General features: G+C 41.2%; 1 protein-coding gene and 3 long non-coding RNA genes across 4 annotated transcripts; 1 reads left to right on the top strand and 3 right to left on the bottom strand.

The window, feature by feature from the left end:
* Nucleotides 1-4,870: 4,870 nt before the first annotated feature.
* On the bottom strand, nucleotides 4,871-13,131 carry LOC117513779. Its single transcript, XR_004561714.1, has 3 exons — nucleotides 12,993-13,131; nucleotides 10,155-10,159; nucleotides 4,871-4,882 (listed from the first exon to the last, which is right to left on the bottom strand). It is a non-coding gene; the product is annotated as an uncharacterized LOC117513779 (long non-coding RNA).
* Nucleotides 13,132-27,312: 14,181 nt separating this feature from the next.
* LOC117513778 lies at nucleotides 27,313-45,121 on the bottom strand. The gene is made up of 3 exons (XR_004561713.1): nucleotides 44,946-45,121; nucleotides 38,094-38,101; nucleotides 27,313-27,322 (listed from the first exon to the last, which is right to left on the bottom strand). It is a non-coding gene; the product is annotated as an uncharacterized LOC117513778 (long non-coding RNA).
* Nucleotides 45,122-50,368: 5,247 nt separating this feature from the next.
* lipeb (lipase, hormone-sensitive b) lies at nucleotides 50,369-141,106 on the bottom strand. The gene is given in 14 exon segments (XM_034174011.1): nucleotides 50,369-58,067; nucleotides 58,070-58,279; nucleotides 65,425-65,691; nucleotides 69,024-69,190; nucleotides 71,891-72,076; nucleotides 78,953-79,180; nucleotides 79,950-80,094; nucleotides 94,991-95,143; nucleotides 95,918-96,103; nucleotides 97,094-97,239; nucleotides 100,147-100,237; nucleotides 103,321-103,605; nucleotides 105,091-105,329; nucleotides 140,939-141,106. Coding segments are annotated over 14 exon segments (2,589 nt in total). The 5' UTR covers nucleotides 141,030-141,106; the 3' UTR covers nucleotides 50,369-57,872.
* LOC117513777 lies at nucleotides 95,058-101,063 on the top strand. The gene is made up of 3 exons (XR_004561712.1): nucleotides 95,058-95,068; nucleotides 99,725-99,730; nucleotides 100,907-101,063. It is a non-coding gene; the product is annotated as an uncharacterized LOC117513777 (long non-coding RNA).
* Nucleotides 141,107-144,179: the final 3,073 nt, after the last annotated feature.

Below are 144,179 nucleotides of genomic sequence, written 5' to 3'. Positions count from 1 at the left end.
GTAAACATACCACTGTCCCAGCTTTTTTTAAACGTATTGCAGGCATCCATTTCAAAATGAGCAAATATTTGCACAAAACAAAAACGTTTATCAGTTTGAACATTAAATATCTTGTCGTTGTGGCATATTCAGTTGAATACAGGTTGAAGAGGATTTTCAAATCATTGTATTCTGTTTTTATTTACATTTTACGCAACATCCCAACTTCACTGGAAGTGGGGTTGTACATGTCCTGCACTACACTTACAAGTAAAAGTTACAGAAAAGTTTCTGCTACTCCAGACATCCTCATACAATACCACCACTCTTCTCTTGACACCCTGTCATTAGCTTTCTCTAGATCCATAAATACACAATGTACCTCCATCTGGCCTTCCCTATAGTTCTCCATCAGTACTCTCAGAGCAAATATTGCATCTGTAGTGATCTTTCTCAGCATGAATCCATATTGCTGCTCATAGATTTTCACCTGTTTTCTAGGCCTAGCTTCTACTACCCATTCCCATTACTTCATGACGTAGATGATCAGCTTAATGCCTCTGTAGTTGCTGCAGCTCTGCACGTCACCCTTGTTCTTAAAAATAGCACCCACCACACTCCTCAGGCATCCTCTCACTTTTACATTTGACATTTTATTAAACAATCTGGTTAGAAACTCCACTGCCATCTCTGTAAGACATTTCCATGCTTCCATTGGAATGTCATCTTGACCGACTGCCTTTCCACGCTTCATCCTCTTCACAGCTGCCCTCACTTCATCCTTACTAATCTCTTGCTCTGCCTGATTTACTCTTCCTATCCACACCATGATACAGTAACTTGAACCCACCGCCTATGCTCCTGGCCTTACTTCCCTTCCACTTGGTCTCTTGCACACACAATAATTCTTCTCTCCATCATGTCAGCCAGCTCTCTCCCTTTACCATTACCCTTTAACATTCAAAGTTCCGATTCTCACTTCTACCCTTCTAGTTTTCCTCTTCTCCCACTGTCTCCGAACATGTTTTCCTCAACTTCTTCTTCTTCTTCTTCTTCTTCTCCTCCTCCTCCACCCTGTTGGGCAACGGCACCGGTGGTGGTCATTGTTAACCTGGGCCTCAACCAATCTGGTATGGAAATTTGATTTGTACTCTGCATGGTTATGTTGGCTTCTTTTACGCCGGATGCCCTTCCTGACGCAACCCTACTCATTTATCCAGGCTTGGGGCCGGCACTCAGAGTGCACTGGTTGCACACCCCATGTGGCTGAGTTTCCCATGCACACAATGCTTTTATTTTATCAGTAGTAATTGGATGACAATGATAGTACGAGAGCTGTGCACAAGGTGGAACTAATCTGGCAAATCAGATGTTTTTTGAAATATATAATATATATGGCTTGTTAGATAGAATTTTGCACAGAGTGACTTGCTTTTTGATGTAATCTCTTTGTTGTTGCACTTGTAATGACAATGACAATAAAAGCTATCTATCCATCCATCCATAGGGCAAATAATTTCCAAAGTTGATCCCTCACTTCGTAATACACTGTTACTGTAAACTCTATTTCTATACAGCTTGTCTACCTGAAGCAGACACAGTGCTTTACAGTGATGCATCACATTCTCCCATTCACACACTGAGCCACACAAGGCACTCGGTTGCACACTGGGAGCAACTTGCAGATTAAGGAACTTGCTCAAGGGCCCTTACACGTATTCTGGTCTGATGGGAAATTGAACCAATGATCCTCTGGTCAAATCCTGCACTCTAACCTCTACATCATCACCCCCAACCACATGTTTTTTTTTAATCATTGCCTCTCTCTTTCAGCTACACTGTAACTGGTGACATAATACAAACAGTTTCTCCAATCACCACTCCTCCAATCACAGCCAACTTCCTCAGATTTGGCTCTTGGTGGCTCCCCTCACTCCTCTCTTTTGTGCAGAGTGACTTGCTTTTTGATACTGTGCCACTTTCCACATTTCTTAAAAATTTACTAAACTTCAAGAGAGATTTGACACTTAAAATCAGTTTGACGTGACTTGTAAAGAAAATAAATAAATAATGAGACAACAACACACATCTGGACATGAAAGAGCTCAACAAACAATTCTCCAGTTACATTTGGCATCCTAAAAATAAAAAATGGAGGAATGCACCAAAAAAGCTGATTTCGTAAACAATTAGGTCTGATTTGGATGTAATGGCCCACAAATTCAAGCTGACATTCTGCACTGTGAGCTCATGTTCATTATTCCCTGCCTAATATACTGTGACAGCTAAAATAGAATGTTATCAGGGTCCAAACAGGCTCCTACTTCAACTAAGTTTTCTTTACAATAAACACAATTTTCAGCATCTCATCATTTATATGTGTCTCATAACATATTATAGTAAGCCAAAACTGGTATTAGTGTTCGCAAATCATCAGACACAAAGGGGCTATTCCCAATCAAATCGAATTCCATTGTTTGCACAGTTTATTTTTCTGTAAGTAATTCGGTCAGCGAAGCTTAGCAACAGCGTCATCGCTCCAGTGCCATCTGTATATCAAATCAGGGCGCATTAAATGTGAAACGGTTGAATATTTTGCCACTGTCAAAGCGATATTTTATGGTCGGAAATCTCACACGATTTTTAAGTCACAGTTCTGACTCTCGGCCTGGATTGATCTCACATACAGAATATTATTTTTTGTTTTCTGGTCAGAAATGATCCTTTACTTGTTCGATGTGTGACGTACGAAACGGTGCGTTTGCTGTCAAAGTGTAACTAAGCAACCATTTTAAGCTGACCAGGGTTCAGCGGAGGACTTTGTTTTTGTGAAATATCAACGAAGCGAGGGCACCGCCTCAAGAATCGCCGCCTTCCTCAGAGGTTCGGTGCTGATTTATTTCCCAGCTGGTTTCAAACATGCAACCTTCCTCTGACCTTAAAGCACCTGCTGCTTCCACACGCTGCGACCCACTAATGGTGCGCACGCTGAGCGCATCGCTCTGCTTCTGTGTGGAATTTCCACACTTCAGAAGAGTGTTCATACCTTCCAGTGCACCACATCAGTTTCCAACAAGCCAGACCCCCACCCCTCCACCCCCCAGCTGTGCCTCATGGGACTGAAGCTGGGTTTAGTTATTGCGTTACTGTGTTTGTGTATGAGAGACACGACACAAGCTTGTGGTTGACCTTGGAGCAGGAATGAAGCCATGCCACGCTGCGCACTAACACACACTGTCAGCCCGTGAGGCCATCTGTCACTCACGCTGTTCTGTTGTTTTGGTTAGAAGCCATCAAATTACCACTAACCAGTTCAGTGAGTGGATAAAAAATGTGCTAAAATGGCTTTCTATCACCTTGAGGAATTGAAAGGACAGGTTCATATTTTCACAGCCTTGTAAATATATTAAAACCTTGTTGGCGATCAAACCTCTGAGAGCTCTTCTCCCCTTTGATAAATGTGCTGCATTAGACAAATCTCTTTTTTCATCAAATTGCTAAATAGGAAATACGTGATTATCAGGGGGGACAACCTGCAGATGAGCTCTCAATCAACTCAAACTCAACTCAAACCCTGAAACTGCACAGTGTAATTTAAAGTTTTCTTTCATTACCAGAGGCCATCAAATATGGCCATCAGGTATTGCGAAGGCTTTCCGTCCATCTGTGTTCATCGTAAGTCCAGTCCCATTACTGCCAAAGTCTTCAAGTTCACGGGGAATATTCTTGGGACACTGAACCTGGACAAGTTCAAAGATGGCTAACCTTGACCTATTTGGGGCAGGGTGACAGCCAATCAGAGTAGAGCAGCACCATGACATCACTGGCTGATCTCTCGAATGCTCCAAAACCACTTCGTTTATGGATAAATATAACACATTTCTCATACATTATGTAAAAGCTACTGACAAACACATTTAAAGCTGAAAACGCTGTTTTTCTAACCTGATAACACCTCTGGGGTGATTTACAAGACATCTCACGGATGTCAATGTGCACGTTAACTTCTGATAACTCAAAGCTAATGTCAAAAGCTTGTGTATGCGCACACACATGCCCTCCTGCAGAGGCACTTAAAATGTAAAAAAAAAAAATTATGATTAATTGAGCTTATTCGGCAACATCAATATCAACATACAGAGGTGAATGTATCAATGATACACAGATAACACAATAAAGCATAAACACTTATTTCCATTGTGGTCCTTCTAAAATTATCACATGACAAAATACAGGAGCATGTACAAATTGGAAATAAGACAATAGGGTCTGAATAATGAATGTAAATAATAAAAGGTATAACTAATGTTTATATATATATACAGTGGTCCCTCGCTATAACGCGGTTCACCTTTCATGGCCTCGCAGTTTTGCGGATTTTTTTTTGTGCAATTTTGCATGCTTTTTTTTAACAGCGCATTGTGTTCTATGTCCTTAGCAGGCGGACCAGTCGCGGCACCGGTCAGCATCACCACGATTGCTCTCACTGCCTCTGATGCGCTTACTGAGTCTGCGGGCTCGGTAAAAGCAGCAGCGGGCCACTCACACCGCCCTCCTGTCTGCTGTGCGGAGCTGTGCCAAATCTGGCAACAGGTCAGGCTCAGTAAACTGCTGGCCATCATGGACAATGTTGAGCACCCTCTGCACAGCGCCATCATCAGGCAGAGGAGCTCATACAGCGGCAGACTGCTGTCCCAGTCCTGCCACACGGACAGATTCAGGAAGTCTTTTCAGGCCAGTCTGATCAGGCCATCAGACTGTTCAACTCTTCCCATCTCAGTAAGAAATAATCCTGTGACACATCTGTTTGACCTTTTATTGCTTTCTTTTGCACTACCAACACTGTTTACACTGCTTACTTCTTTGCACAACCTACACTGTTCACATTGTGTACTGTTTACATCTGTGCTACCTCCTCACTACTGCACTACTACATTTACTCCTCCGTCATATTCTCTGAGACTGGATGCTGTACTTGCACACAAATTTTATTTTTATTTTTTAGTTAGTAGCTTTTATTGATTAGTCCATTTTTCTTTTATTTACTTAACCCTATTTTGTGTGTCTGGTGCAATGTGTGTGTCTTGTCTAATGTGTAAGCTGCTGGATGCCTTGAATTTCCCTCTGGGATCAATAAAGTATCTATCTATCTATCTCTATCTAGGTCCAGAGACTACGCTCGCTGTTTTGAAGCGGATGTTGACTGCAGCCGCAGAGCTCCATGGCCACCAAGAGAGGACTCGGATTCTTTGCAGGTCCCACATCCATACCTCCGGAATTTGAGAAAAGTGTATAAAGTGTGTAGTGAGGGGTTTTACAGCCTTAAAACATATATAATTATTGCAAAAATTATTTCCCTTATCGCGGATTATTTTTAGAACGTAACTCCCACGATAAACAAGGGACCACTGTGTGTGTGTGTGTGTGTGTGTGTATATATATATATATATATATATATATATATATATATATATATATATATAGTGGTTTAATTGGTTTCAGTGCATACATACAGTTTGCACTGAAACCAATTAAACAACTGAAAAATATAAAAAAGACAACGCTCCTACGGCCGAGGGTATTTTAGCATTGTGTTATATTTTTATGATTACATACAACTAGTTCAGTGATATGGCAAAAAAATGCGATCACAGTAGGTTTTTTTTTATACCGATCGATATTTCTCACAATATGTAATTTACTAATGCTGCCAAAAGTATCCTGGTAAAGACTGAAACCTGAATGAGCTCAAAGGTTCATTAGTTAAACTTTTTGTTTTTAATTGTATTTTATTTTGAAAAATACTTTGTAAGTGAAGTTAGAAATTGCTAAACAAACATATTATTATTATTATGATGATAGCAATGCATATTGAGGGCTTTTTTCGTAAAAGGTACATACAGGAGGTATACAGGTGCTGGTCATATAATTAGAATATCAAGAAAAATTTGATTTGTTTCAGTAATTCCTTTCAAAAAGTTAAGCTTGTATAATGTATACATTCAGTCCACACAGACTGATACATTTCAAGTGTTTATTTTAATTTTGATGATTATAAGAGATAACTAATGAAAACCCCAAATTCAGTATCTCAAAAAATTTGAATACTGTGAAAAGGTTCAATATTGAAGACACCTGGCGGCACACTCTAATCAGCTAATTAACTCAAAACACCTGCAAAGGCCTTTAACTGGTCTTTCAGTCTAGTTCTGTAGGCTACACAATCATGGGGAAGACTGCTGACTTGACGTCTTGCCTGGGCTAAAGACAAAAAGGACTGGACTGCTGCTGCATGGTCCAAAGTTATGTTCTCTGATGCAAGTAAATTTTGCATTTCCTTTGGAAATCAAGGTCCCAGAGTCTGGAGGAAGAGAGCAGAGGCACAGAATCCACGTTGCTTGAGGTCCAGTGTAAAGTTTCCACAGTCAGTGATGGGTTGGGGCCATGTCATCTGCTGGTGTTGGTCCAATGTGTTTTCTGAGGTCCAAGGTCAATGCAGCCGTCTACCAGGAAGTTGTAGAGCACTTCATACTTCCTGCTGATGACCAACTTTATGAAGATGCAGATTTCATTTTCCAACAGGATTTGGCACCTGCACACAGTGCCAAAGCTACCAGGACCTGGTTTAAGGACCATGGTATCCCTGTTCTTAATTGGCCAGCAAACTCGCCTGACCTTAACCCCATAGAAGATGTGACACGCCAGACCCAACAATGCAGAAGAGCTGAAGGCCACTATCAGAGCAACCTGGGCTCTCATACCACCTGAGCAGTGCCACAGACTGATCGACTCCATGCCACGCCGCATTGTTGCAGTAATTCAGGCAAAAACTATGTATTGAGTGCTGTACATGCTCATACTTTTCATGTTCATACTTTTCAGTTGGCCAACATTTCTAAAAATCTGTTTTTTGTATTAGTCTTAAGTAATATTCTAATTTTCTGAGATATTGAATTAGTTGTCAGTTATAATAATCAAAATTAAAAGAAATAAACACTTGAAATATATCAGTCTGTGTGTAATGAATGAATATAATATACAAGTTTCACTTTTTGAATGGAATTACTAAAATAAATCAACTTTTTCATGATATTCGAATTATATGACCAGCACCTGTATATGCCCTTGTTCAAAGTTCCAGTAAAAATCCCAGTGAGGTGCACATCACATATGAATCTGATTTCATGCAATGTCATGCAATGACATTGACGACTAGACATTTCATGCAATGTCTAGACAGTCAAATGTCGCAGACATCCTTTTTTCATTGGTAGTTTGATATGTGGTTCAAATCGCATTTTTGCATCTGTTTTTATCTGAATGTTCAGATCAGATTCTGACTGTTTTTTTACATCTGTGACTTTTCATACCACATACGTAATATTCCCCCTGTGCACTTACACACTGAGATCTGTGACAACTCTCTTTCTGTCAACCAGCTGCTCACAGAGTGACAGAAGAGGGGGTCTTGCAGGTGCACATGCACCAACACGCACACACAAAAGCTCAAACTAACCATGGACCATAAAATCTCCTCCAAAAAAGAATGCTCAGATGATGCCTCATGCTGGAAACACTGCACATCAAACACACATGTTTTTCAGCGGCAGGAACTGGGAGACTAGTCAGGATTGAGGGAAGGATGAATGCAGCAATGTACAAATCCTGGATGAAAACCTGCTCCAGAGCGCTCTTGACCTCAGACTGGGGTGAGGGTTCATCTTTTAGCAGGACAACAACCTTAAGCATATAGGCAAGATATCAAAGAGTGACTTCAGGACAACTCTGTGAATGTCCTTCAGTGGCCCAGCCAGAGCCCAGACCTGAAGCTGATTGAACATCTCTGAAGAGATCTGAAAATTGTTGTGCACCGACAATCCCCATCCAACCTCATCGACCTTGAGAGGTGCTGCAAAGAGAAATGGACAAAACTGCCCAAAGATAGGTGCACCAAGCTTGTGGCATGCTTTCCAAGAAGACTTGAGGCTGTAATTGCTGCCAAAGGTGCATCAACAAAGTATTGAGCATCAGGTGTGAATATTTATGTGATATGAGGTCTTAGTTTTTTTTATTTTTACAAATTTGCAATATATATATATATATATATATATATATATAAACAACCTTTTTTCATGTTGTCATTATGAGGTGTTGTGAGGAGAATTTTGACAGGAAAAAATTAATTTACTTTACTTTAAATTAATTTACTTTACATTTTGGAATAAGGCTATAACATAACAAATGTGAAGCGCTGTGAATAATTTTGGGATGCACTGAATATAATGTGGACAGTCAATCAGTGCCAGCCTATCATGGTTGCCTTTTCTGAATTTTATCATCCTGAATTAGTAACAGTGTAACTATATCCCTCAGTTAGATAAGCATTTTTCTTTCTTTTTTCTTTTTTGTGTCAACGGCTTCCTCAGTTTGAGTTAATGATGTAAGTTCACTTTCATGGTCACTTTTCTTGCTCCTCACTGGGTCAGCTCTCTTCCTCTCGCTTTCTTTTCCCCCAGCTTTTTTCTACCATTTTCTTCAAGAGCTCAAATACCATTCTGCAATAAACAGTTGTGGATTTTATGTGCAAGCTCATAGCTGCAGACATTGTTTTCATGTTTATTTCTCCTCTTAGTTCTATCTACGTATATCAGGTACAAATGTGTAAAGTATATCCTCGTGATTGAGGTAAATTTTGTCATGATATGTTACCATCGTGTTTTGTCGGCAAGCCCTACTTACACCACATATTGCTGGTGATTAAATTTCTATCAGGACTAGTGACTGTGCACTACGTTCACCATAAACAACTGAACACAGCTACAGGCTGCAGTATTTTCTAAGTTCAACATGCACTGATGTAAATTGGTATATATGGGGGAGCAACACAGAGCAGAACGTATTTCTTGAGACTTTGCTGTACCACTAACTTGCCACCAATTACAAAGTAGGGTGTTATAGTTATTTTTAGCAACTCTGCCAGTGATGTATGCTCCTGTAATTGTCTCAGTCTATATGTAACCATGTTTTTATGTAGGTTAGCAAAATAAATTAAGAACACCAAATCTGGTTTTGACCAACTCTGCCAAGTACGAGGTCTGTGAGAAAAGAAACAGACCTTTTAATTTTTTTCAAAAACTATATGGATTTGAATCACGTGCGATTACATCAGACAAGCTTGAACCCTCGTGCGCATGCGTGAGTTTTTTCACGCCTGTCGGTTGCGTCATTCGCCTGTGGGCAGGCTTTGAGTGAGCACTGGTCCACCCCTCCTGTCGGAATTCCTTTGTCTGACTACTTGCTGAGAGACTGGCGCTTTGCTTTATCAAAATTTTTTCAGAAACTGTGAGGCAGATCCGAGTGGACACCATTTGAGAAATTCAGACGGTTTTCAGTGAAAATTTTAAGGGCTGATGAGATATTATGGAGTGTTACTGTCGTTTTAAGGACTGCCCACGGAGCCGGACGGCGCGCTGTGCCCCGAGCCGCTGTCGTCAGCCTGTTTCGAGCTGAAAACTTCAAATTTAAGCCTCTGTTGACCCAGGACGTCGTGAGAGAACAGAGAAGTTTCAGAAGAGGTCGGGATCAGCAGTTTATCCGGACATTCTACTGTTAAAGGAGATTTTGTAATGAAAGACGTGCGGACGGATTCGCGCGTCGAGATGCAGCCGCTCATCGCACGGCGCCACAGCAAAACACCTCCGTGTTGATAACCATTCGTAAGATTTAGGCGGCTTTCGATGGCTTTCAGTCGAGTGAGTATCCGAGAAATTGTTTAACAGCTGGGCATGTTCAAACTTGTTCTGTAAAGCTTCCAACGGAGGTGTTTTGCTGTGGCGCCGCGCCATGAACGGCTGGGTGCCGACGCGCGAATCCGTCCGCACGTCTTTCATTACAAAATCTCCTTTAACAGTGGAATGTCCGGATAAACTGCTGATCCCGACCTCTTCTGAAACTTCTCTGTTCTCTCACGATGTCCTGGGTCAACAGAGGCTTAAATTTGTAAGTTTTCAGCTCGAAACAGGCTGACGACGGCGGCTCAGGGCGCTGCGCGCCGACCGGCTCCGTGGGCAGTCCTTAAAGCGACAGTAACACTGCATAATCTCTCATCACCCCTTAAAATTTTCACCGAAAACTGTCTGAATTTCTCGAATGGTGTCCACTCGGATCTGCCTCACAGTTTCTGAAAAAAATTTTGATAAAGCAAAGCGCCAATCTCTCAGCAAGTTTTTAGACAAAGGAATTACGACGGGAAGGGTGGACCAGTGCTCACACAAAGAATGCTCACAGGCAAATGACGCAACCGACAGGTGTGAAAAAACTCATGCATGCGCACGAGGGTTCAAGCTTGTCTGATGTAATCGCATGTGATTCAAATCCATATAGTTTTTGAAAAAAATAAAAAGGTCCGTTTCTTTTCTCACAGACCTCGTACACTGGGCCCATGGATGGACACGTGTCATCTGATTTTTAGTTAGAATCGGTCAAATATCAATCTTGGGCGTTCAGGTCAAATTCAGTTCCACACTGATAAGAGGGCTGTCAATAAAGTATAGGTCCTTTTTATTTTTTTCAAAAACTATATGGATTTCATTCATATGTTTTTACGTCAGACATGCTTGAACCCTCGTGCGCATGCGTGAGTTTTTCCACGCCTGTCGGTGACGTCATTCGCCTGTGAGCACTCCTTGTGGGAGGAGTCGTCCAGCCCTTCGTCGGAAATGCTTTGTCTGGGAAGTTGCTGAGAGACTGGCGCTTTGTTTGATCAAAATTTTTTCTAAACCTGTGAGACACATCGAAGTGGACACGATTCGAAAAATTAAGCTGGTTTTCGGTGAAAATTTTAACGGCTGATGAGAGATTTTGAGGTGATACTGTCGCTTTAAGGACTTCCCATGGTGCGGGACGTCGCGCAGCGGTCCCAGGCGCCGTCGTCAGCCTGTTTCAAGCTGAAAACCTCCACATTTCATGCTCTATTGATCCAGGACGTCGTGAGAGAACAGAGAAGTTTCAGAAGAAGTCGGCTTCAGCATTTTATCCGGATGTTCCACTGTTAAAGGAGATTTTTTTTTAAGGCTTGTGAGGCGTCAACAGTACCTCGGAGAGAGAAAAAGAAGCAGAATCAGTCAGCTGGAAAACTGCACTGAAGGTATGAGTTCACCAGCAATAAATCGACATGTTACCAGAAAGATTACTAAGCTGATCGGCAGTCGCTGCCCTAAGCTTCACTAGCAGACCCAGAATTTAGATGAAGTGAGGCCGAGACCTGTTCCATTGCTAATAAAATGAATTGAAAGGATAGGAGGCATAGTACCTTGCTATGCCAGTATGCTAGCCATACGAGAGGGAGAATAGATCCATGTTAAGTCTGGACTCTCTACAGAATGTGACTGTTTCATCTCAGCAGGGAGCTCACTCCACAAAAACATTACTATAAGACAGTCCTTCTCAAATAGTGGTGTGCGCTCCCCTGGGGGGGGGGGGGGGGGGGTGCGCATGTGACGTGTGACTGCGGGGAACATGCTTTTTTCACCCCATACTAGAAAAAAAGTGTATTTGCACATCCACTGCAGTAGATGGCAGTGGCGCTCTCATTGTCAGAGTATGCGCAGGGAGAATAAGCAAAGTGCACATCTCGGGCTATGCGGTGTATTATGGGCAGTGATGCCGGTAACGCGTAACGCGTTACTCTAATCTAACTACTTTTTTTAGTAATGAGTAATCTAATGCGTTAATCTTTCCGAATCAGTAATCAGATTAAAGTTACTTCTCCAAGTCACTGTGCGTTACTATTATTTTTGCATTGTGGGTCGATAGCAGCATTAAACTTGGTCCGTGGGCAGGGGTTCGTGGTTCGACTGCACTGCCGACTTTAATCGGGCTGTGAGCTTTTCAGCTGCGGTTTTTTGCAGCAACTACGACTCCTCACCTCTTAAAGCACGGTGACAACAGCACACCTGCACTGAGCTTTACAAAGGCATCTTTATGCTTTTCTATTCCTTTATTTAGAATTCTGAGCTGAGCTGCTCCATATCTGCTCGTTAAAAACAGCTGATCCTCCGTGACGCGTCAACAACTAACACTATTTTCCACTCAAATGCACCTAAACTCTCTTTCTGAGGACCACATGATGTGAAAAAGCAATAAAACTTTCTTACCTGTAAATCTGGTCATGTTTTCTGCATAAATAAATGTTATCCACTCTTTGTGCTCAAACGCCAAAGCAGGGGCGAATCCAGATGGAATGGGGGCGTGGGGCAAGGATGTGCCCCCCACAACTCCCCCCAGATTAAAGGTCCAGTTTTGAAGCCTTTTTTTTACTACGACTACTGATACTACTTATACTAATAATAATTTCGACAAAATGTTTAGAGAGAATTTAAATGTTAGAAAAATGTTAGAAAGAATTTAATAGTTACATTTATAAAAAATGTAGGTTAGAAATTGCAAGTTTTACTGTCACAGAGCTGTCAACAGTTAAACGTGAGGTCAAGAAATAGGTCTTTTACTTTTTATAAAACAAGTACTTATTTTCATTGAAGTCAAGAAAAGGACTATAAAGTGAGTTTTGGCAAAACAAGTATCATTGTCATGTTGAGGTGGCAGAGGGTTGTTGTCGACAGCTGGGGAAAGTAACTAAAAAAGTAACTAGTAATCTAACTTAGTTACTTTTACAATTGAGTAATCAGTAAAGTAACTAAGTTACTTTTTCAACGAGTAATCAGTAACTGGATTACTTTTTCAAAGTAACTGTGGCAACACTGATTATGGGTACGCTAAATTTTCAGCTACCAATCCACATTCAAAGACGGTGGAAAGCAGCAAGGAGTCCTATGAGTTGGACCATTTCAACCGCTGGAAATTTGACAATTTAAAGCATTTTTGTAAGCTCCGTGGATTGCCTGTTACAACCAGGATTGCGTACGGCAGTAGAGAGAAACGAAAAAGAAGAGTTGGCTGCACCAACTAGCACCTTACCAGAGGAGCTGAGCAGCAGTAGACATGGTCTTGGTCACGTTACAGACTAAAAAAAACAATGTTAATAATGTTATTCTTTGTTGTAAGTTGATCTAAAGTTCTTTCTTTTTTGTTTTCTTTAATGTTAATAAGGATACAATGTTATGCAGAGGTGTACTTATAACAATTTTATGGACAAATGATCAGAGGGTGGGGGGGGGGGGGACTTTGGATAGCTAAGTCCAAATGGATAGTGCAGGTGAGCTGGGAACGTCTGGAGGAGCCCACTGTCTGACAGGTCTTCAACTCACACCACCGACGGAGCTCCTCTGGCATCCCTGTGGAGGTTGGGGCATTGAACCAGAGTGGGCAATGTTCAAAGCTTCCACTACTGAAGCTGCAGTGGAGGGCTGTGGCCTGAAGGTCTTAGATGCCTCAAGAGGCAGCAACCCTCGAACACCATGGTGGACACCAGTGGTCAGGGAAGCTATCCAACTGAAGGAGTCCTTCTGGAATAGGTTATCTTGGAGGACTCCGGAGACAGATGGAAGGTACCGACAGGCCCAACAGGTGGCAGCTTCTGCTGAGAGAGGCAAAACAGCGGGTGTGGGAGGAGTTTGGAGTAACCATGGAGAAGGACTTTTGGTAAGCACCAAGGTGCTTCTGGCAGACAGCGAGGCACCTCAGGAGAAGAAAAGGGGGAACCATCCAAGCTGTCTACAGTAAGGATGGGATTATGTTGACCTCAAATGAGGACGTAATCAGGCACTGGAAGGAACACTTTGAGGAACTCCTGCATCAGACTGTAGTACAGGCAGAGCTGGAAGCTGATAAGGGATCATCATCAATTTCCCTGGTGGAGGTCACTGAGGTAGTCAAACAACTCGCAGTGGCAATGGCCCGAGGGTTGATGAGAACTGTCCAGAAATGCTGAAGGCTCAGGGTGTGAAGGGACCGTCTTGGATGAGACGTCTCTTCAACATTGCGTTGAGGTCTGAGACATTGCCTAATGAGTGGTAAACTGGGATGGTGGCCCCCATATTTTAAAAAAGGGAGCAAAGAGTGTGTGTCAACTGCAGGGACATCACACTCGAACAGTTGAACCTCGGATTGAAGAGAAACAATGGGGGTTCCGTCGTGGCCGTGGAACATCTGACCAGCTCTTCCCTTTCACAAGGATCCTGGAGGGGGCCTGAGACTATGTCTATCTAGTCTACATGTGTTTTGTGGAGTGGACTTGGAGAAGGCATATAATCGGGTACCCTGGGAGATACTGTGGACATCCTGTGCGGAGTGAGGGGGGTGTGTGTGGAGTGAGGGGGGTCTCGGCAGTAAATCGGGCTCGTTTCCGATGGTGGTTGGCCTTCACCAGGGCTGTGCCTTGTCACCAAACCTGTTTGTGATATCCATAGACAGGATATTGAGGCGTATTTGGGGAGAGGAGGGTTTTCAGTTTGTTGGGCTGAGGGCCTCGTCACTGCTTTTGGCAGATGATGTGGACCTGTTGGCTTCATCGGGGTGAATGTGAGGCATTATTTGTAAAGAGCTTTGAGCGCCTGATGCACATGGAAAAGCGCTCTATAAATGCAGTCCATTTGCCATTTACAAGCAGCCGAAATGGGTTTCCTCAGGAAGGTAGCTAGTGTCTCCCTTAGAGATAGGGTAAGAATCTCGGTCATCCGTGAGGAGCTCGGAGTAATGTTATTAAAAATTACATTATTATTATTATGTACCAGTCAGTATGTCTACAGAGAAATACGTTTTAAAATGTGTTTTGAAAATCCAGTTTGTAACTTGATAATTGATTGATTTAATGAAAGAATTTTTTTAAATGCTTGGACATGTCAAATTGTTTTTTGTTTTTGGTACAGGCATGTAAGAGGCAAATAAAGAAAAATGCTTAAAATGGCCGGGGGTCAAGAGGGCCCTGGTCAGGAGTGGGGGGGGGGGGGGGGTCTAGTTAATTTGCAAAATATCTGACTCATAATAAAATTTGACTGAAACAAATAAACTCTAACCAGATGGTTGCCTTGTTGTACATGATATAAAATGCATGTACTCATGCACAGAACTCCATGCTAAAGTTTTGAAAATATATGAACAAATATGAACATTGGACTCAGTTCCATGAAAATATTTTTCACACAATTTAACCTATTTTCAAATATTCAAGATTTTCAGTAGTTGCACTCTGCAAGTTATGGCACTTGTATGGTATGATCGATATCATCCCAGGTTAATTTTTTATTTGCCTTTGCTTTCTGTGCTTTTTTTTTTGTGCACTGATTTAACATGAGCCTCTCTTGCTCTCTTAGCTGTGGTTGCTGCAGCCTCCATGCGTTTCCTTTTAGCTGCCTGCACCTGGGTGAAGTGTGTCACCTCCTGTCTGTCTATACATCCTATGTAAATCCGAGCCATCATTTTTATTGATTGACTGATATTTAGTAAGTTCAATGTAACCATATGACATAATTGTAAATACATTAAAAATACATAGATGACAAGAAAATGAAAACATTTACACTCAACAAAAATATAAATGCAACACTTTTGGTTTTGCTCCCATTTTGTATGAGATGAACTCAAAGACCTAAAACTTTCTCCACATACACAATATCACCATTTCCCTCAAATATTGTTCACAAACCAGTCTAAATCTGTGATAGTGAGCACTTCTCCTTTGCTGAGATAATCCATCCCACCTCACAGGTGTGCCATACCAAGATGCTGATTAGACACCATGATTAGTGCACAGGTGTGCCTTAGACTGCCCACAATAAAAGGCCACTCTGAAAGGTGCAGTTTTATCACACAGCACAATGCCACAGATGTTGCAAGATTTGAGGGAGCGTGCAATTGGCATGCTGACAGCAGGAATGTCAACCAGAGCTGTTGCTCGTGTATTGAATGTTCATGTCTCTACCATAAGCCATCTCCAAAAGCGTTTCAGAGAATTTGGCAGTACATCCAACCAGCCTCACAACCGCAGACCACGTGTAACCACACCAGCCCAGGACCTCCACATCCAGCATGTTCACCTCCAAGATCGTCTGAGACCAGCCACTCGGACAGCTGCTGAAACAATCGGTTTGCATAACCAAAGAATTTCTGCACAAACTGTCAGAAACTGTCTCAGAGAAGCTCATCTGCATGCTCGTCGTCCTCATCGGGGTCTCGACCTGACTCCAGTTCATCGTCGTAGCCGACTTGAGTGGGCAAATGCTCACATTCGCTGGCGTTTGGCACGTTGGAGAGGTGTTCTCTTCACAGATGATGCGAAGGAGATGTGTTGCACTGCATGAGGCAAATGGTGGTCACACCAGATACTGACTGGTATCCCCCCCCCAAATAAAACAAAACTGCACCTTTCAGAGTGGCCTTTTATTGTGGGCAGTCTAAGGCACACCTGTGCACTAATCATGGTGTCTAATCAGCATCTTGATATGGCACACCTGTGAGGTGGGATGGATTATCTCAGCAAAGGAGAAGTGCTCACTATCACAGATTTAGACTGGTTTGTGAACAATATTTGAGGGAAATGGTGATATTGTGTATGTGGAAAAAGTTTTAGATCTTTGAGTTCATCTCATACAAAATGGGAGCAAAACCAAAAGTGTTGCGTTTATATTTTTGTTGAGTGTATTTCCATTGTGGGCCATTTAAACATCAAAAGACAAAATTTAAGTAAGAGCAAAAATAATACTAAACTTTCGAATGAAAGTGTTGGATGGAATGTTGCATGACGCTGTTTTGCAGACATACCCAAGAATATCATCATTTGCACACAGTCTAAACTGATAAAACTAAAGACTTCGTTATCTCTGTCTGGGATGATACTAGGGATGGGTATTGATAAGATTTTATCGATATCGATGCCATTATCGATTCTGCTTATCGATCCGATTCCTTATCGATTCCCTTATCGATACCTCGTGAATTTTGTACTAAAAGTAGGCTTTACAGGTTTTCTATGTATTTCATTGAGTCTTAAAGTAAATAAATATGAAATTAGTCACTGTATCCTTGATCTCTGGACGTAAATAAAAATAAACAAAACGGTGTTTCTCTTTGAAGTTATTAATTCAGACTGGATTCTATCGTTCTATCTTGACTTGTCAGAGAGCCGCGCAACGTTTGGAGCTGTGTGAACAGAACGGAGGACGATTCTCGTTTCTTTCTCGCAACGAGACAGGAGTCCCAGTTAGTAACTTTAATCCGCACAAAAGTGAATCACAACTCATATTCAGGGATGAAAGTGGCGAAAAACAAAAAAAGCTGAAACCCAAAATTACCCCCCAACACCACCTGCACGAAAATGTTTCAATTCTAGAAGCTCTGAAATGCAATCTGGGACTATTCCAGACAATAAACTGGAGTGTCCATTTAGGTGAGAAAAAAAAATACAACTTTCCTTATTCAAATTCATTCCAGTAGTATTCTGCTCTTACTAGGATGCAGCAATTTTCTATCTTGGCAGATAGTTCTGGAGGAAATCACTGAAGAAATTAACAAACTGAAAATATGGTTTGACCGAAACAAACTGTCATTAAACTTAAATAAGACAGGGATGAAATGGAGGTGTGAGAGTCACTAGGTGTTCACAGGAAACACTTATTTATTTCTGTATGTATTTATTTATGTTCATTGTTAGTTGCTATTATATATTTTCTGTTGTGTTTCTATTCAGGTTCTTTTTGTCTCTTTCTCTAAAATTGTATATAATAATCATTAGATTATTAATATATAAGCAAAAATAAATTTAAGGAATATTACAATTTGAAAACAAATGCACCCGAACGTGATGACGGCTGCAATTGCTAAATGCTAACTTTTAACATTGAAAATGCCATAGACATGCTAACGCGTTAGCATCGCTCCTGTTTTTAAGTTATAAAATACATCTATCAACTGTTTCAGAAGACCATAACAGGTCAGTTTAACATAGAAAATGTAAATAATACTCACAGACGTATGCTCTTTAGGGTTTTAGTGGGGGAAAATTAAGCGAAAGAAAGAAATAAACGAAGCAATCGATCGAAGCATTGCTACAATCTGCGAACCACTGCTTCGATTGGTTCAAGGTTCAAAGCAAATCCGCGCTGCAGAAAAGTTGATTAAGGACCCGCTGCAGGGTCTGTAATCAATGTAGAGAAATTATCATTTTCCTGACAAACACTCGCCAAAACAACGGCCACTCTGAAGGACCGATAACAGAATCGTTAAGCATAAAGCTTATTGATGTCGGTGGATCGAATCATTTCTTAACGATACCCGAAAGGAACCGGTTCTCGATACCCATCCCTAGATGGCACCATGAAATGTTCTGTTCTTTGCTTATCATGGTGACACAAACACATGCATCACAAAGTTTTGATATAACACATACCGCTCAGATGTAACAATGCAATCACGTCACCCGCATATAATGTCAATATGTATGTATGCATATAATGTCAAACTCAACACTCTTCACCCAATCACATAGCTCCACTGAAGCTCAGAAGCTTCATTATCGGACATAGCAGCATTAGTTTCACTGTGTCAGGTATCGCAACGTTTCTGACAAGCCAAAAGATGTCACCATATTTAATTGTATCAAATGATTCGAAACACTGAACCATTTCAACACAATTGCTTCATACTGATTCAGTGGTTCAAAATGCTTTGGTTTCTCCGTCACTAATAATAAAGCATCATCAGTGACCACTAATTATTACCTCATGTGCATGGATAGACTTACAACCATGAATACTTTGATGCTGTGTTGCTACCCAGGACGGTAAATAACGCGCAACATGTTCTTTAAACACTAACTTACTGATGAAAGAATAACTGATACATGTATCAACTGGATCTCACACAACATCCAGTCCCACAAGTGCCTGATACCTGCTTCTCTGTCAGTGCTCCTCGCATCCAAACTACAAGTTTTGTCCCTTTCTATTATGTCTTTCCCCAGATTTGGACTCATTTTGTTTGGCTGCAGTTTGGCACCATTACAACACAATATTTTTGTTGTTTTTTTTTGTTTGACCCCTTTACTGCAATTTGCGCCCATTTACGGTAGTACTGTATAACCATATGATTGTCGTAAAATGTTTTTTACGACATCTAACCTGCTCCTTCAAAACACTGATATATACCTCATGCAAAACACTTAGGTAGAAATTTCAAAATGCGCAAATATACAAAAATGTGCAATTCTCACATGCCTGTGATATTACGTGGTTTGGTGGGGGATAAAACATGACACAGTTGGTAAACTCTTAGTGTGCCTAAAACTTTTGCAAAGTACTATGCACCCTTTATTAATGAAAACCTGTGCAACCTTCTCTGACATGAAGATGGGCTGTTTCTGTCTGAATTATGTCACTGTAAATGGAGCACCTGGATTATTACGAACACTCTGCAGAACAAAAATGACTCCTTTGACGACGTCCCCTTTGACTCATGAGAACTTTGAACAGGCAATTTTCATTTGCCATTTTCTGGCATTAAGCAGTGGCATACAAAAAAAAAAGAAACATTGGCCTTAGAAATGAAAAACCAAGAAACAAGCTCATTTCAACCTCTGTGCTCAACCAATTTCCTTAGAGTGTGGACTTTTATTCAAGAGTCAGGTCAGATTGGGCCGGGTCTGAAAGCATGGGTTGGTGCTGTGCGTCGCCTCATGCACCACACCATGTAACCGCATTGAGTTCCAGATGGCAACCACCCAGACAGACAACTGGTCTAACCCCACCTCTTCAAAGTCACCATCCATGTGCCATCGCCAGATGAGGCGTGGGTGTCCTCTTGGCCTCCACCAGCCACTGCAGCCCTCAACACTGAGGAACCTTCAAGCTGGATCATTCACAGAGAAATGAACCACATGCCCAAATGTTGCAGCTGATCTACCCTCGCAACACGTCATATTCATCAGAGTCTCCCGATGCAACTGGACATTTGACACAGTCATTTCAGCAGCATCACCGGATCCTCTGAGAAGACATGCAGTAGTCACCTGATGTCACAGGTTTGTATCCAAGTCTTATTACCAAACAATGAGACCGGAAGCACCAGGACCCCACCGGCAGTTCATTCTCCTGCAGATACCAGCATCATCAAACACCCCTGTCCATGTATTTTCACACAACAAAACAGATCAGATTTAAGCTTAAGTCTCCCATGTCTCCTGCTCTGCTCCACTCCACTCCACTGTGACTGGTATTGCAACAAACAAAGACCTCCAGTTTCTCCATAGAAGCCTATAACTCACTGAGAGATGTCATGGGTGTCTTTGTGGCGTCCCTCACTAGTCTTCTTGCACAGTCACTCAGTTATCTGGTCAACAATAACTGTTTTTTTTACATGGACTTTGAGAACTGATTTAGAGTCATTTTTGGGGTGCTGAATCCGAATCTGAGCTCAGATTTCCTCTATCAAATTGTGTTTCTTTGCAATCTGCATGGCCTTTATTGATGGATTACACAAAAGTTGTTCATTCACTCAGGAGGTTTACGCCACTAATCATGCACAAAAGCAGCTTCAAAAGCATAGTTTTTAAACCAGGTTTGCAAAATGTGAAAAAGAGCCGTAATATAGTTTATGGCGCTGAAGAGGTTCTGATGCAAAAAAGCAGCCATGAGGTTAGAAAAGCAGCTGTTTCCAGACCAGTGATGCTTAGTTACTTAGTAACTACTTAGTAACGTATTACTCTAATCTGAATGCTTTTTTCAGTAACAAGTACTCTAATCTTTCCAAATCAGTAATCTGATTAAAGTTACTTCGCCAAGTCACTGTGCATTACTATTATTTTTGTATTGTGGCTCGATCCGGGCAGCTCAAGGGCAGGCGGAGGTCGCGGTTCGACAGAACTGCCCACTTCTCCCACGCAGTGCTTGACGCCGCAAGATTTTCATGTTTTCTGCAGCGCAACTCCGAGTTGAAAGAACAACTGTCTCTCAAAGGACAGTGACGGTAACACACCTCCATTGAGCTTTACAAAGACATTTTTATGCTTTTTTTTACGCTTTTTTTCTTTAAAACTCTGTGCACCTAAAGTCTCTTTCTGAGGATGACATAACGTAAAAAAATGCTGAAAAATGTAAAAAATATTTCCTACCTGTCAATCTAGTCGTGCTTTTCTATAACTAGATACTGTCTATAAATACAAGCTTTCTGCTCAGATGGCCATCCAGGGGCTAATCCAGGCAGAAAGGGGGTGTAGAGGGGGAGCACGCCCCCCCGCCCCCCCACAACACCCCTAGATTAAAGGTCCACTTTTGAAGACAATTTTTCATACTACTACTACTACTACTACTACTACTATATACAATTATAGACTTTTAATTTCGGTGTACCCGTGATTATGCGGACCTGGTCAGGATGGAGTTCACCGAGGCCTTGAGGTGAACCTCATCCTGACCAGGTCCGCATAATCACGGGTACACCGAAATTAAAAGTCTATAACTGTTTTATTATATGGTAAACAAGAAAATTGGGAGTTTGTCAAACATAATAAAACTGAAAAATCAATCTCAAGTTTCAGCTCTTTATTATTACTGTCATACTGCAGCAACAGGTCCAAAATACTTCATGAGCACAATCTCTAAAGCCCCTTTCTCACCGGGGCTGCCTCGAGCTTCCTGTGGTGTCATGACGACGCAGGAATGTCTGCGTCAGGTGCGCGCAGCAGGGGGCAGAGAGAAGGTGAGAACGTAGCCTGCAGGTTCTCTGCACAGAGGAATCAGAGTGCAGTTTGGCTGCAGACAGACTGTGCACTCTGACTTATCTTCTAGTTTATATTTGTGCTGAGCTGCAGGTCTGCCCTCTGAGTTCTGTTATAGTTTATCTTTCCTACTTTGACCACAAGATGCGCGTGTGCATGCGTGCAAACGAACCATCTGTGAGTGGCGATATCTGGAGTTATACTTGATGTGGACATGTCCTGTCAATCAGTCTGTGAGCAGGACTTTTATGGACTGTTTTTAAACACATTTGTGAGAGAAGACAGAGGAGCTGCTGCAGCCAGCAGCGTTTTTTTTTCTGTGCCCTTAGTTTTTACTGCATTGTGTACACCGACGCAACTCGAAGCGGGCCAAAGTAGGCGTTGTATCGTGTTATCTGATTGGTCGTTATCGATTGAAGGCATCGCTCGATTGGCTAGCACTACGCTGCACGCGAGGTGTACTCAGCTCCACCAGCGGTCAACTCGGCATGTGGTACAGCTCAGAAGGTGGCGAATGGGCCAATCAGAAGTTGGCAAAATCACGTACCATATAATAATAATACGAGGTCTGTTAGAAAAGTAACGGACCTTTTTATTTTTTGCAAAAACTATATGGATTTGAATCATGTGTGATTGCATCAGCCAAGCTTGAACCTTCGTGCGCATGCGTGAGTTTTTTCACGCCTGTCGGTTGCGTCATTCGCCTGTGAGCACGCCTTGTGGGAGGAGTGGTCCAGCCCCCTCGTCGGATTTTCATTGTCAGGAAATTGGCTGATCGACTGCCGCTTTGCTTCATCAAAATTTTTTCAGAAAGTGTGAGAGACAGCCAAGTGGAAACCATTTGGAAAATTCAGATGGCTTTCGGTGAAGATCTTATGGGGATCACACAGATTAAGGACAATTACAACTGGATTAAAGACGGCCCACAGCGGCTGAGGGCGCGCTGTGCACCGAGCAGCCATCGAAAGGCTCAAACGACCACATCATTTCCAAAGTGAACGCTTTGTTGATCCGGGACGTCGTCTGACTACCAGAGAAATGGCAAGACAGCTGGACATAGCACTTTTTTGGCACATTCCACTGTTACAGGAGTTTTTGTAATGGAAAGAGGAGCGGAGAAATTCGCCACGGAGCCGCTCATGGCGCGGGACGAAAGCACCTCCGTGTTTGTCTCACAGGACATGTTGTAACATGCTCAGCTCTTGCACCATTCAAAAGATTCAGACGGCTTTCGGTGGCTTTTCAGTCGTGTGAGTATCCGAGAAATTGTGGACGAGCTGGACATGCCAGAACATGTCCTGTGAGGCTTCATCACGGCGTTGCTTTTTGTGCTGTGCCCTGCGCCTCTGTCCCGACGCGCGAATTTCTCTGCATGTCTTTTCATGCCGAAAAAGTGCTGATGTCAAACTCTTCAGCCATTTCTCTGGTAGTCAGACGACGTCCCGGATCAACAAAGCGTTCACTTTGGAAATGATCTGGTCGTATGAGCCTGTCGATCGCTGCTCGGTGCACGGCGCGCCATCCGCTGCTGTGGGCCGTCTTTAATCCAGTTGTAATTGTCCTTAATCTGTGTGATCCCCATAAGATCTTCACCGAAAGCCATCTGAATTTTCCAAATGGTTTCCACTTGGCTGTCTCTCACAGTTTCTGAAAAAGTTTTGATGAAGCAAAGCAGCAGTCGATCAGCCAATTTCCTGACAATGAAAATCCGACAAGGGGGCTGGACCACTCCTTCCACAAGGCGTGCTCACAGGCGAATGACGCAACCGACAGGCGTGAAAAAACTCACGCATGTGCACGAAGGTTCAAGCTTGGCTGATGCAGTCACACATGATTCAAATTCATATACTTTTGGCAAAAAATAAAAAGGTCCGTTACTTTTCTAACAGACCTCGTAATTTTAACAATTAAAATGTTGAGAATGAATTCAATAGTTACAATTATAAACAATGTAGATTATAAATTGTACGTTTTCCATCATTGTGTCAACAGTTAAATATGAGATCAAGAAAGATGTCTTTATTTTATTTCTTATAAAACAAGTATTTATATTCATTGAAGTCAAGAAAGGGTGACTATCAAGTAAGTATTGACAAAACGGGTTATTTTCATGTTGAGGTGGCGGGGGTTGTTGCTGCTGAAAGTAACTAATAAAGTAACTAGTAATCTAACTTAGTTACTTTTAAAACTGAGTAATCAGTAAAATAAATAAGTTACTTTTTCAAGGAGTAATTGGTAATCAGTAATTGCATTACTTTTTCAAAGTAGCTGTGGCAACACTGTTCCAGACAAAATAATAATGTTAAGAAATGTCATTTTTTTAAACATATGTTTGATTGTAACAGCATTATTTTCATAACAGGAATGTTTGTTATTGTGTGATAGGTTCAGCAATTTACAGTTTAGTAAAGACTTTGTGAAGACTTTGCCCTGATTCTTCTTTACGCCGAGGCAGTTAACATGTCTACGACTTCCAAGTGAAGGAAGTGTTGCAATGACCCAGATATTTCCTGTTATATCTGTGGCTGCCTCACACTACCACCTCAAAGACGTAACATCAATATGTTTATCAAGAGTGTACCACTTGGTGACCAGGACAAAAATTTGACACCTCAGCAAGTTTGCACAACTTGTGTCGAAACACTGAGATCCTGGTCTCAAGGAAAGAATGTGAAGCTCAAATTTGGTGAGCCAATGGTTTGGAGAAAACCGAAAAACCACATAGATGACTGCTACTTCTGCCAACGTCATGGATATAATTAGAAAGGCAAACAACACTTGCAGTACCCCAGTGTAACATCTGCCATACGACCGGTTCCTCACAGCAATGAAATACCCGTACCCATTTTCACCAAGCTCCCAGATATTGATGAGGACGAGTTTACTTCTTCATCTACTTATGATGATGAATAAGAAGAGGATATACTGCACGAAGCATGAGATGCTGATCGTGATTCTCTGTATAGCCAATCCGAATTGAACAATCTGATCCAAGATAACTTCCTTGGCAATAACAAAGCTGACAATTATGGAGAGATGGTGAAGGAGCTTCTCCTCAGCCTGCAAGAGGGAGTAGGATGGGCATTAAAGTGCACTAGTTGCACAGCCACCTGAGCAAGTTTCCACAGAACTTTGGTGACGTAAGTGAGGAGCAGAGCGAGCGTTTCCATCAGGACATCACAGCAGGGGCATAGGCAGAAATCATAAAACGGGTGGGCCCAGAAAAAATCAGATGGGCCCAGCCTTTGGGGTTGTAGGTAAGGTGTAGGTATTATACACCGTTTGAAAAAGTATGCCTCATTTGGACATCGCAAGCAATGTTATCAGCCTACAGCACTGGCAAAGTGAGCACACAGATGCGACACGTCAGACACAAGTACTCTTCATGGATAATGCAAGCTGCAGTGTATCGCCACATACACACACACACACACACATTCAGTGCAAGTCTGGTAGCCTACTTGACTCGGCCTAAACCCAAAACGTCAACAGGTATTTAAATAAGGCATTGTTTCAAAAATAAATTCCAAGTTTAATGATGAACACATCTCAGCCAACTGCACAGACGCTGTGTGCACAGTTACACAGACACAAAGTGTCAGACACAAGCACCCCATGGACAATGCAAGCAGCAACGCAACTCTTAGTCATGTAAAGTCCTTTAAAATAAAAATTCAAAATATATCCGCAACATGAAAACAGGTTGGCTCGGTGGCCAAATTAGGAAATTGATAAAAATGGAAACCATGGCTCGGTGGCCAAATTAAAAACCATCAGAACGGACACCAACATGATTCGTGGCAGTTGCAATATAATATTAACAATTAGGCCTATTTAGAAGAAAAAAGTAATTAATGGTCTCACACTTACATTTGATGAATCCTTTTAATGCTACAGCAGGAGACGACGGGTTTTTTTTGTTGAACTCTCTTATCACGTCATCATAGTCCAACGATTCGGACAGTTCTCTTTCAAGGGAAAGCACAGAGAGTGCATTCAGTCTGTGAGTCAACATGGATGTTCTGGTGGACGTTTTTATCCATTTAACAGTAGAAAACAGCCGTTCGATAGTGCATGTTGTTATTGGCATTGTGATGAGGGCCCGCAGAAGACTATTTATTTGAGGAAAAATGTGCTCCCTCATTTATCGCGGGAGTTACGTTCTAAAAATAACCCGCGATAAGCGAAATCCGCGAAGTAGTCAGCCCTATTTTTTGCAATTATTATACAACCCCTGGCAAAAATTATGGAATCACCGGCCTCGGAGGATGTTCATTCAGTTGTTTAATTTTGTAGAAAAAAAGCAGATCACAGACATGACACAAAACTAAAGTAATTTCAAATGGCAACTTTCTGGCTTTAAGAAACACTATAAGAAATCAGGAAAAAAAAAATTGTGGCAGTCAGTAACGGTTACTTTTTTAGACCAAACAGAGGGGAAAAATATGGAATCACTCAATTCTGAGGAATAAATTATGGAATCACCCTGTAAATTTTCATCCCCAAAACTAACACCTGCATCAAATCAGATCTGCTCGTTAGTCTGCATCTAAAAAGGAGTGATCACACCTTGGAGAGCTGTTGCACCAAGTGGACTGACATGAATCATGGCTCCAACACGAGAGATGTCAACTGAAACAAAGGAGAGGATTATCAAACTCTTAAAAGTGTTGTGAAAGTGTCGTGACACGGACCCACAAGAGGGGGCGTTAATGAACAGACAATGGGTAAGCCAAAAAGTAACAATTTAATGTTGTGAATTGCACAACGAAGTACAGACAATAACAATATGGTGGAATGTCAATTATACACAAGGTGACGTGTGGGCAGGCTCGAAGATAGAAGACGTCTGGCGAGAGAAGAGCTGGATCCCACACAGCTTCCACCACCAACGGATCTGAAGAACACCGGAGCCGCCAAGCCCTGCGCCCCAGGTGGCCACTGTCTTTAGCAGTCAGACCCGGTACTGCTGGCAGAGAACAGAAACAGTAATGATGAGTGTGAGTTCGCACACTCAGTAATCCCACAGTCTGTGTTCCTTAAGGAGGGAGCACCTCCACCTCCAATAACACACTCGTACAGCTCCTGTGAAACCACTTATCTGGTTTGGGGTGTGAGGCGAAGCCGTCGCAGTCCACACCAAACGCCAATACCGCAGATAAGTACACCGTCACAGGAAAATGGCTGCAAATGAGATCAGACTATTATTTGTTATCGATACAGCAGAGAATTACCTGAATGGTAGTTGATTTCTCGGCAGGGAGGTGGAGTTGCAGTCCGGCTTTTATGGTGATGGTGATGAGTTGAATGAGTGACAGCTGGTGCTGATGATGAGTGACAGCTGTCACTCCCAGTGGCTCCGGCGCCCTCTCGTGCTTGAAGCCCGCACTCCAAGCAGGGCGCCATCTGGTGGTGGTGGGCCAGCAGTACCTCCTCTTCAGCGGCCCACACAACAAAAAGAGGATAAATCATCATGCAATGTTGCAAAAGATGTTGGTTGTTCACAGTCAGCTGTGTCTAAACTCTGGACCAAATACAGACAACATAGGAAGGTTGTTAAAGGCAAACATACTGGTAGAACAAGGAAGACATCAAAGAGTCAAGACAGAAAACTTAAAGCAATATGCCTCAAAAATCGAAAATGCACAACAAAACAAATGAGGGACGAATGGGAGGAAACTGGAGTCAACGTCTGTGACCGAACTGTAAGAAACCGACTAAAGGAAATGGGATTTACATACAGAAAAGCTAAACAAAAGCCATCATTAACACCTAAACAGAAAAAAACAAGGTTACAATGGGCTAAGGAAAAGCAATCGTGGACTGTGGATGACTGGATGAAAGTCATATTCAGTGATGAATCTCGAATCTGCATTGGGCAAGGTGATGATGCTGGAACTTTTGTTTGGTGCCGTTCCAATGAGATTTATAAAGATGACTGCCTGAAGAGAACATGTAAATTTCCACAGTCATTGATGATATGGGGCTGCATGTCAGGTAAAGGCACTCGGATGATTCAAATTCATTTATTACATCATCAATAACTGCACAAGTTTACATTGATATTTTGGACACTTTTCTTATCCCATCAACTGAAAGGGTGTTTGGGGATGATGAAATCATTTTTCAAGATGATAATGCATCTTGCCATAGACCAAAAACTGTGAAAACATTCCTTGCAAAAAGACACACAGGGTCAATGTCATGGCCTGCAAATAGTCCGGATCTTAATCCAATTGAAAATCTTTGGTGGAAGTTGAAGAAAATGGTCCATGACAAGGCTCCAACCTGCAAAGCTGATCTGGTAACAGCAATCAGAGAAAGTTGGAGCCAGATTGATGAAGAGTACTGTTTGTCACTCATTACGTCCATGCCTCAGAGACTGCAAGCTGTTATAAAAGCCAGAGGTGGTGCAACAAAATACTAGTGATGTGTTGGAGCATTTTGTTTTTCATGATTCCATAATTTTTTCCTCAGAATTGAGTGATTCCATATTTTTCCCCTCTGCTTGGTCTAAAAAAGTAACCGTTACTGACTGCCACAATTTTTTTTCCTGATTTCTTATAGTGTTTCTTAAAGCCAGAAAGTTGCCATTTGAAATGACTTTAGTTTTGTGTCATGTCTGTGATCTGCTTTTTTTCTACAAAATTAAACAACTGAATGAACATCCTCCGAGGCTGGTGATTCCATAATTTTTGCCAGGGGTTGTAGATGTTTTAAGGTTGTAAAACCCCTCACTACACACTTTATACACTTTTCTCAAACAGGCATTAACATCTTCTCATTTTTCTCTCTTGTGTAAACACTCATTTTTCTTCTGTGCGAGAAGATTATAAACAGACACACAGAACTCTCCCTTCGCTCACTGCCTCCGGAGGTACGGATGCGGGACCCGCAAAGAATCCAAGTCCTCTCTTGGTGGCTCTGCAGCTGCGGTCAACATCCTCATCAAAACAGCGAGCGTAGTCTCTGGACCTGTTGCCAGATTTGGCGCAATTCCGCACAGCAGACAGGAAGGCAGTGTGAGTGGCCCGCCACTGCGTTTACTGAGCCCAAAGAAAGCGCATCGGAGGCAGTGAGAGCAATCACGGTGATGCTGACCGGTGCCGCGACTGGCCCGCCTGATAAGGACGCAGAACACAACGCGCCGTAAAAAAAAAAAAAATCATGCAAAATTGCACTATAAAAAATCCGCGAAACTGTGAGGCCGTGAAAGGTGAACCACGTTATAGCGAGGGACCACTGTACTCTGAAAATGAATTAATAAAAATCACAGAAGATGAACCAGTTTTTTTGGAAAAAATTTATTAATTGTCGCTCAGTGCTAATGCAATACCATATCATAGGAATACAATGAGGCAACAACAGGTGACTGTCGAGTGTCGACTCAGCCTTCTCATTGGATGGGGTGGGCCTGGCTGACAAGTGGGCGGGCCCAGGCCCATCCAGGCCCACCCCTGGCTACGCGTAAGCATCACAGAGTTGGAAGAACATCACCAATGTCGATGGAGCTGCAACATGATGACAGATGACTGGAGTTCGATGAGAGATATCCCTTATGCCAGGGGTGCCCAAGTTCAGTCCTCGAGATCTGCCTTACTTCTCTTACTTGTCTCCCTGTTCCAACACACCTGAATCCAATGAAAGACTCGTTAGCAGGCTTTTAATGAGCCTTTCATTGGATTCAGGTGTGTTGGAACAGGGAGACAACCAAGAGTGTCAGGAAGGTAGATCTCGAGGACCAAACTTGGGCACACCTGCCTTATGCAGTTCATAAGAGATCAGCTCCAAAAAGAAAAATTATGTCTTAACATGACTGCTTTTATGCTGAGATATGTTTTGGATTTATGCAACACTACTGTTTGTTTTAAAGTGACACTGATACCTTTTCGTGTATTTTTTGCATGCTTTTATTCAGTACCTCAAAATGATATTGAGTGAAAGTACAAGTATTTTACCATAAAATTACTTTGGTAAAAGTTAAAGTTCCCTTTAAAAATTTTACTTGAGTAAAAGTCTTAAAGTATCTGACATTTACTGTACTTAAGTATCAAAAGTAAATTTCTCATATAAAATGTACTTTAGATAAAAGTACTGAGTAAAAGTAAAATCAAAAATGAGTGGAGAGTGAAACAGCCACACAAGAAGAAATCCAGTGTGCTGTCTGGAGAAACCAGGAGGGGGCCTCAGCCCCTATAAAAGGCTGGATCCGCCTCTGGTGGAGCAGTTAGTCTTGGTGAGGGGATGAGTGAACAACAGGTGGATGTATATAGCTGTAAATAAAGCTGCCTTTCTTTTTCCTCGAAGACCCACACAACACTTTTCTGTTAAACACAACAGTCAGGCTCTTGTAAAACAGAACAGTCATTTGTAGTTACACAGTTGTGCCAAATTTAAGGAAAAGTAAAATAAAATAATAATAATAATGCAACCATCACCACCACCAAACACTGCAAAGTAGGGCTGGGTATTGATTCCTATTCTTAAGATTCAGAATTGATTATTTCAATTAGATCTGATCCAATATTGATTTGGGTTTTTTGAAAAACCATTTTAAAAATTATTTTAATATTTGATTTTATTTTATTATTCTGATGGTTGTTTTCGTTTTGTTTTGTTTTAAAGTACACCATGTAAACCTTGAGTGCATGTGTGTGAACAAACATATATAAAACCATTTTTTGAGTTGTTACCCGGGGACAGGTACTGATAAGATTTTAGCGATATCAATGCAATTACCGATTCTACTTATCAATCTGATTCCTTATCGATTCCCTTATCAATACCTCTTGAGAATTTTCTGTGTACTAAAAGTAGGCTTTACAAGTTTTCTATGTCAACAACATTTTAAATTGGTCACTGGATCCTTGATCTCTGGACATAAATAAAATCTGTAGTTTCCTTTCAGACATTTTGGCATGAATGTTTGCCGGCTGCTGCACGTCAGCACAGAACGTCTCATTTTGGGGGGGGAACAACGTTTTGATCGATTGCAGTTTGTATTACAAGGCTTGGAAAGAGGTGTCATTTGATTTAAACAGCGTTTCGCTTTGAAGTTATTCATTCCGACTGGACTCTACCGTTCTAATTTGACTTGGCAGAGAGCCGCGCAGCGTTTGGAGCTGTGTGAACAGAACAGAACAGAACAGCACCCCTCGGGAATATATTGCGGCGTTTTGGGATTCCCTTTCATTGCTATGCTGATGACACTCAATTGTATATGCCAATAACTGCTGGTAATCTTACTCACATAAAATCCTTGGAAGATTGTCTTGCGTCAGTAAGAAGTTGGATGTCTAGTAACTTCCTACTTTTAAATTCTGATAAGACTGAAGTTATGGTTTTTGGTCCAGCGAGATATCGGCATCAATTTGATCAGCTAGCATTTAGCTTAGGTCCGTGTGTTATACATCATACGGATAAAGTGAGGGACCTTGGAGTAATTTTTGATCCTGCGTTGTCCTTTGATCTCCACATTAGAGACATTACAAGGACTGCCTTCTTCCATTTGCGAAATATAGCGAGGATTCGTCCTATTCTGTCTATGGCTGATGCTGAGACTTTGATTCATGCGTTTGTCTCTTCTAGATTGGACTATTGTAATGCTCTATTCTCTGGCTTACCGCAGTCCAGGATCAGGGGTCTTCAATTGGTTCAGAATGCTGCTGCCAGACTTTTGACACGGAGCAGAAAGTTTGACCACATTACGCCAATCTTGGCGTCCCTGCATTGGCTTCCTGTTTCTGCAAGATCGGATTTTAAAGTACTGATTTTAGTTCATAAAATTGTTCATGGACTTGCACCTCCCTATCTGGCTGACTTGATAAGCCCCTATGTACCAGCTCGGGCCCTGCGTTCTCAGGGTGCAGGACTTCTGTGTGTTCCCAGGGTGAATAAAAAGTCTGCCGGTCACAGAGCTTTTTCCTATCGTGCCACAGCTCTGTGGAACGATCTGCCGGCACACATTCGGCAGTCGGACACTGTGGAGACCTTTAAATCACGTTTAAAGACTCATTTATTTTCTCTATTTTTTCATTAGTGTTATGATGTGTTTTTAATCTTGTATTCTTTTACTGCTGTCTTTCTTTTATGGTTGTTTTTATTGTGTTTTAAATTTTTAATTGTTTTTTATGTTGTGAAGCGCCTTGAGATGATTTTGTCGTGAATTGGCGGTATATAAATTAATAAATTTGAATTTGAACAGAGGATTCTCATTTCTTTCTCGCAACAAGACAGGAGTCCCAGTTAGTGACTTTAATCTGCACAAAAGTGACTCACGATTGACATATTCAGGGATGAAAGTCGTGAAAAACAAAAAAAGCTGTAACCCAAAATTACCCCCCAACACCACCCGCACAAAAATGTTTGAATTCTAGAAGCTCTGAAATGCAATCTGGGACTATTCCAGACGATAAACTGCAGTGAGTGCAGCATCCATTTTGATGAGAAAAGAAACAACTTTCCTTATTCAAATTCATTCCAGTAGTATTCTGCTGTTACTAGGATGCAGCAGTTTTCTAGCTTGGCAGATAGTTCTGGATGAAATCACTGAAGAAATTAACACATTGAAAATATGGTTTGACCGAAACAAACTCTCATTAAACTTAAATAAAACAGGGATGAAGTGGAGGTGTAAGAGTCACTAGGTGTTCACAGGAAACATTTATTCCTATATGTATTTATGTTCATTGTTAGTTGGTTTTATCTTTTCTGTTGTGTTTTGTTTCATCAGGTTTGTAGCATTATTAGTTATTATGAGTTATTATTACTGTTATTGTTGTTGCTATTATTATTAATATATGAATAAAAAAAATACAATTGACTCTTTTACGACAACAAACGCTGAGCCATTATTATACAGAAAATAAATGCACACACAACCTGCTGAGATGTGAACAGCTTAATGCCAACTTACACAGTGAAAATGCCATCGACATGCAGTCCCGTTTTTAAGTTATAAAATACATCTACCAACTGTTTCAGAAGACCATAACAGGTCGGTTTAACATAAAAAGGTAAATATTACTCACAGACATATGCTCTTTAGGGTTTTAGCAGGGAAAAATTAAGATAAAGCAAAATAAAACAATGAACCAACGAAGCAGGAGATCGAAGCACTGCTTTGATCTGCGAATCACTGCTTCGATTGGTTCAAGGTTCAAAGCAAAGCCTCGCTGCAGAAAAACTGATTACAGACCCACTGCAGGGTCTGTAATCAATGTAGAGAAATCATCATTTTCCTGACAAACACCCCCAAAAACAACGACCACTCTGAAGGACCGATAAGTTTCATGGGTAAAATGGCCCCAGTCTCCCCTATAAAACTCAAGCCTGCAGTGCGCTGTGCAGTGGGGGGGAGAAACTTCACTCAAGTTCTCCTGCTGCAGGAAAACTTAGAACTTTTCTCCTGCAGCAGGAGAATACAGCTATGGGAAAAGATCTCCGACACACCACAGAACGTTCATGCACTGTCCCACGGAAATGGCACGTTATGAGGAATGAAAAGAAATACACTGTGTGAATTCAATGGCGGACGACTCTTACCCGCAACAACAGAGTCCCAGTAGTCATGGCATCTTTAAACAGCTTTGACAGAGGCTGATGAATAAATGGTGGACGCGTTGTTTCTAAATCAGAACCAGCGCGACCACAATCAATGTAGAGAAATGATCATTTTTTCCATTCGACACAGCCACTGCAGCCAGTTTAATCAGTGGAAGGCGCTGCGCTCTGGCTGTAGAGGACTGAATATCTGCCCAGTGTACAGCTGCACTTCAGCTGACTTTCACCACAGGCATTGCCCAATCAAATTTCTTCTACTTTTATAATGTAGTAACAAGTAACGAAGATGTTTAAGGGAAATGTATCATAGTAAAAGTATACATTTTACTGAGGAAATGTAGTGGAGTAAAAGTGAAAGTCAACAGAAATGTAAAAAATGAAGTACAGATACGTCAAAATTGAATGAATGAATGAAAACTGTTTATTTCGAACATTTGATACAACAACAATTACAAGATAGATCAGTGAAGACAACAACAAAAAAGTTCCTACTGTGTACCCAACATGTCCGAAAGGGTGAAGCATCAGCTTATTTTTCCCTACCCCTTCTTCCCCACAACCAGTGATACCCTTTGCCACATATACACATAGATTCCTACACACCTAAACCGATATCAAAATATATATATATATACATATATATGTATATATATATATATATATATATATACATATATATGTATGTATATATATATATATATATATATATATACACATATATATATATATATATATATATATACACATATATATATATATATATATATATATACACATATACATATATATATATATATATATATATATATACACATATACATATATATATATATACACATATATATATATATATATATATATATATATATACACGAGGGCTGTCAATAAAGTAACGGTCCTTTTTATTTTTTTCAAAAACTATATGGATTTCATTCATATGTTTTTACGTCAGACATGCTTGAACCCCCGTGCGCATGCGTGAGTTTTTCCACGCCTGTCGGTGACGTCATTCGCCTGTGAGCACTCCTTGTGGGAGGAGTCGTCCAGCCCCTCGTCGGAATTCCTTTGTCTGAGAAGTTGCTGAGAGACTGGCGCGTTGTTTGATCAAAATTTTTTCTAAACCTGTGAGACATATCGAAGTGGACACGGTTCGAAAAATTAAGCTGGTTTTCAGTGAAAATTTTAACGGCTGATGAGAGATTTTGAGGTGATTCTGTCGCTTTAAGGACTTCCCACGGTGCGAGACGTCGCTCAGCGCTCTCAGCCGCCGTCGTCAGCCTGTTTCAAGCTGAAAACCTCCACATTTCAGGCTCTATTGATCCAGGACGTCGTGAGAGAACAGAGAAGTTTCAGAGGAAGTCGGTTTCAGCATTTTATCCAGATATTCCACTGTTAAAGGAGATTTTTTTAATGAAAGACGTGCGGACGCTCCGCCACAGGAAAAACATCTCTGTTGAAAGCCTTAAGGACAAGTTGGAACATGTCCTGCTGTTAAACAATTTCTCATATACTCACTCCACTGAAAGCCATCAAAAGCCGCCTGGATTTTACAAATGGTTATCAACACGGAGGTGTTTTTCCTGTGCCGCCGCACCGCGTCGGCTGCGTCCCGACGCGCGGACCCGTCCGCGCGTCTTTCATTTAAAAAATCTCCTTTAACAGTGGAATATCCAGATAAAATGCTGAAACCAACTTCTTCTGAAACTTCTCTGTTCTCTCACGACGTCCTGGATCAATAGAGCCTGAAATGTGGAGGTTTTCAGCTTGAACAGGCTGATGACGGCGGCTGAGAGCGCTGAGCGACGTCTCGCACCGTGAAAAGTCCCTAAAGCGACAGAATCACCTCAAAATCTCTCATCAGCTGTTAAAATTTTCACTGAAAACCAGTTTAATTTTTCGAACCGTGTCCACTTTGATGTGTCTCACAGGTTTAGAAAAAATTTTGATCAAACAACGCACCAGTCTCTCAGCAACTTCTCAGACAAAGGAATTCCGACGAGGGGCTGGACGACTCCTCCCACAAGGAGTGCTCACAGGCGAATGACGTCACCGACAGGCGTGGAAAAACTCACGCATGCGCACGAGGGTTCAAGCATGTCTGACGTAAAAACATATGAATGAAATCCATATAGTTTTTGAAAAAAATAAAAAGGACCGTTGCTTTATTGACAGACCTCGTATATACACAAACATAAATATACACCTACACATACCTACTTACATACAAAATACTATATATTTACAAGCCGAAGCAAAAAACAAAAACACCCTAACCCTCATTACCCTTCCTCCTCCCTATACCTAGAAAAAACCATATTTTTGTACCTCTGTTTGAACTGGTTCATGCTTGGACATTGCTTGAGCCCCACTCCCAATCTGTTCCACATCCTCACCCCACAGACAGAAATACAGAAACCTTTTAATGTTGTTCGTGCCCACTGATGCTTTAAATTAAATTTCCCCCTCAGACTGCAATCCCCTGATCTGTTAAAAAACATATTTTTAATATTTGCTGGAAGTAAATTGTTTATTGCTTTATACACGATTTGTACTGTTTGAAAATGAACCAAGTCTGTTGAATTTTAAGAATTTGGATTGTAAAAATAGTGGATTTGTATGATCTCTATAGCCAGTATTATGAATAATTCTTATAGCTCTTTTCTGCATTACTGATAGTGATTGTGTTGTACCTTTATAAGTATTACCCCATACCTCTGCACAGTACTGTAAATATGGTAAAACCAGTGAGCAGTAAAGAATGCGGAGTGAGTTGTGGTCCAGAATATGTTTCGCTTTGTTTAGAACTGAAATGCTTCTTGACAGTTTACTTTGTATATGTTTTATATGAGTCTTCCAGTTTATCTTATCATCTATTATCACCCCCAGAAACTTATTTTCATGTACCCTTTCAATATCTACCCCCTCGACTTGTAACTGAACCTGTATGTCTGTATTACAATAGCCAAATAACATGTATTTTGTTTTACTTAAGTTTAATGATAATTTGTTTCTGTCAAACCATATTTTCAATTTTCCCATTTCTATACTGATCCTCCTCAGTAACTCCTGCAAATCCCACCCTGAACAAAAAATGCTTGTGTCATCTGCAAATAATACTAATTTTAATATTTTGGAAACATTGACAATATCATTTATATAAATTAGAAACAGTTTTGGACCGTCCAAGCATGATGATGTATATTCCCCCAACTTCACAAACTGTTTTCTGTTACTTAAGTAGCTTCTCACCCAGTGCAACACCAACCCCCTAATCCCATACTGTTCACGTTTATTGATTAATATGTCATGATTGATTGTATCAAAAGCCTTTTTAAGGTTTATAAATATTCCAACTGAATGTAATTTGTGGTTTATGGCGTTTATAATCTCAACTGATTCTATTAATGCAAGTGATGTTGAACTATGTGCTCTGAATCCATATTGACTATCAGTAAGTAATTTATGTTTATTTATGAATTTGTCTAATCTATTATTGAATAACTTTTCTAATAATTTGGAAAATTGTGGAAGCAAAGAAACAGGTCTATAATTTGTGAAGTGGTGTCTATCCCCAGTCTTATACAGCGGCACAACCTTAGCTATTTTCATTTGATTGGGAAATTTACCGGTTTGAAATGATAAGTTACAGATGTATGTTAATGGTTCTACAATCCATTCAATGACCTGTTTTACCACCACCATATCAATTTCATTTAAATCAGTAGATGTTTTATATTTACAATTATTCACAATGTCTATAATTTCTTTTCCATCCACTACTGTGAGGAACATTGAACAGGGATTTCTTTCTATGAGATTATTATCCCAATCCTCAGGTTGGGAATTGGGAATTTTTTCTGCCAAGCTTGGTCCAATATTTACAAAAAAATTATTAAAACCGTTGACTACCTCATCCTTATTTTCCTTCTTGACATTATTAATGAAATACTGAGGGTAACTCTGTTTATTACCATTTTTGATAATGCTATTTAATATATCCCCTATTCCTTTAATATTGTTTTTGTTATTATATAATATGTTACTATAATATTCCTTCCTACGTACCCGTATAATATTAGTTAATCTATTTTTGTATTTCTTATATCTATTTTCTGCCTCTTTAGTCTTTAGTTTTATGAATTCTCTATACAGTGTATTTTTCTTATTACATGCATTTCGTAACCCTTTCGTCATCCATGGTCGAGCTTGGATTTTTTTGTTTTCTGTAGTCTTGTTTAATTGGACAATTTTGATCATATAATGATGTAAATATTTGTAAAAAAAAGTTCCATATGCACTATCAACATCACTTTCACTGTATACCTTTTCCCAGTTTTGCTCCTGTAAATCCTTCTTTAGTGTGTTCATGTTTTCCTCTGTCCGCACTCGCCTGTATTTTATTTTCTCCTCTGGCTGATTCCGCCGATGGTTTCTATTATAAACGATGAAAACTGGTAGATGATCACTAATGTCATTGATTAATAATCCACTCACAGTGTTATTCTCAATATCATTGCTGAATATATTATCAATTAAGGTAGCACTATGGGATGTAATTCTGCTTGGCCTGGTGATTTTTGGATATAAACTCATACTGTACATTATACTGATAAATTCATCTGTTATTTTATGCTTATTTGGATTGAGCAGATCAATATTTAAGTCACCACAAATGAACACAGTTTTTTGATTAGTTTTTGAGAACATTTTTTCCCAGTCAGTGAATGTTTCAATACTAGATCCTGGTGCTCTATATATGTATACAGGTGACTAATACATTTTTGCTTTTTTCTTCACATATTTCAATAGTTATACATTCTAATAAGTTATCAATCACGGTTGTCATATTGTCTACTATTTTACAATCCATGTTCTTATCCACATACACAGCCACTCCTCCTCCACTCTTCTCTCTGTTTACACAATTAAATTCATATCCATCCAGTTCAAAATCTATTCCTTTATCTTCATTGATCCATGTTTCTGATATAGCAATTATGTTAAATATTTTTTTTAAATTGACTTAAATATTCTTTAATGTTGTTAAAGTTTGCATATAGACTTCTGCTGTTGAAATGGATTATTGATAATTTGTTATCCGTTTTAATGATCCGATTAAACTGTTCATCTGTATAATAGCAACAACTGTCATTGATATTTGAGAAGAAATTATTGTCCGGGTCTATATCGTGCTCCAAGTCCAGTACATTGTGGTCTGTGTATTTAAATGTTCTCAGTTCTACTTTTCCATGATCAGCAATTCTTTGAGTTATATCCTTCTTGTCTCCAGATGTAGATGATGTAGTAGATGAATAGGTTCCTCTGGTCTGTGTCATGGTGTTGTGATGTATTTGTGTCCTCATACCTTATTGGTCGTATTTGTCCAGATCCTCGATGTTCCTGATTACCATAACCTTCGCTTGTTCTGGTGTTCTGTTCAGTTTGATGAATGTTTTGCAGTTGGATGTCCATGTCTGTTGAATTTTTCCCTGCTTTTTTAAGAAACGAGCTTTCCTGGCGATGTCTGCGTTTCTTTTGGTCAGATGTTCATTGATGAATACGTTTGTTCCTTTAAGTTTCCGTCCCTGTTTTAACAATGCCATTTTATGTTTTCTGTTGACAAACCTCATTATAACTGCTCGCTTGTCTCCATCCTCTCTCCTGGGCAGGGGGTGGCACGCTTCAATGTTATTACAGTCCATTTGAATACCTTTAGATTGCAGGAAGTCAGCCACCTGTCGTTCCACTGAGCTGGCCTCCTGCTCACTGGCCTCCCCTCCGCTGTCTTCTGACACCGCCCGTGCGTAGGATCGAGGTTTAATATGAATTCCTGTAATAATAACGTCATTCATCCTTGTGTACTGTTCCAACTCCGCAACACGGTTCTCCAGGTGCACCAGACGCCGGTCTTTCTTGGCATTCTGGATGCGGAGAGCCTTCACTTCTTCCACCAGCTGCATAATGGATTTCTGCTGCATTTTAACAACAGATTTCCTCAGACAAAAAGTCGTAAAATCGTAAAATTCTACTTAAGTATAGTAAGTAGAATTTAAGTACAGTGTTGTAATGTAACGAAGTATTTCTACTTTGTTACATTATAACACTGCTTTCAGTTTAAAGCTGCAAATTTATTTTTGTGAGAAAGACACAAAATTAAGAAAAAAGATAGCTTTTCAGTGGTGCCTTACCTGTGATGAGCATAATGTTCCAGAATGTATTTTTTCCAATATATTTCACTTGTTTAGTATTTGTATACTGTGGTCAATAATGCCCAAAAAAGGGTGCAGGCAGAAAAGTTTTGGAAATGCATTCTTAAGGGAGAGGCTGCTTTCCATTGCAAACATTGTTCCACATATGGGTGCTTAAAACGTAATGTAAATTGTTTAACCTTCAGGAAAAAAAATATAATTTTTTTAAAATTGCTTTCATGTCTCAAAAACATGATGTGACTGGAACAAAGGAACACCAGATTCGGATTCAGCGCCCCCAAATTACCCAAAGTCCAATGAAAAACGTCATGCAAGAAAAATCATGTTAACCATTATTATTATTATTATTGGTCATCTGTAGTACTGTGGATCTAAACTGAAATGTGCTGCAGTTATCAGCTCACAGAGAAGATGAAACAGACACACAGCTCTGCACACAGACACTGGGAGGTTGTCCACCGGAACAATCACTGACCACTGAACAGCTCGACTGGAGCAGCTGGAGACTCAGTGGGGCGTTCAAGGACATTCAAACAATATTGATGGATACATGAAGACCTTGTTTTCTTTAGCCACTGTGATCCAGCACATGTTGGAATTCAAACACTGAGGACACGACTGCAGTCAGATAGTAAAAGTAAAACACCTTCTGCTTGTTTTTTGTAGGATACACCTGCTCAAATGACTGAAGTCAAAACATTTGTTTGATTTTGGGGGGGCTGGAGTCTATCCCAGGAGTCATAGGGTGTGTGGCGGGGTACACAATGGACAGGACACCAGTCTGCCACAGGTCCACACAGAGGCAAACAAACGCATACACACCTGCACGCACACCTACAGACAATTTAAAGTTTCCAGTCCAGCTAACCTGCATGTCTTTGGATGTGGAAGGAAGCCGGAGCACCCGGAGGGAACGCACACAAACACGGGGAGAACATGCAAACTCCACACATAAAGGCCACAGGTGGGACTCGAACCTATGACCTTCTTGCTGAGACAAGTGTTAACCACTAAGCCACTGTTCTGCCACTGCTCTGATTTTATCATTTAATTAAATATCCTTAAATTCATGTCACTGTAGAGTCCAGGAAATTATGATTTATTTACTATTACTTGCTGACATTTCAGAGTTGAAAATGACTTTATTCATGTAATATCTTGAGGAAATAGTCAACAGAATAATTGGAATTCACACATTGTGACTTCACGCAGTAGATCCTGTGCATGAGTGTAGTTTGTTTCTCTCTTCCATTGCAGCCGCAGTTTCTGGTTCACTGCTGTATCTACAGACCAGCTGTAACACGTACTCAATTTTTTATGATGACTGCTTACTGTGACAAAAATAAACATCGCTTGTCCACAGAACTGTTGAGACACAGCGGCCTGCTCCCACGGCAAGTGAGAGAAAACTTTCAGCTTTTCGTCTCAACAGCAACGTTGTCTCCTGTAACCTCGCTCGATGTCAGCGAACACAACACACATTTCTCCAGAGCAACAACAAAGTCCACAGAGCAAAAAATGCAAAATGTTATTTGTCCAATTTCAAGTCAATAATCTAACCTACACTTAATGTACCACAATCATTATGCAAGTCAAATTCCAGGAAGCTGTCAGGACTCATTTTTAATGAAAACATCTTAAATATCTTCAGAGAAAGAGTCTTGGAGACATTCGGTTTTGAGTCATATCTGTTTTGACTCAAAGAATTTTTAAAAGGTGCCATGTCGTTTGTAAAAGATATAAAACTTCCTAATACTGGTAAAATAAAGTGCAAAATGAGTTTTCTCTGCTAGTGTCAAGAACATGCTTCAATAAATATTTTAGCTTTTTCCACTGGCAGATTTTTAAACAAGAAAACAAGATGGTTTGGAATTGAAACAACTCAAGTCTGTCAATCGAACAAAGTGAAAATTTACAAGATTTCTTGAAGTATGTTCCTGAAATAAGCAGAGAAAATATATTTTACATCTTAAAATCATTATGAGTCAAAAAGCCTTTTTCATCTCAGGTAATGTTCAAAACAATAAGACTTTCACTGAACCAGATTTATAAATATATTATCTAAAACAAGTCCTTATTAGCTTAGTGAAAGTTTGAGTGACTGCATCTTATACGAGGTCTATTACAAAAGTATCCGACCTTATTATTTTTTCAAAAACCATATGGATTTGAATCACGTGTGACTACATCAGACATGCTTGAACCCTCGTGGGCATGCGAGAGTTTTTTCACGCCTGTCAGTTATGTCATTCGCCTGTGGGCAGTCTTTGAGTGAGGAGTCGCCCACCCTCTCGTCAATTTTTTCATTGTTTAGGAATGGCTCAGAGACTGCTGATTTGTTTGATCAAAATTTTTTCAAAACTGTAAGGCACAACTGAGTGGACACCATTTGATAAATTCAGCTGGTTTTCGGTAAACATTTTAACGGCTGATGAGAGATTTTGGTCTGGTAGTGTCGCCGTAAGGACGGCCCACGGCGCCTGACGGCGATCTGCGCTTCGAGGCGGCAGCGTCTCGCCGTTTCAAGTTGAAAACTTCCACATTTCAGGCTCTGTTGACCCAGTAAGTCGTCAGAGAACAGAGAAGTTTCAGAAGAAGTCGGCATGAGGAGTTTATTCAGACATTCCATTGTTAATGGACATTTTGTAATGAAAGAACGTGCGGGCAGAGTCGCATGTCGGGCCGGACCCGACCGCGGGGGGTCACGACAGGAAAAACACCTCCGTTGGAAACCTTAACGGGCAAGTTGGAACATGCCCAAACAATTTCTCAGTGACTCACTTGTTGAAAGCCATCAAAAGCCGCCTGAATTTTACAAATGGTTTTCAACACGGAGGTGTTTTTCCTGTCGCAGCGCACACAGATTCGCCGAGTCGTCATGGAAACGACTCGGTGAATTTGCGCACGTCTTTCATTAAAAAATGTCCTTAAACAGTGGAATGTCCGCATAAAGTCCTCATGCCGGCTTCTTCTGAATCTTCTCTGTTCTCTCACGACGTCCTGGGTGAATTAAGCCTTAAATTAGGATGTTTTAAGCTCGAAACAGGCCGACGACAGCGCCTGGAAGCGCTGCACGACGTCCCGCTCTGTGGGAAGTCCTTACACCGACAGAAACACCCCATAATCTCTCATCAGCCGTTAAACTTTTCACCGAAAACCAGCTTAATTTCTCGAATAGTGTCCACTTGGATATTCCTCACAGGTCCAGAAAAAATGTTGATAAAGCAACGCATGCCGTCTCGAGCAGCGTGTGAAACAAAGGAATTCAGCCGAGAGGGCGGGACCACATCTCACTCAAGGCCTGCCCACAGGGAAATGACGTCACTGACACGCGTGAAAAAACTCACGCATGCGCACGAGGGTTCAAGCATGATTGGTGTAATCGCATTCAAATCCATATAGTTTTTGAAAAAATAAAAAGGTCGGTTTATTATCTAATACACCTCGTATTAAATTTTTTTACTAGAAATTAGACAAATATATTTTGGGAAGATTCTGCATTTTGACTGACACTTAATTTATTTTTTAAATTCATTCTCTATAAAAGAACAACATGGGGTGACGTACACTCACTGCCCACTTTATTAGGTACACCTGATCAATTGCTTATTAACTTAAATAGCTAATCAACCAATCACGTCAGTAACTCAATACATTTAGCCATCTAGATATGATGAAGATGACTTGCTGAAGACAGAGAATGGTCCGGACAAGAGAAGATATCCAGTGAGCGGCAGTTGTGTGGGCAAAAATGCCTTGTTGTCAGAGGAAAATGGACAGGCTGGTTGAATGTGCGACTGTGTGATGCTATGATGTCAATATGGACCAACATCTCTGAGGAATGTTTCCAGCACCTTGCTAACTCTATGCCATGAAGAATTCAAGGCAGCTCAGAAGGCAAAAGAAGGTCCAACCTGGTAGTGAGAAGGTGTACCTAATAACGTGGCTGGTGAGTGTATGTGAGAGCTCTTTGCTATAATGTAAGTGTTTTTGAGTCGCTGTTCTGTAGAAATAAAGACAGTGCTGCTTTAACTTTGCCTTGTTATTGGATGTTGTGATGTTAGATGATATGGAACTCACCCCCTCTGTTGAAATGTTAACCACAGATCTTTGTATGATTGTTCAACTAAATTTACAAAACCACAGAGCTCTCAGGCTTTCAGAAAGAGAGAAAACACAACCATGGCCAAGGAACCCCTCCACCGATACCAAAACAATCCTTTAACATACAATAACAGACTCATTAGAAGGTCCTTGTCAGTAAATGTTACCTTCTACTGAGGTAGATTAGCACAAAACAGAAAACATTACAAGCACGACATTCTCATGGTCGGATTCAGCAAACGTGAGGTGTCTATAATGCTTCGAACATCAATGTCCAAACCATACTCATAGAAAAGCATTACGCCTTCAGATTTGTCACATGTGCCTTGGTGGCTTCCCTCACTCGCCTTGTTGCACAGTCACTCAGTTTTTGAGAATTGCCTACTCCAGATAGATTTGCCATACAGTACTATAGTTCTTAATGAACAGAGATGTATTCCAAGATGTATTCCCTGACTTAGAAATGTTAATTTCACTCGGTTCTTATTGTAATACTGTCCCTTACAAAGTACAAAGCCAAACTATTTCTCTATTTATTCTCAGTGAAAAACAGGCCTGGGTTCTGAAGAACTTCTCTCTCGCAGGAGATCCTTCCGTTCAGAACCTTGAACAAAGGACTAAAACAGTTTTTATGAAACACAACATGGCCTTATTTCGCAAAATCCTTCCCTTGCTGGTCCCTGTGGGCATTAAAGGGAGGTCTGATAACGGGAAATATAATTTGTATTGTAACTGGAATCTCTTTGTTTGTGGTAAAACCGGTTCAACCCAGTTCGACATGCACATTTAGAAAAATAACAGACTAAAAGTATACCAAACTAAGAATATAACCATATAAGTAAAGTAATTAATATCAAAACAAATAGCAAAGAAAACAAAATAATATATAAACAGAAATGTTGACGCATCAACCCCCGGACTTATCTAAAGAAACCTGCCAGCCAGGTAAAAGTGATGACTGGGTTAAATCATCAAAGCATCAGTCTCACAGTTTCTCTTCTACCTGAGCTGTGTGTTTTTTCCTTGTTTTAGCTCAGCATTAAGACTTTGCAGCACTTTGACCACTAAATTAATTTGGGATTTTTTATTTACACTGTGGTCAGGCAATGAAAAGTACTGTGTCACGAATCCTTCACCAACAGCATCTGACCACCAGCGATACGCAAACACAAAGCAGCCTTTATGACGCACACACCTGTAACAGCTCCGCGTGAGCACATATTTAAGCGTCGCGACGGCACGCGCGCACCGGACGTGAGTCAAGACTCCATGGGGAACCTGCACACCGGGTGACACGCGAACAGCCACATAAACGCCAAACACGCACGCGCTGACGGAGCACGGCAGGACACACGTCAGTCAGTCAGTCCGGCGCGCGAACACCTGCGGGCGTGCGCGTACCTATAAGGGAAAAATGCAGCGCTCACCTCTTTGGTGTTGACGACGCCTTTGACGTATTTTCCGCGCGCTGGGCGCACGCACAGCACGCTGCTCAGCACGGCCAAGCACAGGACCCTCACCTCCATCTTTCTGTCTCCCCGACTGCCGCCCGTGTCTGCTCCCTGAAACCTCCACGAGCGGGGGCGCGCACGGTGATTCGGAGAGAGGGAGCGTTCCCGCGAGTCTCCTCCGTGCACGTGGCTCCTCCACCTGCTGGAGGATGCTGAGGCGGAGCAGGATGTGTTCTCTTGTTTTATTGAGCAAACTAAAAACTAAGCACAGACCACCCTGCTCACTTCCGGCCGTTTGCATTTCTACAAAACTTACAAAAAGGTAAAATAAAAAGGTGACATTTTGTCCTCCTCACTCAAGTCAGAAACAAATTAATATAGTGTGTTACCTTCAAGGAATATTAACACTGAAAACTAATATTGATGCTTCTATTTAAAGAAAATCTTCAACCATTATTTATAGTCATGTGATCACTTCCGGAATACACTTCACAATAAAAGCATTGTCATTCATAAGGCTTTACTGTGAAAGTGGAGTAGTTGGTGGTATCCTTTTTCTTCGGCAGCTGTTGAAGATGGCAAAATATACAACCCCTGGCAATAATTATGGAATCACTGGCCTTGGAGGATGTTCATTCAGTTGTTTAATTTTGTAGAAAAAAAGCAAATCACAGACATGACACAAAACTAAAGTCATTTCAAATGGCAACTTTTTGGCTTTAAGAAACACTATAAGAAATCAGGAAAAAAAATTGTTGCAGTCAGTAACAGTTACTTTTTTAGACCAAGCAGAGGGAAAAAAATATGGACTCACTCAATTCTGAGGAATAAATTATGGAATCACCCTGTAAATTTTCATCCCCAAAACTAACACCTGCATCAAATCAGATCTGCTCGTTAGTCTGCATCTAAAAAGGAGTGATCACACCTTGGAGAGCTGTTGCACCAAGTGGACTGACATGAATCATGGCTCCAACACGAGAGATGTCAATTGAAACAAAGGAGAGGATTATCAAACTCTTAAGAGGATAAATCATCATGCAATGTTGCAAAAGATGTTGGTTGTTCACAGTCAGCTGTGTCTAAACTCTGGACCAAATACAAACAACATGGGAAGGTTGTTAAAGGTAAACATACTGGTAGACCAAGGAAGACATCAAAGCGTCAAGACAGAAAACTTAAAGCAATATGTCTCAAAAATCGAAAATGTACAACAAAACAAATGAGGAACGAATGGGAGGAAACTGGAGTCAACGTCTGTGACCGAACTGTAAGAAACCGCCTAAAGGAAATGGGATTTACATACAGAAAAGTTAAAAGAAAGCCATCATTAACACCTAAACAGAAACAAACAAGGTTACAATGGGCTAAGGCAAAGCAATCGTGGACTGTGGATGACTGGATGAAAGTCATATTCAGTGATGAATCTCGAATCTGCATTGGGCAAGGTGATGATGCTGGAACTTTTGTTTGGTGCCTTTCAATGAGATTTATAAAGATGACTGCCTGAAGAGAACATGTAAATTTCCACAGTCATTGATGATATGGGGCTGCATGTCAGGTAAAGGCACTGGGGAGATGGCTGTCATTACATCATCAATAAATGCACAAGTTTACGTTGATATTTTGGACACTTTTCTTATCCCATCAATTGAAAGGATGTTTGGGGATGATGAAATCATTTTTCAAGAAGATAATGCATCTTGCCATAGAGCAAAAACTGTGAAAACATTCCTTGCAAAAAGACACATAGGGTCAATGTCATGGCCTGCAAATAGTCCAGATCTTAATCCAATTGAAAATTCTTTGGTGGAAGTTGAAGATAATGGTCCATGACAAGGCCCCAAACTGCAAAGCTGATCTGGCAACAGCAATCAGAGAAAGTTGGAGCCAGATTGATGAAGAGTACTGTTTGTCACTCATTAAGTCCATGCCTCAGAGACTGCAAGCTGTTATAAAAGCCAGAGGTGGTGCAACAAAATACTAGTGATGTGTTGGAGCGTTTTTGTTTTTCATGATTCCATAATTTTTTCCTCAGAATTGAGTGATTCCATGTTTTTTTTTCCCTCTGCTTGGTCTAAAAAAGTAACCATTACTGACTGCCACAATTTTTTTTCCTGATTTCTTATAGTGTTTCTTAAAGCCAGAAAGTTGCCATTTGAAATGACTTTAGTTTTGTGTCATGTCTGTGATCTGCTTTTTTTCTACAAAATTAAACAACTGAATGAACATCCTCCGAGGCCGGTGATTCCATAATTTTTGCCAGGGGTTGTATAAACACTAGCACAGCTGTGCCCAACCCTGTTCCTGGAGGGGACCGTCCTTGCATGTTTTCTAACTCTCCCTGTTCCACGCCCATACAATTAACTCTATCAGGTGGGCTCAGCCAATCAAGAGCTGGAAGACACCACTTCTTAAAAAAAAAAAAAAAAATCAGGTGTGACTTGAGTAGGTAGATGTGGAAAACCTGCAGAACAGGGTTGGTGACCCCTGCTGTACTTTAAGTACATATTTCATATTCTCCTATCACAGGGGTCACCTGTCCTACAAAATATGAATTTATAAACAACTGAACAGAGGTTAGCCTGTTAGCTTAGCTGGTTTGGACATGAAAAGAATGGCATTTTCAGGCTTCTTTGTCACATACAGTCACCCACGCTCTGCTCCTTTATTCATTAAATATTATATTGCGGCAACTCACTGAATGCACAGTGCATAGCACCAGTTAGTGACTCCAGCTCAAAGGTGTCCAAGGACATTCTGGGCCTGATTTAATAAAGGTTTGCATGTGGAAAAATGTGCACAAACACCATTGCAGTAAAAAAAAGCATGGTAATTTACAAATTGTGTGCACTGGGGATGGAGTCTTTCCAATTACCAAAATAGCACGAATCGTCCATTTAACATGTTTGCCTTCACACATACAGAATTTGGGGTGAGGCCACTCGAGAGGGCAATAATGTGGGTGTTGAACATGGAAATAGATCAGGTTTGCACAGGAAAACGATTTATCAAAACTGAAAGCAATTTCAGGGGCTGAAATTGTGTCTGTAATTTAGCATATTTGAAAACTTGGTGCTACCTTGCCCAGTGTTATACAATCAATGCAGACACGCTTAACCCTTTAAAATCCTCACATTTTTCCAATAAAATGTAGTAGATATCAATATGCTCTACCAAAAGGTTGAGTTGACAAACAGTTAATTCTGATTCCCAGTCATTCTTCCTGAACTGTTTGGGTGTGCATTTCTTTATTTTCACTCAGTCTTCTTTCACACAGAAAATACCACATATAAACATTAATTTACAGTAGCTTACTTTTAAGGAAGAAACATCCACAGCCTAATAAAACTAAATGCAACATTTATTGCTTTTCTAATTAATATAAATAAAAGTAGACTGTAGTGATTGTTGAACAGATGCATGCTTGCAAGTGGTTGACTGCATTTCATTTTGCAGTTATGGCCATTAACACATACTAAATCCTATCTTCATTTACATACTGTTGTTTCCACCCACTGTCATGTGTACAATGTTTCATGCCATGTTAATACCAATGCGTAAAAGTTTGTAAGGACCCTGCAATTTAGCACTCGTTATGCAAGCTCAGTAAATCACGCCCGCTGTCCCTAAATTGTCAAGGTATGCAAATATCACTCCTTCAATCAATGCTTATTTATATAGCCCTTTCCACAGCCCAGAGGGTGACCAAAGTACTTCACAATCAGATAAAAACAAAGAATAACTTATAACAATAAGCAAATTTAAAACAGAAACATCAATGAAAATATACATCCAAAATATTTAGATAAGAACCGAATAAAATGTCAGAGTTCTGCTGGTTGTGCAAAAGTAATTCTAAAAAGCAAGGTTTTTAATTTAGATTTAAAAAGACCCAAGTCAGTGGTGGTGCGGATCTCGGCATCTCTCGTGCACACTGGTTAGAAGATCTCAAAATTCTGGTTTGGTCCCGATGTGTCAGCAGTTCTGCTAAGTATGTTGGGGCAAAACCATTCAGCGCTTTAAAAACAAGAATTTTAAAATCAGTTCTAGCACAAACTGGAAGCCAATGCAGAGCAAAGGGGACTGGGGTGATATGGTCACGTCTACGCGTCTTAGTTAGCAGATGTGTTGCAGCATTTTGAACAAGTTGACTGACGGAAGACTGGGAGACTCCAACATAAAGCCCATTACAAAAGTCCAGCTGAGAACAAATAAAAGCATGAATGGCTTTATCCAGATCTACATGATTCAAAAAAGGATTCACCTTCACTAAAAGCCGTAGTTGATAAAAGCTTGATTTGACCAGAGTAATTTTAATTTGTCGAACTGTCAAACATCACCCCAAGATTTCTGACAGTGGGTTTAACCAACAATCCCCCAACATCCATTATCTGAGTCACCAAACACAATATCCTCAGTCTTATCATTTAGGTGCAGGAAATAAAAAGACAACCACTCACTCATTCACCTTCAACCACATATCACAGGTCCCGGGGGTATGCAAATATTATTCAATGTATTTGAACGTCAATTAGTTTTCATGGCTTTAGAAAGACAAATTTGTGTTCTTTGTTGTAATCTGGTTTTGTTGTTCGCAACACTTCTTGCTCCATCCAGTGATGGCTGACTGCTCCACATGGTGGCACAATTGAACCTCATTTGTATGTAGGTAGGCCTCTAGTTTTGTCTGTCTCTGAAGACATGGAAGAAAGTGCGCTGGCTGTTTGCGCCATAAATGGCTTTTTTTTCTCACCCTCAGGTCAGTGTTGATGAAAGCATACAAAATGCCTCTGAACTGAGCTAGTTTTAAAGGAGGTTTAAGCATGTTGAGCGCACAACTATAGCAACACAGTATTAACAATAGCAGTACATATACTGTAATTAGCACTTTTGCTTCAGCAAGGTCTGGGGTTCAAAGCCCATCACATCCATTTTCCACGTGCATCTACTTGCATCGCTATGGCAAAATAAGCAAATGGGAGAAGCCCATAAAAATTATTCATAATAATATTCCATCCATTTACCTCTACATTCCCTTGTTTACACCATCAAAACTTATATCATGCATAACATCATCACAACGTCCCTCTCCGTATTCTACATTCCAAGTCATCAGCTTCCATTTTAAGGGACGGCCACATTAGGTTTTAAGCTCAGTGGATGTCGTACTGCGGGTGGCCCCGTTTACATTTAGGACAGTTCACCTTCAGTGTGACTAAACAGATCAACTTTTGGTTAAACCACCAGGCTAAATGTACTGTAGTAGCCAAATTCTATCTGATACAGAATATCCAGTGAAATACAGTGCACCGAATTTATACCTACAGTATATCATTTTAAGAATTGTCATATGATCAGTTCAAAGGTTAACATATGAGCTCAGACACAACAGCAGGTTGATGAGAGAATATATTTATTTCAATAAAAACCACCAGCTGAATAATCAGTCTTCTCACGGTATAATCACACACATTCTACGAAACCTATAATGAAACCACATTCGCGTCAATCTGTAATCAATCGAATGAACACAAAAATATCTACAAGTATCATATTTTTAATATATATTTCTTATTCACTTTTTTGCACTTGTGGTGACTTCAATTAAAAAATAAAATATATAAAAGTAAACTGCATACAGCAGTCTGATTTTTTTTTTTAAAGTAAAATTCTACATCAGCAATGTTTGTAAACTGATGTACAGTTTGTATATGGAGTGCCAGGAAACTATCACATGCAAGTGACAGTATACCGGTTAACAGGGACTGTACGCCCGTTATGACGGTCTGCAGTCTTTGGTTTTATCTGCAACACACAGATCAATTAATTATATGAACACTTCTCTTTAGTGGTTGGAATCAGTAACTAATTTAAAAGGGTCTTTTACAGTAACAGCTTCTTCAAACTATTTTACATGATGTGCTATGAAAAGCATAAAGTCCAGACTTGATAGAACGTGAACCTATTTCACAGTGTTAAAGAGCATCAGCATGTTTCTGGCCAAAGCAGCAACAAAGACCAACAAATCTTGTGGTGGTGTGTAATTGTGCAGCTGATTTGTACATATTGACTGAACAGTTGAAGCAGCAGCATTTCACTTCAGTGCTACCAGCCCGGGGCAAGGATAGCCAAGTCAGAAAAGCTTTTCCAAAGGAAAACGGTTGAGAAATGCTGAACATCTTGATGATTGAACATCAACAAACCAAAATTATACCAAGCTGCAAGTTAGCTCACAAAGACATTTTCTGATTCTTAAATTGCTCTTTGGACAGTTGAAGAAGCTTTCCCCAAACAACTCTAATTATTAAACAACACCACCACCAAATCAATACACATAAACTGAAATTTGCGGACGTTGCGCAAGCAGCGACTGGAAATCTTTACAACAATATAAAAAATACCGGACTACTCGCATGTCCAAACCAATAGAGGGGTTCTACAGACCTGCACCTGGGTCAGCCTAAAACATCCCTGGTAATTGCCACAACTAACACCAAGTAACTGAACTTTAACACACAATATTCAAATGTTGTAACCACTCACAAACTGATGTCACACCTATTTAACAACAGCAAGCATATCTGACTGTGTAGTGTTGTATGTAGAATCCGATTGTTCACATTAAAATTACCGTATTTTCTGAAGTGTAAGTAGCACCTGTTATACAAGAGTGTTTCCTGGTTGAGACAATGTTTTTAAGTCACACCTTTTTTCTGTATTATCAGCTGTTTTAGTTGGCATTTTTGTGCAGTTACAGTGCACTTTTTATTATTGCCATTTATTCTTTTATTACTACAGTTTATTTTGTCTGCCATGGGTTGTCAGTGAAAGTCGACTGCCTGGATGGACCACACCCAGGCCGCATAAGCTAGTTCTGGGGACGTAGAAGGTCACCTCGCTGTGGCAGAAGGAGCTGGAGCTTGTGCGGGAGGTGGAGTGCTACCAATTCAATTTGATGGGTCTCGGCTCTGGAACTACTCTCCTTGTTAGTGGTTGGTACTCTACTCTGGAGCTGCCCGGGGTGCGAGGCGCTGCTGGGGGACTTTAATGTACACATGTGCAATGACAGAGACACCTGGAAGAGGCGTGATTTGGAGGAACAGCCTAAAACCGAATGGTTGTTTGTTATTGGACGTTTGTACTAGTCACGGACTGTCCATAACAAACACCATGTTCGAACATAAGGATGCTCATAAGTGTATATGATACCAGAGCACACTAGGCCGAAGGTTGATGATCAATTTTGTGATCGTATCATCTGATCTAAAGCCACATGTTCTGGACACTCAGAAGAAGAGAGGGGCTGAGCTGTCAACTGATCAACATCTGGTGGTGAGTTGGATCAGAAGATGGGGAAGGGCTTTGGACAAATCTGGGAAGCCCAAAAGGATAGTGCGGGTGAACTGGGATAGTCTGGAGGAGCTGACTGTCTGAGAGATCTTCACCTAAATTGCACCAGAGTATAAGACAAAGCACCTCCCAAACTAAAAAAAAAAAAAAAAAAAGACTTACACACTGGAAAATATGGTACATTCACTTAGATTATGTACTTGCAACAAAGTACATGAGAATTTGTTAAATTACAAAATACTAAAGCTTTGCTTTTCAGGAGTATTGTATGGAACGTGTACACCTCTGCTAACAGCTACATTTTTTTAAAATCCAGTGTGCATTTAACAGTGGCTGAACCTACATAAAAGCTATTGTACTGGTGGAGCACTAGAAGCACGTGAAGCTGTTGCAGGCATCTCTACTACGTTTTCTGCAGGTGGCAATAACGGAGGTGTGTGAAGCGTTTTCCTGGGTGCGCTTTATGGTAAGAGTATTTTAATGTGAGTAAAGAGCATAGCTTGACGATATATAGCGCACGGTATAAAATGCATAGTGCAAGTGCATTTGGGGAGTGTCCAACTCCACACAGTATGTAATTAAACAGCAAAGTAAGGTGCAGGGTGCAGTAGGGTTTTATTAAACCACTTAATTAATTAATTTGGGCATAGCAAGGAGAGATTGTCATCCATCATTTCCATTAAGCTCAAGACTTGGGTCAACTAGCAGAGCCTCCAACCAACTGTGGGTTCACGGCCATCCAGCTCCCATCTGAAAAATCTGTACTGGAACACACTGGAAAGACTACAGCAGATGGCCATCCAACATGCATGTTCTGCTCATGTGTAAACTCTCTGTGCCAGTAGGTGGCACTAGTCTTTAGTAGGGGAAACTGTAAGCCACGATGATCTAAACCATATACAAAGCAGCGTTTGCTCACCATTTTTCTGCACTCCCACTAGTCAGACTCTTTATATACTGTACACCGTGTGTGCCCTCTTGACTTTGTTTGTTTGGTTTCATCACTTCCATTTTTCTGCTCGTGCACTGATTTGATAAAAATTGAAGCCATTAAATTACACTCTCTCACCCACAGATGCCAATGCTGATTCAACATGATTCAGCGAAAAAGCCACTAACGACTGACGTTGACAAGTGCAGATGTGCCGACGGTACAGGACACACTGAGCAGACTTGGGTTATCATCTCTGAAAGACATAAGATGGCGGTTTGTTGGCCCAGTGAGCCTTGTTTGGACCTGCTGCACTGTCTTTTACAAAAGACAATCAAGGGAGAGGTTTTCTGGCGAGTTAATGGTTCTGCACAGAGCATCAAGCTATGTGAGTGGAGAGCAATCACTAACGCTGTCTGTGGTGAAGCACAAATGAGAAACTTCCTATTTTTGTTCCAGTAAAGTAAATCCTATATAGGTCCTGAGGCACAGCAGTGCCGGTGCTTATCCCTGGATTCCGTAGCATGAAGTCAGTGAGAGGCAATGACTCTTCCTGGACACGATGGAGGCTACTTCTCCAACCAATTCAGTTTTGTTTTTGTCTTAAACCCAAATTATATAAGGCGTACCTGAATGTTGCACCATAAAAAAAATACCAGAAATACTTTGCCAAAGACCACCAAATACCTGGTCTATAACTGAGTACAGTCGATTTTGCAGGCTGATGATGGCAATACAGCAGCAATGAGCCTGAGCACACCAGGACCAACACATCCGTGGGTACAGAGATGAGGGCAAGTAGATTTGTGATTGAAGATTGTGGGTGTGAAACTGACAACTGCGTCAGCCGGCCTGGTCTTGGCAGACTAGCAGGGCTGAAATACTGCTGAATTACACCTGAAAGCAGCCTCAGGCACTGCTGGCACGTCTTGATGGTGCACTGCAGGACTCAGAGTGTATAGCAGGGGGGCACTGATGGAGTATAGTTCATAGTGATGGTGACCGATGATCAAAGGTTGGATGTACAAGCCAATCCACTGAAGTTGGCCAAAAACCTGAATCACTTTTTTTTTGCGTCACCTTTGCTTGTACAACATACTGTAGCAAACACAAGACTGAATTAAAGTTTAAGATTTTCTACAAAAGTTTCTCCAGAAAGAAGGGACGTTTTGCTTCTACCCACCGTCCTGCCAAAATGTTATGTTCTGTTATGTATGCAAAAAAAATTCACTGATTGCTGTAATTTACACATTAAACTGAGTAACAAAAAGTAAAAGGGGGCGCATACTGGCGACTCTTCAAAGCGATGTCACACCGAAAGACATCAAGCTCCTTACATACTGCAGAAACTAGCGTCTCAGCATGTGAGCACATTAATGCACACATACACAACCTTAAAGCAGGCTTGCACGGATTGGCAAATCACTGAAAAGTGCAGCGTGAGCGTAAACAGCAGCGAGAACAAACTTCAGCCTAGCATCTCAAAGAGGATGAGTATATTCCCATCTTCCTCGTCACAGCCCCGGTTCTCTCCATCTGACTAAAAATACTGGAGTAAGCACCGAGAGCTGACAGAACAGAGCACGGTCTAATCCCGAAGCATGACTATTCTGCTGAAAATCCTGCTCTTCTGCAGGGGCGGGGGAAGTTTGCACTCCGAGCTTTGGTTAAATCCTATTCATCACACAGCATCCCTCTTGACAGACCTGGCAACTCAACCCTGCACCAGACAAGGGCAGGACACTCCACATTGTTGGCATCTATATTTAGTTTGACTTGATAGAAGGTTTGACCCTTTACAGGGCATTTCTGTGCATTTCAAAGTGACTCCGTGGCAGTAAGCTCATGAGAGTGTTACTGAAGATAAAGTCAACTCCATATGTGACGGGGGGAAGCAACAAATCTGTAACACGGACCTGCAGCTGCCCAAAGACAAAGAGAGGCTGTTACTCTGTGCAGCCTGTGCTTGGCGTGGGGCTGCAGGCTTTACCTAAACATCTCACATTTAGAGAACTGAACATGTCGGGCAAGAAATCCCATGGACCAACAGAAGCAGTACTTTGACACAATCATACTATGGCCAATGTGCAGTAATAAAAGGAAAAGGAGGGCCCACCTGCGAGGCAGTCAGTGCACTGAAGCCTAAAATGCAGCTTAACAGCTGAGAGCAGTCAGCTTTCCAAAAAGCCCGCTGCAGGGGAACTAAGAGCTATAATTGTTGTTCTTAAAATAAAAATATGATTGCTTATGAACGCGTCTAAAATGACTGTTTTCTCCATGCACATCGCTCGCCTTCAAAAGGTAACATCAGTGCATTGCTACAAATTCCACTGCAGCAATTACTGTAATAAAAATCCAAAGTTTCATATTCATAACAATACCACAAAGCAAAAGGCAGCATTTGCCGTCAGGTCTGTAAGTATTTGAACAGCGGCAATGATTGTAATTTTGCTTCTACACCACAACGGAGGCGAAATGAAACAATGTGTTTCTAGTGGAGACTATCAGATTTAATTCAAGAGGTTTAATGAAAGTACTGCATTAACCATTTAAGCATTGTAGCTATTTTTATGCACTATGACAGTGCAAAGACACAAGTGAAGGAAGCCACCAAGACGACAATGACAACCCTGAAAGAGTTAAAGGTTTTTGTGGCTGTTATTGGAGAAACTGCATCATGCAACATTTGTTGACTGCTCCACCAGTCATAGCTTCAGCGTGGAGTGGACCAACGGAGAAGTTTGATACAAGAAAACAGATCCAATCTAGACTTAGGTTTGCACAGTCACTCAACACAAAAGCACTGACAGGAAGAAAACAAAATACCTCACTCTCATTCAAAACAATTAGGGAAATATTTTTGTCGCTTAAAAAGTGTGGAACCTATGATTCAAAGTATATTTTATCTGTTATTTAATCACTTCAATTTTGCATAGAGCACCCCCCCCCCCCCCCCCCGGGTTTTTGTGTGGTAAACTGTATTCCAATTTGTATTCTTAATAATCTGAGGTAAAATTAGAGCAATTCTGCTACATATGTCAGAGGTCTCAAACAAGCCTTAAATGATGTCTGAAGCAGAATATCTGTGAAAACTCACCAAATTGTGGGACTTTTGACATCTTGAATATTAAACCTGAAACACATAAATGTTAAAGGCAGATAAAAACTGGTGTTGCTCCAATAATGGTAACTTTATATGAGCATAATTTATATATAATTTGTTTTAAAACAAACAAATGATCTTATTTGATCAAGACCATTTTCAAATCTGATCCTTGAAATTTAAAACCTGGATGAAAAAACATCCTGAATCAAAGCTTCTTTTTTTTTACAGATTTACAGACCACGCAAAAGATGTAACAAATACTGCTGTGCGTAATTCACAATTATTAAGGCTTAAATGAGTCTGCAGCGCAAACTGCACTGGTTCAAACAATCATATTTTAGATAATATTGTCATAACAGATACATCTTCATCACTTACGTTACATAATGGATATTTGGTGTTATTTTGTTGCGGTTATTAAACATTCCAAGGTGTGGTGGGGAATCATATTGTTCTGGCAGCAGAAGTACTACAGCAGAAACACTGCATCTCCCATCTTCACTGAAGAGAACTGTGTTGATCTTCATTACCAAATGGCTCTATTTTGTCAAACCCCTTGAATTAAAGCGAGACATTTACAACATCCTGATGGTTTAATTTTACCTCCTTTGTGATGATGAAAGGAGGCAAAAGAACAATGAATACTTGGAAGGTCAGTGATGTCAGAGCAACAGCGGTCAAAGATAACAGAAGCAAACACTGAAAACATTCACGTGTGAAATGAACAAAAGCTTCCACTTAACATAAGACACACACACACACACACACACATAGGAATGAATCAGTATTATAGTACAGATATTTAAACTGATTACTAATACTACTGTACAGGAATAAAACATACGATTAATGAATTCACAAGAATATATATATATTTTTTTTTTAAGGAAATCAATTAATCCATTGTTGGAGCCTTTTAGTCTGCTATGTTTTTAGTTTATAATTCTATTTGAGAGCAAGTCAACAGAGTTTCTATCCACAAACTGAGCAACACTGACTGCAGTCATGGAGAACCCATGTGGACTTATTAAGTGCGATTTAGTGTGGCTCCCAAAAGGACAAGAGGGTGTTTTGAAGGGGACCACTCCATAGACCAGCACACAGTGCGACTACCACGATCTGATTAGAGCCTTAAATTACTGACTCGCTCTGCAGAATCCGTCAGCTCTCATCTGAACAATGGTGCTGCTTGTTGCCACAGCCTCTGTGGCCGAACGCTAACAGGGAAGAGTATTGTGTGTGCAGGGACCAGCGCTCCTTTGCGATCTGTGTAGTTGTGCTAACCCGGGCAGGTGAGACGACATTTAAGATGAAGTCACAGTTCAATGTCCCAATGTTTCTCCGTCTCTCAGAAACACACAACCTCCTGGACTGCCTCCCCCTTTCTGTTTTGCTCAATGCTTTCCGGCTCCCTTTGGGCACCGCACTGCCTACATTTGTTTGACTTTCATTTACCCTTTCTCCATTACTCCTTGGGTGCACTGCAGTCCTGTGTTTTTATAATCAGCCTTATTTAAGCCCCAACACCACCGGCATCGGTGCTATTCTGGGCTGCCACAGCTGCTAAGGCGTCCCCATCAACGATTTTAGCGCCTCTCCCAGCAGTTAGCTCCGCTCCCCCAATGGAGCCAACAAAGACAGTGCTGGCACCCCTAGAAGTAGCTGACACACACATATCAGTGCGTTCCAGCTTGCGGTGCTGCTGTTTGGCTCCGAGGGTGTATCCTTCTGGTTGAAGACGGTGCGAATCCTCTCCACGCACATGTTGGCAGCCTCCCTGGTCTCCCTGGAGAGGTGCGATAGGCTGAGGAAGCCGTGGGGGAGGTCGTCCACCACACACAGAGTGACAGGCTGGTCTATGCTCCTCAAGCGCTTGGCGAACATCACAGAGTCATCCAGAATGGGGTCTAACGCACACGCCTAAAGAAGAAAAACACAAGAGGAAAAGAGGAAAGAGGCACAGCAATGGTGAAAAGCAAATCAGGACTTCCTTGAGACACACTGAGAATCTTAATTAAAGGATGAAGAAAAGGAAGCAGAGGGGCACCGGCTTCTTTTGCATTCTCGCAGCTGCTCTAAAATCAGTTCCTTAATTTTCATGTCAACACTTTGTTGCCTTTCACCTCATTTTCACTTTCTGACGGCAGAATATCTGCAGCATGTCTGGCTGATTTTGTAGCCATTGTTTACTACATTTAACCACCTTCTCATCCTGTCATGTTCATAAATAAAGATCTGCATGACTTGCTGACTCTTTCAAACTTGTTGAAGAAACCTATAGATTTGCTGCATGTGGCAGATGCAAATAAACGCTGAAAAATATGAGCAGTGTGAATAATTGACAGCCATTTAAAACACCGACTTAGAGGTGAGGCTGGAAGGACAAATCTATCTTTATTATTCAGATCCACACTGTACAGTACGAGCACACTGTGTCACACTGTGAAGCAGTGAGACGAAAAGGACAGAATACACACGCACAGGGCCGCTCTGTCGTCCCTCTGTGCTAACAACAGCACTGCTCTGTTTTCAGAACCTGCTGGCAACATGAAACCTGCTTGGCGTTTGCAATGCATGACAGACACTGCTGTAGGTGCTCATCGCTGATGAATCAGCAGTTTGCAAAAATGTGTGATTACAAATTTTTTGCTGTTGGTCTTTTGTCCACTTTTGTTTCTTTGCATAACAACTGTGAAAGAACTACATACATATGATAAAGACAGTCTGCTCCTTGTAGCAGTGAAGGAGGGCACACAAGCAGTGTAACAGGTTGTTGTACCATGTGGTTGCTGCAGAGAAATCTGGGGTGTCCTGGACACCCTTGTGTGAGAATTGGCAGAGGAAGGCAGATAGTGTTAGATAAAATGTACTGTACAAACATGTTATAATTTATTACATCTGCTCTTTTAAATTCTGCAAACTGTTTCTCTCAGATATTCCCAGATAGATAGCACAGCTGCAGGAGCCAGGTCAGCCTGTTTACGGTTTGACATTTAGCAAGCTTCAGCAAAACCACTCACTCTGTACCTAAGATCGGAATGATTCAGTTGATTGCAAATGTATCTGCACATGACTAATAGCACATGTTGTAACCGTGGACTCATTTAGCCCCCACCCTTATCTTTGTTTTTTTTTACAATAAAAGGGCCTCGCAGAAAATGACAGTTGGAGAACTGCACTTACAAGCTGCCAGCCTCTGCTGTGTCTCCCCTTTGCAAAGCTCACTAAAGACATCTGAACTCTCTGTCTGAGTTCTTTCTTGTATGTCTAGGCGAGGTCAAACCTGACAGATAGCACTCCATCCACTGGGTGTACCAGCTTTATTTTTTTCCCTTTCCTTTAGCTGTGTTCCAATTCGGGGCCACAAAAGCAGAATTCTCTCCAGCTGCCCTGAATTCACTATGGAAGTATGAGTGAATGTGCCGTATGTGCAGGTCTGTATCATGAAGTACAAATGTGTAATGAGCATGTGCACACCTGTGTGCATCTCTGTGGCTGCATATAATATGTGCATGGGCATAAATAGAGTGATTATGTTCAAAATCATTATTTTCCAGAGATCTTTCAATATGCATCCGTATATGTGTGACAATGTAAGGCTATTCTCATTCAGCCATTACAGCTTAAATTAGGGGAGGTGATGATCCACTGGTTAATGCTGCGATTACACATAATGACGGCACGTCACGAATGCCACGAAGTATACATTCTTGGCCGCTGATCACAAATGTGATGATTCGGGGCAGAGGCATCAAGTGTCCTCAGGAACTGTTGCAACCTGTTACCACGCATTACGATTAATGTTAACGTGTTGCTGGAGAATTATCAGGAACCATTACGCACGGTCAAGAATAATGTTCCGCGCTATCGTGTGTAACACCACATCGTTAAGTTCTGTCACGCTGTGAATGAGGCGAATTGTCTCCACACACACACCCCGCATTCATCCATCAGTTGCTGAACAATTCTGATCGCTCCAGTTTGTTCCTCAAAATCCACAGCAGAAGAACTTTGTGACTGCATACTTAATTGGGCTCTGTGCCATGATATGGTACAGAGAGGAGGAAGAGATGGAGAGAACCAGATGTGTGGCTCCACACAGCTCTCGTCTCGCGCGTTTTCCCAAACATCAGGCACATGCAGCAAGTGGAACACCTGTAGGAGCGCGCTGAGGAAGACTGGAACAAGGCTTTTAGCCGACTTGGCGTCACTGTCCTTCAACATACTGCAGCAATGAAACTGAATATGGTGCAGCAGGGTTTAATTGTGTGCATGTCAGAGAAGAACACTGTCACGCTCTATTAAGGATCACCACTAATCAAGACGGATCAACACACTCAGTTGCAACCTCCACTACATGAGGAGAAATGAGGGTGGTGTGTGACATTTGTGGAAGATTTTTTGACAGCCAAAAACATGCTCCACGAAAATCACGCACCAACACCCACTATTAAGCAACCTATTCAGATGGATTAAGTCACGTTAAGAATGTCAGGAATGTGTCAAGAATAACGCAAATATGACATTCCTAACACGTCTTGCCTATGTGTAAACACACCTTAAGCACTGGGCTTGAGACCAGAGGATCCTCAGTTCAAATCCGAGCCTGACCGGAAAATCACTAAGGGCCCTTGGGCAAGGTCCTTAATCCCCTAGTTGCTCCCGGTGTGCTATATAAATGCAGTCCATTTACCATTTAATGTTAGGGAGGTTGCTCCAAGGCTAAACAAAAATCTGCCGGTGTCACTGTTGATCTGTCCTTAGTCTCCATGCAGGTTTGATCTGCATGTTGATTTGGCACAAGTTTTATGCCGGATGCCCTTCCTGACGCAACTCCACATTACACAGAGAAATGCTGCAGGGGTGGGGTTTGAACCACCGGGAACCTTCCGCACTGAAACCAAGCACAAAACCACTTGCAGTTCTCAAAACCTAAATGCCCATGCTGGAAGGTGAGGGAAGCTCCCAAGACACCCATTACAGCTCTAGAGAAGTCTGTGCATCATCCAACTTTTGTCTATTGCATCACCAGTTACACAGCTGAAAAAGAACATGCAAAACTTCAGCTGCAGTTTGCCAAAAGGCAAACAGAGCCTAGATTCAATCTGTTTTACTGTTTAACAATCATTTTTTCCTCTCTCCCTCTATACTGTCCCAACTTTTTGTGCTCCTTGCCTCTGGAACTTTGAAGATCAGGCCAGTTACTTTGATAAGCAGTTTAAATCAAGGTTTCTTCGTTTGGTGAAAAGGAAGCTGGAACTGACTGTTGCTTAGGGACAGTATTCAGTCCATTTGGCACTGACAGCAGTAAAGTCAGTCGACATTATGCTGTTTCCAACTATCACTCACATGACTGTGGAAATATACAACTCAACATAACACCAAACTGAGGAAATATTTTTTTTGCAAAACAACTGAAATCATTGAATTCTCAAATCAAGACTGTGTAAAATCTAAACAACATTCCTGCCCCAATGTTCTGGCAAAACAGTTTGCTTTGTCATAAAGGGAAAGCATCAATATATACATGTTTCCCTTTCTGCTCTCCACTTATGAAGAGATAAAAAACATGAGAGATTACCTGGACCAAATAATATGTTTAAGAGGATGGACACACGAATACTGGTATCATCGTGATAACATCATTAATTTGGGTATCAGGCATGGGTAAAAAAAAAAAAGCTCCGATGCTACTTGAAACTTAAGTTCTTTTAAGAACAGTTCTCTAATGCATGCGCAGAGCAAATAGCAATAGATAAACACTGGTGATGCGCTTCTGGCCCTATAAGGACTTCCCTATTTTCTCTCATGTGTGCGTGCGTGCCTGTGTGTATGTTGGGATGAGGGGGAGGGGGGCAGAACTGGAGGTCTACTATCCTAATCTACATGGCTCTGTTTGTGACAAAGAGGTGAAACTAAACTAGGATGCTCAAAGAAATGAAAACTAGAAGATAGAGTTCTTGGCAAACACCATCTGTGTGTGCTGCTTTAATTTTCTCCAGGCTAACTATGGGTGCTGTAAGCCTCTCTGATGTAAGTGATGCGTTTCACTACAACTGACACGACGCTTTACTGCAGAGTGTTTCCTGTTGAATAATGCAGTGAATAACATTTTCTTCACCCTTCTTCCCTTAATAAGGCAGAATTTAAATTTATTTTCACCTTCACTGATGAAGCACCATTTGTAATTTCTCACATTCCCATGATTGGTGAAACTTCTGTATGAATAAATTCATAACTTACCAAACTTAAACCCTAAAATAAAATGATGGTTACAACCTAATTTAGAAAAATGTGGTGTTTGTAGTGAGTGATCACCAGTGACAAGTCTGACCTTCCAAGACTTAAATCTACAACAGTGAGGGTCACAATGTGGATTCATATTTGGAAATAAAGAAGGAATGCCACAGGCAATTATTTCCTGGCCCCCAGTTTGTCAGTTTGAGATCTCTGGTGTAAGGCAATAAAAAAGCCCAGGTCTAAGTGTTAGAACAGTGTGCAAAAATGCCCAAAGTCAACTCAACTCCACAATCTTCAAACTGATCTTCACACAATATTCACTTTATTCAGGAAGTCAGGGTGGGCAGCTCCATTTTGTCAAGCAACTTCTGGTTTGCCAATGTATCTGATGATTAGCTACGTGGGAACACAGTACGCTAGAAGTGTCCAAACAAGAGCAGCATTAATTGTTCAGTTTGTGGGTGCCACAACAACTGGAAGAAGAGGAAACTATCGCTTTCAGAACAATGTTTTGAACATGGAAAGGAGAGATCTGAGTGCTGTCGACCAGCATTTAACTTGTTCCCTCCTCCATCAAAAGACAGGGTGCTGGCTAAAGGCGCTGAATTTGAAAAATCCACCCAAACGTCCCTATGGCTGTTCTTTTCATTTTGTGGAGAAAAAACCCACACCACTGGATCCTTACCAAGAGAAATGGTTGGGATACAACGCTCCGCTGAAGAAGCCACGGCGGATGCTAGTGAGATCACATGGGTAGGCCATGTTTATAGCATTAGCTGCTTTCTAATTTACTCATTTTCTGACGTTTGATACAACCAAGCACTGCATGAAATAACACCATACGTATATTGCCATTATGTAATCTTGGCATTATGGTGGTACTACTTGTCGGGTAGTATTTTAACTTGATTCAAGGAGGTATTGATAGGCATCTGTGCTTTTCTATTTCCTCATAGCCAAACCATCCATGCCGAGTGACAACACAAAGTAGTTAAAAATACTGGCATACATAATTGACGGCCACTTTTTCATGTCATCTTCCCACTCTGTTATGACCCGTAGGTGAGCCAGAGTCATTCCCTTTGAGCTTTTCAAAAAGGTTACTGCTTCTACACATGTAATGACTTCCATTTTTCTACAACCCCTGGCAAAAATTATGGAATCACCGGCCTCGGAGGATGTTCATTCAGTTGTTTAATTTTGTAGAAAAAAAAAGCAGATCACAGACATGACACAAAACTAAAGTCATTTCAAATGGCAACTTTCTGGCTTTAAGAAACACTATAAGAAATCAGGAAAACAAATTGTGGCAGTCAGTAACGGTTACTTTTTTAGACCAAGCAGAGGGGAAAAAAATATGAAATAACTCAATTCTGAGGAAAAAATTATGGAATCATGAAAAACAAAAGAACGCTCCAACACATCACTAGTATTTTGTTGCACCACCTCTGGCTTTTATAACAGCTTGCAGTCTCTGAGGCATGGACTTAATGAGTGACAAACAGTACTCTTCATCAATCTGGCTCCAACTTTCTCTGATTGCTGTTGCCAGATCAGCTTTGCAGGTTGGAGCCTTGTCATGGACCATTTTCTTCAACTTCCACCAAAGATTTTCAATTGAAAAATGATTTCATCATTCCCAAACATCCTTTCAATTGATGGGATAAGAAAAGTGTCCAAAATATCAACGTCAACTTGTGCATTTATTGATGATGTAATGACAACCCCAGTGCCTTTACCTGACATGCAGCCCCATATCATCAATGACTGTGGAAATTTACATGTTCTCTTCAGGCAGTCATCTTTATAAATCTCATTGGAACGGCACCAAACAAAAGTTCCAGCATCATCACCTTGCCCAATGCAGATTCGAGATTCATCACTGAATATGACTTTCATCCAGTCATCCACAGTCCATGATTGCTTTTTCTTAGCCCATTGTAACCTTGTTTTTTCTGTTTAGGTGTTAATGATGGCTTTCGTTTAGCTTTTCTGTATGTAAATCCCATTTCCTTTAGGCGGTTTCTTACAGTTCGGTCACAGACGTTGACTCCAGTTTCCTCCCATTCGTTCCTCATTTGTTTTGTTGTGCATTTTCGATTGTTGAGACATATTGCTTTAAGTTTTCTGTCTTGACGCTTTGATGTCTTCCTTGGTCTACCAGTATGTTTGCCTTTAACAACCTTCCCATGTTGTTTGTATTTGGTCCAGAGTTAGACACAGCTGACTGTGAACAACCAACATCTTTTGCAACATTGTGTGATGATTTACCCTCTTAAGAGTTTGATAATCCTCTCCTTTGTTTCAACTGACATCTCTCGTGTTGGAGCCATGATTCATGTCAGTCCACTTGGTGCAACAGCTCTCCAGGGTGTGATCACTCCTTTTTAGATGCAGACTAACGAGCAGATCTGATTTGATGCAGGTGTTAGTTTTGGGGATGAAAATTTACAGGGTGATTCCATAATTTATTCCTCAGAATTGAGTGATTCCATATTTTTTTCCCTCTGCTTGATCTAAAAAAGTAACCGTTACTAACTGCCACAATTTTTTTTCCTGATTTCTTATAGTGTTTCTTAAAGCCAGAAAGTTGCCATTTGAAATGACTTTAGTTTTGTGTCATGTCTGTGATCTGCTTTTTTTCTACAAAATTAAACAACTGAATGAACATCCTCCGAGGCCGGTGATTCCATAATTATTGCCAGGGGTTGTATACTGAAAACACCGTTCAGCAGAAGTCCTAAGCCAAAACGGAAATGCCTCTGTTATAAAAGTGGGTGGGGCTGAATAAGGTGAATAATGTAGAGGCTCTTTTTGATACATACCACTATATGTACAGGTGGGAGACCCTTTAGCAGGCTATCAGGAGCCAGCAGGGGGGAGCAGTAAGGATCCTTCAGCAAAGGGGAGCTTGAAACCTTCATTTCAGATGGCTGCTCCGCACGCAGAGGTTCAAACCCCAGGGGAAACTCTCTGGAGGGTTCCAGCTCCAACCCATCTTCTCCAACAGTTGGTGGTATGGCCACAGAAGGCAAGTCAGTTGACATAGAGGTTTCAGCCTCCTGAGAAAGGAAGAAATGTACATCCTCTGGCTGTGTAAAGAAAAAGCAAAGCAATTATCAATTATCACTGAATCATATTCATGAAAATGGTAAAAGACAAACTAAAGCAAACTTTGTTTAAAATATATCTGCATTATGGTGAAAAAAATCTTACATATGAGTAAAAAAGAATTTAAAAGAGTAAATTCTTAAAGCAGAGGTTGCAAAAATTTTAAAAACTTCTAAATATCAGAATTTTGATAAACCGTGCTCAGTGTTACCACCCTTTATGTTTAAACCTAAACTCTCATGAAAAAACATGCAATAGTTTTATAAGATCATGCTGATCGATTTATTATTTGGTGATATTATCCCCTTTTTGTTATTAACTACATCTGGGACTGAGGGTGGTCCTATACTCTGCACATGTCCTTTTCAGGGATTGATGGCAGAAATGGTGATACAGCCAAAGACTTCAACAAACTTCACATGGGAAAAGCAGACCTCTTGTTTCTACATTCCACGGGTGTAACTCAGCTGCTACCTTCCACTGGGGGGCAGCACAAGTTATGAAGGGTATTGGGAAAGCCATGTGGATCCTTGTAACTAAAATATACACCAATGACCAGTAAGGGTCTTGTGTCTGAAAAGTGGTGATTGGTGTTGAAGGGTGTGTCCACTGCACAGCAGGGCACAGGTCCAAACCTCAGGCAGCTCATGCTAGTCTGTACTGGGAACATGGGGCAACTTGGAAAGTTCTGCATTGCAGCAATAGTGCTATCCATGGTCAGCACACCAAGAAATATCCAGATTGCATAGGGTGAAAGGTCTGGATCCTCCAGCAGCCACTGTACTAAGAGTGGCAGTTGCTGTGGAAGACCGGCTCATTTCAATGGTGTCAAATATCAGACGCATCAATGAACATATTTAGAGGCACAGACTTGGGCATTTTGTTTGAGTGTCTTGTCTATTGCCTCAGTCTGCAGAGGCTGCAAATTACTGGATCAGGGTTTCAGCATCCAGTGGCAATGGTGAAAATGATGTTCTAATATATAGTGAAGAGGACAGATGATGTTCATGTGGTTAGATGCTGGGCATTCGAGCAGAACTGTAGGGTTTAATGAAATGCTCAGTCTGTAAAATGTGATCACAAACTTTCTGTATCTTATCTAACTACTGTTTGCTCAATGTCCCAGGCTTAATCTGGCAAGACTTCAAGATCTAACTGTTTTGCAGGACTTTGCATGGAATTTGGGTGGACTTGTAAATGTGGACACAACAAATTACCTGAATTCAATGTGGGAGTTCTTTTGTGGCAAGACCTTAAAAGCAGTCAAACATAGCACTGAAGTCCCAGATGTTGACAAGATGAGGTGTTTCATCTTTGAAGGCACGCTGAACATAATCCAGAGGTGTTCTAGTGCACTGCTTGAAAATGTGGACTGTGATAACACTGAGGGTGGATAAGGAGGCATTTATTCAAGCAACATGCGACCATCTGTGGTTTAGTGACCCTGGGCCTGCTGACAGAGTAATTGAGACACTGTGCTACTCCAAACGGACACCTCATTCTATTTTTGTCATGGCAAATGATGGTGTGTCCTGACACATGATTCTGCTGTACTGCCTCATTGGGCTGGCTTCTTTAGGTCGTTATATATGGCTGATCCTCCTGGCAGAATAGGCATAAAGTCATCTGTGAACCACTGAATCTCAATTAGACTGCACAATTGGGGCAAAAGCTGAGGTTGGGAAAACTGCAGAGATCTGTGGTATTGGGGCTGAACGTCTACAGGCAGCTAGAGATGCTCTTCTGGTGGCAATGTAAACAGTCTTTGCTTACATTTGGGATACTGGTATCATCTCAACAGACTAGAAGGGACACCTGCCATCCCTCTCTGTAAAAGAGATCAGATGGATTTCAAAAACAAATGAGCCATTAAAGTCTTTACCGGGCAACATACTTGAATTGAACCATCATTATTAAAAGGAAGCAACTGCTTCCCCCTCACTGAGAAGAGCAGTTCATGCCCAAGAACTCATCCATCAAACACATCCTAACTCTACGACTTCTTACTGAATGTAACCATGAATAGTGGCAGTGTTTCTTTTAAGTCTGTGTTTTCACAAAGTGGTTGATTCTGCTGATTGGGCTACTTTGTGGGACAGTCTAAGAACTGTGTGATCCTCAGTAAGTGGTTGGATATCAGTGATCCTCTGTACACAGGTTCTTTAAGCACTGTTTGGATTGGGGGCAGCAGCACAAAGATATTTGTGATGCTAATATTGTATATAATATAATATTAAAAATTGTATATTCCTATTAGTATGAGCCAGTTGTGACTTATGTAAGAGTGATATAGCCCCAGGAGGTACACTCACTCATCAAATATCCCTTGCTGCCAAGTGCTGGTTTGATCACAATGGTAGATAAATTAGGACCACTGAAGTATACATTTTGAACATAAATTACAATAACCAATACTTTGTTCAGTAAAATATGCAGAACTTAGATGGTTTTGGTGAAAACTAATCATGCTGAAATTCGGCCAGGATGACATAGAACTGCACTCCATCCAGTTGTGTGTGCAATAGTGAAGACCAGAGTGGGATATAAAAAGTGGTCAGATTATAAACGTGTCTGTATTTATTTATTTTTTTGCCATGCGTTTCTTCCACCCTACTGGCATGGTGGTGAGATGTATGTCTCTAAAGGTCGGGTCCTTTAGTCTCAACCAGAGGCCTGGGAGCTTGAGGGGTTTAGCAGTTCCTAGTTCTGCAAATGTTACACCTGGAATCTGCTGTAACCTTTCCCCCATTTTGGGGGTCATAGCCCTAAGAGCTCATGTAATTACTGTGACCACTGTGGCCTTTAATGTCCACCATTACTTTATACTGCATTACATTAAAGATATTTTCCCAAGCAAATTGAAATTCCTCCCATAGTACAAGACGATGAAGCATATTCATGGCATTTTTATCCACCAGAAGTCCCTGGTTTCACAAAAGGCAGTTCGGATGTCAGAGTAGAATTCCTGCCCCTGGACATCATCCACTGCAGTATTACCATGAATTACTCAAATCAGATACTGAATATAATGCTAGTGTTTCCTGATGTGGCCTCACAGTCAGGGCCAGTTCATAACAATGAATGATGTAATTATTAAGCAGTGAGGAGTGTTACGCCTCAGCAGCATCAGAGTACCATCTCCAACAGCAAAATCTAATCCAAAACAAGGCTGTTCATGCTCTACATAATACAACCTCTTAAAAGCTTTACACTGAGCCTTTAACTCTTCAGTAAGTCTCCTCTGATGTCTCCTAAATAAGTACAACAAAGCACTCACAAAATGGAATTTTAAAGATTGTCAAGCACGACATACCGGAAGCTCAGAAGGAAGTAAAGCATTGTTGGAACTGATGAGGGATACCAGTTCCTGGCAGGTCCTGCTCTTCACAGACAGACTCCTGCTGGGGAATTCTGAGAGGTTGGGGGAAGCCACATGAGGAGATGAGAAGGCTGCCTCTGATACATTCTTCCTCACTGTGTCTAAGAATGGACAGACATGGACGGCAAACCAGACACAAAGACTTTACAAAAAACAAAATAAAATAAAAAATAAGACATAGGAAGTAGTTTCCAAAGACTTAGACTGGCACACAATCACTTTCTGTTATTCCTCTGCTCCCACTTTTCATACGTCCCCTGTTAGACAGCCAACGGTTAAAAGCCTAAAATGAAAATCGAGCACAACATGAAGACGACGAGATGTGGGCGGAGAAAAACTGTCATAATATTGTTCAACCCACTGTTTAAAACAAAAGTAAGTCACTGTGGCTGGTCTCCTCAGAAAGCTGAAAGCTGATCACGCGTCTCTCTAAAACTATCTCTACTCCATGATGGCCTTTTAATTATGTACACTCACCAATGACATATTAATTAGTGTGGGTTTGTGGGGACGTGGGTGTCACTTAATGGAGTGGACACCATGGACATTATCATTTGCCACAATTTTTACAGAGTGCTACTCCTGAGACATGATGTGATATCAGCAGGACCACAGCAAACAGCCATCACTGTCATTAAATTTTCAACAGAGGTGAATAGTGACTACTGTTAGACACACTGTAAATTCTTTTTGAAACATATAATATAATGCAATGTTAAAATACCCTCGGCCATATGAGCACTGTCTTTGTATCCCAGTGCAAAATATACAGAAAATTTAACATAAATTTATTGTTATTTACATTAATTATTAAAGATCCTATTGTCTTATTTACAATTTGTACACATTCAATCAGGACGCTCTATTTTGTCAGGTGATAATTTCAGAAAGACCACAATGGAAATGAACGTTTATGCTTTATGGTGTTATCAGTGTTTCACTGATAATTCACCTCTATGTTTAAATCGATGCTGGACAATAAACTCGATCATAAACAATATTTTATTTATGTTTTACCGGCATCTGCAGGAGAGTGTGTGTGTGTGCATACATGAGCTTTTAAAAAGAGCGGAAGTTACTACCGACCGTGTGTGACCGTGTGATGATGTCAGAGATGTCTTGTAAGTCGCTCCAGTGGTGTTATCAGGTTACAAAAACAGCGTTTTCAGTTTTAGAAGTGTTTCTTTCTCACCTGCTTTTACATAATGTATGCAAAATGTTATATATATATATATATATATATATATACACACACACACACACACAAGTAGTAATAGGACTCGACTTAATAGGCAGTAATAGGACTCGACTTATGCTGAGCACAGACAGATGGACGCAAAGCCTTCGCAATACCCGATGGCCATATTTTGATGGCCTCAGGTAATAAAACTAAATAAATGACAGGGTTTGCACTTGAGGTTTTGACCAATGAGTCCTGGGACACACTAGGTGTTGAAAATGTGAGTCCCAATGCCATGCTCGGAGTCCCAGCACCTCAAGGCAGCAAAGCTTGTAATGTTTATCTATTGTAAGAACCAGGTCAGGGGTGGAGGCCAAGTGGTTAGTGTACTTTGTCACACACACACACACACACACACACACACACACACACACACACACACACACACACACACACACACACACACACACACACACACACACACACACACACACACACACACACACTTTGCAGGAGGATACCAATTAAACAACTGCAAATTATAAAGAAGACAATGCTGATACGGACAAGGATATTTTAACAATTTTGCATCAGCACGAAAAATACTTTTTATTGAGGGCAAAGTGAAATTGAAAAGAAAAAGCTTTCGTCTTAGTATAAGAAAAAAAATAAGTCATAACTTTCACAACCACTTTACCTTAGATGAATCAGGAGATGGATACATTTCCAAGTCAACAAATGGACTTCATTTGCATCAATCATTAAGAAATACAAACAGTGTGGTACTGTGTGGTAAATCTGTCTGGAGGAGGTAGTTCTCAAAAACTGAATCACTGTACAAGAAGAAGACTTACTTCTGTGAATGTGATTGGAGATCAAAGTGCACAGTGACTGGTCAGAGTGGAAAAGAGAAGAATGTTGATCGAAGAAATCAGATGAGCTCCAGCCTCAAGTCTGCCACATACCTTCTGTCAAAATGTAGATTAAATTTTATGTTCTAAAAAAAAGTCTTTGTTCCAGTACATCTGTGTAACTGATGATGTACTTTACACAGAAGCCTCCAACTCCTTCAGAGTTTTTATGGTGTCTTTTTTGGCTTCACTCACCAATCTCCTCCTTGTACAGTCACTCAAGTGTTTGAGAACTGCAAACTCTAGAAAAATTTACTGTACAGTGCCACACCATTTGTATTTCTTATTCATGTAAATGAACTCCAAGACACATTTACTGACTGAGAAACAGTCATGTATCCATTCCCTGATGTATCTAAAGAAGCGACTGTGAAAGTGACCAATTAATAGAAAATCATCAAAACATGCCACTAATTGTGCCACCTATTCATTTTATGTTAAGACTTTTATTTCATTATGTGAAATTATTTTTTGTTATTGTTCATTAACTTTGGACATTTCATTAAATACTCTAATTATAGCTAATTGGATTTTCACATTTATTTCTCCTCATTTAAATTCAGCAGTGTCAATCTATCTGACCAGGACTACAATTATCAAAGATCAAAGAGTGAATTCAGCATTTACTGCGGACAGACAGACTGTACTGACAGTATTTGTTGCCTTTTGCAAATACTAACACATTAATGCAAAGACAAATGGTGCAGTACCAGGGGTTGCTGGTAGTGACTCTGCAGCTGGACGAGGGGAGGATGAAGCCCTGCTACTGTCCAACAGAGATTGGATCCAGTTGGAGGCTCCCATTCGGACATCGTGGAGGAGCAGTGCCGTGTCTCTCTTCACCATGCTCAGTGTGCTCACCTTCTCTACCTGCTTCTCCGCCTGCGGCTCATTACCTGCAAATCAGGATGGAAAGGTGTGAATAACAAAAAACAAGTAGGGTATACCGTATTCTATATGTGTTATGGTTGATCACCCTTTAATTTTCCCACACTTCATACCCCATCACACTAATGACTCCACGTCACGTCCACCACGTGAGTGATAGTCCACATGACGCGGTGTCCTTCGGCACACCGTGCACTGGACAGCTGGACACAGAGGGACATTAGCTATTGTATTGCCCGCTCTTTATACCAGGAATTAAATATTTTAGCAGACAAAACGGAATCCATTTCATCCGTCATTTCCAACACAGACCGTCATGTCAGCAGGCATCAATTACACATCATAAAAATAAGAAGGGGAACTTTATTAATCCCGAAGGAAAATGTTTTGCCAGAGTGCCGAAACCGTCACAGTAAATTGTGTTTTTTTTTTTCTTTTTTGTTACTTTGTATTTTTTCTTTATTCTATTACAGTGACAACAGAATCATTACCAGATGTCTTACATTGTTCTTATAATGTTCTGTGCCTCTCTCATTAATTTGTCCTAAGACATTTTCTTTATGTACATTTGCACATCTAATTCCTTCCGCTGCTGTATGAGCATGATGTGGTCTCACACCTCTAACATGCTCGCAATGTGTTCGTGAGCACACGGAACCATTGCCGCGGGATCATTCACGCCTGTCGGACCGTGTGTCCTTCCCGACAGTGGCTGCCTTTTTTGGCCGGTTTCTGCCTCTTTTGCCCAACTTTGTGTTATGTGTGAAGGGGCCCTTAGTACGAATGAGCACGAGCCAAGCCAAATCAGGCAGAATGCAAAAACAGAATTTATGCCACATCTGGGAGGGAATAAGAATTGGGAAGGACAGCCGTCCGAAGACCCAAACTGCACTCCGAACCGCCCCGACTGATTTGTCATAATCCAATTCAGGCTCATTCACCCTCTAGTGTGATGGGGGTATTAAACTGGAGCATGTACTTTGAAAAAATTAAACAAAAATCTATCTTTGTTGTGTCCGGTATGAAAATGCAGATAGCTAGTACATGCTTACTGTTTTTTTTTGTTTGTTTTTGTTACATTTGACCTCACTTCTTAAAATGGTTATATGTTGTAATGGGCTATGGTAGGACAGCTGAACTTAAACATCACCAAAACAACTACCTGCAAGTGAAATACAGCATTTACTCTCTCCACCCCACCCTAAAAACAAAACCATGGAGACATTGACAAAGACAACACAAACATTAAGGTCAAATTGATTTGTTTAGCTGTAAATTAAAGATGATAAAAAAAATAGTTTGACAACACAGTTTTGAATAGAATTTTTTTATTCCCTTAGATTTGAAGTCAGGTTTATAAGTACTTGGGCAGTAACACAATTCTGGTTCTTTGCCTCTGTTCATCACTGCACTGGAGCTGAAATAAAACAATCAACATATGCTTGTGGTGCTGACTGTTAGCTTTAATTCAAGGGATTTAAAAACAAAATTCCATGTATACACAATGCCTCTATTTTTAAAATACTTAATTGAACAAATTAAGTACATATTACACAAATCATCTTTTTTATAGCCAGTTTGCTTTAGACAAGCCCAGGGGATGGATGGATACATGCAGATTTACCATAAAATACCATTTTATGGTAAATCTGCCTGGTGTTGGCAGTTCTAAAAACTGACTGACCATGAAAGAAAGACACCAATGAGACAAACCACCAAGACAATTCTGAAAGAGTTATAGGCTTCTGTAGATGAGTCTCTGATGTTTCTGGCAAAATGTAGATGAAATTTCACATCTTCTTTTTAAGAAGGCCCTTCCTGTGTCGCTCCAACAGGAAGCCGTACAACTGGTGATGCAACAGACAAAACTTACACAATGTGGTTTCTTGAATCACAGAAGCATGCAACTCCTTCAGAGTTCTCATAGTTGTTTTGTAAGGTGGCTTCCCTTACTGCACAGCCACTCAAATTTTGAGAAATGGCACAATTGGAATTGAAATGTACACAACATTGAAACTGTCCCAAGGTCTCGGAGAGAGGATGCTGTGTACCCAGCTCTCCACAATTTCTCTTATACTCACTCGACTGGTAAGTACTGAAAGCCGAGATAGGCATGTCCCAACTTGTCCTCTAATACTCCGAAACGGAGGTGTTCCTTTGTCTCGCTTCATCAGCGAATCGGTCGTGACGCGCGAAGCCTCCGCGTGGCTTTCCATGACAAAATCTCTTGTTAAAAGTGAAATCTGTCGGAAAATGGCTGATGTCCAGCTCTTGTGATAACCAGAGAAATTGCACACGACGGTCCCGGCTCCACACAGCGATCCATTTAGAAATGATGTGGTGGTTTCTGCCTCTCGATGGCGGCTCGGAGCGCGGCGAGCTGTGCGCCACTGTGGGCTGTCCTTAAAGTTGTAGTAACACTCCTTATTCTCTGTGAAGCCCGTAAAATTTCACCGAAAGCCAGATAAATTTTTCGAATGGTTTCCAGCTGCCTGTCTTTAACAGTTTCTGAAAAAATTCTGATGGAAAAAAAGCCCGAATCATTCCGCCATTTCCTCGCAATGAAACAACGACGAGAGGGGTGGACCAGTGCTCACTCAAAGCCTACCCACAGGCGAATGACGCAACCGACAGGCGTGGAAAAACTCACGCATGCGCACGAAGGTTCAAGCTTGGCTGACGTAAAAACATATGAATCAAATCCATATATTTTTTGCATAAAATAAAAAGGTCGGATACTTTTCTCACAGACCTCGTATGTATCGTATCACTGGTAGTGTGTCGAATCGTTGTCAGTGATGAGATTCACATGCCTAGTGTCCACCAAGACCTGAAATATATGATTTTTTTCACACTTTTTTAAAGCTTTGATTCATGAAAAAGGTGTCTTCATTATGGTCAACTTCCTGGTTGATGACATCATGTGACACAGTACATTTCATAGCACATTCTCTAGTACAGCTAATGCTTGACTTACAGGTCAATGAAACATCTATGAAATAACCCACCTTTTACAAAATGCCCAACTAATCCTAGCCCTCTCCATAAAAATGGGTCTTGCACCCCTCCATGTTTGACTTCTTGAAGTTCTTCAAGGCCTAGAAAAAAAAACTTGCCCCCCTACTCATTCAAATTCCCCAAACAAACAATAACTTACTAATGGGAATAGCATATATCTATACTAGTGGATGGCTGAGGAGGTTTAAACCAAAACACAACTATGTCAAATCAATCAATCAATCAATCAATCAATTTTATTTATATAGCGCCAAATCACAACAAACAGTTGCCCCAAGGCGCTTTATATTGTAAGGCAAGGCCATACAATAATTACGTAAAAACCCCAACGGTCAAAATGACCCCTGTGAGCAAGCACTTGGCGACAGTGGGAAGGAAAAACTCCCTTTTAACAGAAAGAAACCTCCAGCAGAACCAGGCTCAGGGAGGGGCAGTCTTCTGCTGGGACTGGTTGGGGCTGAGGGAGAGAACCAGGAAAAAGACATGCTGTGGAGGGGAGCAGAGATCAATCACTAATGATTAAATGCAGAGTGGTGCATACAGAGCAAAAAGAGAAAGAAACACTCAGTGCATCATGGGAAGCCCCCAGCAGTCTAAGTCTATAGCAGCATAACTAAGGGATGGTTCAGGGTCACCTGATCCAGCCCTAACTATACGCTTTAGCAAAAGGAAAGTTTAAGCCTAATCTTAACAGTAGAGAGGGTGTCTGTCTCCCTGATCGGATCTGGGAGCTGGTTCCACAGGAGAGGAGGCCTGGAAAGCTGAAGGCTCTGCCTCCCATTCTACTCTTACAAACCCTAGGACTACAAGTAAGCCTGCAGTCTGAGAGCGAAGCGCTCTATTGGGGTGGATATGGTCTATGAGGGCCCTAAGCATAAGATGGGACCTGATTATTCAAAACCTTATAAGTAAGAAGAAGAATTTTAAATTCTATTCTAGAATTAACAGGAGCCAATGAAGAGAGGCCAATATGGTGGAGATATGCTCTCTCCTTCCAGTCCCCGTTAGTACTCTAGCTGCAGCATTTTGAATTAACTGAAGGCTTTTCAAGGAACTTTAGGGACAACCTGATATAATGAATTCCAATAGTCCAGCCTAGAGGAAATAAATGCATGAATTAGTTTTCAGCATCACTCTGAGACAAGACCTTTCTAATTTTAGAGATATTGCGTAATGCAAAAAAGCAGTCCTACATATTTGTTTAATATGCGCTTTGAATGACATATCCTGATCAAAATGACTCCAAGATTTCTCTAGTATTACTAGAGGTCAGGGTAATGCCATCCAGAGTAAGGATCTGGTTAGACACCATGTTTCTAAGATTTGTGGGGCCAAGTACAATAACTTCAGTTTTATCTGAGTTAAAAGCAGGAAATTAGAGGTCATCCATGTCTTTATGTCTGTAAGACAATCCTGCAGTTTAAGCTAATTGGTATGTGTCCCTCTGGCTTCATGGATAGATAAAGCTGGGTATCATCTGCGTAACAATGAAAATTTAAGCAATGGCCGTCTAATAATACTGCCTAAGGGAAGCATGTATAAAGTGAATAAAATTGGTCCTAGCACAGAACCTTGTGGAACTCCATAATTAACCTTAGTCTGTGAAGAAGATTCCCCATTTACATGAACAAATTGTAATCTATTAGATAAATATGACTCAAACCACCGCAGCGCAGTGCCTTTAATACCTATGGCATGCTCTAATCTCTGTAATAAAATTTTATGGTCAACAGTATCAAAAGCAGCACTGAGGTCTAACAGAACAAGCACAGAGATGAGTCCACTGTCCGAGGCCATAAGAAGATCATTTGTAACCTTCACTAATGCTGTTTCTGCACTATGATGAATTCTAAAACCTGACTGAAACTCTTCAAATAGACCATTCCTCTGCAGATGATCAGTTAGCTGTTTTACAACTACCCTTTCAAGAATTTTGGGAGAAAAGGAAGGTTGGAGATTGGCCTATAATTAGCTAAGATAGCTGGGTCAAGTGATGGCTTTTTAAGTAATGGTTTAATTACTGCCACCTTTAAAGCCTGTGGTACATAGCCAACTAATAAAGATAGATTGATCATATTTAAGATCGAAGCATTAAATAATGGTAGGGCTTCCTTGAGCAGCCTGGTAGGAATGGGGTCTAATAGACATGATGGTTTGGATGAAGTAACTAATGAAAATAACTCAGACAGAACAATCTGAGAGAAAGAGTCTAACCAAATACCGGCATCACTGAAAGCAGCCAAAGATAACGATACGTCTTTGGGATGGTTATGAGTAATTTTTCTCTAATAGTTAAAATTTTATTAGCAAAGAAAGTCATGAAGTCATTACTAGTTAAAGTTAAAGGAATACTCGGCTCAATAGAGCTCTGACTCTTTGTCAGCCTGGCTACAGTGCTGAAAAGAAACCTGGGGTTGTTCTTATTTTCTTCAATTAGTGATGAGTAGTAAGATGTCCTAGCTTTACGGAGGGCTTTTTTTTATAGAGCAACAGACTCTTTCCCAGGCTAAGTGAAGATCTTCTAAATTAGTGAGACGCCATTTCCTCTCCAACTTATGGGTTATCTGCTTTAAGCTGCGAGTTTGTGAGTTATACCACGGAGTCAGGCACTTCTGATTTAAAGCTCTCTTTTTCAGACGAGCTACAGCATCCATTGTCTTCAATGAGGATGTAAAACTACTGACGAGATACTCTATCTCACTTACAGAGTTTAGGTAGCTACTCTGCACTGTTGGTATATGGCATTAGAGATCTAAAGAAGGAATCATATCCTTAAACCTAGTTACAGTGCTTTCTGAAAGACTTCTAGTGTAATGAAACTTATTCCCCACTGCTGGGTAGTCCATCAGAGTAAATGTAAATGTTATTAAGAAATGATCAGACAGAAGGGAGTTTTCAGGGAATACTGTTAAGTCTTCAATTTCCATACCATAAGTCAGAACAAGATCTAAGATATGATTAAAGTGGTGGGTGGACTCATTTACATTTTGAGCAAAGCCAATTGAGTCTAATAATAGATTAAATGCAGTGTTGAGGCTGTCATTCTCAGCATCTGTGTGGATGTTAAAATCGCCCACTATAATTATCTTATCTGAGCTAAGCACTAAGTCAGACAAAAGGTCTGAAAATTCACAGAGAAACTCACAGTAACGACCAGGTGGACGATAGATAATAACAAATAAAACTGGTTTTGGGACTTCCAATTTGGATGGACAAGACTGAGTCAAGCTTTCAAATGAATTAAAGCTCTGTCTGGGTTTTTGATTAATTAATAAGCTGGAATGGAAGACTGGAAATCCTAGCTTACTCTTTCATCACTCACCTTGCATGAATAATTTTTATTATTAAAATCTTCCCTATACTTGCCTTTATAACCCTTATTATTTATATTATAATCACATACTCCCTATTCCTATTTTACATCAATAAAGCCTTCAACATCAATAGCCTAACCCTTTCAGGGACTTAAACCCTATTACAATAACCTCAATAACCATAGTTCTGCTAGCCTTAGGCAGTTTACGAAATGACTTATTCTTCAAGAACTAAGACCTAATTATACTAGCCACCATAGTTGCACACTCTCATACATCTAATGCTCGACTTAGAGGTCAATGAAACATATACGAAACAACCCACCCTTTGCTAAATGCCCTACTAATCCTAGCACAGTCTCCAGATAGTGGATCATGAACCTCAATGGAAGGCTCAACTGAGAGTTCAGCCAAATTTGAGGGAAAAGTAGATACAAACAGGAAAAACACCAGTTTTGTTTAAAATTGCACATTCTTCTCAACGTTGGTAATTTTATATAAAAGCACCATAGCTTCTTTTTGTAGTACACAAACCCACACACATAGAGCTACCTCCGTAGGCGCTGAGACACCTGGAGAGCACACTGAGTGGCAACAGGGGGTCCATAAGTGTTAGCAGACGGGAGGGCGAGGCATAGGCGGTCAGCAGGGTAGCTGGGTACACTGCCACAATGCCATCTGGCATCCGCACACCATAGGCAGCAGCCCGCATCGATGTTGTCACACTTAAATTGCCTCCAGCACTGTCACCAACCAGACACACCTTCTCTCCAGTCCAGCCTGGTGTGAGAAAAACAAGTTGGAGATGAGGGTTGAAACTACCACAGAAAAAGCAGCGGGGATTAGCAAAACATAATAAAAAAAAAATTGTAAATCAGATGAGAAAATTTTTCTGTGCCTCTGTGAGATCCAGTGATGTGAAACAAATCGGCGTGAGGCTTCGATATGAAGCAGCAGGCTACTGCTTTTCTCCTCAGCAACACCACTGAATATGCAGCTGCTCGGAGGAGGTGTTTTCTGTCTGTTCCATGCTCGTGACACTGTGCTCTTGTAGTGCGTATTGCACTGTAATCACTTGACACAGTATGCTTCAATGGTCGAATATACCCCAAACCAACCAGATGTCATTTATTTCTGCCTGAATACCGAACATCCCATTTTGTGTGATGCTGCAGAACAACAAGTACAGTGCAAGACATTAGGCTGCAGCATGATTACTTTCAAAGTGATGAATGAATTCTATCAAGGGGTACTGGGACTGCTAAACATAAATAAGGATTTGCAGCAATGCTCTGCCAGACACCTTCACCCTGAATGAATTGAATTTTATCCACTTTGTTGTACTTATTCAGCTCTGAAAGGTACAGAACATACCATTTTCAAAGAAAAGCAAATATCAAGTGTGCTGTGAAGATAACAGGCAGGTCTACCGTGCTAATAATGCTGTGTGTGTGTGTGTGTGTGTGTGTGTGTTGTGTGTGTGTTGTGTGTGTGTGTGGTGTGTGGGTGTGTGTGTGTGTGTGCTGTGTGTGTGTGTGTGTGAGAACACCTAGCAGGTGGTGATTCCTCAAAGCCCAGCAGTAGGCATAGAAGCACTCCTCCAGGGCCCTGGGGAAGGGGGCCTCAGGGGCTAGGGAGTAGTCCACAGACAGGATAGGGACACCAAGGTCCTGAGACCAAGTCTTCAGATAAGGCTGCACAGAACAGGAGACAAAAAGTGTTCTGGGTTTTTAGACATGTTCAAAAAAAAAAAAAAAACAGAGGAAGAGAGGATGCAGCAAACGAAACAAGTGAGAAATGCAGAGTTTAGAGGGGACTGAGCAGTGAGGAGCAAAGATCCCTCGGATGGTGTCTGTCCGCTTTACTGCTTGCCGTCTAGACAAAAGCAGGATGAGTACTGCCCTCAAAGCCCCCCATTTCCTTTGTTCTTATACAGTAATAGCACAGGTGTTCTGATGTACTAATTTGGTTGTACTGAAAAGAAAATGGAGATGTGGAGATACTGTGAATTTGCAAGGATAGATGACCAAAATAAACTCACTGGGAGAATACTGTGGAGTTTTTCTCCTACTGAGTTACTGCTGGGCAAATATTTCACCTTCCATACACATCCACTGAAGAAAGCACCAAAACACTTCATGACACAATGTAGATTTTACATAATGTTCCTTCTCAATCTTATCTTCTGCCCAAAACTTTCTGACCAGCTATGACCGGGCTGGCAGTCAAAGACGACAGGTCTGCATCTGCAATGTCAGAAACAGTGCGCAAGCGCGCGCGCGCGCACACACACACACACACACCACATTATTCACCACAGACAAAAGAAACAAAACTTAAAAACAAAAATAGCAGCAGGTGCAGTAGTCTGGCATCCCATCTTAAAAGACTACTGTCTCTGAGTGAAGATGTGCCCAGTATGTGTTCATAGCGAATAGGTGTTTGTGAAAACTGAACATATACCCACAGTGTGTCTACATGCACATACAGTCACTGTGTGTATGCTTCAGTGCATGCACTGTCAGCCAAAGTTCCACAGGATGATGTCAACATACATCAGTGCCTGTGGGTAGGCCTGCCAGGCAGACCCTACATCATCTGCCCACAGAGGAGATGAAGACTCACTACAGACAACCAGATGCAGAATAGCCAAGTATCTAGTTTACTGGACCAGGACCAAAGACACAATTTGACAAGACTCAAGAAACTCCCTACGACAAAACGTCCTGTCCACATGCACAGACAAAAAGAAATATAAATGCACACATCAATTTTCAAGGTCTGAAACCTTGTCATCAGGAATTACAGTCCAATACTCCACTGTCCCATGTCTGCAGACCAGGTAGATCAGTGGGTTAAGAAGTTGGGTTACCAATTTTTAGACCAGTGATCAATTGGCAGTTACACTACTCATCTGTCTTTGGACAAGACACTTCATCTGCATTGTCTGAGTAAACCCATGTCAGGTCTTGGGCCAAACCCCTTAGGCCCGGTCACACAGCATACGATTCCTGAACGAAAAAGTAAAAAAAAAAAAAAGTCACACATTGTCAAGAAAAGGTGGACGAATAAGCTTTCTACTTTTCCCATCATCGAATAGCCTGCAAATCAAGAATGCAAAAGGAACGAAAGAGGAACAAAACTAAACCAAAGCCAACGCTGATCTCGACAAAATGCATCTGGAGCCACTGCTGGAGCAGTGTGTGTCTGCATCCTGCTTTGCGTTCCAGGACTCGGCGCTGGGACGGAGCTCTGTAGCGCCCGAGTCCTGGAGAAGCAGCAAAGAGAAGCGCGTGATCCAGTCCACTGTGGAGATCTGTGCGTACGTCAGTGGATCCATCTGCTCTGGTTGCTCATCCAGAACAAAAGATTTATCATCATCTTCATCATCAGAATCCTCACTGTCTGGTTCAGATTCTGATGACGCGCTGCGCGCTCCGTCTTGGTCCAATAAAAAAAAACACAACTGAAGCTCTTGCTCAACATTCATAAGACGCCTTATTTTTACAAAAAATAACACCACCACTAACCACACACGCTAAATACTCCACCAAAATAATACACACTCCAAACATGCCAAATATATTTTTTTTTCCATTGTAGAGATGCGCTCTGTTCTCAAAACTGTAAAGCAAACAGCACTCACGTTTCCAGATGTGCAACAGGACACACTGCTTTTTTGTCAGAGCTGGGAACATCAGAGTCCTGTGTCTCCACCCCCCCACAAAAAAAAGTAGAAAATATTGGCATTTAAACTCACAAGCAAACTTAAAGATCCTGTGTCTTGTTCAGCATTGCAAGAGAGAGGAGAGAGAGAGAGAGGAGAGAAGAGGAGGAGAGAGGGGAGAGAGAGGGAGAGAGAGGGAGAGAGAGAGAGGAGAGAGAGAGGAGAGAGGAGGGAGGAGAGAGGAGAGAGAGAGGAGAGAGAGAGAGAGAGAGAGAGAGATAGCGCTGTCTCTCTTTTTCTCTGCCTTTTTTTTTTTTCCAAAACCCTGGTGTTTCTGATCACTGGGCACTGCGGCAGTGTGGATCAAGCAGTTAGTCATGTACATGCGCACACAAAAGGACTGTCTTGTATATAATTCAGCGACTGAAAGTTTGTTCAGAAAAGAATACAGCCATTTGCGATCACACTGGGTTTTCTGTTTTCAAATGTCACACCTCTTTGGATCAAAGCTGTTCACACGCGAATGGCCGCTGCTGCTGGAACTTTTTCCACACTTGATGCTCAAAGTCACGCTTCTGTAAACTGCCACCTGGTTTGTACAAACCGAGGCACAGTTCACTCAGAGAGATCACCGCAGATGACTCGAAATATTACGTTGCGTCGGCACTCAGCAGCACCAGGACAACGAGGCTGATTGCAGTCCTGCAAACAAATTCTTCCTGGCCGGTCCGCACCACGGCATGATAGCAGCCACACTTGCCCCATCACACGCAGCAGCAGAAGTCCGACACCACACACTAGCATTGCCCACGGAGCAGCTGCATCTCTCCTCCACAGCAGCGCTCACAAACCAGCTTCTGTACTGTATGAAAACATTCAGCTCGTTGAACGAAGCCGAACTATACGCGAGTGTTACAAAAACTAAGCAAATGATAAGAAACACTCAAGAACAACAGCAAAACAAAATCCGGACGTAGTGAGGTTTTTGGCGGCATTCGTTCAAATTTTTCAACAGTTTAGAATCCTGACGACGCGCCAGCTGCGGGAACGAAGCTGCCCAAAGGTTAAACGATGCCAATGAAAGTCAACGAAAGTCCAGATTTCTTGTTTTGTTTGGGCTTCATTGTCCTTCGTTAGTGCCGTGTGACCAGGCCTTAAAGGGGTGTGTCACTACCATGAAGGGTGGCAAAACATTAAAACCCACTAGTTATATATCCTTATGTTTACAGTGTATCTGGAAAATATTCATAGCGCTTCATGGAGGCCCGCCCCAATGAGACGCCGAGTAACGAGATACACCTCCAATCAGAAAATCCATCCCACCCCACATTAATTTGTGTCCGCAAAGCAAAACAGCAACGTGCAATGTTTGCAAAGCCATTGAGAGGTGGAAACTCCATCGCAACCTACAATACAGCAAACTTAAACATTTGAAAAAGTGCCACATACAAGGATTTCTTAGCCAGGGAACATTGCTGCATTTTGAAAATGGTACATGTACTCAGGGCAGGTGTGCCATCTGGTGTTCAAAAGATGAAACTTCAGCTTCTGACACAGCAATAAATTCACCAAAAGCATCAAATCTAGATTTGCATCTATGATCTTAGATGTACCTTCTGGCAAATTGTACCTTAACTTTCAGGTCTTCTTTTTCGTCATGAAGCTGTATAGCTGGGGATACAAAATATTCTCATTTAAAATAAACAATGATGATAATAATAATAATAATAATATTAATATTAAAGCAATCAGAGTGCTGATATCAGAATAGTATCGGTATTGGTAGATATCCAAATTCAGGAAGCGGATCGGAAGTGAAAAAATGTGGATCGTGCATCCTTACTTGACATTGTTATAGATTATGTCATCTTATCTTATTTATTTTAAGTAATTCTGTGGCAACTGTAACAGCAGTCCTTAATACATTTAAGCGTTCACTTTAAAGCTGTGTATGGCCTCTGGGGTTTTTAAGATTTAAGTCAAAAAATAATTTTCTTTGGCACCACTGTAATTTTATTCCTTAGCATTTAAATAAGGGATTCATAATATGCTGCCAATATGATGTCTGGAAACTATTCAGAATTTCTACCCCTGAAGGGGAGAAATTCAAGAGATCAGACATCATGACTTACATTTGGTAGTGTTGTCAGATCACATGAGGACTTCCCGTGATCTGCAGGGATGATGGGAAGGACACTGTGACTGCCAATTGTAGCAAAGAAAGGTAGTGTAGCATCAGCTTGCTGCTCACTCACACAAAATATTTATGGAAGATTTTCAGTAACAGCTTATTTCTGGATAAATGTGATATGTTTCTCATATACTTTGAATGCGCGTCAAGCAGATGTGTCAGGTCAAGAATAATCTCAAAACCTCAAGCCTACACATACATGCTTCCTCCTGCAGGTAGCCTGCATGATAGTGTTAGAAGGAAACGAAAATATCCGCTATGGAATTTCCTACAGATAAATATGTTCTCTTCATTAAACACAAGTGTAATTTTGCAGCACGTTACAAAAATAAACGTACATTATAATGCTTGGATTTGAGTAGAAACTAAATTTTGTCAGTTCTGGTGAATTTTGAAAGGTCGTACAGCTAAAATATCTATTGTATTTTCCGGCCTATAAGTCGCAACACAGTATAAGCCACATTGGTCCAAAAATGCCTGTTAAGAAGGGGAAAAATGTGTATAAATCACATTTTTCACTTCATGCAAGAAGACGTAAAATGGATTTAAATGCTATATTATTTATTTATAAGGCACAAATGATATTAAGGAGACAGCTAATGAGCTAATTAATGTCACTATATAGGCACAAAATGCATAAAAACTGCTTCTTTCAGTCACTGAACAGACGATCATATGTGAGGTGAACCTACCATGCAATGAAACGATTGAAAACCCGGTGTATCTTTATTTACACAAACACTGCTTTAGTCATCGGAAGCAAAAAGCTAATTAATGTTTTACTTCAAGTGAAAGCTTCTTTAAGCCACTGAACAGCCGACTGTATGTGAGGTGCACAAAATGTAAGTTAAATGTCATTTGTCCTTTGTACTTTCAAATAAGGTTTCTTCCAAAGAAGAAAAAAATAAAATAGTCCATCTTCATACAAAAGTGTGGTCTCAAAGTAAAAAACACCATTGCGGTATTTCTCAGAACAAAGAACATTTCTTTTTCTTTCTGTCTTTTCTTTTGTGCTGTTATTCTGGTGGTTCAGAGGTCCACTTCTTGAAGAAAGCAATGGGACAAATATGTCAACACAACTTTGCGTGAGAAGGGGGCTGAGCTTGCACCGTGGGTGGGGAACCGTTGCCCCATCACCCTCCATCGCCCTCCCCCACCGGCTTTGCGGGCTGTTTCTCCCTCTGGACAAGCATGGGGCTTTTTGAGGATCTTACCCAGCTACGGACCCACTGGAACCCTGCTTTGTGATCAGAGGGACAGACTTTTATTTGAGTCTCTTTTCAGAGCGTAGTCACCTGTTTGGGACTTTTCCACTTCCCCTGTTTCATATCATGTTGGATTATCACACAGGCTGTTTGAGCCCACCACTGACCTCTTGTGGATGACTTTTTCTATGTGGAACATTTTCCAAAGTGACAGAGCACAACGCACGTATGGTAAGTTCAGTTACATTAGCTCACAGTAGCATTAATCTGTTCTTGTTGACGTGTTCCTCTGCTGTGGAAATGAACGTCTGTCCTGTGCTGTACAACACACACGCACATACACACACACATCTGTCTTGTGCATTTTTACAGTGCAGTTTTTATGTCATTAGACAGCACTCCTTGCTGTTTGATAAAGACATTTTATTCATATTTATGTATTTGCTTGAAGTGAGTATGACTGCTAATTGTATTTTATTCTGGAGACTGACACGAGGGAAAAAGCTCCATATACGTCATCAAAGAACGTCAGAGAATATCTAAGAACATTTTAAGTGTGACCCGACTCCATTTTAAACGTGTGCTGAAAGAATCAAGCCCTGTTAGGAAGCTTCCACCTCTCTTTTTTGAAAAAAGAAGGTAGTTTAATGGTGTGTTTCTCATTTCAAGTGTAAAGAAAATTTGTGGTTGTGAATCATTATTTTTTTACCTGCACATGAAGTCGCACCAGACTATAAGTCACAGAACCTCTCAAACTAAAAAAAAAATAAAAAATAAAAAAGTGACGTATACTATGGAAAATACAGTAGCTTAAAGCAGTGTCATTCAAACTGATGTCTTTGCACCTAACCACAAAGAAGCTAACTTGATTTGACAGTGGATTTTTATCATAACTTTATTTCAGTTGGAAAAGGGAGCCCTGCCAGAACCATCCCTAATGGGAAAAATATTTGAAAAGGGTTTGTGCCTCTGTTCCACCCTGCATGTCCTGAACTGACGCGGTCATCTGTCTGGCTGTGTGTCAGTGGTTTCTATGTGGCAGTGAACTACTTACAGCTACAGCAAGACAAGGCTGTGAAATCGTCAAGGACACGGGCTTCTTTGATCTGTAGCTGCGTAGCAACCAGAGGATGACAGGGAGCAATCAGAGCAAGGGTGAGCAGGGCTCTCATGTTGAATTAACAGAGAACTGCACAAACCCTCTGAGAAAAATATGCCGGGCACTAATGAAAGACTTGTCAGACCATCGTTCTCTTCTTTTGGGCTCTACTCCTTATTACATCCTCCCCTGAATAGCTGTGATACCTCAAAAGCCCTTTTTGTTCACTTTATGCTCTTTTCTTTTCTCATCTCCCTCGTGTCTTATTTTGGCAGCAGACACTTTTCCTCCACAAATTTATTGGTGCCTCTGTTCTCTTAATTCTCCCCCGAGTTGCTTTGGGTGTAAAGCAGCTGAAGGCAGAGTGAATACGAAGAAGGAAAGGTTCTGAGACTAAAAAACCATCTCACACTCCTCAGTTGGGTACAAATATTTGGAGAGTGACAACTTTTATAATTTTGCTCCTGTACCACACCACAATAAAATTAAGATGACACAATCTAGGTAGACTTTCAGCTTGAATTTAAAAGTTTAATGAAAATATTGCATAACCATGAAGTAATTAAAGCCTTTTCTTGTCATATCCATCTGTGAAGTACAGTCTTGTCAGTTTGGCAGTATTTGGCTGAATCTGAGCAGAAAGTAATGGCACTATTCAGTTCGGAATTCAGCAGGAACATCATCAATGATAATCGGTGATCACAGGTCCATTGACAGCCAGACAACAGATATAACAATAAAAATAAATCTGCCTCCACCATGTTCAACAGGTGGGGTGACTTACGTCAAATCATGAGTCACTCCCACAGGACTGTATATATACAGGAAAAAGCCTCCATGACACCACCCACAGGTTTAGAGGCCTGGAACAGACAATATGAAGCTCTTGTCTGGGGGTTGCCATGTTGACAGCACCTGCCACACTGATTCACAATGCATAATGCATAAAGGGGGAGGAGCATGGGTGGCTCAGTGTGTGACGAAAGAAGCCTGAACACACCCTTCTCTACGAGTCTGACCACCAAAGCTAAATGGCTAGCCTCTGTTTGGGTGTTTATTAAATAATATTTTTGGGGACTGTGCATTGGTTCTCCTACCAAATTGCTTTGCTGTGGATATTAAAAGTTATAAGCCGCTTACTGACTCACACACTCATCTTCACTTGCTTATCCAGGATCAGGTCGCTTGGGCAAACGCTCCAGCAGGGAAACCCAAACTTCACTTTTCCGGGCCACATTTACCACTTCTGACTGGGGGATACCCAGGTGTTCCCCGGGCACTGTGGAGATATAATCTCTCCACCTAGTTCTGGGTCTTCCCTGGGGTGTCCTCCAAGATGGACTAGCTTGGAAAACCTCCCTAGGGAGGCAACAAAGGGAGCATCCTCATAAGATTCCCAAAACCACCTCAGCTGGCTCTTTTCAACACGACGGAGCAGTGGCTCTACTCAGAGCACCTCATGGATGTACAAGCTTTTCGAGTTATCTAAGGAAGACCCCAGCCACCCTCCTAAGAAAACCCATTTTGGCCGCTTGTTCCCATGATCTAGGTTTTTTGGTCATTACCCCACCCTCATGACCATAGGTGAGAGTAGGAACAAAGGTTGACCAGTATATCGAAAGCTTCGTCTTTTGGCTCAGCACCCTTTTCATCACAACAGTACAGCAGAGCGAAAGCAATTCCATCCCTGCTGCTCTGATTCGCCAGCCAATCTCACGCTCCATTGTCCCCTCACTCGTGAACAACACCCCGAGGTACCTGAGGCAAACCATCATTTTCCTGCTGAGAACCATGGCCTCAGATTTAGAGGTGCTGATCCTCATTCCAGCCGCTTCACATTCGGTTGCTAATGGACCCAGTGAGCCCTGGAGGTAACAGGCAGATGACGGCAACAGGACCACGTCATCTTAAAACCAGTGACAAGACCCTGAGGCCCCCAAACAGAAGACCCTCCTCCACCTGACTATGCCTTGATATCCTGTCCATGAATATCACAAACAGAATTGGTGATAAGGCACAGCCCTGGCGGAGGGCAACCCCCCACTGGAAAACGAGTCTGACTTACTGCCGAAAACCCAAACACAGCTCTCACTCTGAGTACAGACATTGGATGGCCCTGAGATGGGACACCCTCACTCCATATTCATGCACCACCTCACACAATATCTCCTGGGGTACCTGAACATACGCCTTCTCCAAGTTCACACAACAAACGTAAACTGGATGGGCATACTCCCAGGCCCCCTCCAGGATATTGTAAGAATGAAGAGCTGGTCGGTTGTTCCACGGTCAGTCCTTCCACTTTAATCAGAAGTTCAACTATCAGCTGAATCCTCCTTTCCAGCACCCCAGAGTAGACTTTACCAGGAAGGCTGAGTAGTGTGATGCCCCTGTAATTGGCACACACGCTCTGGTCCTGTTTTAAATATGGGGACCACAACCCCAGTTTGCTACTCCTTCAGTACTGTCCCAGACCTCCATGTAATGTTGAAGAGACAGTCCCTCAACACCCAGAGCATTCAGCATTTCTGGACGGATCTCACCAACCCCCGGGACTTTGCCACTGCAGAGATGTTTGACTACCTCAGTGACTTCCACCAGGGAAATTAATGATGCTCTCCCCATCAGCTTCCAGCTCTGCCCCTACCAATTACCTCCTCAGTTGAGGTCAACAGAGTCCCATCCTTACTGTAGACAGCTTGGATGGTTGCCCATTTTCCTCTCTTGAGGTGCCTCATGGTCCACCAGAAGTACCTTGGTGCCAACCAAAAGTTGTTCTTAATGGTTACTCCAAACTCCTCACACACGAGGTGCCTCCCTCAGAGCAGAGGCTGCCGCCCTTCAGGCCTGTCGGTACCTTGCAACTGCCTCCGGAGTCCTCTGAGACAACATATTCCAGAAGGACTCCTTCAGTCAGATGGCTTCCCTGATCACCGGTATTCACAGTGGTGTTTGAGGGTTGCCACCACTTGAAACACCTAAGACCTTCAGGCCACAGCTTCCCGCTGCAGCTTCAGCAATGGAAGCTTTGAACATTGCCTATTCTACTTCAATGCCGCAAACCTCCCCAGGTAAGCCAGAAAAGCTCCACCGGAGGTGTAAGTTTAAGATGTGTCAGACAGTGGGCTCCTCCAGACATTTCCAGTTCACCTGAACTATCTACTTGAGCTTACCAGGTCTGTCCAAAGTCCTCCCCCACCTTCTGATCTAACTTACCACCAGATAGTGATCAGTTGACAGAGAAGGATAAGCTCCAAACCCTATCATGGAGAGTGGTTCTGGAGCCGACGCCCACCAGATTGCTACACCTCCTAACATCACCTCCCACACCCCCAGAGCTACCCTCTGCCACCCGGATCTGGTCCATTGAGGCCCTCGACTTTCACTGCCAATAAATGGGACAGTGCATCCAAACCCAGCAGTTCCCCTGCGAGTGGTGCGCCCACAGGGTGGAAATGGAAAGTCCATGTTGCTTTTTTGGGCTGTGCCCGGCTGTGCTCCTTGGCCAACCCGGCCACCAGGTGCCCACTGATGGCCCTCCGTCTAGGCCTAGCTCCAGACAGGGGCCCCGGGCTTCCTCCAAGCCGGGTCACGTTTCCTCTTCCTCATTTTTCCATTGAGGGAACTCAAAACATGTTACCAAAATTGGCCACTACAACTACAGCAAGTTGAATACAGCATAGATTAAGTATGCTAAGAACAGCATTACACTGGCACAGCAGCCACACAGACAGACAGATGCAATGTAGCAGCAGCATCACACCAGCATATGGCTAGTAGTGGACAGTCATAAGTTTAATAACAATACTTGAACATAACTTGGCTCAACAGCCACATACATCACACATGAAATTAGATCGCAGTACTAGGTTACAACACTGTTCAAAAACATAAATTGTCCTACTTTAAAATGATAAATGATATTTGATCGAGTGTGACCTGGAGAAACAATCAAAGGAAAGAGATGCCAAAGGGACTTATTTTTATTTTATGTGAGTAATTATGATGACTAGCAGTTGCATTTTGAGGGAAAATCAATTATGTCTTTTTGGTCAAGTGGTGTGTTTCTCTGGACATGATCCAGCATGCAGTATTGAGGACCATGGTGGCTGGAAAATGCCGAGGACATTCCTATGTTTTAACTGATAGATGGGAACTGTCACGATGTGGTGATGGACCGGTTTTCTGCCTCGGTGTTTGCTATCCAGAACCCATAGTGGTTCTGTATTGTGATGGATAGAACAGAATAGCTATTTACTGTCACTGTGCAACTGAAGTTCGAGAAAACATCTCTCCTCCAGTACAAGAATAAGACAATTGTAGAATAAATAAATAAAATAGAACTAAAGCACTGCACTCATAGAGGGCAAACCCCCCCGCCAACATTCATTTCCAATTCCACAAAATTTACATTTGCATACAAAGTCCTGTTAGAAGTTGCTTTTCATAAGCTAAATTAAATATGATCAAATGTCAGGAGTATGTATTTAGGTCTTGCACTTGAATCAAAGTTTTTTGTGGTGTTGTCAGATTTATTTATTTTTTCATTCAACTTTTTTGGTTTTGGAATTCTTTTTCAGATAATTTTCACAAAACAGTTGTCTCTGCTATGCACAATTTGCCATTGCTTTTTGGCACTTGGTAAGAGTAACAGGCATAAAACTGGAGCCTCCATCCAATTTTGGTGGTGTAGGTAAATCCATAACAGAAAAATGGAGAGTGGTTGAGGCACTTTTGTTTGAGATGCAAAATGTACCCCAAATGGGGTTTTCAATAATAAATTAAAATATCCACAAAATGGACAATCCGGATCAAACTTTGTCAGGTGATAGTGAGTGATGGGTCTGCATCTTACATTGAAATACTCGTATGACCGTGTTTGTGGCATGTTTGATTAAGATATAATGTAAAATATAAATTAAATAAGGTTTTCAATTTTAAATTTAAATGGCCACAAAATCTGTAATCTGAGTTAGATCCAGATCAAACTTTGTCAGTCAATAAAGGATACATCCTAGATAACACTCTCAAATATGAAAGAAATCTGATCTTTTTGACAGTTGTGAATTTTTGAAAAAATTTTCAATGTTAAAGATAAGGATTTTCTAATTTCCCAAGATTTTCCTGAGTTTGACCTTGAAAATTGAATCAGTTCTTGCCTATCAGGATATGAATCTTCAGTAAAAATTTCATAATGATATATGAAAAACTGTGGGCTCCAGGCTGTTCACAAACAAACAAACAAACAAACAAACAAACAAACAGACAAGCAGACAAACAAATAAACAGGGGCAAAGACATAACCTTCTCCAACTTTGTTGACGGAGGTAATAAAATAAGGCCTTATTAAAAAAAAAAAAAAAAAAAAAAAAAAAAACAGTTTATCATCCCTATCTGCATGCCAAAATTGGCCCGCATCATTTTTTTTTTTTTTTTTTGGAAGTTTGGTGAATTTCACTGATGGTGGTCCAGCTGGTGCAAGCACCGGCACGTCCACTAAGTGATGAGTATGCTTTGGCCGAAGACAGCCGTAGTTTACCAAGCCAGGCCCGGAACTTGCCATTTGACAATGGAGGTAGCTTGGATGCCAAGTATAAGAGTTGCAAGGTGAGTTTTTCCTCAGGGAGTTGTAGCTCTGTGCTGTCACATTCTATTCCATATGCCTTCTGACAAACTGTACAGGGCTGTGAAATGAAAATTGTGAAATCCGAGGAAAATTTTTAGGGGGTGTGGGAGGTGCAGCCCCCCACGACTCAGAGTCTAGGGCCCACGGGGCCCCAGAAACCAAGTTAATTTTGTATCTAATGATACATTTTCAGCTTCTCCTGGAAGAAAAAAATCTCAACAGAAGTGGATATTTAAATGATCCTAGATTCAACCTTTCATTTGAACTGTCAATGATAATGTTGAAATAACAGAATATAACATGGAAGTAGGAACTGGAATGATTTTTCTTTTAAATGTAAACCAAATTATGCATTAACTCAGAACAATTATTAAGTCTGTAGCTGAAATTTCACATCTTTTAAAGAAAATCCTTCTCTCTTGTATCAGACAAAACAAACAAACAAAATATAAATAAATAAATAAAAAGCCGTCATCACGTTTTTCTGATATCAAGGATGATAAATTAATGTTTTTTATGGGGCTTAAGAGATATATATATACGAGGACATGCGTATCTCGGCTTTCAATGCTTATCAGTCCAGTAAGTATCAGAGAAATTGTGGAAAGCTGGACATGTCCAAACTTGTCCTCTAACATGCCGAAACGGAGGTGTTCCTTTGTCTGGCTTCCAAAGCGAATCGGTCTTTACGGCTTTCCATGACAAAATCTCTTGTTAAAAGTGAAATCTGCCGGAAAATGGCTGATGTCCAGCTCTTGTGATAACCAGAGAAAGAGCACACGACGGTCTCGTATCCACAGAGCCATCCGTTTAGAAATGGTCCGGTGGCTTGTGCCACGTCGTCGCAGCTCAGAGCGTGGCGCACCGAGCGTTCTTAAAGGGGTCCTTAAAGCTGTAGTAACAGTCGTTATTCTCTGTGAAGCCCGTAAAATTTTCACCGAAAGCCAGATAAATTTTTCGAATGGTTTCCAGGTGCCAGTTTATAACAGCTTCTGAAAAAATTCTGATGGAAAAAAAGTCCTTTTCATTCCGTCATTTCCAGACAATGAAAATCCGACGAGGGGGCGGGACCACTCCTTCCCAAGGCGTGCTCACAGGCGAATGACGTAACCGACAGGCGTGGAAAAACTCACGCATGCGCACAAGGGTTCAAGCATGTCTGACGGAAAAACATATGAATGAAATCCATATAGTTTTTGAAAAAAATAAAAGGACCGTTACTTTATTGACAGACCTCATATATATATATATATATATATATATATATATATATATATATAAAAAATAAACCATGTCATTGAAACATGTCAAACATGTCAGTGAGAGACATGACAATGGTAAGTATAAATATTGCACTTGGATTCTTCTCTGGAACCTGTGGGGGTCACACCTGTGCATTCAAGACTCTGATCACACATGGGTAAAAACGGTCTTTGGGTGATTTGTCCAGCACCTGTGGCTTCTGAATCTTTTGCAAGAGGATAGGAGGCAGACGAGACCCCTACCCAGATGTGACTGATCTGACCAGATTGTCTGTGCTCTGCTGAGGCCACGGGAGGTGGCAATGTCTTCCAGGGAGGGCAGGGGCAGCCAATGATGTTCTGGGGTGCTTTAATCCCTCTCTGCAGCGCTCTCCTGCCCCCAGCTGTGCAGCCCGCAAACCACAACATGATGCAGTATGACAAGACGTTTTCCACTGTGGTTCAGTTGAAGGTCCTCAGCAGGCCAGCAATCTTAAAAAAAATGCAGCCGCTGCTGGTGAAGAAAAAAAAAAAAAGCCCAGCAGCAGCTGCACTTTTTAAGACTGCTGAGAAAGTGCCACCTGGAGGCCGACCAGTGCTGTTCACAGACCTGAGCTGAATAATGAGGGTTTGTCTCCAACATCACATGTTTTGTCAGGATCATCTCAGGGAAGCACCATGGAACTGACTGTCACTGGGTTGTTACAGTGTTGTTTGTGACTCAGAGATAACAGCATGTGGGTCATAATTTCACAGTTTAGTGAAAACTGAAATGTGACACCAGCAGACAATTTAAATCTCCTACAGGTCTAAATACTTTGTTTTTGATGAGAGAGGGAATTTTAAAACTGTAAACAGGTAATCACAAATGTATTATTTGTGATTAAAAAAATCCAACTGTGCATCCCTTGTGGACACTGGCCTGTGTAGGCAGACCCACAGCTACTGTGTAGCAGGATCCTGCTGTGAGTCCAGTCACCTCTGTATTTAAGAGACAAACATCTGTTTAGCCCTGTCACTGACAACTATGATTATTTTAAAAATAAAAACAAATAATACAATTTTAAAACTGATGAGTTCATTAAAATTATTTTTCTACATTAAAGAAGAAGGCATGGAGGGTACCGTTTCCAGAAATAATTAGCTTAAAAGCTTATTACAAATGCCAGTATTTACAGGGGAAGAGATTCGGACCAGCAGCCACTCTGGCCCTTTGTTGTCAACTAATGCCTCTCCGCTCAAACGCATTAATTAGCTGGAGTTCAGTTACAATCAGACTGAGAAAACAAAGCCAGAAGACGGGGCATTAAGCAGATTAAGTGAATGTGTTTGTGTGGCTTGAGCAGACATACTGCATTAAAAGAAAAAGAAAAGCATTCTGGTCCAGGTATGTGAAAGTCAGTGTTGGAAATTTTAGGTCCCACATTACATCAGTATTCCTTCCATTTTGATTGGCAGCTGCTTCACGCCTTGCAAAAACAGAAATACAGACAAGTGCATTCTTGAATAACAAGGAGAAAACCTCAATCATCTGTTCAAGAGCAAAGAAAAACAGGCTCACCTCGTGAGACTTGGAGGTCTGAGCTACAAAGCCTCCCCCATGGAAGTGGATCAGGAGGCAGGGAGACGAGGGGCAGCAGTTGGTTTTCAAGCCCAGTGATAGAGAGATGGCGCCACTCTCAGACCGGGAAAGAGATAGCAGAGTCTCACTGTCCTGGAAAGATAAATGAATTGAGGAACAGAGAAGAATGCATCAGGAGAGCAGATGATGATTTCTATTGTCTACTGTAACCTTTATGTGATCATTTTGACACTAATGTCATTGTTATTGTATTTTTGGATGCTTATGGGAAAGATTCACTCACTGCTGTGAAGCAACTTGCTGCTAAAACCTTCCTGTGCCCACATAAACACACTACTTCCAGTTTATTAACAACTACAAGCATGGTGAGAGAAAGTAGGAGAGAAGGAACGCAAAAACTCCAGTGTTTTCTTGGAGTCTCATCTACAGTTTTGTAGATCTGGTTAAGTGCAATGTGACAGTGAGAGAGTGAGGGAGAGTAGGCGGGTGGGAGGTGTCCCCAGAGAATTAGAGAGGAACAGAAGACAAGACAGTGATACAGATGACAGAGTATAAAGGATTAAGTTCATGCAAATGACGATATGTGACTGTTTCCTGAAGCGGCATAGTGAGTGTGGCTGACATACTGTTAAACATATTTTAATTTACACAACTGCCACACTTCAGCCTGCTGACAAGGAGACAGAAGAGAAAAAGTATTCCAAAGTAGGTCACAGGAGAAAAAAAAAAATGAAAGAAAGAAAAAAAAAAAATATTGCCACAACACTTATACTAGGAGGAACTGGTGCAGGCGCACAACTAATTCAACAGGAATTTAAATTTAGCATGTAAATAAATTCTGTGGCGTTCTGTGCCTAATTTCCCACTGTGTCATTACAGTGCAAAGCCATGTAATGTATTTATTACCTGTCCTTCACGCAAGTCATAAGAGATGAGCCTCATCTGGACAGGGGCGGCCCCGATGTGAGCTGACGGTGGAGGAATGGTCACAGATGCTCTGTGGTTGGCTACCAGGGGAAGGTCAAAGGGCACAGGGGGCACAGAAAGAGCACGGTTGACCTTGACCTGAGTTGATGTCATACTGGCGAGACTCTGGAGGGAGAAGAAATTAATAAACCAGTGCAAAGATGGAGAGAGAAATAGCGAGAGAAGTAAAAAGGACAGGGTCTTACAAATCTAGCCAGGTCACAGAAGAGAATGAGAGATGAATAAATCATGAACACCACTGAATAAATTGAAACCCACTCTATTAACCCTCTGGAGTCTTGGCTATTTTTGTACGTTTTTGTGCTTTTGGTTTTACCTTCATAATTTATTTGTGTATTCTTTTTTTTTTTTTTTTTTACTTATTTGCTGACACAGACAGGGGAAGATGGAAGTCCCATCCGCAAAACGCATGCACGCGGGCGCACACACACTTCCCACCCACCCACCCACATGGAATTTGTGTGTCATCAAACCCACATGAAGTTCAGGATTGTGATTGGTTAGCTTCTAAGATTTCCACCAATGGAAACACCCCTTTCTCCTGCTGCAGTTGAGGGAGTTATGTTTTATTCCAGCCCTCTCTCTCTCCTCCAGCTAAAAGAGGAGGACATGAGTCGTTTTGCTGCAGCTGTCTGCAAAACAAGTAGCGAATATGAGAATATTATCCCCCCAAAAAACTTGCGTAAATTATTAATCATAGTTCAAGTTATACTTGGCCTATTAATAAAATTTAAAAACTGGTGTAGGTTGAAGTCTCCAAGTTCAACACACAAACAGACAGAGTGGAGCAGATTGTGTGCTACAGCCGCTTAATTAGGTCATGTCACTTTTGACGCGAGGGTGTGTCATTCGACTCCAAAGGGTTAATACCAGCTGCCTGTAGGTCAAAATGCATAATGATATAAAGGTAGTTCCATCAGAGCAAAGTAAAATATCCCAAACAGTTTTACATTTTAAAAACAGGGCAGCACACTTACTTTGTGTGCATGAATTATAGAAGATAAAGTGCAGATGGAGAAAAAAACAAAAAACAAAACTGTTGTGTAAGAGGTGTGCACTTTGATTGTAAAATCTAAATTAAATGCATCCACCCACCGATAGGAGCTCGGTCTCTGTAATGTTCCAAAAGGTTTTCCAGAAATGAACATCCAGGTTCTGGGTGACGCGTTCAAATTCTGAACCCCTCAGCTCTGGGTCGATGGCGTATTTCCCTGAGTTAAAGAAAGAGCTTGCAGCTACACCTGCCAGGAAGAAGTATTAAGTTTAAAAATGAGCAACTGCAACAAAAAAGACAATAGTGAAATTACACCAAATAGAGAGCAGTTATCAGAGAAATGCACAAAAAATAAAGGTTTCTGAACAGAGATATTCACTGGTGCGCTGGGTTCACAGCAACCAAAACCTATCCTGGGAATTGAGTCAGATGATATGTATTAAACTGTAAGTCAGGCTCGTCGGGGCGTGCTTGTGTCCTGGTTTCTCACTTTTTGATCTACATGTAAAGCTCTGAACAAACACCAAACTGTGGTGATCAGAGTCTGTGTCTTTTGTTTTTTATTGTGATAAGGTGTGTGAACTGTAAAATCCAGATAAACATTAATTCACATGGCCAAACCAAACTAGATCCACTGTGCTGGCCTCAAACAAAAGGGAACAACCAGAATACCATCACACAATATGTGATTGGATTTCTGTGGGCCCACAATAACAAATCGTAATGACATCTATGGAGGGATTGTTTATAGAAAGTTAAATACTGGCAACAATGGAAGAGAATGAGTTTACAAACTCATTCTCAGACGCAGAGCTCAAACCTCCACCAACACTAGTTTCCAATTCCTCAAATTTTTACCTTGGAAAAAATTTTCAAGGTCTAAGTCCTGTTAGAAGTGGCTATAAGTTAAAATCTAATACAAAAAAGACAGATCAAAAGGGCTCTTCCGTGTTAAAATTAAATATCCACTAAATCCGTAATATGGTTCAGATGGGGTCAAAGTTAGTCTATTCACAGAGTGCCACTTTGCACCTTACTGTCACAAATGAGAGTGATTGAGGCACTTTTAACTGAGATATAATGCAAAATGACATCAATCGGCTTTTCAATATTAAATTCAATTGTCCACAATATCCACAATCTGGATCAGATCCGGACCAGCCTTTGTCAGGTGATAGTGAGTGCCAGTCCTCACTTTCAAATATGAGAGTGACTGCGGCACGTTGGATTAAGCTATAATGTAAAATATACATAAAATAGGGTTGTTAATGTTAAATTTAAGATTTAAGATTCGGTGTCGCAGACCAAACAGTCCCCCTAAAAATTGGTCCGTCCTGCCTCCACTGCGCATGCGTCATTTCGAACCACAACAGCACGTCTGAGACAGTCTCTTCACCCAAAGCAATCAAAGGGAATAATGTGATTGTTAACCATCAGATGGCAAATGAAAACCTCTTAAATCATTCTAAAGTCAGTTTTAAGCAGAAACAAGGTAATATTCCATGACGCTTTGAAATGAGACGTGCAGTGAACACAGCATCTAGCACCCCATGTAGCCACGATGCTCTGATCGCTTCCTCCATCTTTTATGATGAAATAATGCTGAATTTATGTGGAAATGATTGTTGTACAAAAGCTTCAGATATCTGACGCTGAGACAGATGATGACTGGGTGCAGTTTGAAGCAGAAACGAGGTGATAATCCGTGACCGCTGATGACACATGCACAGTGAAGGCAGGGCTGACCGATTTTTTTTTTTTGGGGGGGGGGGGGGGGGGGAAACCGTTCGGTCTGTGACTCTGGATCAAACTGTCAGTCGATAAAGGATACCATCCTACATAACACTCTCAAATATGAAAGATATTCAATCTTTCTGACAGTTAAAATACAATATGATACACTTTATTGCCCCCAAAGGGAAATTTGTCTTGGACTTCAAGTGCTCTGCAAACATTTCTGTCTCAAAAATCAATAAATACAACAAAACAGTACACTGCTTGCATGCCCATAGAAAATTCATCAGCATATTGCACATTTCTCATAATATAATTTACAATTAAAACAACATAATAAAACAGATAAAAAGCAGATTAAAACAGATAAAGTCCACACCTTACTTGTACACATGCGCGCGCACACACACACATATGCATACAAATGTCTGTGCATAAAGCCCTTAACACTGCTCCTGGACAAGACCTGCAGATTCAAGAGTCTAACTGAGGTAGGAACAAAAGAGTTCTTGTATGTGTTCAGTCTGCACTTGGGGACTTATGACTTTTTGAAAATTTGTTCAATGTTAAAGTATAGAGACTTTTCCCATTTTCCAAGATTTTTCCTGACTTTGACCTTGGACCTTGAAAATTGAATCAGTTCTTGCCTATCAAGATATGAATCCTTTGCAAAAAAATCATAACAGTATATGAAAAATTGTGGGTTACAGGCTGTTCACAGACAGACACAGTTTTCACCCCTGTTTGTTCAAACAGGGGTGAAACATAACCTTCACCCAACTTCACTGGCGGAGTAAAAAGTCAGATCAGAGCCAAATCACGAGTTTTGTGATAAGTTGCACTCCTTGTGTGATAACTGTACTACACACACACACACACACACACACACACACACACACACACCTGGTAATGCAGTTTACAGAACAGAGAACCATTCAGAAGAACAAACTAAGGGATTAACTCAGTGGCACTCACTACAGCAGACTATGTTGAAGGAGGGGTGGGTGGGGCTGAAGGGGTGACGGCACACTCACCGTATGGCGCAATACCTCCTGCTTCCACTGCGGTGCAGCAGAAAGCATAAGGAGACCATGAGAATCAAACTGTTTTTATGTTATATGTAATATTTACAAAGGTTTATCTGTGCATGTGCTTGTGTGTACTACTGTGAATGTCCTTCCAACTCTTCTTCTGTATATAACTGTGTGCATGTTCAAAACATTTTCCAACAGAACAAGCACAACATCCACTCCTACACAGTACAAATGATGAAAGTACATCTTCAACCCAAACACACACCATCAAAAGGTGCACAGTCTGGGTCCAAGTCACTTTGTAGCTGAGCCACAGCTACCATCTGTGAATGAGAACGAAGTGGTAGCATGAGAAGAAATGCAACTGCACAGAGTATGATGCTGACCTATTCCTGAGTGGTGGCGTCTGTAGTTTTCTCCAAAGGCCACAAGGCCGATAGCAACGGTCTGCAGAAAGGGCCGGATAGCTGGAGTGAACTGGGGGAGAGACAGGGGGGTGGGGGTGGAATCAAACATATACATTACAAACAGTATTTGTCTGAGTGTGCATTTGTCTTTTGTGACATGTCTACAATGGGCTTGAGATCGATCACTACCAAGACGTATGTGCAGCAACTTGAGCAGTCAAAATTTTCTTGTTGAGAGGACATTATAAATGTATTTATGACAGCTTTTTAATAGGAAGCATCCCAAGTGAGGCCAAGACTGTAGACTATACATTAGTGCATCTCAAAAAATGAGTATCATGTAAAAGTTAAATTATTTTTAAATTAGTTATTTCAGAAAGTGAAATTTTTATATGTTCTAGACTTTATAAAGTACAATGTTTCAGCATTTTTTAAATTAAATTATGATCATTATGGCCTAAAAAAATAGAAAAAAGTATCTCAAAATATCAGAATATTTAATAAAAGAATTAAAAAAAAAAAGTGTTACAGGCACTGTAACAACACAGTTTCAGCTAGGAAAATGGGCATGGCCAAACTCTTGTATCAAGGCCAGAATTTAAAAAAAATCTTTAAAACCCATCGAGAGTGTTTTAAAGCTACCTATGAGCTACCCTTGTACCAAATTTCAGCTCAATATCTTTAAAAACTGCTGACCAAGGACTCTAGGTGCCAGTTTCAAATATGGCTGCCAGGGCAGCCATATTTGTAATCAGATCAGAATGCCTTGAACAAACTTTGGTGTCCTCATGGGTAGGAACATGCACACCAAGTTTCAGCTCCATTGGTCCAGCAGTTTCGGAGAAGATGTTTACACACCAAGACAACGGACAGACAACCCACGGCATAAGCCCACCAAACCTTCGACCAGTCAAGGAACTGCAACTTTTGGCATTTCCAGGAGGACCTCAGCTGACGCCATCAAAGTTTATCACTTGGGTGTCTCTCATGTTCCTCTACAACACTGGTATAAACCAGCATAGTAACACGATGGTCAGCAAACACTCACAGATTTCAGGTGCAAAGTCGAGCTGTCAACAGAAATCAGCATCTTCATAAAGATGTCAGCATATAGAAGCATGAAGTCCTCTAAAATCTCCTGGTAAATGGCTGTGTTGACTTTGGACTTGATAAAGCACACAGTGGACCAACACCAGCAGATTACATGGCCCCCACATTATCTGACTGTGGTAACATCGCACTGGATTTCAAACAATTTTGACTCTGTGGCGCTCCACTCTTCCTCCAGACTCTGGGACCTTGATTTCCAAATGAAATGCTAAACTTACTTTCATCTGAAAGAGGATTTTGGACCACTGACTGCCAGTTCAGTTCTTTTTCTCCTTAGCCCAGGTAAGATGCTTCAGACATTGTCTCTGGTTCAGGAGTGGCTTGACAGGAAGAATGTGACACTAGCCAATTTCCTGGACACGTCTGTGCATGTTGGCTCTTGATGCACTGACTCAACCCTCAGAACACTCCTTGCGAAGCTCTCCCAAGTTTTTGAATTGGCTTCGCAAGGAGTATTCTGATAAATATGCCTGAAATATTTTAAATGTAATGAGTCCACAATATATAAAATTTTCACTTTCTGAAATTTTTTCATAATATTCTAAATTTTTGAGATGCACCTCTACCACTACTCTCCTTAAAATTAAATGGGACCACATAAAAGTGGTTATAACTTCGGCAATGTCCACAATGTTAATAAGTAAGTAGTAAATGCATTGAAATTAAAGTTGTAGCTGTATTTTGAGCTTATTTTTACTGTGCTTTCAACTCCAATATGCTATTGTAGACATTCAACAAAAAATTATTGTATCTATAAATATGTACAACCAACTGTAATACTAAATTATCTACAGGCCTATAATAAGATTACATATTATTCCTTCTGTTCATCAACCACCTCTTTCTACAACAGTACTTTACAGATTTTAGCCGGGAAGCTGTAAAATGTTACCATATTAAGTGACCTATGTGCCCTTTGTCAGTTTCCAGCACTGCAGATATGGACAAATTAAATTACCTTATATTATGCGCTAAGCAGTGCTTAATTTGAGGGGGAGCAAGCCGGAGCGCGCTCCGGAACCTCGGACGCGGGCTCCGGAACCTCTGACGTTGGCTCTGCCAGCTATTTATACTGGATCCGTGATCCGCCACCTCTCTTGACTAACAAAATATATATATAAAAAAAATAATAAGTCACCGCGATTGCTCTCACTGCCACTCACACCGCCCCCCTGTCTGCTGTGCGGAATTGCGCCAAATCTGGCAACAGGTCCAGAGGCTACGCTCGCTGTTTTGATCCGGATGCTGACCGTAGCCGCAGAGCTCCGTGGCCACCGAGAGAGGACTTGGATTCTTTGCGGGTTCCGCATCCGTAGCCCCGGCGGCAGTGAGTGAAGGGAGAGCCGTGCATTGTGTTCTGCGTGTATCTGTTTATAATCTTCTCGCACAGAAGAAAAAAAGAGTGTTTACACAAGAGAGAAAAGTGAGAAAATGTTAATGCCTGTTTGAGAAAAGTGTGTAGTGAGGGGTTTTACAGCCTTAAAACATCTATAATAAGTGTAAAAAATAGCGCTGACTACTTCGCGGATTTCATTTATCGCGGGTTATTTTTAGAACGTAACTCCCGCGATAAACGAGGGACCACTGTACATCATTAAACAGGAATTTGTAATCTATCCGGATTTGGTGTGACTAGTGTTATTAGGCCTACAATACATGCCCAGTTTATTTTCGGTGTGGCGCACAGCGTTGTTCGCAAGCCTCACCCTTCTTTTTTTTTTCTGCACCGGAGCCACCCATCCTCTGCGCTCCGGGACCTCCCACTTTACAAATTAAGCACTGGCGCTAAGTGAAGGGTTTTGAAACTGAAGCTGGTTTTCATTATCATCACCTTGTATTTCTCAAACATGTTTCATCACAGAAAATAAATGTATACTTATACTTTAGCCCAGTCACCTTTAGCTGCTAACCTTTTTTTTTTTTTTTTTTTTTTTTTTTTTTTTTTTTTACACAACTGATTATTTGCTGCAGTCCTTTCTTGTTCGCCTCCACGTCTTGCATGCTTTCCAAAAATACCCTTTCCACCTGCCTACCCATACACACCTGAAAGCCCAAGCAACGGCCATAGAAGCACCCCTTGTACATGGATGAGTATTCACGTAAGAAGCTCTCGCTGAGGCCACTTTCATCCAGGAAAAAGAGGTTGCCATGGTTGTTGTCATGCAGCATGCGCTGGGCGAGGTACAGTAGGGCACGAAGCTGGCACAGAGCACTGCAGTAGGCCTCTATCTCCCTTGCGTTGTGGGCTACTCGAAAGAAGATGCTGCGGCGGTTGGCAGCAATATAGCGCCCCTTGTGGATGATGTGAAGAAGACAGCAACGTACCACCTGAAAATGCATCATGAATCAATATATCAATAAACAGAATCTTATCAGTATATTTATCAATTTATTTTTGGGGCAGAGTTGGAAGAGTCCTTAAATTTGAAAGCCGCCCTGTAAGCTCTTTAACAGATTCATCCTTGAAGCCCTAAGGGTATTGATTTTACCATACCTCAAGAAATTCCCCTTTTAAAAAAGGTACTTTCTTTTGTTATAAAGCCCATGTGCTGCAAATCAAAAATGTTCAGAACAAGCTCAGCATTCTGAATGTCAGACATACACCTTTGCCTGGAACACTGTCAATCCAGTATAATCTGTGGGGGGGGGGGGGGTATGTCTCTCACAGTGGACATGCACCAAAGATGAAAATTTCAGACCCCTCCATGATTTCTAAGTGGGAGAACTTGCAAAATTGCAGGGTGTTCAAATGTTTATTTTCCTCACTATATATATATACAGTGAGGAAAAGTATTTGATAAGTATTATTCGGTGGGACCCAAGCTATACTCTCAGTGTGCTCATGCTGTAATTAAGATTAGTTTAACTTGAGGGGGGGGAAGTTGTGGTAGTGTTGGTATTGTACTTTAGTCAGGGTAGCATGCTGAGGAGGAGGAGGAGCAGGAGGAGGAGGAGGAGGATTAAAAATGTGTAAATCCAGAGGCTGAAAAACAGAAGAGCATTTATTTGCAGCTCCACTCCATTCATTTAGCAGTGGGCTCCAGCCACCTGAAGGTCATGATGTTTCATCAATAACTGTGGAAGATAAAGTACAGCGAGTACAGTGGAGATAGATATTCTGCAGCTGGAAGAATATATCCAATCTGATTCACAGCCTAAAATCAATCTGTGAAATAAATGTAGTGAGGCTGAAACAAAGTGATATCAAGGCACAGAGGTGCTGGTGAGCAGTGTGTTGCAGCTTGTGGAGAATCTTGATGAGAACATATTACTGTACTTGAGATTAGAATGACCAAACCAGCACTGCAACAAATGAAAACACATATTTAAAGCCTACCACTGCAACTAAACATCACAGACGGACAAAAAAAAAAAGTCACATTAGCCACCTTTTCAGTAAATTAAGCATTTCTCCAAGTGCCACTAAAAATGCCCCAAAGACAGTAATGTGATACATTCCACAAAAATCTGTTTTCCGTTGCGTGTTGTGTGTGCTCAAGGGTTACTATACATGGGAAATCTGCTGGTTGTCATGTGTTTCAGTCTTATTCCACCACAGCGTGTGGGTATGACACATCATCAGCATACCAGTGGATTGGACATGTCTCAAAGCAACTGTCTGAGTCCAGATGCAAAATTCCGTGGCATGCCATCACAAAACTAAAAACCAGACCTTTCAAAGCTAAATTTTGCATGTTGCAAGAAATATGCCTGGTCTACATGTACAGCCATTCATTAAACTATGGTACTGAAAAACATACAAAAACATGGTTTAGCAAAATATGAATATTTAAAAAATATTTTAACGTCTACCTTGACAAGGGAACGATAGCCATTGGCAGGTACGTGTGGGTCAAAGTCAAAGTCTTGATATACGGCAGCAAAGCCACAGACAACAGGCTCCAGGTTGCGAGCGTGCTCTTGGATCACGTTCATGGTGTGCACCAATCGTGCTGCATCGCCTCGTGACCCCTTTGCACCCGCTGAGAAGAAATCGATGTTGTCATTGCACATGCTGTACAAGGCCTCAAACAGTGCCCTTGTGTCCAACACTACAAGAGAAATAAGACACAGAGAAAAGGTAAGTGTTGACACATACTCCATTTGCGCAGGGGTGCATGTGCATAACAGACCTGTTCAAAATGTCAAATGTTACAAAATCTTTTGGGCCACATGCTGTTCTTGTTCCACTAATAAAATAAAAGATCTGTGTCAAATTTTATTGTAATCGGACACTGTTTAGGGGTCTCCCACAAAGCAACACTTTTCCACAAACAAGCAATGTAGTAATCCAGTAATTCCAGCAATGTACTCCTCTGGGTGACCAATCAACCACCGGTTTTTGCGATTAGAAGCCATCACATGTACCTGTAAAAGAAAAATAACGGCATCAGAGTCTTCTCCCGTTAGGATGACGCTGCCTTGCCAGTGGAGGGAGAGAAAATATGTCACTCTGGGGGACCTCTAAATATTATCTGATTGAGTTCAAATTTGGTCAAGTGGAACAAAAACAACATGCGGCCTTAAGTCTCTCACAACTTTTATTTTTTCACTATATAACATGAACAGCCCTCGTGCATAAGTCATCATCTGATAGAAAATCCACCCTGGTGGTCCCATATGCATTCATCCGCTGTTTTCACAAGTATAGGACAATTTCTTTTTCCATTTTTAAATTTAAACTGTGATCCCAGAGGGCAGTGTGCATTCAGTAAATCTAAAGGGAGCACTGTGATCCCAATACAAGCCCAATTCTAATTAGCATATACATAATTTCCATTTCTCTCACACACACACAAACACATATATATACTCAACAAAAATATAAGCGCAACACTTTTGGTTTTGCTCCCATTTTGTATGAGATGAACTCAAAGATCTAAAACTTTTTCCACATACACAATATCACCATTTCCCTCAAATATTGTTCACAAACCAGTCTAAATCTGTGACAGTGAGCACTTTTGTTGAGATAATCCATCCCACCTCAGGTGTGCCATATCAAGATGCTGATTAGACACCATGATTAGTGCACAGGTGTGCCTTAGACTGTCCACAATAAAAGGCCACTCTGAAAGGTGCGGTTTTGTTTTATTGGGGGGGGGATACCAGTCAGTATCTGGTGTGACCACCATTTGCCTCATGCAGTGCAACACATCTCCTTCGCATAGAGTTGATCAGGTTGTCAATTGTGGCCTGTGGAATGTTGGTCCACTCCTCTTCAATGGCTGTGCGAAGTTGCTGGATATTGGCAGGAACTGGTACACGCTGTGGTATACGCCGGTCCAGAGCATCCCAAACATGCTCAATGGGTGACATGTCCGGTGAGTATGCCGGCCATGCAAGAACTGGGACATTTTCAGCTTTCAAGAACTGTGTACAGATCCTTGCAACATGGGGCCGTGCATTATCCTGCTGCAACATGAGGTGATGTTCTTGGATGTATGGCACAACAATGGGCCTCAGGATCTCATCATGGTATCTCTGTGCATTCAAAATGCCATCAATAAAATGCACCTGTGTTCTTCGTCCATAACAGATGCCTGCCCATACCATAACCCCACCGCCACCATGGGCCACTCGATCCACAACATTGACATCAGAAAACCGCTCACCCACACGACGCCACACACGCTGTCTGCCATCTGCCCTGCACAGTGTGAACCAGGATTCAACCGTGAAGAGAACACCTGTCCAACGTGCCAAACGCCAGCGAATGTGAGCATTTGCCCACTCAAGTCGGTTACGATGATGAACTGGAGTCAGGTCGAGACCCCGATGAGGACGACGAGCATGCAGATGAGCTTCCCTGAGACGGTTTCTGACAGTTTGTGCAGAAATTCTTTGGTTATGCAAACCGATTGTTTCAGCAGCTGTCCGAGTGGCTGGTCTCAGACGATCTTGGAGGTAAACATGCTGGATGTGAAGGTCCTGGGCTGGTGTGGTTACACGTGGTCTGCGGTTGTGAGGCTGGTTGGATGTACTGCCAAATTCTCTGAAACGCCTTTGGAGACAGCTTATGGTAGAGAAATGAACATTCAATACACGAGCAACAGCTCTGGTTGACATTCCTGCTGTCAGCATGCCAATTGCACGCTCCCTCAAATCTTACGACATCTGTGGCATTGTGCTGTGTGCTAAAACTGCACCTTTCAGAGTGGCCTTTTATTGTGGGCAGTCTAAGGCACACCTGTGCACTAATCATGGTGTCTAATCAGCATCTTGGTATGGCACACCTGTGAGGTGGGATGGATTATCTCAGCAAAGGAGAAGTGCTCACTATCACAGATTTAGACTGGTTTGTGAACAATATTTGAGGGAAATGGTGATATTGTGGATGTGGAAAAAGTTTTAGATCTTTGAGTTCATCTCATACAAAATGGGAGCAAAACCAAAAGTGTTGCGTTTATATTTTTGTTGAGTGTATTTTTGTTTCTGCTGTTGAGTAATCCCCCACAGTCTGGTTCATGGTAGCTAAGTGAGTGAAAAGTCTTAAGGAACGCATCAAATTAAATGATGTAAATCCAGTCTAAGCAGGGAAAAATCCACAGAGATCAAGACAAACAAGAGCAACAAAGGAGAAGATGAAGAAGAAAAAGCAGAGGAACGTGGCTACGTCACACCAATGGACAGAACCACTGATTAGTTTAACAAGAGAAAAACATACACACAGCACATGGACACGATACATCACATGTAAACCTCAGCACAGCAAACACACCCTGTCCCTCTTTGATCCAGACCAGCTTTAACTACCTCACATCAGCGTTTCCACCACACTCAACTCTGCAGACAAGCTGAAACAGGGCTCCAAGTGGCAACTAAAATGGTCACCTTCGCGACTGACTTTAATTCTGCAAATTTTTTTTGTGCCCCCACCCAAAAAAAAAAAAAAAGTATTCAGCACTGGTGTTATTATTGACTATCTGAAAACTTTTAATACAAGCTAAGAACCTAAAAGCTAAAGCGTCTCAAATCATGTTTGAGTTTAAAGGGGATAGAGAATCAAAATCATCTTTTTCATGTTTTTGGTGTTAGTTCAGAGTCTCCCTGCTGCGGGGAAAACACACGAAGTGCCAGCAAGTTTCAGAACCTCTGTTTCAAGTATTTCTCCTTTTTTGAATTGCCCCTAGAAAACAGGCCAATCCATTTTTGAGAGAAAACTTACGTCACTTTTTCACCAATAGCCCCTCCCCCCACACACACACCCACCCCCTTTCACACACACCCCTTCGAAATTAATTATTCATAAGGTTGTGCCCACCCATTCGTAACACTCGAAGAGAAGCAATGGCGAGCTACAGGTGTGCTTTCCCAGGCTGTTTTAGTGGACTACGATCTTCCCATGGAAAGCAATGTACGCGATCACTGGCTTTTTTTAATTTTTAACTGCATCCCCAGTACATACAACCACCGACTATTTCTTTGCTCTGCGCATTTCACGGAGGACTGTTTCACAAACCTTGCACGATTTCGAGCTGGCTTCAGTCGGCATTTAATACTCAGTAGAGGGTCAGTTCCGACTCTGCGACAAAAATCAACCCCAGCAATCAGTACAGCCTGTGAGTATCACATTTTCTTTTGTTTTAAATTTGTGTTGCGCCATATTCCTGTTGTAAGAATTGCACGTTAGCTCTGGTTTGTTCCTCTAAAGGGAATGAGCTAACCCCTTAGCAGCTAGGGATGTGTATCGAGAACCGGTTCCTTGTGGGTATCATTAAGAAATGACTCGATCCACCCACATCAATAAGCTTTGTGCTTAACGATTATGTTATTGGTCCTTCAGAGTGGCCGTTGTTTTGGGGGTGTTTGTCAGGAAAATGATAATTTCTGTATTGATTACAGACCCTGCAGCGGGTCCGTAAACAACTTTTCTGCAGCGCAGCTTTGCTTTGAACCTTGAACCAATCGAAGCAGTGCTTCGCAGATTGAAGCAATGCTTCGATTATTCTTTCTTTTGCTTAATTTTCTCCTGCTAAAACCCTAAAGAGCATACGTCTGTGAGTATTATTTACCTTTTCTATGTTAAACCGACCTGTTATGTTCTTCTGAAACAGTTGATAGATGTATTTTATAACTTAAAAACGGGAGCGATGCTAACGCGTTAGCATGTCTATGGCATTTTCAATGTTAAAAGTTAGCATTGCAGCTGTCATCACATTCGGGTGCATTTGTTTTCAAATTGTAATATTTCTTAAATTAATTTTTATTTATATATTAATAACCTAATGATTATTATATACAATTTTAGAGAAAGAGGCAAAAAAAAGACCTGAATAGAAACACAACAGAAAATATAAAAGCAATGAAAATAAATAAATAATGCTTTCTTTTCAGTGAGCGCAAGGGCAGCCAATCAAACAACGGCAACCGATCAGCGCCACCTACTTGCATTTCATAATGACGTTGCCATATAAGCTCCGAAACAACGCCATTAAAGGCAAACGAGGCATTCTAAACCCAGCATAGTAACATAGCTGTTTCAGAGAGCCTTTTAGGAAGGTTCTGAGCCATTACAGACCCAACCAATGTTTTTGGGGGCTACATATCACATCACAGAACAAGGATTAATGCCCCATTCAACCTCTCTCTATCACCTTTAATGACTGCATGTTTACGAAGACAACTGCACTTATTACATTACACGTTGCACAACTATTCCAAAAAGAAATAAAAAATAAATAAATAAATAAAAAAACATGCTGCAGAGTAAATTCATCCGACGCCAATGACAATTAAACATTTATTGAAAAAAAGTTTACATTTACACTCTCTCACTGTGTCAAAGTGATCCCTGTGGCTCAGCTTAAAGATACTGTGTGTAGACTTTTGAACAAGGCAGCAAATGCTATATCCATCCAAAATCAATTTGTTATTAACATTATTAATGACTAATATATAACACGACACAAAATATAACAAAATAATGAAATATGAAGTGTGCATCACATTTAAAATGAAATTGACTAAAGTTGTGGCTCTTAGTACAATAGTTTAAAAAAATTACAAATCTTGAATTATTTATTTTATTTTGCTTCAATTTAACTTTTTCCAATCCATTCTGAAAGTGCAAAAAAAAAAAAAAAAAAAAAAAAAAAAAAAACAACTACATCACCTGTACCTACATCTGTTTGATTTCAATGTATCAAACAGCGTTGTGGATTTACTTTTGTTTATGTTGCTTAGTTTTTAAATATAAAACTACATAACCTTAAACACACTTTGCTTTCATGGTGTCATTTGCCACCTTTCTTAGCACACTGCAGCAAATTAGCAGCTCTATGGATTGAATTCAGCGACATGCAAGGCGGCTTTGCTGCTTCGAGGTGCTGGGACTCGGGGTCGGTGTCGCAGACCGAACGGTCCCCTAAAAATTGGTCCGCCCTGCCTTCACTGTGCATGTGTCATTTGGGACCACAGCAGCTTGTCTGTGACTGAGTCTCTACATCCAAAGCAATCAAAGGGAATAAAGTGATTATTAACCATCAGTTGACAAGGTAAAACCTCTTAAAATCATTCTAAAGTCAGTTTTAAGCAGAAACGAGGTGATAATCAGCAAGTCGCTACTGATGCTTTGAAATAACGGAGGCGCAGTGAACGCAGCATCAGAAGCTCATCTGGCTGCAGTGCTCTGATCGCTTCCTCCATCTTGAATTATGAAATAATGCTGAATTTATGTGGAAATGATTGTTGTACAAAAGCTTCAGATATCTGTCACTGAGATAGATGACGACTGGAGTGCAGTTTGAAGCAGAAACGAGGTGATAATCCGTGAACCACGGCTGAAGCACAGAAATGACGCATGCGCAGTGAAGGCAGGGTGGACCAATTTTTAGGGGGGACGATTTGGTCGGCGACACCGGGCTGTGGGACTCACATTTTCAATACCTAGTTTGTCCAGGACTCAAGAGGCCAAAACCTCTAATGCAAACCCTGGCCAAACCAGAGAAAGGGGAAGCATTAGTGATAACTTTGTCAAAAATATGTGCACAAATTTTTTTATAACTCATTCCACTGAGAGACTGACACACAAACCTGAGGCATTTCACTGATTGCGTTCAGCAATTTACATTGCAGGTTGCCCAAAACTGTTCAGACAGATGCAAAACAAAGAAAAGAGGCAAAGTGAAGAACTGACGTAAGTAAAAATGGAACCAATATACTCATTTTCTACCCATAGAAACTGACTGAATCCCCCATCTGATATTTTGGGAGTTGAGCACATGTAGTCCATTAAAAAAAAACAAAAAACAGACTCCTTTCAAACATCAAACAGGGCATCCCTCAAAATCATGTCAAAATATTTGCTGCAAAAAGTGGAATTTTTCAAACCGCTTGATTTAACATTTTGTTATAGACTTAGATTATTACTAAAAGTAGCACAGTCTCAAGACATGCTGCACCAGACCTCCTGGCGACGTGGCTCAGTCACATTGCTTCAGCTGCTGGACTCGATGAACACACCCAGAGAAATCCACCCTTAATAAGTTTCCCAATGCTATTCAACTTCAGTTAGTACTTACAAATAGCCTACAGTCTATGAAAAGCACAACAATGACTTGACATGTCCAGAAGAATGTTTTTCTAGTTTCTACGTTGCTCCTATTGGTGTGTTTACACATAGGCTTGACGTATTACAAATGTCATATATGTGTCATTCGTGGCACATTCCTGACATTCTTAACGTGACTTCTGAATCATCTGAATAGGTTTCTTAATAGTGCGTGTTTGTGCATGACATTCCTGATTTTCGTGGAGCATGTTTTTTGTCGGTCAAAAAAAATCTTACACGAATGTCACACACCACCCTCATTTCGCCTCATGTCATGGAGGTCGCAACCGAGCGTGCTGATCCATCTTGATTAGCGGTGATTAGGGATGTGAATCTTACAACAACTCACGATTCAATTTGATTCCGATTCTTGGGGTGACGATTCGATTCAGAATCGATTTTCGATTGAAAGAGCTCTGAGAAATAGTTACATTACTTAAAAATGTTTAAGAAAATGCAGCTTTACAAGGTTAATCAAGTGAATCTAAAGATGTAAATTTACTTATCTGCTTTGCTCGTTCAGAGTTGGCTGGCAGTTTAGCGAAGTGATGGAGTGTGCTCTGGTCAGTAGTCGGCAGAGACCGCTGCTCCGCTTCTTTTAGCTCCGGGTGATGGCGTGGTATGTGGGCTTGCAGACTTGAAGTGTTTCCAAAGTACTTGACTTTCATTTTGCAGATTTTGCACACTGCATAAGTCATGTCAAGCTCCTTCTTACACAGCAAATAATAAAATCCAAAATGCGCCCAAACATTTGCCTTCAGCAAAGACTATGCTGGCTGAATTAGGTCTTCGTCCGCCATGCTAAGCTGCAGCTCACGAATGTTTGAAGCACGCCGGACCCTCCCCTCGTGGGGACGCTGTAGTACGGAGGCCATTGCCTGACAAACAGTACATGCAGCGATTAAGCAAGAAAATGTTTAAAAAAAAATTGCTTTTTAAAAATTGATTCTTGGACGTTTTTCCAGCACCCCTAGTGGTGATCCTTAATAGAGCATGACAGCGTTCTTCTCTGACGTGTGCACAATTAAATGCTGCTGCACCACATTCAGTTTCATTGCTGTAGTATGCTGAAGAAGGACAGTGACTCCAAGATAGCTAAAAGTCTCATTCCAATGCTCATTAGCATGCTCCTGCAGGTGTTCCACCTGCTGCATGTGCCTGATGTTTGGGAAAACGCACAAGACGAGAGCCGCGTGGAGCCACACATATGGCTCTATCTCCGTCTCCTCCTCCTCTGTGCGCCACTCCATGGCACAGAGCCCAACTAAGCATGCAGTCACAAAGTTCTTCTGCTGTGGCTTTTGAGGAGCAAACTGGAGCGATCTGAACTGTTCAGCAACTGACGGTTGGATGAATATGGGGGTGTGTGTGGAGACAATTCGCCTCATTCACGTGACAGAAATGAGCGATAGCGTGCAACAGCGCGCAACAACGCGAAACATTATTCTTGACCGTAACAGGTTGCAGCAGTTCCTGAGGACACCTGATGCCTCTGCCTCAAAGCATCACATTCGTGAACAGCGGCCAAGAATGTATACTTCGTGGGATTCGTGACTTGCCGTTGTTATGTGTAAACGCACCTTTAGTCTCTGAGTTTCCTCTGATGACGAGCCTTGATCAACTTCATAAACTAACTTGTAGAAATTATAAACAACAAAACATAACAGGATGAGCACTCAAGACTACAGGCACAATTACAAGATTGCAACCTATCGCCTCGTGCATATATCTGGATCCAAAAGCCGGAAATCCGGCTCAGGCCAGGAAAATACCAGGCCTGTATTTATAGAAAAAGTTTCCTTCACACCCCCTTAACACCCTCCACCCCCATACACACCAGTACATTGGTCATTTGCCAGAAAAAAGTTTGCAACTATAATGTTTTTCATTACAACTTTTACTTCCTAACAGGAAGGCCACATGCAAAGGTCCAAAATCCTATATTTTCCCTGAAGGCTTTTCTATATAAAGCAAGAATCAGTGATTTTTTAGAAAATTAGTCTGTCTCAATTTATTTTTCATCTTTATTGGGTCACACATTGCTCCAGAAATATCATGTGCCGGTGAGAATGCGTGACAGAGTGGGGACCGCCCATTCTCAATTACTTTCGTTCACAAGGCGGAGGTAACGGTTTAGAAAGCTTTTTGTTCCATATTGCTCTCAATGATGAAGATCAAATGGACCAAACGGGGGACAGCTTGACAGTGTAGAAGCAAAGTGGTGTACAGCCTTTCAGGTTTGAGCCAGAAAGTTCAGAAGGAGAAGATTCAGGCGATGAATCCGACCAAAACAACAGCAGTGACAACGAACAAGGAGGTGGAGGCAGGCGACTGAAAGATCTGTGTTGGTTAATAATTTGGTTGTGTAATTGTTAATGTTATTTTCCTAAGCACAATTTTAAATGGGTAAAACACTGAACCCAGGGCCTTCAAAGTTTCATGTTGAAACAGCTGTATGATCAAATGAAGCCTCTGACAGGCTGCATTAACAATATGCCCCCTAGAAGATTTTACTGTAGCATGTGGTGTGTACACTGTTGGATTTACAGGATTTAAATATGAACATCCCTTTCACATACCTTTCAAATACCTGTACCTTCTGGGTAAACGCTGGTGGTGGTGTCCATCTTCAGGGACTTGGCTAGCCCCATGGCGTACTGCATCGTTTATATAGCTGGTGTCAATGAAATGGCAGCTACATACAGTAGTGTTCAGAAAAATAGTAGTGCTATGTGACTAAGAAGATTAATCCAGGTTTTGAGTATATTTCTTATTGTTACATGGGAAACAAGGTACCAGTAAATTCAGTAGATTCTCACAAATCCAACAAGACCAAGCATTCATGATATGCACACTCTTAAGGCTATGAAATTGGGCTATTAGTAAAAAAAAGTAGAAAGGGGGGGGGGGTTCACAATAATATTAGTGTGGCATTCAGTCAGTGAGTTCGTCAGTTTTGTGGAACAAGTAGGTGTGAATCAGGTGTCACCTATTTAAGGATGAAGCCAGCACCTGTTGAACATACTTTTCTCTTTGAAAGCCTGAGGAAAATGGGACATTCAAGACATTGTTAAGAAGAACAGCGTAGTTTGATTAAAAAGTTGATTAGAAAGGAGAAAATCTATACCCAGGTGCAAAAAATTATAGGCTGTTCATCTACAATGATCTCCAATGCTTTAAAATGGACAAAAAAAAAAAAAAAAAAAAAAAGACGCGTGGAAGAAAACGGAAAACAACCATCAAAATGGATAGAAAAATAACCAGAATGGCAAAGGCTCACCCATTGATTAGCTCCAGGATGATCAAAGACAGTCTGGAGTTACCTGTAAGTGCTGTGACAGTTAGAAGATGCCTGTGTGAAGCTAATTTATTTGCAAGAATCCCCCGCAACGCCCCTCTGTTAAATAAAAGACATGTGCAGAAGAGGTTACAATTTGCCAAAGAACACATCAACTGGCCTAAAGAGAAATGGAGGAATATTTTGTGGACTGATGAGAGTAAAATTGTTCTTTTTGGGTCCAAGGGCTGCAGACAGTTTGTGAGACGACCCCCAAACTCTGAATTCAAGCCACAGTTCACAGTGAAGACAGTGAAGCATGGTGATGCAAGCATCATGATATGGTCATGTTCCTACTATGGTGTTGGGCCTATATATCGCATACCAGGTATCATGGATCAGTTTGGATATGTCAAAATACTTGAAGAGGTCATGTTGCCTTATGCTGAAGAGGACATGCCCTTGAAATGGGTGTTTCAACAAGACAATGACCCCAAGCACACTAGTAAACGAGAAACAAAATTAATGCCTCGCAGATGTGATGAAATCATGAAAAACCGTGGTTATACAACTAAATACTAGTTTAGTGATTCACAGGATTGCTAAAAAAGCAGTTTGAACATAATAGTTTTGAGTTTGCAGCGTCAACAGCAGATGCTACTATTATTGTGAACACCCCCTTTTCTACGTTTTTTTACTAATAGCCCAATTTCATAGCCTTAAGAGTGTGCATATCATGAATGCCTGGTCTTGTTGGATTTGTGAGAATCTACTGAATCTACTGGTACCTTGTTTCCCATGTAACAATAAGAAATATACTCAAAACCTGGATTAATCTTTTTAGTCACATAGCACTACTATTATTCTGAACACTACTGTATCAGGGCTTGACACTGCCATTTGCCCGCTGTCTCAACTGCGATATGGCCCACTTTCGGGCCACTATGGGCTCATATAATTTATAAAGTGATGGCCCGCTCGGGCCATTACAAATACTCGCAAAATTCTATTTATTTTACCTTTTTTTCCCCCGCATGAAAGTCAAATTTCTTCACATCTCCGTGTCATCAAGCTTCAGCGAGTCCACCATGTTTGTTTTTGTCTTGCACCCTGCTCCTGAGTCTCACGCAGAGTCTCACGCATGCATTTCTTTGACCTGACATGTATGTTGTCCATGCCTGGAGTGTGCACTGAACAGGGTTATTCAAGAGACTATAGCTCAACACAATTTCCCTCCACTTTTTTTCCTCCCCTCCCTCATCTCCACAATTCCTTATTAGTATAGCATATGCCAGAATCCATTAATGCTCCACACCCAAACAGCTGGTGGCGGTAATGCACCATGTTGGTTCGCAAACCACCAATAAACTCAAAAGAAGAAGAAGAAGAAGAGGAGTGTGCATTCAGCCTTTACCATTATCAATCTTTGGCAATCTTCCTGAGCATCTTTAAATTCTCAGAGCGGGAAGCTGCAGGAAATGAAAAAAAAGACGCAAACAGAACTCTCTGAATGAATGAAACTCTAATACATTTAAATTAAGAAGCAAGATGAAGAATAATTAAGGGAGAGAGACAGTTTCTACAAGAAAAATAAAAGAAAGAGATGCTTTGTTCCCACATAGCCACAGAAATGGCCCCAGGTCGGCCATGACGAAGAGAAGAATTGTTTTCTGCACAATAGACCTCCTGTGTGGTCCTGGTTCCCAAAACGCCGCACGCCAAGGAACCGGCCCACTACAGACCAGTTGCCCTGACCTCCCACCTCATGAAGACCATGGAACGGCTCGTCTTGTCTCACCTCCGCACCATGGTGAGCGACACCCGGGAGCCACTGCAGTTCGACTACAGGCCCAACATCGGAGTAGATGACGCTGTCATCTACCTACTGCAACGAGTGCTCACCCATGTGGAGACCAGCGGGAGCGCTGTGAGAGTCATGTTCTTTGATTTCTCCAGCGCCTTCAACACTATCAGACCGGCACTGCTGCGGGGGAAAACTGGAGGACGCAGGTGTGGATGGACATCTCGTCGACTGGACCATCGACTACCTCACTTAGCGCCCGCAGTACGTGCGACTGCACGGCTGTCAGTCTGAGGTGGTAAGGTGCAGCACCAGGGCCCCCTAGGGTACCGTCCTCTCGCCTTTCCTCTTCACCCTCTACACCTTGGACTTCACCTACAACACAGACAGCTGCCACCTCCAGAAGTTCTCTGACGACTCCGTAATTGTGGGTCACTTGTCTGAGGGGAACGAGCTGGAGTACTGGTCGGTCATCACAGACTTCGTGGACTGGTGTGAGCACAACCACTTGTGTCTCAACACCAGTAAGACAAAGGAGATGGTGATCGACTTCAGGAGGAAACCATCACCTCAACCACCGGTGAACATCCAGGGGGAGGACATAAAGACTGTGGACAGTCTCAAATACCTGGGTGTTCATCTCAACAGCAAACTGGACTGGACTCACAACACCGACGCCCTGTACAAAAAAGGTCAGAGTCGCCTCCACCTCCTGAGGAGACCGAGATCCCTTGGAGTGAGAAGGCATCTGCTTAAGACCTTCTACGACTCTGTTGTAGCCTTAGCTCTCCTCTATGCAGGGCCCCGGGTAGCACAGAGGGGGAGAGAAAGAGACTGAACAATCTGGACAGGAAGTCCAGCTCTGTCCTGGGCTGTCCTCTGGAGTCTCTGGAGGAGGTGGCTGAGAGGAGGGTGTTAATCAAGCTCAAATCCATCATGAACAACTCCTCTCACCCTCTGCACCGGACTGTAGTGGAGGTGACCAGCTCGTTCAGTGACAGACTGAGGCACCCTCAGTGCAAGAAGGAACGATACCGCATGTCATTCCTCCCTGCTGCTATATATATATATATATATATATATATATATATATACATACATACATATATATACACACACACACACACACACATACACATACATACATACGTGGGTGCGTATGTATATATGTATGTGTGTATACATGTATGTAAAGTAAGTCCCTTCGGCTGCTCCCTTGTTTGCAGTCGGGGTCGCCACAGCAAATCCAAGGTGGATCTGCATGTTGAATTGGCACAGGTTTTACGCCGGATGCCCTTCCTGACGCAACTCCACATTACATGGAGAAATATGGCAGGGGTTGGGATTTGAACCCGGAGCCTTCTGAACTGAAACCAAGCGCATTAACCACTTGGCCACCACCTGCTGTGTGTGTATATATATATATATATATATATTCTATTTCTACCTCATTTCTTATGTCTTGTACTGTTACAAGCATTATTATCATTGCTTATCTTGCACACGCTGTTTAATGAACATTTTCCTCTACTTGCACCCACCTTGTGTGTTTTCTTAAGAACTGACGTAACATGTGAATTTCTCCTCTGTGAGATCAATAAAGTTTATCTTATCTTATCTTATATGCAGGGCTTACCCATTGTATTCCGACAAGTATGTAAAGTATATGCTTTGTCCTGGTAGACCCTGGCTGTTTTGAAGCTACATTAAAGGTTTAACCAGCTTGCCTTTGTGGAATACCAGCACTCTGATTGCTTTAATACGAGGGCTGTCCGTAAAGTATAGGTCCTTTTTATTTTTTCAAAAACTATATGGATTTCATTCATATGTTTTTACGTCAGACATGCTTGCACCCTCGTGCGCATGCGTGAGTTTTTCCATGCCTGTCGGTGACGTCATTCGCCTGTGAGCACTCCTTGTGGGAGGAGTCGTCCAGCCCCTCGTCGGAATTCCTTTGTCTGAGAAGTTGCTGAGAGACTGGCGCTTTGTTTGATCAAAATTTTTTCTAAACCTGTGAGACACATCGAAGTGGACATGTTTCGAAAAATTAAGCTGGTTTTCAGTGAAAATTTTAACAGCTGATGAGAGATTTTGAGGTGATTCTGTCGCTTTAAGGACTTTTCACGGTGCGAGACATCGCTCAGCGCTCTCAGGCAGCGTCATCAGCCTGTTTCAAGCTTAAAACCTCCACATTTCAGGCTCTATTGATCCAGGACGTCGTGAGAGAACAGAAGTTTCAGAAGAAGTCGGTTTCAGCATTTTATCCGGATATTCCACTGTTAAAGGAGATTTTTTTTAATGAAAGACGTGCGGACGGGTCCGCGCGTCGGGACGCAGCCGACGCGGCGCGGCGGCACAGGAAAAACACCTCCGTGTTGATAACCATTTGTAAAATCCAGGCGGCTTTTGATGGCTTTCAGTGGAGTGAGTATATGAGAAATTGTTTATCAGCTGGAGATGTTCCAACTTGTCCTCAAGGCTTCCAACAGAGGTGTTTTTCCTGTGGCGGAGCGTCGCGGCGGCTGCGAGCCGACGCTGCAATCCGCCCGCACGTCTTTCATTAAAAAAAATCTCCTTTAACAGTGGAATATCCGGATAAAATGCTGAAACCGACTTCTTCTGAAACTTCTCTGTTCTCTCACGACGTCCTGGATCAACAGAGCCTGAAATGTGGAGGTTTTAAGCTTGAAACAGGCTGATGACGCTGCCTGAGAGCGCTGCGCGACGTCTCGCACCGTGAAAAGTCCTTAAAGCGACAGTATCACCTCAAAATCTCTCATCAGCTGTTAAAATTTTCACTGAAGACCAGCTTAATTTTTCGAACCATGTCCACTTCGATGTGTCTCACAGGTTTAGAAAAAATTTTGATCTAACAAAGCGCCAGTCTCTCAGCAACTTCTCAGACAAAGGAATTCCGACGAGGGGCTGGACGACTCCTCCCACAAGGAGTGCTCACAGGTGAATGACGTCACCGACAGGCGTGGAAAAACTCACGCATGCGCACAAGGGTTCAAGCATATCTGACGTAAAAACATATGAATGAAATCCATATAGTTTTTGAAAAAAACAAAAAGGACCTATACTTTACGGACAGACCTCGTATTATTATTATAATTATTGTTGACTTTATATGAGGATATTTTGTATCCCCAGTTATACAGCTTCATGATGAAGCGGTATAGAGGAGGATTTCCTTATAAAGAAGACCTGAAAGTTCAGCTACAATTTGCCAGAAGGTAACTCTAATGCTACGTTTAAACATAACGACGACAAGTCACGAATGCCACGAAGTACACATTCTTGACCGCTGATCATGAATGTGATTATTCGGGGCAGAGGCGTCAGGTGTCCTCAGGAACTGCTGCAACCTGTTACCACGCATTACGATTAATGGCACATGTTGCCGGAGAATTATCAGGAACCATTACGCACGTTCAAGAATAGTGTTCCGCGTTGTCACGCGCTATCGCGCGTAACAGCGCATCGTTAAGTTCTGTCACATTGTGAATGAGGTGAATTGTCTCCACACACACACCCATATTCATCCAACCGAATTCAGATCGCTCCAGTTTTTCAGAAGAACTTTGACTGCATGCGTAGTTGGGCTCTGTGCCATGGAGTGGAGTGGCACAGAGAGGAGGAGGAGGACAGCGCCAGATGTGTGGCTTCATGCGGCTGTCGTCTCGCCCATTTTCCCAAACATCAGGCGCATGCAGCAGGTGGAACACCTGCAGGAGCGCGCTGAAGAGCACTGAAATTTGACTTTTAGCCGACTTGGTGTCAGCAATCAAACTGAATGCGGTACAGCAGGGTTTAATTGTGCGCGCGCTTCTTCCTCCGCCGGACTGGAGAAGGTGCAGAGATGTCTGGCTGCACGCGAGTCTCCTCTCGCTCCTCTGGTTCAGACTCGTTCTCCCGCTCATCGGTTACTGAGGAGGTTCAGCAGGAACTGTGGAACGACATTTGGAGCAGAGTTTAATTGTGCGCACGTGACAGAAAACGGATCCGTCGTGGCGCGCAGTGAAATGTGACGCCGCGTTACAAATCGTGTCAAAACTTGACAGTTTCCGTGTCACTTCGTAATAACGCGTGATAGTTTGGGCTACAAGAACCATCACAGGAACCACTACGAATGTTGTCACGTTCTATTAAGGATCACTACTCATCAAGACGGATCAACACACTCAGTTGTGACCTCCACAACGTGAGATGAAATGAGGGTGCTGTGTGACATTCATGGAAGATTTTTTGACAGGCAAAAACATGCTCCACGAATATCAAGAATATCACACACCAACACGCACTATTAAGAAACCTATTCAGATGCGTTAAGTCACATTAAGAATGTCAGGAATGTGTCACGAATGACAGATAAATGACATTCGTAACGCGTCTTGCTTATGTGTAAACGCACCTTAAGATGAAAGCCCAGGAATTAAGTACTTTTATTTATTAATATAACATATTCTCCACAGTTTTGTACATACTTTTTTTTTTTTTTTTTTTTTTTTTTTTTACATATAATCTCTATCTACTACATACTTATATATATTTTTTTTTTTTCTTTTTTAATTTTCACTCTGAACATGCCTTTTTCCATTCCGTTAAATTTTGTTTCTTTTCTTCCCCAAACTTTTCAAGTTGCATGTGGTTTACTCAGGTGTATATTTACACTGAAAGGCTTGCACCTTACCTTTACCATTGTACTTGTTAGAATGACAATAAAATGTCTGATCTGTAATTGTTGGGACAGTGGCTGAAGTGTCATCTCTTGAATAGCATATGGCAAACCCACTCTCAGAACATGAACCGTTTTCAAAAGCATTTCCTCATTTCCAAAATGCCACAAGAAATCACCAAAAAAATAAATAAAATTACGTAATTTACTCATATTAGGAGTCAGTCTGGGTAAATAGTGGTACCCTGGCTCATTTGTCTTTCTGTTCCCAGTTAAAAAAATAAAAAATCTTCACGCTCTTTGGCACTTTTTCAAATGTTTGATTCAAGTTGTGACAGAGTGTCCGCCTCTTGGTACAACGGCTTTGCAAACATTGCATGTTACTGTATTGCTTTGTGGTGTTTCAGCACCAGCTGACATGTCAGCGCAGAGTCTCAGCAGGATTTTTTCTCAGCGTAATGGGATGGAAAAATCACCTTAAAAAGCCAGGGGTTCGGAGGAGGCTTAGGCCACCACACCAACCCCAACAGATAAGTTGTGGTTTTAATTTACAGACTAACATCAAAGATTTCTAAAGAATCTTTTTTTTTTTACGTTAAAACTATTTTAATTACAAGTAAAAAGTTTTTTTTTTTAACTTCAAAATGTACAATAATCAGAAATTAATCTTGAAGTAAAAAAAACCAAAATGATTTTAATCAACTCCTGTGTATAAATTAGTAGTTCTAATGTTCCTGACACATGTCTACACTGTTCTGTGTTTTGGCCTGATGCCTCATTTCTTTTGGTTTTAAAGTAAGACTGTAAAAAAGGTTAAAAAAAAAATAAAAATAATAATAATAAAAAATGGCTTTACTTCGCAAAATTTGGATCTCAAATGCAGGCAATAATTTTTCAGAGGGTAATAAATCTTCCGGGGGAGGTTGCTCCTGATCTCCCCTATCAAGCAGCGCTTGGTGCATGGCTCTCAGTAGGAGAACTTCAACAGCTGCAGGAAAACCTTTTCCCCACCTCAGTGCCCAGCTCACTGCAGGAGAATGTCTCCACACAAAATAGCGCAACAGCCAAACTGCAGCGTACTTTTTTCAGGAAGCAGCGTAACGGGCCGTTACTCTGTTATAATGCTGGTGAGAACCCTGTAGCAACAGTACTTCCCCATGCCTGCCTGTTAGCTGGGGAATGAGGGAAGAGACCATCGAACATTTGCATCTCAGATTACTAGGGTTGCGTACCAAGAACCAGTTCTTTTCGGGTATCATTAATAATTGATTCAATCCACCAACATCAAAACCCTTTGTACTTAATGATTCCCTTATCGGCCCTTCAGAGCAGCCATTGTTTTTGAGGGTGTTTGTCGGAAAATGATCATTTCTCTATGTTGATTACAGACCCTGCAGTGGGTCTGTAATCAACCGCTTCTGCAGCGCAACTCCACTTTGAAGCGTGAACCAATGAAGTGGTGCTTCGATCCGCTGGCTCGTTGGTTCTTTGATTCGCTGCTCTTCAGAAGCAGAAAGTCCGCTTCTTAACCCCTCTCAAAGCCATTAAAATATGTCAATCGTGAGTCACTTTTGTGTGGATTAAAGTCACTAACGGGGAAGCTTGTCTTGTTGCAGTCAAGAAACGAGAACGTCCTCCGTTGGCACAGCTCCAAACACCGCTCTCTGCCGAGAGAGTCCAGTCAGAATTAATAACTTCAAAACGAATTGCCGCTTTAAATAAAATGACACCTCTTTCCAAGAGCTGTAATACAGACAAACTACAATTGACAAAGGTTTTTTCCTCCCAAAATGAGACAGCCTGCATTCTTTATAAATTATATCCTGCAGCACAGCCAGCTGCAAGAGCTCAGCGGTATGGAAAGACATTCATGCCAATAATGTCTGAAAGAAAGTGCTCTTGACAAAAACTACGATTTTGTTTATTTCCATTTATGTCCAGAGATCAAGGATCCACCATGTAGAGTTTATTATATCCAGAGTTTAAGGATCCAGTGACCAATTTCACATTTATTTACTTTAAGACTCAATAAAATGTTGACATATAAAACCTGTAAAAGCTACTTTTAGTACACAGAAAATTCACAAGAGGTATCGATAAGGAATCGGATCGATAAGCAGAATCAATATATAAAATCTTACCAATACCCATCCCTACACATTACAGTACTCTGTCTCATTGAGAGACATGCCTCCATTCAGAAACTCCCCCTCCCCTCCCTGCACCCCGCAGCAAACAGAGCATCAAGCTGAACTTGAGATGTTTCACAGACATGGTTCCTCTCCTGGATCGGAGAACTTCGCAGCTTGTATGGAAAATTTCCAATCCGTGAGTTACGTTGGTATCGGAAGCCAATACAGATACTGAATCAGATTGGCCCCATCCAAACCTAGAATGCACCAGAATGCACAAAATTGCTTCAAAATAGGGCTGCAGCTATCAATTATTTTAGTAATCAAGTATTCTATAGATTATTCTGGCGATTAATCGAGTAATCGGAGAAAAAGTACTTTTGCGTTTTTAAACAAATTTTTCATCCGATTACTCAATCAATCACCAGAATAATCAACAGAATACTCGATTACTAAAATAATCAATAGCTGCAGCCCTACAATGGTTTGTCTCAAATTATATTACTCTGCAACACCATATAAGCAAACAGACATGACACACAAGAATTACATAACCTCTTTCCTCCTGTGTCAGTTAGCAGAAAAATCCCCATCGTGCAGCAAGAGGGCTGAGGATGTCACAAAATGCGAGAAAATTTCTGTAACCCAGTCAGACATGAGACAGAGACTCATGCTGACAGCACACAAATTCATCATAAAGAAGAACAGATGGAAGAAGCCAATTCCCACCATGATATCATACAGGGAAATGTCTTGCTCCATCTCAGAACTTGGCCAAGAACCAGCGGATTACAAATGGACTCCAAATGTCATGAACAAACATGACAAAAAGGAATGGGTACTTTCTGTGCAACAACTGAAGCAACACAACAAACTGGAAGCAGGAGAAGACATCAAGAATTAAACTTTCCACAAATAGACATAAACAGTAATGGTGCCTTTGGAAACACAATAAGAGATTTGTTTGAGTAGATACATGACCCTTTCACCAGTTTGGGCATAATCCAGGATTAAAATAATTTTGCTCAATCAGTCCATAAGAAATACTACTTGTAGTAAAGTGAGCCTATAGGTCATTATACTGATAGTGAATAAAAGCTGAAGAAATTTCTGGATGAGCTTAAACTTTTGTGAAATCTACCAGAATAGATAACATTATAACTGCCATTCACATCACATGGAAAGTGGAACTGTTTTGATATTTAAATTATACAATGTGGAAACCTTACAAGAACTTATAAAAAGCACTGAAATACCATATTAGACAACAGGAAGCTTAAAATTCTTTTGAATGTTATTGTTCACAGAGAAATTATCTACAGCTACAAGTTGTTGTGTCCTCATTGTGTGGTAGAGAATATATTTGGAATCTTGTCTCAAAGTTAATTATTTATAATACACACACACACTATATATATATATATATATATATATATATATATATATATATATACACATACATACATACATACATACATACATACATACATACATACATACAGTAATGGATTGGTAAAAGTTGCATTTTCATTCGTTCTTATGATTTACATAATGTATCTTTAAAGCTATATTTATGATAGATGTATTGTATTCTGTTTTTATTTACATTTTACACAACGTCCCAACTTCATTGGAATTGGTGCTGTACAGTGACCATGAAGGGATTCAATTTATACTATGATATGAATTTTAGGTCACAACACCCAGTCCTACTGTTCACTCTATTGATGAACAGATGAAAACTGACCAAATCTGATCAGAATCAGGTAGATAATGCATTTTTGATTATTGTTAGTTAACCTTGATTCACTTAAAAAAAGAAAAAAAAGTGCTCTGGTCCTCTACATCTGTGATGAGCGAAGCAGCCACGAGATAAGCACAGCAACGTGTGTGTGCTTTTAAATACACACACGCACTTAGTGCAGTAGATATTTACAGAGGAATCCTTCAAATGGTGTACACAGTACACAGGAATCAAAATTTAAAAATGCTTCAATCATATTAAAAGGCATTACATATTATTTGTCTGATCATAAAGACTTCAAAAAGTTATAGTTTGGACCATCTATGACTGAATTCTATAGAGTTGTGGGGTAAAAAATAGCAATTTTTTTTTTATTTAAACTTTATGTAACCAGGTTAGTCCCATTGAGATCAAGATCTCTTTTACAAGGGAGACCCAGACAATTATAAAGTTTCCAATTCACCTCACCTGCAAGCCGGCGGACCTGGAGAGAACCCACGTGGGGTTCTCTCCAGTATATAACGGCTGAGTGGATCCTTGTCATTTGACTGGTGCTTTGATGTCACGTGACATGGATTATTCATCCCATTTGTTTTGCATTGCATTTAGAGTGCAAATTTGGTACCATACGTTTGGTACCATTGCACTCTGCACACACAAGGATACACACAAGCACTGTCCCGGTTGTGTGAGGGTGCGCACACGCGTCAGAATGACACAAGCAGGACAACAATTTGACTGAGCTAACTGATGGTGCTAGTTCTTGTAACACCACACACACACACACACACACACACACACACACACACACACACACACACACACACAAAAAAAAAAAAAATCCACTCCACTGTAAACCATCTGGATGCATGAAGAGCTGTTCAGATGAAAAGCTGACATGATTTTTGGCCAGACTGAGGAACTACATGGTCTTTTTTTTTTTTTTTTTGCAAGTATGAAGTCAGTGCACAGCATCACCGGACTACATGTCACAACTTGGACTCCTATTTAAAGATTGCGTTGGACTTTAGCAGCAGTAGAACACCAAAATGTAAGTCCCTTTTCTGTTGTTTATGAATTAATAAATAAAATATCAAATGACAAGCATCTATTTTAGCCGTTATATAAAACAAATAATGAATGTTTTTACATTATTTGAATGTAAGGTGAAAAGCTGGAACATACCATTCGACGAGGCGAATGGTATGTTCCAGCTTTCACCTTATAAAATATTCATACCACTGAACTCAAATATTCATTATTTGTATACTATAACATGTTACATATGTTACCCCATAACTTGACAACCAAGCATGACATATGTTGCAAACTATTCTTTTTTAAAAAACCCTTTAACTCAACCAATAATTTGCATTTTTTCAAAAGTTAGGGCACTTTTAACTTTTGACGCCTGTACAAACTGAAATTGACCTTTGACACCATTCTTGCTGTTTTTACCCCAAACATTTAGTCATAGATAGTGCAAATTATACCTTTTTGATCAGACAAATAATGTGGTACTGTTTTCATATGACTGAAGGATTTTAAAATTTTGCGCCAAATTTTGGTGCTTGCATCACCATTTGAAGGATTTTTTTCAGTTATCCGCTGCACTATGCTTCCCTTTAAATACACAGTAAGCCTCTGTTGGATCATCAGCAGTGCACGTCCACCTCCATGTTAGATAGCATGGAGTAGATGAGAACAACCAGCGAAACCTCCCCTTTCTCTTCTTGTCTGTTCCACAGCTGGACAGAGGCAGTGCATGGACTGACTCACAGGAAGTTAAGGTGGGAACTCCCCCCAAAACCCCTTAAAGGTCCACTCTTGTAGCCATGTTAAAGACATTTTTGCACATAATATTCACCAGATTCTAGTGCTTTGCAAAAATGAGATATAATTGAATAAAATAATAGATTGAATTATTTGTAATGTAGCCTAAAACCCAGGAGCTTCATACACTACACCAGTGATTTTCAACCTTTTATGAGCCGCGGCACCCTTTTTATATTTACAAAATCCTGCGGCACACCACCAACCAAAATAATATTATAATGCTATTACCTCTGGTTTTGCGCAAAACCCAATTATCGCAATAGAAAATTGATACAGAAAACACCGCATTTCGAAAATCCTCAAGCATTTTGCGCTCTGATCTCAAGTAGGGCTGTCATGATTAGGAATTTCTGGAGACGATTAATTGTCAGACAAATAATTGCGATTGACGAATATATTGTCTATTTTTTCTTTTTTTTCCCCTTCTTTATATTCTACTATTGTAGTATAATTACACAACTCTGGAAGAACGTTTGGCTTCTGTGAGTGGAGAAACTGGGAATGGTGCACCATTTTTATTTTTATCTTCATTTTACATACAGTCCCAACTTTTTCTGATTTGTGGTTGTTTGTTGCATTTCTGAAATTGTTTCTCCTCATCAGTCACGTTTTGTGCTTAAACACTGCATTAAGCTCAAGATTGAACAAATAAATACCTTTGGAAAATAACAGCTGTTAAAGTTCAGAGTTCTCACCTGCTTTTTGTGATTTCTGCGTCTGAACATTGTTTTTTTTTTGTGGCTCAGTTCATTCATATATTCTCATTTTTTAAATATGTTTTTAAAGATATTTGACCGTTTATTTCATCTCATGATCTCATAAATTCAGCATACGACGCGCACATGGTGTGAACAGGATGGTAACGGCAGAATCACACCTTTTGAGAAAGTTCAGAGAGAAGTAAAGGCAGCTTCACGTTTCCCTTTTGTTAACGTCCACTCGGGTTAAAATCCTCTCTCTGCTCCGCGCTTGCTGCGCACTGAACGTGTCGCGCCTGCATTCAGGAATCTCCCTCACCCACCCCCTCCCTCACAGTCTGCAGCCTAACTCCACACGCGGGCGCGCACACACAGGCACAGACACACACACACACCGACAGCTCCGCATTTTAGATGGCACTGTTTTAATCGGCCGTCAGCCTCCTTGTTGTTGTCCCGCCTTAAGACGAGAGCGAGGCTGCAGCACGTTTGACATCAGATTCTGAGTCGTTTTATGCTTTGTGGATAAAATAAATAATTCACGGTAATCGCGAATATGAAAAATAATCGCGAATATGAAAAATACCCACGGCACCCCTGACGATCGATCACGGCACCCTAGGGTGCCGCAGCACCCCGGTTGAGAATCACTGCACTACAGTCTTATTTTATTCAAATGTATCTTTTCGCGCCATGGGCGCTCCAGCTGCACCTCGTCACCAAACCCACTGATATGGGACAAGTCAGGATCCCTGTTGTGTGGGCCGCCAGAAGAGGAGGTACTGCTGGCCCACCACCAGAGGGCGCCCTGCCTGGAGTGCGGGCTCCAGGCACCAGAGGGCGCAGCCGCCTCACAGGAGCAGCTAGGGTGACAGCTGTCACGCATCACCTGCAACAGCTGTTACCAATCAGCAGGGGTACATCAGCAGGACGACGTCTCCACCTCTTTGCCGAGATATCGTTCTACCTGGAAGGTAATATTCTCAGCTGACTGCTTGACAGTAACCTTTTGTGATTTTTGTAAGTGATAACAGACCTTTTTTCCAACGAGAGGTGGAGGTAGCTTTCCTGCCGTGCGGATTACTGGGTGCAAACGCGCCCACCTTTAATTGTGTTTTTGTTCCTCACCAGCAGTACCAGGTCCGACATGCGGAGGCAGTGGCCACCTGGGAGTTCGGGACTTGGCGGCTCCAGTATTCCCGGGGTCTGGTGGCGGAGGAAATCGTGTGGTTCCGGTTCTGCTTTGGACAGGTGTCTCCTATCTTCGAGCCTGCCCACACGACACCTTTGTGAATTGATTCTGATCTATTGTTGTAATCTGTTGTATGTGTTGTGCACATTCACAACAGTAAAGTGTTGTTATTTGACCTACTCCATTGTCCGTTCCTTTGCGCCCCCTGTTGTGGGTCTGTGTACCGACACTTTCCCAACAATCGCAATAGGTCAAGTGGTTCTCTCATTGTACACTGTAGTTGTCCTTTGGGACAGGTCCTTGAAAATACTTAATGTCCGACAAATTCTGCGATGCATTCCTTGACACTCGCAAATTTCGCTCTCACTCTCTTTTATTGGAATCACTGGAGCTAGACAGAAATGTATTTATTTCAGTCATTTACATCTCAGAGTGGGCTGATGTGAAAACTGGGTGGTATGAATCACAAATCATCTTCCTCGACACCCAAATATAAGCATAACATTTTGGGCTAAAGTGATGTAGCTTTGTGCCACTGTACACAATAACAAAAAATATCATATGTTTGGTGCAAACATAAACACAAATGAGTTGCGTTACACATAGCAAATCAGTGCTGTATTGTCAGAGCAATCAGATGACTTGATCCTTGCTCAACAAAAGCCAAAAAAATAAAGTTTCAAATGGAATAAAAGGTTCACACCAGCTGCAGGCAGAACAGATCGTGACAAGCTTATGAGAATCGCTTGAAGGAGGGGAGAAGGGGAGATGACTCACCTTACATCATCACCTGTGCTTTATATGTAATGAGATTTTCCACATTCCTTCAAATTAAGCAACCAAGAGACATGCCAACACAGAGCAACATGTTTCAGCCTGAAAGCTTCAATGTCATCCATGAAACAGCAGACTGGTTTCTCAACTTTAAAGATGAATGAGAGCAGGAATTAATAAGTCATGACCAGCAACAAACACAAACAACATTACACAGTTATGACTCCTACAGGAGCCAGAGACTCAGAGCGTTAAGTGCTTACAGTAGCAGCAGGTGGACAAAAAATGTATGTGCTAACCACTGTAAGACTGGACGAGAAACAGAGTGTTTACCATCAGAGTGCAAGGCTGCATCGTTGTCCATCTCTTCTCTTCCGTGAAAGCAGGATGAAAAAGAAAGAGAAAGAGAGGGGAGGGAGAGGAGGCAGAGATGAAAAGGTTTTGCGATCTTTCAAGTTATGGTTCTTTCCTGGTCTTCAGTAAGCTATCATACTTCAGACAAACTGTGGTCCTTTGTTCCCTGCTCATCTCACCCCTGGTTCTTTTAAAGTGGTGAAACAACACACACATCCCAGCCTTGTCACCTTTCTCCCTATGACTGCAGACTACTCCATCACTGGCTGCTTAGCTTTGTGACTTCCAACCTAGTTGGCAGATGACTTGCTAACACTGGCAAAAACAATGTGGAGAACAGATGATAATATTTTCAGCATTCCATTTTCATATCTAACACTACTGGTACAACAATCATTTGGTCTCCAAGATTGACAGAGTACCAAATCCCTCCTGGAAGACAGATCCACTCTCACTAATCTCCTTAAAGATTCTCTGGACAGTGAAGATCAGACAGACAGACACACAGACGCCAATTTGGTGATTTCCATCAGTGACCTCGAGACAAGTCACCAAAGGTCACAACCAAAATATGAACGTTGGTGTGACAAATATCTCTGGCAGCCTGCCATTTAAGCGCTGTTATGTCTCCAACATTCACTTATATATAGGGATGGGTATTGATAAGATTTTATAGATATCAATGCTATTATCAACCAGATTCTTTGGCGATTCCCTTATCAATACCACCTGTGAATTTTCTGTGTACAAAAAGTAGGCTTTACAGGTTAATAACATTTTATTGAGACTTAAAGTAAATAAAGATGAAATTGGTCATTGGATCCTTGACCTCTGGACATAAATAAAAATAAATAAAATCTGTACATGGTCACTGGATCCTTGATCTCAGGTTCATCCAGGAGTCAACAAGACCTTATTTGTCCTCATGTACTGTAATAAATATTCCAGAGAAAGGCAAGAGCTTCCCTCAGAATCGAGAAGAATAGGCCTGAAAAAAGTTTCTGTTGGATGCATTTTAGACATTGGATCAGCAGGTTAGATCAATTGGAAAATTTCATACACACTATTATTATTATTACTTCTATTTTGTCATTTGATTATTTAAATGGACCACAGCAGAAATAAGTATTTTCTCTTCCTTTGACACCCATGTGTTTCTAATGCATTTACAATTATATTACATATTTACATTGAACTCATTAAATAAAATCATGCACGCACGCTTTTCATATATAGATGATGTTAGTTAATATCCATAGATTCTCCAAAAATATTAGTACGATCAATGTTCTGTTTTGGCAGTGTTAATCCTTGACCCAAAATACATAAACATACCAAACGGCAAATGTCAGCTCTCCCCAGTTTCTCCATGATTGAAGACATTTTTGTCTTTTCTGCATTCTGCTGCAAGCATGTGCTTTTATTTTTACACACCCACAAAGACGGTGGCGGAAGACAGCCAAAGCACTACACTTCTCACTCATGGTAACTGCAACATGACACTTAACTAAACTGACTAAACCAATTTGAACTACAAAACCACAATTTATCAATAACACTAACAACACTGTTAAACTAACATGAACCATAACTAGAAGCACTCAGAGAGTGCAAACCTCCACCAAGGCCATGGGGTCACTGACGCCATAACATCTACACGCCGTGGAATCATTGAACCTAAAAAAGTCTAAAAATGATGTTTGCTCAGTAGTAAAAAAAGTTTCATCTGTTGTGACTGGATAGCATGTATTCTTAGCGCTTGGCATCACAGTTTATTGCAACTTGCACCTTTCCCAGAAGCTCCTGTCATCTGAGCACTGATATTGATACTGCATGTGCTTATCGACAAAAACAAATGAGACACAAAATTCAATTTATTATTCAACTAAACGGCAAATATATCAATTTTTTAACATTTATGAAACACTTCTCTAAACAAGGCCATAGGGTCACTGACCCTAAAGAGATTCCCTCCTTGGCACAGTGATCTATTTCTTTTTGTCTCTTTCTCTAAAATTGTATATAATAATCATTAGATTATTAATATATAAACAAAAATAAATGTAAGAAATATTACAATTTGAAAACAAATGCACCCAAACGTGATGACAGCTGCAACTGCTTAATGCTAACTTTTAACATTGAAAATGCCATAGACATGCTAACGTATTAGCATCGGGATCCGGATTGTCATTTCCAACCACTCCACAAAATTTCATCAAAATCCGTTCAAAACTTTGAGTTATCCTGCTGACAAACAGACAGACAGACAGACAAACAAACAAACGCAACTGAAAACATAACCTGTTTGGCAGAGGTAACAAATGCACCCGAACATGATGACAGCTGCAACTGCTTAATGCTAACTTTTAACATTGAAAATGCCATAGACATGCTAACACATTAGCATCGGATCCGGATCACCACTAAAATTTAATCACTTGTTCCTCTTGTCATTTCAAACCACTCCACAAAATTTCACCAAAATCCGTTCAAAACTTTTTGAGTTATCCTGCTGACAAACAAACGCGACCGAAAACATAACCTCCTTGACGGAGGTAATAACAATATTTAAAACCCCAAAACCCCAAACTCCCATGGTGCACTGCAGTACCATGTCCATTGATCAATGTTGTTAAATATTGCTAATTTCTCAAAAAAAAAAAAAATTTCTTATCAACTAGGGCAGTCACAATTATTACAATATTCGCCAATCGCGATTATTTTTCATATTCGGGATTATTTTTCATATTCGCGATTACCGTGAATTATTTATTTTATCCACAAAGCATAAAACGACTCAGAATCTGACGTCATTGTGCTGCAGCCTCGCTCACTCTGTTTCACTCTCGTCTTAAGGCAGGACAATAACATGGAGGGTGAGGAGTGATCCGTCCTGCTGTTTGGATAAGACAGCCGATTAAAACAGTGGCCGTCTTCTTCAAAGCTGTCTAAAATGCGGAGTTTACAGAAGGAGCTGTCGGTGTGTGTGTGTGTGTGCACGCGCGCGGAGTCAACAGGCTGCAGACTGCGAGGGAGGGGGTGGGAGATTCCTGAATGGAGGCACGGCACGTTACAGTCTGCTCCGAACCATCAGTGCACGTAAGACACCGAGCGTGGAGCAGAGAGAGGATTTTAACCCGAGCGAACATGTTAAGAAAACAAAACCAAAATGTGGAGCTGCTTTTACTTCTCTCTAAACTTTCTCTCCTGGTGTGATTCTGCCGTTACTATCCTGTTCTCACCATGTGCACATCGTGTACTGAATTTATGAGATGAAATAAATGGTCAAATATCTTTAAAAACATTTAAAAAATGAGAATATATGAATGAACTGAGCAAAAATTACACACGAGTTAAAAAAAAACCCTGATGCGGAGTAGCTGTGGTGATGTTCAGACGCACAGATCACAAAAAGCAGGTGAGAACTCTGAACTTTAACAGCTGTTATTTTCCAAAGGTATTTTTGTTCAATCTTGAGCTTAATGTAGTGTTTAAGCACAAAAGTGACTGATGAGGAGAAATGATTTCAAAAATGCAACAGAAACAACCACAAATCAGAAAAAGTTGGGACTGTATGTAAAATGAAGATAAAAATAAAAATGTTGCACTATTCCCAGTTTCTCCACTCACAGAAGCAAACGTTCTTCCAGAGTTGTGTAATTATACTACGATAGTGGAATATGAAGAAGGGAAAAAAGAAAAAAAATAGACAATATATTCGTCAATCGCAATTATTTGTCTGACAATTAATCGTCTCCAGAAATTCCTAATCGTGACAGCCCCATTATCAACTTTCCATTTTCGCAGCATTCATCCTTGACTCAAAACACATAAGCATACCAAACGGCAAATGTCAGCTCTCCCAAGTTTCTCCATGATCAAAGCCATGTACACCCACACGCGCACGCACACAGAGGCCAATTAGCCATTATAATGCAGATAAATGATTCATATAGTACTATTTGACATGGCTCTGAGTTACACAAACCTTTAAGAATTTTCCAGAAGTTTTCATTTCAGTCCAAACAACAAATCTTTACCTGTTTATTGCATATACTCAGTGCTCTCCTCCGATTATATCCCTGAAAACAGTATTTAAGTATGATACAACACTGAACCAGCATGAAACCATTCACCACACAACTGTCTGATTACCTCTGCACCCTTAAAAAGGAAAAAAAAAATACCACAAAGCATTGTGCTATTTTTACATTCATCTTACAACCCCAATTCCAATGAAGTTGGGAAATTGTGTGAAATGTAAATAAAAACAGAATACAATGATTTGCAAAATTCTCTTCAACTTATATTCAATTGAATACACCACAAAGACAAAATACTTAATGTTCAAACTGATAGACTTTCTTGTTTTTGTGCAAATATTTGCTCATTTGGAAATGTATGCTTGCAACACATTTCAAAAAAGCTGGGACAGGGGCAACAAAAGACTGGGAAAGTTGATGAATGGTCAAAGAACACCTGTTTAAAACATTCCACAGGTGAACAGGTTAAGTGGAAACAGGTGAGTGTCATGACTGGGTATAAAAGGAGCATCCCCAAAAGGCTCAGCCATTCACAAGCAAAGTTGGGGTGAGGATCGCCAGTTTGTGAACAACTGCGTAAAAAAAATAAAAAATAAAAAATAGTCCAACAATTTAAGAGCCAGTTTTTATGAGTCAGGCAGGCTGTGATAGTGACCAACTCAGATTTTGCTCGTGACCCCAGACTGTTGAACAACTGAAGTCATACATCAAGCAAAAACAGAAAAGAATTCCACCTACAAAGCTTCAACAATTACTGTCCTCAGTTCCCAAACGCTTATTGAGTGTTGTTAGAAGGAAAGGTGATGTAACACAGTAGTAAAGATACCAGCTTTTTTGAAACGTGTCGCAGGCATCCATTTCAAAATGAGCAAATATTTGCACAAAAACAAAGTTTATCAGTTTGAACATTAACTCTCTTGTCTTTGTGGTGTATTGAATTGAATATAGGTTGAACATGATTTGCAAATCATTGTATTGTGTTTTTATTTACATTTTACACAATGTCCAAACTTCATTGGAATTGGGGTTGTATTTTAATACAAATTACCTCAAATAAAAGCTAAACGATGCACTTCAAGCTTGTATTGATGTTTCACTTCAACTCCAATATTAGCAGAGGTTTTATTTAACTCACGGAGGTCATGATTGACTAAGATGTTGATATTTGTCTTTTTATTCCCTGTGGCTGTTTCTTTTGATTTGTACATTGCCTTAATATTCTGTTATTATATTTAATGTTCTCAATTGTAAAGCACTTTCAAATTTCCTAAATAAAAGTTGTTTATAAATTGTTATTAATCTGCAGTGGACATGTATACAAATACATACATTGGACCAAACTAATTGCTTTCAACAAGCGTAAACCTGCAAATAAGGTCTTCATGATTTGGTTTGGCATTTGTCTTAATGCCAAACCAAAAAACAACTCATGATCACTCTAAACCAAATGCTAGTCAAAAAATGAAAATTATTGGACAACTATTTACAAAATGTCTTCAAATCAGTTAAATAATTTTTCAAGCAAAAATTACTCTTGCTCAAGCTTGTAAAATATAACTTACTTAAATTGAAACTTTAAGTATCTTTGAACTACTTAATATATTTTACTAATGAAAGCTGAACTGAATTAAATTTAACAACTAATAACAGTGAAAAAAATACATTCCAAGTGAATTGTATTGTTTATTATTTGTACTTTATTATTTATGTATTTCTATCAGTGAAACAAACTACCAGTTTTAATACTAATCTGTTCAGCAGTTTACAATTTTCAAACAATATGCACGATGTGTGGTTTAAAGCAAGCCCCTGTTGTTGGAAGTGAAACAGCCACAACGAAAGCTCGTGGTGCTCCTGGCAGCAGAATGTGAGCCCTCTCTCAGACTGAGCACCTTTACCCACAGAAACCCAAAGTGAACAACAGGAAACTCTCGACAATAGCCCCTCCACACAAAACACATGCTGCTTCCATGTTGATCTCCTTAGTGGTTAATGGAACGCAAATGTCATTCATGATTTACAATTCCACTGTGAAAAACAGTGGCATGCTTAACCTCTCTCTCAGAAGGACAGAGGAGATCTCTGCTCCATCACGCAATTCATAAATGGGCAATAAGTCACCAACAATACAACATGTACAACAAAGCAACGGACCAGCTGGTTGCAAAGACTGGAGGCACTCCAGACCTCTCTGGAAATGTCTACAAAAATTACTAAATCCACTGCCCTGTCTTTTGTTGCACCATGCAGTACACATACGAGCTAATTAAGCCCCCCGGCCCCCATATACCATTGTTTTATATTAAACTGAAATTTGTAACTTTAATTTCTGTTGGAATAGTTATGTTATGTCAAAGAAGGGGGGGGGGGGAATTCTAGGGTTCCGAAAACTTGTACATAATATTGCATTTTTCCAAGAATTTCACATGCTGAAATTTAAGTATGTTTAAAGTAAATTTGATTTTGTTGGATGCTGTCATAGGCCGCTCTGTGTACACCCAATCCTGTCATGTGACAGAAATAAAGCAGAATAGGTCCAGATTCATACTTGGCTGGCAGACCACTTAGGAAGACCAGGGGCTGTGTGCGATTCTCCGTGTAGAACTGGAGCTGCATCAGGAAGGGCATGCTGCATAAAAAAAAAATCCCAATGCAAATCTGTACTGAATCCGCCGTGGTGACCCTGAACAACCGCAGGGAGCAGAAAGACAAACAATAAGCTGTCACAGCACGAATTTTAAGCCCCAGTCACACAGCACTGACAAAAGACACTGGGTGCAGAAATGATCACAGGCTGGCTGCAGAGAGCACAGACTGGCTGCAGAAATGATCACAAGCTGGCGCTCCGTCTTATACCCGCAGTTAGTCACGTCACCATGAATGTTTCATTTTGATTTTGTTTAAAGCGTCAAGGTCACCGTTCGCTTCATTTTTCTTTTGTTAGTTTCGGTTTTGTTTCATTCTTTTATGCGCTCTGGACTTGCAGGCTTTTCGGTGAGGGGAAAAGTGCAGACTTATTCGTCCACTTTTTCTCGACGATTTGTGACTTTTTTCCTTCATTCAGCAATCACCGTGTGCCATGTGACCGGGACCTTAGCAAGAGTAATCCTTTGTTTGTGTAATCTGTCTGAATTTCCAACTCGACCCCCCCACCCCCTTTTTTTTTTTTTTTGGTGCTCCAAGGAGAGACACACTTGAGGGCATTTTTGCTATTTTTATGGCTCTCACTGGTGTGAAAGTGCTCTTTCGAGTTTTTGGGCAGTGTGTTTTGTTATTGTAGATAGGCGCTGACCGTCACTGATGACATACAGTGAATCTTTCTCACCTCATCAAAAATTATCAAGCGACACAGGGTAAATCATCCTCTTTTTACTTCACAGTCAGTATGAAAGAAATGTATATATGAATCAACTGATAACCGACAGAGCCCAGAGTCAAAAGAACTGTCAACAGTTATCCTTGATAGGCAGTTCCTGGAACATAAGATGTTCTATGAAACAGGAATGTAACCCAGTACCTGGAAAAATCCCATGGTGTTATCTACAGTAGAACATGATGAAGTGGTGTCATATAGCAGGGAAGAGCAAGGTCCCAAATGTGCACCGTCTAGGCAGGGGTGCCTGTGAGTGGGGTCCAGGGGCATGGTCCCCAGGGAAAATTTTAAATACGGATGTATATTTGGGGCATACAGTACAATCATAATATGAAACAAAAAAATAAAAGTTTATTTTTAAAAATTTCAGTAAACAGCTTTGTTCTGGTTTTGTTTTTACCATGTCTCATCACTCCACTTAATGCAGCACTGCAGTCATAAAATTAGAACACAGATTGACTGAATAATGTTTTAGTTCAATTCAATTTATTTTATTTAGATAGCACCAAACCACAGCAATACTGCCTCAAGTTGTGGAGTACAAGGTGTAGACTCCACCTGGATGTCTCTGTGACCTGAGTGCAGCAACAGGACGTGCTTTGAAGCTGAGAAACTTTTTAAACACGGTCCAAAAAGACACTCCTGCACAGTCCGGCCGGTGTGCGCATCCGTCAGGCTGCAGTTCACCTGTGTTGACAGAGTCATTAAATGCAACAGTTCTGTGTGTGCGCCCAGTGCAAGGTTGGAAAAATGATGCAGGAAAAAGAATGAGCCAAAGGGTTCTCTGTCACTAAAAACAAACAAAAAAAAAATTATAAAGCTACCAAAATGAGTGGCCGCTTTAATTATATACACCCGCACGTTGATTATAAACACCTGTGTGGATCACATGACTTCCCAAACATAAAATACCACAGGATCCACAAACACACAATCAACCTATCCATAACAACTTGAGAGTGTGTGTATATAATTAAAGTGGACACTAACAGCCATAGTCTGTAACTGTGGAATGGTTTATAGAAGTATATTTGAAAGTTACAGATTTTGGTTCTTAACAACCTGAAACATGAAGACCAGCTAGAACCAAACCATGGATTCCTGGACAGTCGCCTCTTGTGTTTCTTCTTGCTGACTTTATTTCTTCGTGGCTTACAGTCATTTTGACACCGGTGAGCCCAACTTTACACTTTGTGTTCGTCTCTTTGTCTGCAAAATCGCTCTTTTGCACATGTTAAACTGTTTGGTTTCAAAAGAAAGAACTGAAAATCAGATCGTTAGTTTGTAGCCCTCATAATAACTTCAGTCACAGCTTGTCACCTAAAAGTGTTGCTGCACAGAGGAAACTAAAGGAAAAAAGAAAAAAGAAATACAGAAGGAGAGGTTTGTTTTTAATGTGATGAGTTTGAACACAGGGTGAGCTCATGTGATCCCATCTCCCTGGACATAATTCTGAGCTAAACCACATCCAATCCTTGAGACTGAATGCTTGCAAAGTGAAAATCTTTAAAACAGATCATCATCCGTCTGGACGCAATTTGTTTTTTTATGCACAACGCTGATCTGTCAGTGTGTGATGGATCACCAATTGGTCAGTCAGTGGCTGCATAAGAGTTTTCTGCTTACCAGGTGGGCCCCACCCAGCACATGTCATCGTGATTCCTTCTATTCTAACAACCATGCACTAAAACAGGAAGCATCAAGATCCTAAAGACTTGGACAGTTAGTCTCCTGCAAAGATACCAGCATCACCAAACACCTTTGTCCAAGGACCTCATGTCTTAACAGTAATTCTTATATTTAGTTTGCCCAGTTATTTATGACTTATGAAAATGAAGGAACTGTGTAAATAAGTGTGTGTAACTCTGAAATGGTTATTGCAATTTTTTTGTGAAACCCCTTTCACTAAAGTCAAAAGTTTACACTTTACAAAAAGTTGACAAGTTTGAATATCTTCATGGTTTCATTTAAACTCCACAGTACTGGTGTACAGAAGCAACATTATAAAAACTACATCACTGACTGAGTTCTTATAGCCCAGGCTGCACACTCAATTATGACTGGTCCTCTTATTTATAACTTCTGTGTAGGAAAATGTGTTATCAGGCTATCCCTAATTTCCTTAAAGAAAGTGGCTATCCATATATAGCCATATTGCTAATACAAAATTGTATCCTTATGTAACTGTGTTAATTATACCATAGTGTCAAGGCTGGGGTTTGTACTTGGGTTATGGCAAGGGTTTGGGATGGGATTTATCCCATAACCATTTGTACATGGCATGTATGATAACTTCAAGCTTTGACCCACTGCAGACTGTAAGACACTGTGGCGAAAGTGTTCGGGGTCGGACTTCTGAGCCAAAGGCCCAATGTTGGTTTCCTTTTTTCTACTTGAAGTATAAATGCATATACGTATGACAATCATCCCAACCATACATAATTACTAATATGTTGTAACCAAAGAAAACATTTAAGACTGTCACTTCAAAATGCAACTTCTGTCGTGGGTATGGACAGCAAAAAGGAAAGGTGCATAGCCTCATAATCACATGATCAAGATTGCCCAATCAAAAGCACTATTGTGTACGATAAACAGGGCTGAGTAAGGACAGCCACTGCCTTTCCTAAATTAGCCACATTTGCCTGGTCAAACAAGTACCTCTAACTAGGCAGGAACACTTAGTTTTAGATCTTGTTCTAGATGTTTCTTGGAGAATGGGACCGTGTGCTAGATAAGAACTCCTAAACACGAGTCAGCCTGTTGATTCAATGATATGTGGATAACACAAGGCACCTCCCACTTGTAAACAACAACAACAACACTGATGCTGTGTCTGACTGGAATACCTGTGGTTGTTCTCGTCAGTATCAGCAGCTGAGACTGGGCGGGCGCGCGCGCGCGCGCACACACACACACACACACACACACACACACACACACACACACACACACACACACACACACACACACACACACACACAAAATCATCACAAGCTGGAAGAGTGTCACTAAACTACATAGCGGTATGTACACACAGCCCGACATCTAGCAGAGCAGCCGACGCACAGAGTTTGATGTTCTACGCACCTTCTCACTATGACAGACACAAAAAGCGGCTTCACCTCGGTTGCCCTAAGGCCAGCTAACGGTGCTGCTAACACAGCTAGCGGGAGGGGGGTTACAGCTTTGAGGAAAACTCACCCTCTGGGCCCGCTACGTGTTTAGACGAGCGTCTTCCATTCACAGTTTTCGCCACTCGGCTGTTCCCCCCAGTCTTCTTACTCGACGCCATCTTCGCCCACTTTGTAGTTTCGCACCGCCTCGTACGTCCACAACGTACATACCTGCAGGTTCCACACAGGCCACGCCCCCACCTATAAGAGCCACCAGTGGAACGATCGCGCGGGGGGAAGACTATCCAATCAGAATGCTCTAACGACAATAAGTTCCCGCCCATTCCGTTTATTTATTAAACAGTTTGATATAAATACCAATCTCAAAATTCCGTCTTTAATCGTTTTTTTCTCAATGTCGAGTAGGAGAATTTGCAATAATATTTCCAATAGATTCGAGATTCAAACAACTTTATTGATCCCTAAAAGGCAAATTCATATCACACCCATTCACCTCAGACAAGAAATACAGCAATTGAGTCCCGGCTTGAAATTATGCACATTTGAAAGAAAATGATAGCGTATGTACTGCTTTGGCATCTTCATCTTCTTCTTTCTCCCGTTGGGGTCATGACAGCAGATCAATCGTTTCCATCTCACCCTGTCCTCTGTATCTTCCTCCATCACCACATCCATAAACCTCTTTGGCCTCTCTCTTCTCTTCCTGACTGGTGGCTCAATCCTCAGCATCCTTCTCCCTATATATCCTGGGTCCCTTCTCTGCACATGTTTAATTCTTAGACTTGATACTGTGGGTGCTAATAATGTGAGGTCATCAGCATACATACCCAAACGCTCCATAAAATTGGCAACCAACCCAACAGCTGACACCTTTCTTTTGTAACCTGGAAAGTAACTCATCTATGTTTATACAAAATAACACTGGGAATATAGCCTCGCCTTGCCTAATACCAGAGGTGGGATGAAGTCAGCAGCAAGTCACTCTCAAGTCATGAATCTGCAAGTCTCAAGTCAAGTCCCAAGTCAAGTCTCAAGTCATAATGTCCACCAATTGTTTGCAAGCTGACTTGAGACTTGCAGATTCATAACTTGAGAATGACTTGACAGTGACTTCGTCCCACCTCTGCCTAATACTATAGGTAGTGCAAAGGTTATCAGATACATAACCTCTCCAGTGAATATGCAAACTTTGTCTAATGTACAAGTCAAGCATAGCTCTTACTGTAATTGGAGGTAAGTCTCTACCTATCAAAAGGCAGAATAAATTATCATACTACACCCTATCAAATGCTTTGGTTACGTGTACATAGCAGGTACACATAACTGTGCCACGATTGCTCTTAAAAGCAAATTGCAGATCACTGGTATGTAATTTATCGTCATACCTAGACAATAATATGATATCAAAAATCTTTAACATGGAATTACATAATGTTATGCCTCTATAGCTAGTGCTTACACATCTTTTCTATTATCTTTGGGAATAGACTCGATTGTGCCAGCCAACAAATCTTTTGGTTGGTACCCATGGGTAAACACTGACGTTAACAATATTGCAATATGAATAAGTCACTGACCAGACATCATCTGGTGATTTGACATGAAACCTTCATTACAGTCGCCTTTATTTGGCTTTAAAGCTTTAATAGACTTAAGAACTTCACAATATTTTACAACTCGATCCTCAGCAGAAGCTTCTCCACATTTATCCAAATGATTAAAGATGTAATTCATACTTACAGGATCAGATGGAACACTGTTAAACAAATTCTCATATTTACTTGGAAAAATGTTGTGATATTTACCATCACACAGACCATCAATTGTAACAGATACTTTAGATTTAGGTTCCAGTTTAACCTCACACAAGAAATCTGTCATATTTTTTGTTTGCAATAGCTGCTGCAATCTTCTCTTTTCTATTTACATCTTGCTTTCTCTTATTCTGGCCTTTCAGATGTCTCCAGAAACCCTCAATCCAATTTAGGTCTGGGCTGTGGCTGGACCACTCAAAGACATTCACAGAGTTGTCCTGAAGCCACTCCTTTGATATCTTGGCTGTGTGCTTAGGGTCATTGTCCTGCTGAAAGATGAACCATCGCCTCAGTCTGAGGTCAAGAGCGCTCTGGAGCAGGTTTTCATCCAGGATGTCTCTGCACATTGCTGCATTCATTTTTCCCTCAATCCTGTCTAGTCTCCCAGTTCCTGCCACTGAAAAACATCCCCACAGCATGATGCTGCCACCACCAGGCTTCACTGTAGTGATGTTGCCTGTGATGCCTGGCATTGACGCCAAAAACGTCAATCTTTGTCTTATCAGACCAGAGAATTTTGTTTCTCATGGTCTGAGAGTCCTTCAGGTGCTTTTTGGCAAACTCCAGGCGGGCTGCCATGTGCCTTTTACTAAGGAGTGGCTTCCATCTGGCTACTCTATGAAACAGGCCTGATTGGTGGATTGCTGCAGAGATGGTTGTCCTTCCAGAAGGTTCTCCTCTCTCCACAGAAGAGTGCTGGAGCTCTGACAAAGTGACCATCGGGTTCTTGGTCACCTCCCTGACTGAGGCCCTTCTTGCTCAGTTTAGATAGGTGACCAGCTCTAGGAAGAGTCCCGGTGGATCCAAACGTCTTCCATTTCTGGATGATGGAGGCCACTGTGCTCACTGGGACCTTCAAAGTAGTGAAAGTGTTTCTGTACCCTTCCCCAGATTTGTGCCTTGAGGCAATCCTGTCTTGGAGGTCTACAGAAAATTCCTTTGACTTCATGCTTGGTTTGTGCTCTGACATGCACTGTCAACTGTGGGACCTTATATGTAGACAGGTGTGTGCCTTTCCAAATCATGTCCAATCAAATTAATTTACACCAGGTGGACTCCAGTTAAGCTGAAGAAACATCTCAAAGATGATCAGTGGAAACAGGATTCACCTGAGCTCCATTTTGAGCTTCATGGCAAAGGCTGTGAATACTTATGTACATGTGATTTCTTACTTTTGTTTTGTTTGGGGTTTTTTTAAATACATTTGCAAAAAAAAAAAACTTTTTCGCTTCGTCATTATAGGGTGTTGTGTATACAACTTTGAGAAAAAAATAATTTCATCCATTTTGTAATAAGGCTGTAACATAACAAAATGTGGAAAAAGTGAAGCACTGTGAATTCTTTCTGTATGCACTGTATATAGAATAAACATGTGGGAATATGTAACTGTATTAAATTGTACATACAGCCTAAACCTGTGGGACATTTTACTACATTACTTTGTATATATAGAATGAACTTGTGGAAACATGCTGCTACATTATTTTGTGTATA

This window comes from Thalassophryne amazonica, chromosome 7, assembly GCF_902500255.1.
Source record: "Thalassophryne amazonica chromosome 7, fThaAma1.1, whole genome shotgun sequence".
Lineage (NCBI taxonomy): Eukaryota > Metazoa > Chordata > Actinopteri > Batrachoidiformes > Batrachoididae > Thalassophryne > Thalassophryne amazonica.
This window is presented reverse-complemented; position numbering and strand designations above follow the sequence as displayed.